The following is a 144,179-nucleotide window of genomic DNA, read 5'->3' as shown; positions in this document are numbered from 1 at the left end:
ACAACTCCGTTCTAACCTTCTTGGAAGGGTGCTTTCCAAGCTTATTTGTGGCAGAAGTTGTCATTTTCTTCTCCATTCCTTTATTCCAATGATCTAGCTTCTATTTTTTATTCCGGAGGCATGGTGATGTTGCTATCTTCACTCATCATCTCGATTTGTGAGGACCGTGTTCTTTTCGTGCTTATCCATTTCCAACCGAAGTGTCGTGCCCTCTTTTTAAGTTCTTCCCATTCTGTCAAGTTTTGCCTCCCTTCTCAACCGGAGTGCTATCTGAAATCTTTCTTACCCCTTGTGACATTCTTTCATTAGTTTCGGAGGCAATGTGTTGTTAATTTCATCGAGTATCCTCTCATCTTGTCAAGATCATGTTCAATTCTTTCCATTTTCTATCGGAGTGCTGTCCAAATTATGTCATTCTTGTTCCTTGTTTCTCTTTTCTACCGGTGTGCTTTCATATTAATTTTGATCCGTTAAGCTCTTATTTCCATGTTTTTCAACCTACAAGGTTCTTGTAATGGTCCTTGTTCCTCTTGCTGAACGGAGTGTTTTAAATTTTGTTCACCTCCGTCGTGTCATTTCTTCAAGCTTTGCGACCTCTGAAGGTTCTTTGGTTTCACTCGTTTGTCAAAGAAGCAACTTTGTTTTACCTCTTCCTCTTCCGCTTCTCTCCGGTGCCATCCTAGATCTCGGGACGAGATCCTCTCGTAGTGGTGGAGTGTTGTAACGCCCCGAGACCGATGCTCCAGAAGCCTTCAATGTTCTTCGTTGTCGTTGTGTGTATTTATTTGTTTGTTGCATTTCATCATGGCATCATCCGCATTGCATCGGCACCTCGTTGCCGTCATTGTTTTTAAAACCTGTATCCGCTCATAGTTGCCGCGTACCCCCTTGCTATCGTTGTCCGTTTCGAGACCAACCACACTTTCAACGTTGCTCCTCGTTTTCTCTCTTGTCTTCTCCGGGGCCTTTTGTCAGACACTTTGTCTTCGTCGACCCCTCTCAGACCACCCCTCGCGTGCATCCGAAAATTGTTCCGAAGCCGACCTGGGTTGTTGTTACCGATGGGTCCGGATCATCCCCAAACATCTATAAAACATCACCGTTTTCTTTGTTGGACTCTCCTAGCTTATTTTCTTGGCGTCCGATTTAAATGGAAGGGACGGGATAGCCCCTACTCTAATCCCCTACCTATATAACCAGTCTAACCCTAAAACCTAGGAGATCTGTCCCATCCATTTCGCCGCTGCCACCCCGTCTCAATCCACCTCGGGATCCCCTTCTCCTTGTTCCTCCACCCACCAACAGGACCCCGAGCACCCAATCCACCCCTCGCCGAGCCTCCGAGCAGCAGCCGCCTCCCCGTGCGCGTCTCCTGCATCTTCGTCCTCCAGCCGCGCCCGAGGCAATCGCCTGCTCTGCTCTGAGCGCCTCGGCCATCTCCTTCCTCGGGCCCCTGCACGGATCCAGCCAGCCCGCTCGATCCGGATAGGACCGAGGCAGCAGCCTCTGTCCTCGAGCGCGAGAGGAGGTCACCCGAGGCTTCCGTGACCATGGCCCCGACTCCAGCCGCCTTCCCCGCTGCTCTGCTCTCTCTACTTGCTGCCTTGCCTCTCTCTTACTTCCTCCAGCTCTCTCTCCCCCTCACTTTTCTCTCTCTTTTGTCTCTGTCCCATAGGAGTTCCCCCACCATGGCACCAGGAGAAGAGCGCCCCGACCACCTCGTAACCAGCTCGCCGGAGCAGAGCTCCTCCTCCGCCACCCTTGCCTGTTCCCAGCCGGATCCCGCCAGCAGGGCCCCGTCCCCACCTCCGGCGCCCCAAGTTCCGCCGCCGCTGCCGTTCCACTGCCATGGCGCCTCGGCCTCCTCTGCTTCCCGCGTCGCCAAAGTCCCCCTGCCTCGCCGGACCCCGCTGCTGCCTTCCTGTCCAGTGCCGCCGCGCCCTGCTTCCTCTCCATCAAGGACGAGGCCAGTGCCAAGTCGAGCTCGATCCCCTGCCTGCGTTGACTGCGCCCCGCCAGCATCTCCACCTACCGGGCAAAGGCCCACTGGGTGAGGCCACACCCTAGCGCCCTTCCTCTGTTTTTCCTCCTGTTGGGCCAACCTGCCAGATTCGGCCCGAGACACTGTTTTTTTTCATGGACGAATTTGCTAATTAACTGAGAAGTTGCTGTTTTACAGAAAAACCCATGTTCTTCATGCATTTAATAACTCAACAACTGTGCATCGGATTAAAATGTTTTAAACATGTAAAATGCTTAGAATTTTGTGTAGATTAATATTTTGCAACTTTCACCCATGTTAAAAATGTCTAACATGTTGTTTGTGTTTATTTTGCATAATGCCATACTAAAATGCTTTAATTCATAACTAAATAACCGTAGCTCGGATTTTAATAAACTTTATACGTAAATGGGGTAGAAAAATGCCTAGTTTAACATGGTGCACTTTATTTTGTTGTTTAACAACATTAAAATTGTGTTTATGGCAGAACAGTGCCAAATCTAAAATATGGACCTGAGGATTTTCCGGAATTGTTGTTTGTTGTTCCGACCTCATTTAAACTTGCCTAGATAGGTAGTTTTATTATACTTTACCTCTTGCCACGTTTAATAACATTTAATATCATGGGGTACACAATTGAGAGTTCACTAAATAATTAAATGTGGTGTTTCTTCAATATGCAACTCGTTGCATATTGAGCTCCACTTAACTTGTAGTATTGTTTGTTGCACTTTGCCATGCCATGCATATTTAAACCGGACATGCATCATACTTGTTTGTGCATCATGCCATGTGTATGTGGTGGTTGTTTACTATGTTGTTTGTTTCTTTCCGGGTTGCTTCTCTTGTTAGCTTCGGTTTCGTTCCGGAGTTGTGAGGATTCATTCGACTACGCCCGCTTGTCTTCTTCACGGACTCGTTCTTCTTCCTTGCGGGATCTCAAGCAAGATGACCATAACCTCGAAATCACTGCTATCTTTGCTTGCTAGTTGTTCGCTCTATTGCTATGCCGCGCTACCTACCACTTGCTTTTCAAGCCTCCCAAATTGCCATGAACCTCTAACCTTTGTCACCTTTCCTAGCAAACCGTTGTTTGGCTATGTTACCGCTTTTGCTCAGCCCCTCTAATAGCGTTGTTAGTTGCAGGTGAAATTCAAGATTGCTCCTTGTTGGAACATAATTATGTTGGGATATCACAATATCTCTTATTTAATTAATGCATCTATATACTTGGTAAAGGGTGGAAGGCTCGGCCTGATGCCTGGTGTTTTGTTCCACTCTTGCCGCCCTAGTTTCCGTCATACCGGTGTTATGTTCCTTGATTTTGCATTCCTTACGCAGTTGGGTGATTTATGGGACCCCCTTGACAGTTCGCTTTGAATAAAACTCCTTCAGCAAGGCCCAACCTTGGTTTTACCATTTGCCTAGCTAAGCCTTTTTCCCTTGGGTTCTGCAGACTCAATGGTCATCTTTATTTTAACCCCCGGGCCAGTTCTCCTTCGAGTGCTGGTCCAAACCGAGCGATGGCCGGCGCCCCCTGGGCAACCAGGGTCTATGCCAACCCGACGTCTGGCTCATCCGGTGTGCCCTGAGAACGAGATATGTGCAGCTCCTATCGGGATTTGTCGGCACATTCGGGCGGCTTTGCTGGTCTTGTTTTACCATTGTCGAAATGTCTTGTAAACCAGGATTCCGAGACTGATCGGGTCTTCCCGGGAGAAGGTTTATCCTTCGTTGACCGTGAGAGCTTATAATGGGCTAAGTTGGGACACCCCTGCCGGGTATAAACTTTCGAGAGCGGTGCCCGCGGTTATGTGGCAGATGGGAATTTGTTAATATCCGGTTGTAGAGAACTTGACACTTGACCGTAATTAAAATACATCAACCGCGTGTGTAGCCGTGATGGTCTCTTTTTGGCGGAGTCTGGGAAGAGAACACGGTTTTGGGTTATGTTTGACGTAAGTAGGAGTTCAGGATCACTTCTTGATCATTACTAGTTGACGACTGTTCCGTTGCTTCTCTTCTCGCTCTTATTTGCGTATGTTAGCCACCATATATGCTAGTGCTTGCTGAAGCTCCACCTCATTACCCCATCCTTTCCTATAAGCTTAAATAGTCTTGATCTCGCGGGTGTGAGATTGCTGAGTCCTCGTGACTCACAGATACTTCCGAAATAGTTGCAGGTGCCGATGATACCAGTGCAGATGACGCAACCGAGCTCAAGTGGGAGTTCGACGAGGAATTTGGTCGTTACTTTGTTTCTTTTCCTATTGATCAGTAGTGGAGCCCAGTTGGGACGATCGGGGATCTAGCATTTGGGGTTGTCTTCTTTTATTTTGGTTCCGTAGTCAGACCTATGTGTGTATCTTGAATGATGTATGAATTTATTATATATTGTGTGAAGTGGCGATTGTAAGCCAACTCTTTATGCCCTTCTTGTTCATTACATGGGATTGTGTGAAGATGACCCTTCTTGCGACAAAACCACAATGCGGTTATGCCTCTAAGTCGTGCCTCGACACGTGGGAGATATAGCCGCATCGTGGGCATTACAGGGAGGATGAACAAGCTAGCCCTCCGGAACAGGCAGCAAACGGAGAATGAGAGGATGACAATTACATACCTCTCTCTGAAGACGAAGTGAGCCTCGGCGACGAAGAATTTATCGTGCCTGAGGATCCCGTCGAGCAGGAGCGCTTGAAGCGCCGGCTTATAGCCACAACAAACAGCCTTAAGAAAAAGCAACAACAGCTTCGAGCTGATCAAGATCTGCTAGCAGATAGATGGAGTGAAGTCCTGGCGGCCGAGGAATACGAACTCGAGCGCCCTACCAAGAGTTACTCAAAGCACAGGTTGCTACCCCAACTCAAGGAGGAAGCACTGAAACCCACATCACCAGCGTATGATGCGGCTGATCGGCCACCTTGTGGCCGAGACAGAGAGGCATATTAGCCCGAAGTCCAGCCCGCACCCCGGCACCATTCAAACAAAAATACCAAGGCTCAGGGCAACACGCGGGACCTGCGAGACGTATTGGAAAACAAAGCAAAACATGCAAGATCGATCTACGGATCACGGGGGTGCGCCCAAACACGGGACGATGACCGTCCCGCCGGACACGCTAAAAGCAAATCCGGGCGGGCCGAATACAGTAGACAAGACTCGTATGAACTGTGTCGCGATATAGCCCAGCACAGAGGCGCCACACACACCCTATGCTTCACCGATGAAGTAATGGATCACAAATTCCCAGAGGGTTTTAAACCCGTAAATATTGAATCATATGATGGTACAATAGACCCTGCGGTATGGATCGAGGATTTCCTCCTCCACATCCACTTGGCTCGCGGTGATGATCTACATGCTATCAAGTACCTCCCACTAAAACTCAAAGGACCAGCTCGGCATTGGGTGAATAGCTTGCAGGCAGCCTCCATCGGCAGTTGGGAGGATTTGGAAGATGCATTCCTTGACAACTTCCAGGGCACTTATGTGCGACCACCGGATGCTGATGACTTGAGCCATATAACTCAGCAGCCAGGGGAATCGGCCAGGAAATTCTGGACCCGGTTCCTAACTAAGAAAAACCAAATTGTCGACTGTCCGGATGCAGAGGCGTTAGCGGCATTTAAGCATAACATCCATGACGAGTGGCTCGCCCGGCACCTCGGCTAGGAGAAGCCGAAGTCTATGGCAGCCCTCACGACACTTATGACCCGCTTTTGCGCGGGCGAGGACAGCTGGCTGGCTCGCAGCAACAACACATCAAGAAGTCATGGCAATTCAGATGCCAAAGATAGTAACGGCAGACCACGTCGCAACAGACACAAGCGCCGCAACAACGGTGACAACGCCGAAGACACGGCAGTTAATGCCGGATTCAGTGACTCTAAATCCGGTCAGCGGAAGAAGCCATTCAAAAGAAGCAATCCGGGCCCGTCCAGTTTGGACCGCATACTCGATAAGCGAGCCAATCACACCAACAGAGAATGCTGGGTGTTCAAGCAGGCCGGCAAGTTGAATACCGAAAACAAGGAAAAGGGGCTGCATAGCGACGATGAGGAGGAGCCCCGGCCACCGAACACAGGAGGATAGAAGAAATTTCCTCCCCAAGTGAAAACAGTGAACATGATATACGCAACCCATATTCCCAAGAGGGAACGGAAGCGTGTACTAAGGGACGTCTATGCGATGGAGCCAGTCGCCCCAAAGTTCAACCCATGGTCTTCTTGTCCGATCACTTTCGATCGTAGGGACCACCCCACTAGTATCCGTCATGGCGGTTCTGCCGCATTGGTCCTTGATCCCATCATTGACGGATTTCACCTCACCCGAGTCCTTATGGACGGCGGCAGCAGCCTGAACCTGCTTTATCAGGATACAGTGCGCAAAATGGGAATAGACCCTTCGAGGATCAAACCCACTAAAACCACCTTTAAAGGTGTCATCCCAGGTGTAGAGGCCCGTTGCACGGGCTCAATCACACTGGAAGTGGTCTTCGGATCTCCGGACAACTTCCGAAGCGAGGATTTAATCTTCGATATCGTCCCGTTCCGCAGTGGCTATCACGCACTGCTCGGACAAACCGCATTTGCCAGATTCATTGCGGTGCCGCATTATGCATACCTCAAGCTCAAAATGCCAGGACCTCGTGGGGTTATAACAGTCGATGGAAACACAGAACGCTCACTCCGCACGGAGGAGCACACTGCGGCCCTCGCAGCAGAAGCACAAAGCAGCCTTTTAAGGCAAAACGCCAATTCGCGACAAAGCCCCCAGACACCTTCAAGCGAGTACGGAGTAACCTGCAACAGGATCGCCTGGCACATTCAGAGCTCGCCTAGCAATTCGACCTCCGTCCTAGTCCCAGTCAAGCGACGAAATCCGTGCCGCGCGTACATAATTACGCACTAAAAATACCATGGGCATAGGCGGGGGCACGGCTAGGACACGCCCCACAATGCGGCTCAACTGCCCCAGGGGCTGTACACCTTTATAATTTTCTCTCTTTCAGGACCTTACTCTCTAGAAGCCCTTTTCGGCAGTCTGATTGCTGGACGCATCACGGGAAGGAAATACCAAGGAGGCAAGAAGCTAAGACGTACAAGGGAATCCCCAGGTGGTCTCTGATAATGATCGAAATACCTGTTTTAAATACCCATACGCAGCTTGCCCTTGGATAGGACATGTCAAATAGTCCTATTTTTTGCTTATTGCACTACTTGTATCCATACACTTTGACGTATTATTTAATAACAATGCATAGCGTTAGTCTATTATTGCATTACACTTTTTCCCTTGTCTGCTTATTTACGACAAATTACACCCATACATTCTGGTACGACCAGTACGCCAGGGGCCTCAGTATAACCCATAACACGGCGTGAGAAGTCCGAACACTTTCGATAGTGTGGCACCCCGAACTTATAGCATTATTGCATCAGCTCCGAATCATGTCTTGGGTCAATAGTTGGGTTTGCCCGGCTCCCATGTTTTGGTACCTTACGTTCCGCAATATCGGCTAAGGTAGCGTTGGGAGAACTACTGCGATTGTGTCCCGGTTCTTCTGCACGAGCACCTCAGTAGAGAAAGCCGAAAACCGACTGTCATGATGAGGCGAGAGTTGGTCGCTGTTCGAGAGGTCTCAAGTCCTTAAAGACTTTTTCCGCTTCCGGCGAGGAGTCGGCCTTGCCCGACTTAGGCGTATATAGCGCCCCAAATTCGGCCTTCCGAATACTAGGGGCTTCGCCAAAATTTAAAATCGTAGACTTCTATGGCTAAGTGAGAGTGATAAAGCCTTATAGTCCGATTGCCTGGTTCGCTGTGCTGAACACCTCCTTCGAAGGACCCAAAATTGGGATAAAGAGTGCTCAGGTTTATCCCGAACACCCCAATACTAGTCACATGGGGGCAGAAGCCGACAACTGGCCAACTCTCAGATTTTATAAACGGCCGCACAGAAGGTAATATTTTAAATTAACAAGCGTTGCATAGCGCAAATGAACTCGTTTCACATTACAGGATCACATGAGTACATTCATTCGACTATTACATCCTTAGCACACTCCTTCGCCACAAGGCGAGCACCCTTCAGGATACTGTTATAATACATTTCGGGGTGGCGATGCTCCATGCCTTCCGGCGGCCCCTCCTTCACCAGCTTTTCGGCGTCCAGTTTCGCCCAGTGCACCTTCGCCCGGGCAAAATCCCTGCGCGCACCCTCGATGCAGACGGACCGCTTTATGACTTCAAGCCGTGGGCAGGCATTCACAAGCCGCCTCACCAGACCGAAGTAGCTATCAGGCAGGGGCTCGCCAGGCCACATCCGGACTATAAGACCCTTCATGGCCTGTTCGGCTGCCTTGTGGAGCCTTACCAGTTGCTTCAGCTGGTCGCTCAAGGGCATTGGGTGTTCGGTCCCAGTATACTGAGACCAGAACAACTTCTCCGTCGATCTCCCCTCCTTAGCCCGGTAGAACTCCGCGGCATCCGACACACTACAGGGCAGATCTGCGAACACTCCTGGAGAGCTCCGAACTCAGGTAAGTAAAAAGAAAGTTTCCTTCACATGCTTGCTTTGCATAATGAATGCCTTACCCGCCGCTATCTTCTTAACCGCCTCAATTTCCCGGAGGGCCTTTTGGGCTCCGGCCTTGGCGTGTTGTGCGCTTTTGAGGGCCTTCGCAAGCTCGGACCCTTGCGTCTTAGAGTCACGCTCCAAGGACTCGTGTTTTTTGGCGAGAACCTGAAGCTCTTGCCGCACCTCGCCTACTCGGGCTTCTTGCTTTTCTCGCTCGATGCGCTCCTTGGCCGCTTTGTCTTCGGCCTCGGATAGCGCCTTCTGCAGGGACGCCACTTCGGTCGTGGCACCTAGCACAATTCATGGCGATCCTATTATTCCAAAACCAAAATTTTCTTTATAATATATAGACGGGGTATCACTTACCTTTGTTCTCTTCGAGCTGCCTCTTGGTAAGGCCGAGCTCTTCCTTGGACCGCTCAAGGTTCTGCTTCAGTGCGGCGACCTCCGTAGTACGTGCGGCAGCGGCCAGCAGCGAAGGCTGCATATGCACATAGACATATTCCAATTAGACTCCTGCGGTTATTATTTGATCCTCTATTCGGCCTTTCTTCGCGAACGCCAAACAGAGCATCAGGGGCTACTGTCTATGCGGTAATATTCCCTTATAATCTGGTTAGTTACCTCAAAGCCTGTTAGGAGGCTGGTACAGGCTTCAGTCAGTCCGCTCTTGGCGGACTGAACCTTCTCGATCACCGCCCTCATGATAGTGCGGTGCTCTTCATCGATGGAAGTGCCGCAAAGCACTTCCAGCAAGTTGTCCGATGCCTCTGGATGGACAGAGGCCATCGGCACAGGCGGCTTGCCCCTCTTACCGAGGGGTCGCCCGACAGAGTCCGGAACCACTGGAGATTCCGGCGCAGTATTCGGCTGGGGGCCGAATTTGCTGCCCCCGTCATCGGAGCCCATGGGAGTCTTGCCCCCCTTGCGCCCAGTGTCCGGGATATCGCCTTGAGGCACCTCCAGGACTACCTCCCCTTGGTTCGGTGCCCTTTGAGACAACACCTCGACGTTGTCCGTAGGGTGAGGGGAGGAGGCAGTCGGAAGTGAATCGCTGTTCAGGTCCGACGGGCCCAAAGAATCATCCGACGAATATACGTCGATGTGGGCTCGGGAGGGGCTGCATAATCACGCGCAGCATGATAAGAAACAGTACAATAAGACGTACCAAGAATTATTATGGTATCCGGATACTTACGACTTCGCCAGGGGCTTGTCCCTGGGCAACCACTCGTCATCGCTATAGGCGGCCGTTGTGGAGCAGTCCGGGAGGAGGGTCCTTCCCTTCTTGGACCCTTCGGCTTCCCCGGATGGGGCGGCCTTCCTTTCCTTGTCTCCCCCGGCGTGGGGGGGGGGAGAACTTTCCTCTTCCTCCTCCTCGTTCTCGTGGGAGAAGTGTGCCTCGGTGCTTTCGGACAATGAGTCCGACATAACCTTGCGCCGGAGACCCTTCCTGGTCCCCGTGGCCTTCTTCGCCGGCACCACATAAGGCCCCGGAACCAGCATCGCTGTTAGGATAGCATCTGCTGGATCTTCGGGCAGGGGGCTGGACAATCGATCTGCTCCGCTGTCTCTACCCAGTCCTGTTAAATAGCATGGAGGCTTATATCCCGTGCATGGTTAAACTGGGGAAAATGAACATCTTATGAAATATCAAAGACTTACCGGATTGGCAGGGCGCTTTGCGCTGAGTCCGCGGTCCTCGGTAAGGAGAGGAGGTACCTCGGCGCCCTTGAACGGCACCTTCCAGACGTCCTTCTGCGTCGTGTCAAAGAGCTCTCGGAGCGTCTGGTGCTCGGCCGGGTCGAACTCCCACAAATTGAATGCCCGTCTTTGACACGGGAGGATCCGGCGGAAGAGCATGACTTGGACCACGTTGACGAGCTTGATTTTCTTGCTCATCATGTTTTTGATGCATGTCTGGAGCCCGGTCAGCTCTACCGGGGAACCCCAGGACAGGCCCTTCTCTTTCCAGGAGGTGAGCCACATGGGGATTCTGGATCGAAATTTGGGGGCCGCCACCCAGTTGGTGTCGCGCGGCTCGGTGATGTAGAACCACCACAATTGCCACCCCTTTATGGTCTCCACATAGGAGCCTTCGAGCCAGGTGACGTTGGGCATTTTTCCCACCATGGCGCCTCCGCACTCCGCTTGCTGGCCGACCACCACCTTCGGTTTAACATTGAAGGTCTTCAGCCACATGCCGAAGTGGGGCTTGATGCGGAGGAAGGCCTCGCACACGACGATAAATGCTGAGATGTTGAGGATGAAATTGGGGGCCAGATCGTGAAAGTCCAACCCGTAGTAAAACATGAGCCCGCTGACAAACGGGTGGAGGGGAAATCCCAGTCCGCAGACGAAGTGGGTAAGGAAAACCACCCTCTCATGGGGTTCTGGAGTAGGGATGATCTGCCCCGCATCTGGCAGCCGGTGTGCGATATCCGCGGCCAGATATCTGGCTCCCCGCAGCTTTGTGATGTTCTCCTCCGTAACGGTGTAGACCATCCACTTGCCTCCTGCTCCGGACATGCTTGGAGTGGTTTGAGGAGAAAAACGCAAACTTGGGTGGTGGAGCTCGAGTGCGTAAGAATGGATGCGCAAGGAGGAAGAAGGCGTGGGTGAAAAGGGTGAATCCTTGTCCCTTTATAGGGTGGAAGAAGCTATGCGCCTCCCCACCTACCTGGTAAACTCCCTTATTCCCCAAGCGCCGTAATTGATGGCGCGGTTGGGTTACCCACACCCGTATTGATGAGAATCCTGTGATAAGGGGACACGATCTCTGCTTCGACAAGACGTGCCAAGAAAACCGCCTCGCGATATGTGCAGTGGCTGGTTATGAAAAACGGTTCGAATAAAGACCGGGTCGGGGTGTGATGTCACGCTGCGGAATGCGTCAGCAAATTAGATTTGTGGAAATATTATTCACTCTACGGTGGTATGTGGAATTTGTTTTGCAGAGCCAAACACTATCCTTGTGTTCAAAATCTTCTATGGAGTATTCGGAGGAGGAACCCGCCTTGCAATGTCGAAGACAATCTGCGCGGCGGACCCATCGTCATTGAAGCCTGGTTCAGGGGCTACTGAGGGAGTCCTGGATTAGGGGGTCCTCGGACGGCCGGACTGTATCCTTTGGCCGGACTGTTGGACTATGAAGATACAAGATTGAAGACTTCGACCCGTGTCCGGATGGTACTCTCCTTGGCGTGGAAGGCAAGCTTGGCAATACGGATATGTAGATCTCCTCCTTGTAACCGACTCTGTGTAACCCTAGCCCCCTCCGGTGTCTATATAAACCGGAGGGTTTAGTCCGTAGGACAACAACAATCATACCATAGGCTAGCTTCTAGGGTTTAGCCTCTACGATCTTGTGGTAGATCAACTCTTGTAATACTCATATCATCAAGATCAATCAAGCAGGAAGTAGGGTATTACCTCCATCGAGAGAGCCCGAACCTGGGTAAACATCGTGTCGCCCGCCTCCTGTTACCATCCACCTTAGACGCATAGTTCGGGACCCCCTACCCGAGATCCGCCGGTTTTGACACCGACAGTAGGCGTGCCCCCACACTCGTGGGCCCCACGGATCTCCAACGACGTACTTCTTTCGCCTATATATACTCTTATACCCTAAAAACATTAGGGGGAGCCACGAAACCACTTTTCCACCGCCACAACCTTCTATACACATGAGATCCCATCTTGGGGCCTTTTCCAGCGATCTGCCGGAGGGGGAATCGATCACGGGGGGCTTCTACATCAACACCATAGCCTGTCCGATGAAGCGTGAGTAGTTTAGCACAGACCTTCGGGTCCATAGTTATTAGCTAGATGGCTTCTTCTCTCTCTTTGGTTCTCAATACAAAGTACTCCTCGATGTTCTTGGAGATCTATTCGATGTAATACTTTTTGCGGTGTGTTTGCCGAGATCCGATGAATTGTGGATTTATGATCAAGATTATCTATGAATAATATTTGGTTCTTCTCTGAATTCTTATATGCATGATTTGATATCGTTGCAAGTCTTTTCGAATTATCGGTTTAGTTTGGCCTACTAGATTGATCTTTGTTGCAATTGGAGAAATGCTTAGCTTTGGGTTCAATCTTGTGGTGTCCTTTCCCAGTGACAGTAGGGTCAACAAGGCACGTATTGTATTGTTGCCATCGAGGATAAGAAGATGGGGTTTAAATCATATTGCTTGAATTATCCCTCAACATCATGTCATCTTGCTTAATGCGTTACTCTGTTCTTATGAATTTAATACTGTAGATGCAAGCTGGATAGCGGTCGATGTGTGGAGTAATAGTAGTAGATGCAGAATCATTTTGATCTACTTGACACGAACGTGATGCCTATATTCATGATCATTGACTAGATATTCTCATAACTATGCGCTTTTCTATCAATTGTTCGACAGTAATTTGTTCACCCACCGTAATATATACTATCTTGAGAGAAGCCACTAGTGAAACCTATGGCCCCCGGGTCTCTTTCTTATTATATTGCATCTCTTTTATTTACATCACATCTCGTTTTACTATTTTGCAATCTTTACTTTCCAATCTATACACTAAAAATACCAAAAATATTTATCTTACTATCTTTATTAGATCTCACTTTTGTGAGTGACCGTGAAGGGATTGACAACCCCTTTATCGCGTTGGTTGCAAGGTTCTTGATTGTTTGTGCAGGTACTAGGTGACTTGCGTGTAATCTACTGGATTGATACCTTGGTTCTCAAAAAACTGAGGGAAATACTTACACTACTTTGCTGCATCACCCTTTCCTCTTCAAGGGAAAACCAACACATGCTCAAGAGGTAGCAAGAAGGATTTCTGCCGCCGTTGCTGGGGAGATCTATGCTCAAGTCAAGACATACCAAGTACCCATCATAAACTCTTCTCCCTCGCATTACATTATTTGCCATTCACCTCTCGTTTTCCTCTCCCCCACTTCTAAAACGATTTTCAAAAACCTTTGCCTTTTCTTCGCCTCTTTTCCGTTCGCCTCTTTTCGCTTGCCTCTTGTGTGCTTGTGTGTTGGATTGATTGTTTGTCACGATGGCTCAAGATAATACTAAATTATGTGATTTTTCCAATACCAACAACAATGACTTTATTAGCACTCCGATTGCTCCTATTACCGATGCTGAATCTTGTGAAATTAATGCCGTGTTGTTGAATCTTGTCATGAAAGATCAATTTTCGGGCCTTCCTAGTGAAGATGCCGCTACCCATCTAAACAACTTTGTTGATTTGTGTGATATGCAAAAGAAGAAATCTGTGGATAACGATATTGTTAAATTGAAGCTATTTCCGTTTTCGCTTAGAGATCGTGCTAAAACTTGGTTCTCTTCTTTGCCTAAAATAGTACTGATTCATGGAATAAGTGCAAAGATGCTTTTATCTCTAAGTATTTTCCTCCCGCTAAGATCATCTCTCTTAGGAACGATATTATGAATTTTAAGAAACTTGATCATGAGCATGTTGCACAAGCTTGGGAGAGGATGAAATTGATGATACGTAATTGCCCTACACATGGTTTGAATTTGTGGATGATTATACAAAACTTTTATGCCGGATTGAATTTTGCTTCTAGGAATCTTTTAGATTCGGCCGCGGGAGGCACTTTTGTGGAAATCATTTTAGGAGAAGCTACTAAACTCCTAGGTAATATTATGGTTAATTATTCTCAATGGCACACCAAAAGATCCACTAGTAAAAATGTTCATGCGACTGAAGAGATTAATGTTTTGAGTGGAAAGATGGATGAACTTAATTATGAAATTGTTTGCTAATAAAAGTGTTTCTTCTGATCCTAATGATATGCCTTTGTCCACTTTGATTGAGAATAATAATGGATCTATGGATGTGAATTTTGTTGGTAGGAACAATTTTGGTAACAACGCGTATAGAGGAAACTTTAACTCTAGGCCGTTTCCTAGTAATCCCTCTAATAATTATGCTAATTCCTATAACAACTCTTATGAAAATTTTAATAATATGCCCTCTGATTTTGAGACTAGTGTTAAATAATTTATGAGTTTGCAAAAGAATTTCAATGCTTTGGTTGAAGAAAAATTGCTTAAGATTGATGAGTTGGCTAGGAACGTGGATAGAATTTCTCTTGATGTTGAATCCTTGAAACTTAGATCTATTCCACCTAAGCATGATATCAATAAGTCTCTCAAAGCCATGAGAATTTCCATTGATGAGTGCAAATAAAGAACCGCTAGGATGCGTGCTAAAAAAGATTGCTTTGTGAAAGCGTGTTCTTCTAGTTTTCATGGTAATAATGTTGAAGATCTAAAAGTAATTGATGTGACTCCTATTAAATGTTTGTTTTCCAATATGAATCTTGATAAAGAAGGGACTGGAGATGAGTCAACTTTAGTTAAAAGGTGTCCCAATGATTCAGAGTTTTTAGATCTTGATGCTAAAATTAATTAAAGTGGGATTGAAGAGGTCAAAACTTTACATAGCAATGAACCCACTATTTTGGATTTCAAGGAATTTAATTATGATAATTGCTCTTTGATAGATTGTATTTCCTTGTTGAAATCCGTGTTGAATTCTCCTCATGCTTATAATCAGAATAAAGCATTCACTAAACATATCATTGATGCTTTAATGCAATCTTATGAAGAAAAGCTTGAAGTAGAAGTTTTTATCCCTAGAAAACTTTATGATGAGTGGGAACCTACTATTATTTCTATGCTAACATTGTCTTTAAGATCACATCGACATTAACTTCTAGTGCCATTGCCTTTATTAAAATCTCCTTCGACCCCAAGGATAGCGCTTTCTCCTTTCAACCTTTGAAATGTTGACACACCCTATCAACTAGGTTGTTGAATCCAGACAACTTATGTGCAAGGGTATTTAAATCTAAGTATTACCCTAATGGAGACTTGTTGGATACTGTCTTCTCGTTGGATGCTTCTCAAGCATGGTGAGGCATTGAGTTTGGAATTGAACTCCCCAAGGAATGATTGATTAGGACACTAGGAAACAGATTAAAGATCATGAATGCTATGCTTTATGTGATTTGGGTGCTAGTGTTTACACGATCCCAAAAACTTTGTGCGGTGTGCTAGGTTTCCGTGAATTCGATGATTGTTCTTTGAATTTGCATCTCGCGGATTCCACCAATAAGAAACCCATGGGGAGGATTAATGATGTTCTTATTGTTGCAAATAGGAATTATGTGCCCATAGATTTCATTGTTCTTGATATAGATTGCAATCCTACATGTCCTATTATTCTTGGTAGACCTTTCCTTAAGACGATTGGTGCAATTATTGACATGAAAGAAGGAAATATTAGATTCCAATTTCTGTTAAGGAAAGGCATGGAACACTTTCTTAGAAATAAAATTAAATTTCCCTATGAATCAATTATGAGAGCCACTTATGGATTGCATACTGAAGATGGCTATACCTAGATCTATTCTTGCTTTATGCCTAGCTAGGGGCGTTAAACGATAGCGCTTGTTGGGAGCAACCCAATTTTATTTTTGTTCTTTGCTTTTTGTTCCTGTTTAGTAATAAATAATTGATCTAGCTTCAGTTTAGATGTGGTTTTATGTTTTAATTAGTGTTTTTGCCAAGTAGAACCTTTGGGAAGACATGGGTGACGTCTTTGCAATCTTGCTGTAAAAAACAGAAACTTTTGCGCTCACGAGATTAGATTCCATTTTTTACTGGAGAGTGATTTTAGGTTGATTCTTTTTTAAGATGATTAATAGACAAATTACTCACGTCCAAATATTTATTTCAGAATTTTTGGAGTTCCATAAGTATTTGTTTGATACAGATTGCTACAGACTGTTCTGTTTTGACAGATTCTTTTTTTCGTGTTTGTTTGCTTATTTTGATGAATCTATGAGTAGTATCGGGGGTATGAACCATAGATAAGTTGTAATACAGTAGGTTTAACACCAATATAAATAAATAATGAGTTCATTACAGTACCTTGAAGTGGTGTTTTATTTTCTTATACTAACGGAGCTCATGAGATTTTCTGTTTAAGTTTTGTGTTGTGAAGTTTTCAAGTTTTGAGTAAAGATTTGATGGATTTTGGAATAAGGAGTGGCAAGAGCCTAAGCTTGGGGATGCCCAAGGAACACCAAGGTAAAATTCAAGGACAACCAAAAGCCTAAGCTTGGGGATGCCCCGGAAGGCATCCCCTCTTTCATCTTCGTCTATCGGTAACTTTAGTTGAGGCTATATTTTTATTCACCACATGATATGTGTTTTGCCTCGAGCGTCTTGTATGATTTGAGTCTTTTCTTTTTAGTTTACCACAATCATCCTTGCTGTACACACCTTTTGGAGAGACACGCATGAACGGAATTTATTAGAATGCTCTGTGTGCTTCACTTTTATCTTTTGAGCTAGATAATTTTGCTCTAGTGCTTCACTTATATCTTTTTAGAGCACGGTGGTGGTTTTATTTTATAGAATTATTGATCTCTCATGCTTCACTTATATTATTTTGAGAGTCTTTTAGAACAGCATGGTAATTTTCTTCGGCTATAAAATTAGTCCTAATATGATGAGCATCCAAGATGGGTATAATAAAAACTATCATATAAAGTGCATTGAATACTATGAGAAGTTTGATTCCTTATGATTGTTTTGAGATATGAAGATGGTGATATTATAGTCATGCTAGTTGAGTAGTTGTGAATTTGAGAGATACTTGTGTTAAAGTTTGTGATTCCCATAGCATGCACGCATGGTGAACCGTTATGTGATGAAGTCGGAGCATGATTTATTTATTGATTGTCTTCCTTATGAGTGGCGGTCGAGGACGAGCGATGGTCTTTTCCTACCAATCTATCCCCCTAGGAGCATGCGCGTAGTACTTTGTTTTGATAACTAATAGATTTTTGCAATAAGTATGTGAGTTCTTTATGACTAATGTTGAGACCATCGATTATACGCACTCTCACCCTTCCACCATTGCTAGCCTCTCTAATACTGCACACCTTTCGCCGCTATCATACACCCACCATATACCTTCCTAAAAATAGTCACCATACCTACCTATTATAGAATTTCCATAGCCATTCCGAGATATATTGCCATGCAACTTTCCACCGTTCCGTTTATTATGACACGCTCCATCATTGTCATAATGCTTTCCATGATCATGTAGTTGACATCGTATTTGTGGCAAAGCCACCGTTCATGATTTTCATACATGTCACTCTTGATTCATTGCACATCCCGGTACACCGCCGGAGGCATTCACATAGAGTCGTATTTTGTTCTAAGTATTGAGTTGTAAGTAAATAAAAGTGTGATGATCATCATTATTAGAGCATTGTCCCAGTGAGGAAAGGATGATGGAGACTATGATTCCCCCACAAGTCGGGATGAGACTCCGGACGAAAAAAAAGAGGCCATAAAAAAGGAAAGAGAAAGGCCCAAATAAAAAAATGAGAGAAAAAGAGAGAAGGGGCAATGCTACTATCCTTTTACCATGCTTGTGCTTCAAAGTAGCACCATGATCTTCATGATAGAGAGTCTCCTATGTTGTCACTTTTATACTAGTGGGAATTTTACATTATAGAACTTGGCTTGTATATTCCAATGATGGGCTTCCTCAAATTTCCCTAGGTCTTCGTGAGCAAGCAAGTTGGATGCACACCCACTTAGTTTCTTTTGTTGAGCTTTCATACACTTATAGCTCTAGTGCATCCGTTGCATTGCAATCCCTACTCACTCACATTGATATCTATTGATGGGCATCTCCATAGCCCGTTGATACGCCTAGTTGATGTGAGACTATCTTCTTCATTTTGTCTTCTCCACAACCACCATTCTATTCCACCTATAGTGCTATGTACATGGCTCACGCTCATGTATTGCGTGAAGATTGAAAAAGTTTGAGAACATCAAAAGTATGAAACAATTGGTTGGCTTGTCATCGGGGTTGTGCATGATTAAATATTTTGTGTGATGAAGATAGAGCATAGCCAGACTATATGATTTTGTAGGGATAACTTTCTTTGGCCATGTTATTTTGAGAAGACATGATTGCTTTATTAGTATGCTTGAAGTATTATTGTTTTTATGTCAATATTAAACTTTTGTTTTGAATCTGGATCTGAACATTCATGCCACAATAAAGAGAATTCCATTGAAAATTATGTTAGGTAGCATTCCACATCAAAAATTCTGTTTTTATCATTTACCTACTCGAGGATGAGCAGGAATTAAGCTTGGGGATGCTTGATACGTCTCCAACGTATCTATAATTTTTGATTGTTCCATGCTATTATATTATCTGTTTTGGATGTTTAATGGGCTTTAATATGCTCTTTTATATTATTTTTGGGACTAACCTATTAACCAAAGGCCCAGTGCCAGTTTCTGTTTTTTTGTGTGCCTATTTTAGTGTTTTGCAGAAAAGGAATACCAAACAAAATCCAAACAGAATGAAACCTTCGCGATGATATTTCTTGGAATAAACACAATCCAGAAGACTTGGAGTTGAAGTCTGGAACTCCGCGGGGCGGCCACGAGGTAGGAGAGCGCGCCCAGGGGGTAGGCGCGCCCCCACCCTCGTGGGCCCCGCGGAGCTCCACCGACGTACTTCTTTCGCCTATATATACTCTTATACCCTAAAAACAACAAGGGGAGCCATGAAACCACTTTTCCACCGTCGCAACCTTCTATACCCGTGAGATCCCATCTTGGGGCCTTTTTCGGCGTTCTGCCGGAGGGGGAATCGATCACGGAGGGCTTCTACATCAACACCATAGCCTCTCCGATGAAGCGTGAGTAGTTTACCACAGACCTTTGGGTCCATAGTGATTAGCTAGATGGCTTCTTCTCTCTCTTTGGTTCTCAATACAAAGTCCTCCTCAATGTTCTTGGTGATCTATTCGATGTAATACTTTTTGCGGTGTGTTTGCCGAGATCTGATGAATTGTGGTTTATGATCAAGATTATCTATGAATAATATTTGGTTCTTCTCTGAATTCTTATATGCATGATTTGATATCTTTCCAAATCTCTTCGAATTATCGGTTTAGTTTGGCCTACTAGATTGATCTTTCTTGCAATGGGAGAAGTGCTTAGCTTTGGGTTCAATCTTGCAGTGTCCTTTCCGAGTGATAGTAGGGGCGGCAAGGCACGTATTGTATTGTTTCCATCGAGGATAAAAAGATGGGTTCTATATCATATTGCTTGAGTTTATCCCTCTACATCATGTCATCTTGCTTAATGCGTTACTTTGTTCTTAGGAACTTAATACTCTAGATGCACGCTGGATAGCGGTTGATGTGTGGAGTAATAGTAGTAGATGCAGAATAGTTTCGATCTACTTGACACGGACGTGATGCCTATATTCATGATCATTGCCTAGATATTCTCATAACTATGTGCTTTTTTATCAATTGCTCGGCAGTAATTTGTTCACCCACCGTAATATATACTATCATGATAGAAGCCACTAGTGAAACCTATGGCCCCCGGGTCTCTTTATTATTGTATTGCATCTCTTTTATTTACATCACATCTTGTTTTACTATTTTGCAATCTTTACTTTCCAATCTATACAACAAAAATACCAAAAATATTTATCTTACTATCTTTATTAGATCTCACTTTTGCGAGTGACCGTGAAGGGATTGACAACCCCTTTATCATGTTGGTTGCAAGGTTCTTGATTGTTTGTGCAGGTACTAGGTGACTTGCGTGTAATCTCCTACTAGATTGATACCTTGGTTCTCCAAAACTGAGAGAAATACTTACGCTACTTTGCTGCATCACCCTTTCCTCTTCAAGGGAAAACCAACGCATGCTCAAGAGGTAGCAGTGTGAAATTGAAGTGTGTCTCCCGGGAGGATGGAAAGGAACTCCTGGCTGAGATTCACAAAGGAATGTGCGGCCCACACATTGGATCGAGGGCATTAGTTGGGAAAGCATTCTGGCAAGGATTCTATTGGCCCACAACCCTCCAAGATGTGGTCAAGCTCGTCACGACATGTGAAGCCTGCCAGTTCCATTCCAAGAGAACACACCAGCCTGCCCAAGCCCTTCAGACAATCCCTTTATCATGGCCATTTTCGGTCTGGGGGCTCGATATCCTCGGCCCCTTCCCCCGAGCAATTGGGGGCTTTGAATTCTTGTTCGTTACCATCGACAAGTTTACAAAGTGGCCATAAGTGACTGCCGTGAGAAAGGTGACTGCCCAGTCAGCTATCAAGTTCTTGAAAGAGTTGGTGTGTCGTTTTGGAGTTCCGGCAAGGATCATCACCGACAACGGCACCCAATTGACGAGCCACGTCTTCATGCAATATGTTCGTACCCTCGGATGCAAGATCTCATTCACCTCTGTGGCACACCCCCAGAGCAATGCATAAGCTGAGAGGGCGAACGCTGATGTGCTATGTGGACTCAAGACAAGAACTTTCGATACGCTGCAGAGGCACGGTGGGCGGTGGATCGAGGAGCTGCATGTAGTCCTCTGGTCCCTCAGAACGACACCTAACCGAGCTACCGGGAGACTCCCTTCTCCCTGCTCTACGGGGCAGAAGCAGTTATCCCCACGGAACTCATTTACGGGTCCCCTCGAGTGCTTGCCTACGATGAAGTAGTGCAAGATCAGCACCGGCGTGACGACGCTCTGCTACTCGAGGAGAACCGTCTCCGAGCTGCTACGCGTGCTGCACGCTACCAGCAAGCCCTGCACCGCTATCACAGCCGCAGGGTTCACGCCCGGTGTTTTGAGGAAGGTGACCTTGTCCTTAGGCGCGTTCAATCCGCCAAGAGTACAAACAAGCTGTCACCGAAGTGGGAAGGCCCTTACCGGGTGCACTACAAAAAAAACACTTCTGTGATGATACATGTTTGTCACAGTAGGTCACGTTTTCTGTCATGCATGTACATCCATGACGATTTTATGACAGAATCAAGATAGTCATACATGTGCTGTCGTAGAAGTGTTCCATGACATTACCAAAATTATCATCACGGAAGTGTCCACTTCCATGACGATAAATCGCGCGTCACAGAAGTGCTTTTGTCAAGGGTGACCGACACATGGCATCCACCGTAACGGAACGCTGTTAAGCTATCGGGTCCGGTTTTGGATCCGATAACCCGTTAACAGCCCCGACCAATGGGGATTTTCCACATGTAAAATCATCATTGGCTGGAGGAAACACGTGTCGGCTCACCGTTGGGACAGATGTCATCCACTCATTCGACCCAAAGCGCCTATGATACGTCGACACGTGGCACGGCCCAACAGAGGCCCATTCCTGTGAAAAGGCCGGCCCGTTTGACTTGGTCAAAAGGCGGCGCACCAGCCCACGGCAAGCCTGTTAACGACCTGTGCGCATATAGCCCATTTATAGCCCGCTAACCCAAGATCCGTTTACGGCATATCCGAATTAGGCCCAGTAGCGTCATTTGGGCCGTCCAATATAATTACAGCCTGTTTTAACTTCCGGCCCATGTATGGCCCTTGACGACTTTCGGCCCATATGAGGCCCTTTGTAACTCTCGGCCCATTAACGGCCCATGGTAAAACTGGCCCGTAATGAACAGTGTATCACTTTATACCCATTAACGACACGTGGTGAAACTGGCCTGTAATGAACAGTGTATCACTTCATACCCATTAACGGCCCATTATTCCATTGGGCCGTTTCCAGCCCATGTTATATTTCGGCCTTCTCAGGGCCAATTTATTCTTGGGCTCATTTCCAGCATTCGGATACTTACGGCCCGTTACTGTCATTTTATGCTTGTGGGCCAAATTCAGCCCGTGGTTACAGTCGGCCCATTTGTGGCCCGTTAATACGTTGGGCCGTTTTCATGTGAAAAAAACCCGTTTGGCTGTTTTCATAGAGTTATCAAATACGGCCTATTAACGGCCCGTTATTGTCCATGAATAGTACGGCCCATGATTGGCGAAATGATGATACGCCCCGTAGAAGGCCCATGGATCCTATGGCCCGTAAAAGGCCCATGGATCATACGGCCTGTAGAAGGCCCATGGATCCTACGGCCCGTATAGAAGGTGAATGGATCCTACGGCCCGTACACTACTGGAATCAGCTAATTTGCCATCTGCCAGCTCTTTGCCGTCTGCTAGCTGACGGCAAAGAAGCTCTTTGCCATCAGCTACCCAAAAGCACACGGCAAAGAAACGGCAGACGGCAAATAAGCTCTCTGCCATCTGCGAGCTCTTTGCCGTGTTCCAGCAGACGGCAAAGAATCTTTGCCGTCCGCTGGCAGACGGCAAAGAGTGAGGTGGCCCCCACCCCCCGCCCGTTTGGGAAAAACTTAATGGCCTACCTCTTTGCCGTCTGCTAGCAGACGGCAAAGAGGCAAAAAGGCGGACGGTAAAGAGAGGCGGACGGCAAAGAGGGCACTACCTGACGGCCCGTACCCCCCGCCCGTTACTCACTTTATCCTCGCCGTTCTCTCCTCCCACCCCGCCGCTGCCGCCGCCCGCCGCGCGCCGCCGCCCCGTCGCCCCCGCCACCCCGTCGCCCCCGCCGCCCAGTCGCCCCACCGCCCCGGCTCCCCGCCGCCCCACCGCCCCGTCGCCCCCCGCCGCCCCCGCGCCCCACCGCCGCCCCGGGCCCGGCCCCCCGCCGCCCCAGGCCGCCTCCTCCACCGCCCCGCCCCGGCCCCCCTCTCGCCCCGGCCCCCCGCCGCCCCCCCCCCCCGCCGCCCCGGGCCCGGCCCCCCGCCGCCCCAGGCCGCCTCCTCCACCGCCCGGCCCTGCCCCAGGTGAGCCCCCCTTTTTCTGTTTTTTTTCTGTTTTTTTCCTTTTTAGTTTTATTTTTAGTTTGGATTTAGTTTTAGTTGTAGTTTTAGGTTTAGTTTTAGTTTAGTTGTAGTTTTAGGTTTAGTTTAGTTTGAGGAAAGAAGAAGAAGAAGAGAAAAAGAGGAGAGGAGGAGAAGAAGAAGAGGAAAAAGGAAAGGAAGAAGAAGAGGAGGAGGAGGAGGAGAAGAAAAAAGAAGAAGAGGAAGAAGAAGAAGAGAAAAAGAGGAGAGGAGGAGAAGAAGAAGAGGAAAAAGGAAAGGAAGAAGAAGAAGAGGAGGAGGAGAAGAAAAAAGAAGAAGAGGAAGAAGAAAAAAGAGGAGAGGAGGAGAAGAAGAAGAGGAAAAAGGAAAGGAAGAAGAAGAAGAGGAGGAGGAGAAGAAAAAAGAAGAAGAGGAAGAAGAAAAAAGAGGAGAGGAGGAGAAGAAGAAGAGGAAAAAGGAAAGGAAGAAGAAGAAGAGGAGGAGGAGAAGAAAAAAGAAGAAGAGGAAGAAGAAGAAGAAAAAAGAGGAGAGGAGGAGAAGAAGAAGAGGAAAATTGAAAGGAAGAAGAAGAGGAGGGGGAGGAGAAGAAAAAAGAAGAAGAGGAAGAAAAGGAAGAATAGGAAGAAGAAGAAAAGGAAAAAAGAGGAAAAAAACCCGACCCGACACGGCACCCCGACCCCGACCCGGCACCCCGACCCCGACCCGGCACCCCGACACGACACCCCGACCCCTAGACCCCGACCCCGACACCCCGACCCCAACCCCGACCCCGACCCCGAGCCTGACCCGACACCCCGACCCGACACGACACGGCACCCCGACCCGACCCGACACCCCGACCCCGACCTGACCCGACACCCCGACCCCGACACCGACACGGCACCCCGACCCCGACCCGGCACCCCGACCCGACACCCCGACCCCCGACACCGATACGACACCCCGACACCGACACCTGACACCACACCCACCCTTACCCCGACACCGACACGGCACCCCGACCCCGACCCGACACCCCGACCCCGACACCGATACGACACCCCGACACCGACACCCTGACACCACACCCACCCTTACCCCGACACCGACACGGCACCCCGACCCCGACCCGGCACCCCGACCCGACACCCCGACCCCGAGACGGCACCCCCGACCCGACACCCCGACCCGACACCCTGACCCGGCACCCCGACCCGACACCCCGACCCCGAGACCCCGACCCCGAGCCTGACCCGACACCCCGACGCCGACACGGCATCCCGACCCCGACCCGACACCCCGACCCGAGACCCCGACCCCGAGCCTGACCCGACACCCCGACCCCGACACCGACACGGCACCCCGACCCACGAGACCCCGGAGGAGCACACGTCCGGATGGGGTACCTGGCCGGATCAGCCCGAGGAGCCGAGTGGCCATGCTGATGATGGCTGGGAGCCGACTGATCTTGAGGAGGAGGGTGGCACCGTCTACCAGCGTGGTGCTACACGGCTACCGTCCGTGCCGGCGACCCGCGAGCAGAGGTGGTTGATTTTCCCTGATGGGGAGAGGTACGTAAGTGCATTTAATATTTTTGTACCTTCTGCATTCACGTTTCTTCAAATAACTAATGCGTTGCCTTGTCATGCTGCAGGGGTTGGGACCACCATCATAGTGTCCGCCAGCCCAACTCCGTCCTTGGAGTTCTTTGCCGGCAAAACTTCCCGGGGTTTGTCATGTTGCCTGGTGAGGGTAGGCTTCCAGAGCTTGGATTGAGCTGGGAGCACTACGTGGCTGCCGCGGCCCCGCCGGATGAGATTATCGACGGTGTCGTGTGCGACACGAGGGCAGACATGGTGATCAGAAAGTTCTGGGTAATTTCTCCTTTACACATTTCAAAATCTTCAACTAGCTAGTTATTAATTGTACTAATCAATATTGTCTCATTTGATTGCAGACATTCTACAGGTGTGAGGAGAGATACGAGGAGGACGCGGCACATGTTATCGAGAACGTCTGCAAGCGCCTACTCCAGAACTTACGGCACGAGGCTCGGGTGTAGGCTGTTCGAGACTACTACGCCTTGCGTGGTATCAAGAAGACCAAGCCGGCGTGCCGCGATAAGTTCCTGAGTAAGGAGCAGTACATGAAGGTAATTCTTAAGGCCTTCTACTTAAGTTCCTTCATTTAGTAATTCTTAGCCGTAGCGCTCAAGTTTCTATTTGCTAACTTAGGCGCCTCCGAGATGGTGTGCGGATCGGATGGATTGTTGGGAGGTGTTGGTCGATGAGTGGTGCTCAAAAGAATGGCTAGCCCTCCACAACCAGGCCAAGGACAAACGTGCCCAAATGGAAGGTGTGCCACACCATCAAGGCAGCTCCAACTTATATCAGTTCGGGCGCAACTGGGTATGTGGTTTGCTTCATGATTCATGCAATTCATTCATCATGCTAGCTTGAGCCCTTTAATTACTAATTTTCATTGTTTCTCTCTTTCAGGCACGCCACAATAAGGCAGATAAGGTGCCAGAGGTGTACGACCTGTATGCCATGGCCCACACTGCCTCTTTCAAGAAAGTCAAGGCTTTCTCTCAGTCTGACCTCGATGATGCAAACAACTTCACCAACATCTCCTCCCACAACAAGCTCATGAGATATAGAGATGAGGGGAAGGCGAGGAAAGGGGAGGACTTTAACCCGAGCCAGGGTCCCATTGATCCAGAGCTGGTGATGATATCTGGTGGCGGGAGGTCTCATGGCTCCATAGCCATTGGAGATGGACTTATCCGTTGTCCTAGCACTCTCCCGGAGATCAAGGCGCGCCAGTCGAGCTCCGCTCCTGAGATAAGGCCTCGTGAACGGCCAGTGCAACTCGCCATCAAGGTTAGTGATACGTACTCAGTTATCTTTCTCGATTACATTGTGTGCGCTTCCATCAATGATTACAAATGGTCATGTGAGTGGTGTTGCAGGCTGCTATACAGACTGAGAGAGATAGAACAGAGAAACTTCTGGCGGAGGCGGCGGAGAGGCAGCGGGAGATGGAGGAGAGGACGAGAAAGATGATGGAGGAGGAGAGGGCACGGAATGACATGCAGGCAAGGGCCATGTACGAGCTCCTTGTGGTAAGTTTCTTCTGCAGATTACTTGCTAGTCTTAACATTTGAGTCTCATTACTAACTAGTATGACTCTGTTGTGAAAACCAAATGTGCAGTCTGTGTGCGAGAAGTCCGGTCAGCCCGCTCCGCCGATGCCAGTGATTGCTCCTGGCAGCACGGTGAGTTTAATTTGAATGGACATTACTTGCTAGTCTTAACATTTGAGTGTCATAATGCTAACGAGACATTGGAAATGATCTTTGGTGCAGCTTAACTCCAGAAACGCATCGCACGATCCTTCTCCAGGTAGCGGCACTAGCCACCCCGCTCCTACACCTCCCTGATCACGGTAAGTTTCTCTAGTGTTTTGCTTAACAAATGCATAAAGACCTAGACTTAGCTTTATTTCCTCCAATATGCTTACCATAATGACCTAGAGTTAGCTTCTTTTCCTCCAAAATGACCCATTTTACCTAGGTTAGCTTATAAATGATGCAGTTCATCCAAGTTAGCTCAAAAATGACCCATTTTACCTAGATTAGTTCCTAAATGATCCATTTTACCTACGTTAGCTTTAAAATGGCCCATTTCACCTAGGTTAACTCCAAAATGACCCATCTTACCTAGGTTATCTCATATCCATTTCAACTAATTTAGCTCATAAATGATCCATTTGACCTAAGTGAGCTAAAAACGATCCATTTCACCTAAATTAGCTCTTAAATGATCCATTTCACCTAAGTTAGCTCAAAAAGATCCATTTCAACTAAATTAGCTCATAAATGATCCATTTCAACAAAGTTAGCTCAAAAAGATCCATTTCAACTAAATTAGCTCATAAATGATCCATTTCAACAAAGTTAGCTCAAAAACGATCCATTTCAACTAAGTTAGCTCATAAATGATCCATTTGACCTAAGTGAGCTAAAAAACGATCCATTTCACCTTAGTTACCTAAAAAACGATCCATTTGACCTTAGTTAGCTCATAAACGACCCATTTCAACTTAGTTAGCTCATATATGATCCATTTCACGTAAGTTAGCCCATAAATGACATACTCTTCTTGTTCTAGTCTTCTTCTTGTTCTAGTCACCTATTTCTAACTTTCTTATTTTTCATTTTGCAGATTTCATTCACTTGACGAAAGCTTGCATAGATGGAGTGCTCCTTATCCCTTTCTCTGTTTCTTTTGTATCGTTGAACTATGCATGTATCTTGGTAGTTGGATGAACTATGCTATGTATGATGGAACTTGGTAGTTGGATGGAACATATGTGATGGAACTATGTATGATGGAACTCTGCATGTTGGATGGATATCTTATATGTTTGCTGTGAAAATTGTTGTCATATATATCATATATGTTTGCTGTGAAATATATCTATATATGTCATATATATTTGTGATGAAAATTGTTGGATTTAATAAAAAACAGAAAAAAGAGCCAATATGCAGGCTCTTTGCCGTCTGCCACCGACGGCAACGGGCTCTTTGCCGTCTGCAGCGGACGGCAAAGAGGCCACGTGGCATCCAACTATGCTTCCTGGGAGCTGACCCATTTGGTCAATTTGCCTACAATGGCAGACGGCAAAGAGTAAAAGAGTTGCCGTCAGCAATATGACATAATTCACCTACATGTTATCTAAGTAATCAGGATCGCATCATTTAATTCACATATGTGATTTATATGCTAAACAGAGGGCATTCGATATGATGTCTGAACTAAGAACATGGTGTTGAATATTGTGTATATGATGTCTAAACTATGCAATGCAAGACACCATATGCATGATATGAGCCAAGTTAGAGCATACACCTCGGTGGGGGAATAGGACCAGTCATCTGTCTCTGAATCCATCTCTGAGGAGTTATCGGGACCCAACAAGAGATCTGCTTCGACAGGTAGCACTGTCTGCTCTGAAGGCCTTGTTTTCACTCCAAATTTTTCAATCTCCCACCCAAATGGCCGATTCACAGGAAGAGTAGTTTAATGTACAAACATTGTCGACAAATGGAAATGTAATGAAGAAAAGGATGGGCAAGATATCATTCAAATATATGATGCCTGGTTAAACAGGATGGCATTGCACATTTCACATATATTATGGCTGTCTAAAAGACATGAGACTACATAACTCCCATATATGATGTAGAAACTAAACAAGTGGCATTACAAAACATGTGTAAACTAAGCAGATGACATATATGATGTCAAAAGTAGGCACTGCAAGGCAACATATGCATGATATGAATAACATCATCATGCCAAGGTAGAGCAAACACCTTGGGGGGTAAATAGGAGTGGTCAGCGGCGTCTGAATCCGCCTCAGAACAGATATCTTCCTCTGGATTACAATCTGGAGAGGGGTGGGGAGGGTTTGCCATTGAACCCACCATGGAGCGATGTCTGCATGACATTGTATTGCCGCGCAAAACTCTTCTCTTTTTCTCTACATGTTCAGCATGACTGTGTACAATATCTGACATGCATACGAAGAAAATATGGTGAGATTATGTAAGGAGAGCATGCAGAAATTTAGAGTGCTGGTAACAACCAGTGGATGGATCCAAAAATAATGATAGCAGGCTGATGATTGCTTTAATTTAATAAAAAGATAGATGATGATTGCTTTACTATTTGTTTACCACCCAAGATGAACAACATAGGCATACCCTAGGTGAACCAGACATTAGACAGAGATACTATTCATTGCTTCCTCGATATGTGCCCCACAACTAATTTAGAACTCAAGTTTGAACATTAATTTGGACCTGACTTGGAGTCCAAGAGGTGAACAGGACGATAAAGTAGCAGGTAATTTTAAGCAATGCATGACATAAGAAGAAACAAAAGAGTGCAACCTCTCTTGTGGACCCATGTACTCCTCAGGTTTATCTGCTGAGTCGATGATGGTGATGCCGTTGTGGTGGGTGCCGGCGGCAGGGAAGGAGATCTGAGGCGGCGAAAGACGGTCAGGAGTCGTGATGTCTGGTTTGGTGGATGTTTCTGTCGATGGAGCAGCTTAGGTGAGGTGGACGACGTCGCGGCAGGAGCAGGACAAACCACACAAAGTTCCCTTCGACACCTACTTGTAACTGAAGTAATTCTGTAAGGGCTCATTTGGCTTGCATGATTCTAAAAACGCAGGGATAGAAAAAACACCGGAATAGGATAGGAATGCACATGGTAAACAGAGCATTTGTAAACACAGGGTTTCTGTCAACTTGGGTGTTTGGTTTACAGGAATTGGAAGAGCATAGGAATAAAAAGAAACATGGCCAAAATAAAGTGAAACCATATGAAAGCGTGTACATTTAGAATGTTATTCTGCCACTAATGCACTTGGTCTTGTTTTCATGCATAGGATTTTGAAAAGTAGGTCCGGGTGGATGTTTTGCTTCATTCCTTTCAACAAAATGCATGAATAATTGAATAGTAGAGTGCCATTGGAAAATTCCCTATTGCTATGTTTTTCCGTTGAACCAAAATAGCCCTAATGGATCGACATGAATGTATAGTAATAAGTGATACAACAAGTGTACAACCTCTTTGACGTAGCCGTGTCGACCTCAGCATCATTGGGTTGGTCACTGAAGCAGTTGAGGCAGAGGTGGCTGTCGGAGGTGTGGAGGAAGATCTGAGGAATTTGTAGACGGCGTACAGGGCACTGCTCTGTTGTGATGGATCATTCTGTCGTTGGAGCAGCTCCGGTGAGCCGTAAGACGTCAAGGCTGAAGCAGCACAAGGCAAACATCATCAATCTCAAGTGGGATTCTAATAGCATCTCCAATAGATGATGTAAAATAGATGTAAAATCTACATCATCAAAAACCACCTGACTACAACAGATGAGGTAAAAACTGTTGACTCTGAACTTAACTGTCGAAACTGAAATTTACTCTGGAATCTGAATGTTACTGTTGAAACTGAACGCAATGGTAGCAGAGAGGCACTCGGCATGTAGTTTAGGGAGGGCCTGCAGTTCATCTTCAACCTGCACCCCCTGAGCCGCCAGCTACCACAGGCCGAACCGCCGGCCCCAGCGCCGCCTCGCCGCCCCGAAGCAACTCCCCACCGCCGGTCCGGCGCCGCCCCGGCCAGCCCTCTAGGCCCCTCGGCCCCACCCTGAACCCTAAGATAGATAGTAGGGTACCTCTCTGGCGAGCCCCCGTCCCCGCTGTGGGTGGTTCTTCCTTAGCTCCGGCGAGCCCCCCACCCCCTGAAAATCGACTGACCCAAAAGTCGATTCAGTCGACTGAAGTGTAGCTAAATCGGAGCAGAGCAGCAGCACAAGCGAGGGGGAGAGCAGCAACAGCGCGAGCGAGAGCCGGAGTAGCAGCAGCTGGGTGAGCGAGCGATCGAGCGAGCGCCGGAGCAGCAGCAGCAGCGCGAACGAGCGAGCGAGAGCTGGAGCAGCAGCAACAGATCCGGCTGGTATGGACGCCGCCGCCAAAGGGGCCTCACACTGGGGGAGAGCCGCCGTGGAGATGTCGCCCGTGACGGCGGCTTCAAGGTAGCCGCTCCATGGGGGTGCGGGATGGAGCACCGTCGGCGCTGGGAGGTCGAGTTAAGGAGAAGGTGTGATGCGACGAGTGTATAACCTCTTTGGTGGCGCTGAGTAGGCCTCGTCTTCATCCGAGGAGTCAGTGAGGATGCTGCGGTTCCGGTGGAGCAGGTTAAGGCGGCACTGTGGGGATGGAGTAGCCGCGACAGACGAGGCGATTGTCGGAGCAGCTCCTTGGAGGTGGAGGACGGGGCGGCTGAACCGGCGGGACGATGAGATGGACGATGGATCCTCATCCGGGGAGGTGGACGAGGGACGTCGAGCTGTTGCGGTGGACGACGTCGTCGGGGAAGAGGTTCCGGCTGGGCAGTGGTGAGGTGGCGGACGAAGGAGGGTGGGGTTTCACGGTTGGAGCGGAGAGGTTATGGTGGCCTGGGATTTCGAATGGCAAAAAGCAGGCGATGGGAGGGGCAAACCATGACTTAGGGACGCGCTTGTCCAAAATGTAGGGTGTGTTACAAAAGTACCCCCCACCGATTTGAACTAGCGACCCTTTCGGCTCAGGGATAGAAGGGGGATTTCGCGTGTCGGGATTTGGCAGCTGGAGGGAGTTTTCGCGCGCGTTGTAATTTCGGGATAGCAAGGCGCGGATTGTGAAGGCGCCAGTTTTGGGAGCATGATATTTGAATTTTCGGGATATAACAAGGCGCGCGTTGAATTTTAGTGACAAGCCTAACGTGTAATAGTGTACTTGTACGTACCAAATCAATTCGCACTTCCCTCAACCAAAAAGAAAACAAAAAAAATAAAACTATTCACACCACACAAAGAGAGAGTCTTGCCCCGTTTTACTATAAAAATGCTATTCAAAGCTACTCCCTCCTTCCATCTATATAGGGCCTAATGCGTTTTTCGATGCTAACTTTGACCAAATATTAGAGCAATAATATATGACATGCAACTTACACAAAGCACACCGTTAAATTCGTCTGTGAAAGGTTCTTTCAATGATAATTTTCACATTGTGCATGTCATGACCTATTAATCTTGTCAATAGTCAAAGGCGGTCTTAAAAAATGCATTACGCCCTATATAGATGGAAGGAGGGAGTATGAATCAATGTAATGTCCAATTAAATTTTTTCGCTTGCTGTATAATGCATGTAACCTACTCATACGAACATTTTAGTGCATTCCAAATGTCTATACTACTGCTGCAATTCGAACTGAATTTGAATTCGTTTCTGTATTTCAATAAGAATCTACAATCATGAATGTTGCCAACTTCAACCAACATTCGTGTATTACCTTAATAACACACCACATGATTACTATAGAGATAGATATGAACCATGTGTACTACATGAACTCGAATTCTATTTTTTGCATACACTTGATGTTGATTCCAAATAATAGTACATTTGATGTACTAACTATATATTCATAATCTAAACCATGTTCCATACGTACACCGTGTTTATCACACATAGTATAGTGCCCCGCCCCCTACATTATGACAACTATTTAGACCTGAGCTGCAAAAGCCACACATTAGCCCAAATTATGATCAATGTTCTATATATTATACATAGTACTAGCAAGATGCCCATGCGGTCCACAGAACATCAACATGATCAAGGGGAGGCCTAATTTGCAAATATGGAGAGGGGTGTGGGTATCTTTTTTCAAAATTGCCATAGTTTCCTTCCTATCTGTCAGATATAAATCGGACGGCCTATATTGCAGGCTGGCAGGCACACCATCATCAACAACTCCATTTTTTATAAGTGTAGAGATAAAATATATTATATGTAGTATAACATGTTCATAACCACACCATGTGTATCACCATTATATATATTCACACATGTGTCGGTTTAAAACACTATGATAAATTCTTCAAATATCCGAATTCGCTTTTTATAATGAAGTATGATCTCTATTCGTCTTTTACACCCACACAATCCTCTATCTTTGTAGCTAGCGCTAACTTTCTCTCGTGCATACACACGCCCGCATACCTCTCACCCTCCCTCAGCATTCTCTAGCTCCATCGCGCAAATTCGTATTTTCACTTTAGGTCGTTCACCCACGGTGTGTGTAGGCCCCCCAACTCCTTCTTTACGGCACACATCGATCGATATGCCTCTCTAGCCAGGTGTGCCTAGCACAAACACAAGCTTCCCCTCTTCTCTTTTCACCGTCCATGCCTCATTCCCACCACTCTTTTCATCGATCTCGTACTCGCACACTCCTCCCCCCTCGATATAGTATGACTCTCGCACCACCTGCTAGATGTATCCCTCTCTCTCTATCCTTCTCCCCATGCCTCATTTGCTTCTAACAAACACATGCATGTATATCGATCAATCTCCCAACATATACCTAGGTCGACTTTAACTATCCCCCCCCATCGATCGACGTACCTCACAAGTTATGTCTCTCCTTTCTCTGACAAAGGACGATTGATCTTCCTATGTAGTTATGTCTGCTTACCACAGCCATATCGTCCCCCTCATCATTCGTGCATGCCTCCAGACCTGTCTCTCACACGCACGTGCATAGACAGGCAGCCATCCCCTCTCTTATTGATATTGCAGGCATGCCCTCCGGTTTTCTAGCAAGCCTATCCCACCATTTGTTAGAAGCAACTCCACTACCACCCCCTCCAACACTCTAGCTCAATCTCTCTCCCAACCTTATTCCTCTCCTACACATTTGCATGGATGCCGGCCGATCTCCCTTAATACATGAGCTAGATCGATCTCCCTTAATACATGAGGTAGGCCTCTCTCCTCCTCCACACATATACCCGCCATTGTACCTCTACAGTTAATTAGGCCTCCCTCCCCCCCCCCCCCGCCACACGCCGATAGTCAAGCGCTGTAGGTAGGTATCCATGCCACAGAGACAAACCGCACCTGTCCCCTCTCACGTTCTAGTAGGCCAGCCACTCTATATCTTTGACGTGGGCACACACAAATTCGATGGCACTCTTTATCGATCGCGCGCGCACACACACACACATCATCCCTCTCTTCGATTCTATGGACACCTCAAGCCGACGATACCTCCACTCTCTTCTCGTGGATCGCCCCCTCTTTATATATGATATATCCAGGACTCTATTCCACACACATTGCATATGTTACTTTTTTGATTGACCCCCCCCCCAAAACCTCTCACGAACCCACACACTATATCTCTCTACGTTTGTATCTCTCTCACACAACCCCACATAGGTGGTGTACGTATACAAGAAGAGAATAGGTGCACCATGCACGTACTCACGCTTCGTACCCAGCCACACCCGCGCGGTTACACGGTGGAGCTCACGTGCTAATTTGAACGCGTGTAGCGGTTGTTTACCTACGGAGGTCGTGTACCACGCGTGCACGAAACAAAGTTCGACTTGATGCGTTGACGCGTTATTTTTAAATAAAGTTATATCGCTCAATGGCACGTACAGAGAATATAAAACGATTTTTATGGAGAAAAAGGTAGTCCACTCCACTATATAGAATGGAGCCTGCCTGCCTTGTTTGTCTCTCTTCAGAGTATCTCACACAAGGCTGCGGTGGCCTCTCTCTCTCTCTCTCACTGTTGGTCACTGATCCAGCCGCATCCCGTCCACCGGCGGAAAGGGAGGACGTGCATCGTTTCTCCGTCCGACGGCGCCAAGGCAGCACGTCCCGATCTACGATACACGCCGTTCTCTATGACCAAGCTCCAGCGCAGTAGGGCCTACGCCACCTGCTTGCTGCCGCAGTATGGGCAGATTCCGCCCGCCACCGCTCACCTAGTTACATCCCAACGACCTCTAGGTATCCCCTCCGGCCTTGCTCCACTGCCCGTCTTCCCACGTCGCTGCATGTGGATCTTCCATAGTTCTTTGCCCAAAACCTAGCTCGTCTGGCGTACTTTCCATATTGCAATCTCATCCTCACACCGTTTTAGACAAACACAACCGTGTTGTTATCTTCCCTTAGGACAAGGAATATGCTTCTTTTTTCTCGTCGCATGTGTCATCAACTGTTATTGGCCGGTAATTGTTTCCTTTCTACCTCTTTTTTGCAAACAGGGCTATCCATTTCACCTCGTTGCTATTGCGACCTTTTGGTGAACTGCACAAATCACTTTTTTCTTAAGAGTGTTTTGTGCAGTTCTACCAAAATGTCACACGGGCAACGTCTCTACATTTCAGTGCGAATGCACAAAGGGAGATTGGTTTTTCTCTATCCTCCTCATCCAACTCCGAGCCTAATCTTCTCCAACTAGTTAGTCTTAAGAGAGACTGCAAAGGTGACCGGCTTCTATTTGTGTGTTTATTGTTTCATCAGCAGTCCTCTATTATCGTAATCACACTTAATATCTTTGGAACAGGGATGCTCAGCTCTATTTTAGTGGAACTGCACAAAATGATCGGAATGTTGCATGCTCCAGACAGCTACTTTTTTTCCCAACATGCCTTGTTGATTTAGACAGAGCTGGGGGGACGTTGCTGCCAATGAAAGCATGGATCAATTTTAATTTAACACCTTCTCACAACTTTGTCTTCAGTTGTGATGTAAATATTAGCTCTGATCTGCAAATAATTGAGATGCAGTAGCAAGGAAGTTAGTTTTTTATTGTTTCCGAAAGATCATCGATGGCAAGACACACGAAACAAAAGCTGAAAGCTCACACCATTGTACAATTTCATGTCGCTGGAAAATTATTTGTATAGTACGTCAATTATGTAAACAAATGCTGGAAGCTTGATAGCATTGCCAGAAGCCGCTTCGGCATCCGGGTCCATGTGCCATGCACAAAATTATACTCCTTCATTCCTAAATATTTGTCTTTTTACAAATTTCAAATGGGCATATTTTAGAGTGTGGATTCACTGATTTTGCTTCGTATGTGTACTCCCTCCGTTCCTAAATATTTTTCTTTCTAGAGATTTCAACAAGTGACTACATACGGAGCAAATCTAAAATATGTCTATATACATCTGTATGTAGTAGTCCATTTGAATCCCTAAAAGGACAAATATTTGAGTAGTCACTCGTTGAAATCTCTAGAAAGACAAATACACCGGAGTATATTTAAGAACCGAGGGGGTAGTGCACAACCGCATGGGAGACTCAGCCCGGTCATTGCGCCACATTAATAGTGAGTAATGAGCAGTCAAATCATAAGCCCCACGTTTCCCACTGTAAGTTGCTCGGAAGAAGCAACCATCAATACGCTCTTCTTTGAATCCGCTCATACTACTCCATCCTTCACTGTTTATAGAGCGCGCTTCAAAAAAAGAAAAAATCTCTGGGACCAAGGCGACTAGCGATCAGCCTGAAAATAGCATTGGTAGTTATAGCACGACGTCTATTACTAGAGGAAATAATGCGTACACACATGCATGCAGTGCTTCCACCCCGGGTACATACATGCATGCACTTACTCCACTCCGTAGTACATCGAGAGAAAATTATGGACTTGATTGCGGTTACCACGCCCTAATTAATTGAGCATTAAACCAAACGCGTCTAAAGTCTCTATGGTGGTAGAAATGCATTGAGAGAAATGCATCATAATGAAGCGCGCCCTGTAAACTGTGACGGAGGGAGGAGTAGTATGAAGGTGCAAAACCAAGTACACGTATGGCCAGTCAGTCAACGCACCTCCTCTTGGCATATCACTGAGATGTTGGACCGGAGTGTGAGCAAACCGATCTCAATTGACGGCAAAATGGCCAACCCGCCGTTCCTTGAGAGAGACGAGGAGCGAGAACACACAGACGGGCTCGCACGGAGGCCAAAATATATTCGAGCATGCTTGATCGATATCATCATTACATGTTGGGCTGCCGTTTCCGCCCTTCTCCGGAATAAATGTGTACTTTATCAAAGATTAAAAAAAATAAGAGTACAGAGGCTCCACCATGAGGTTCTAGTAGTAGTACTACTCGTACTACTAAACCTTGCGCTTAGCTCTTCGCCTCTTTGTGAAGTCGAACAATGATGGTACTCCGCATGTTCGGTACTACAGTGTATGCCTCTGGCAATCTGACACCGAATGAACTGATGCATGTCCACCGCCTGGGTGAGGGTACGTTGCATTAGTCAAAAGGCGTAAGCAGCTTCACCTTGTCCTGCAAGCTTCTCCTCGTTCTGCGAGTTGACGGGACACACCAAAAAGTAGTGCTAGTCCATACTCCCTCCTTTCTGGTTAATATGGCTTAATCTTTTTTGCGGGTAAATGAGAGAGCTTTATTCATATATAAGCATTCTTAGGACGATCAGCCAAGACGCTGGTCACTAGGAAGTGAGGTACCCTGCAAAAAAATAAGTAGGAAGCGAGGTGTTCACACATTCACTAGACGCTGGTCACTATCAAGCCAGCTCTCGGCCACATTCAAAGTGCAGCAAGCACGGTTCGCACAAAGATGCTCCGCAAGGTTTGCTGACCTGTTTACATGCTGAATAACAAAAAAAGAGGAAATATTACCGAGCGCTCCTATTTGTAACAGGATATGAGCCAGAATTAAGCGAGAATTGTGGCGAGTGTTCCATGCAATCAACTTCCATTATCACATGCGAGAACCCTCGAAGAGAACCAAATGTGTTGAAGATTGCTTTATCACATTTTAAAAATATAATAAGAGTGCAGACGCTCCTCCATCTGGTTCCTTGTAGTAGTATAGTACATACCTCTATAGACTATAGTAGTAGTACTAGTACTAGTAAACTTTGCGCTTGGCTGTTCGCCTCTTCGGGAAGTCAAACAATAATAGTACTAGTATAGTGTATGCTTCTGGCAATCTGACACCGAATTAACTATTGCACGTCCACCGCCTGAGCGAGGGAGAGCTTGCATTAGTCAAAAGTTTCTCCTCGTCCTGCGAGCCACCGCGCGCAAGATTCTCCCGTCCTGCAAGCTTCTCCTCGTTCGACAAGTTGACAGGACACAACAAAGTAATGCTAGTCCATACTGCCTCCTCTCCGGTTAATATGGCTTAATTTCAAACGAGATAAATACACTGTCTGTCACTGTATATTTGTAAAAATACGGTCAGTGGACTTCATAATATGCTCATTGCGCTCAATATATACATTTTCCGGTGTTTATACGGTCACTAGCTCACCCTGGCTGAGTATGTGTGTGCATGCACGTGTAGGTTGAGCACTTGAGCATGACCGTGTGTGTTCCGTCGTGTGCTCGGACATGCATGCATTAGGGCGTCGCGCGCGTTTTTGCGTCCATGTGTACGTGTGACTATTGCATACACGTAAGGGGAGTACGTGTTGGGGCCACTAAAGGAGAAGTCAAATCACACAGTAAGTTAGTCGGAAGAAGCAACCATCATTTCACTCTTCAATGACACGTACGCAATATAAAATGGTTGATATGGAGAGAAAAAGAAAACCACTATATATACACTAGCAGGAGCCTAAGCTACAAGCCTGCTTGCTTGGGTTGCTCTCTTCACAAGCATAGAACGACGGTGGCCACACCGCTGGTCACATATCCGGCCTGATCCCGCAGCTGGGGGAAGGGAACAATGTTCTGCGTAGACGCGGTCAACATTGGCGTGGGAGAAAATCCACAGTCGGTGCGTCCCAATCGGGGGTCACCGCAGTATGGGCCGATGTCGTGTCCCAACCGCCCTTCTAGCTACAGCCCGACGTCCCAGGTAGTCCATCTTCCTTTTGGAGCCGGCTTACTCCACTGCCGCAGCTCCCCACGTAGCTCCATCTCCATGTCGATCTTTCTCTACTTGTACCGGCTTCTACTTGTGATGAGTTTATGTCTCATGAACTAGTGCCAGTACTATTATTCCAATCACACTTCTTCAATATCTTTGCCATCAGGGATGCTCAGCTCGATTTTAGCGGAACTGCACAAAAGCATCGTATGATCCGAGGGTGCCAGCTGTCTTTCCTTCGACAGGTTCTACCTGGCCAGGAAATTAAATCCTGTTTAGGGTTTAGGGTTTAAGTCATAATGACCCCATCAGTAGTTTTTCTTTCGTACATGCTCTCACAACTTTTGTCTTTAGTTCTGCAGTAAATATTGGCTATGATCTGTGAATCATTGAGATGCATCAGCATGCGTGTTAGTTTTCCTTTGTATTTGATGGAATGTTGTAACGGGGCAACCTTGGAGTAGGAATGAAAATTGAGTGGAAAGTTTCCGTTTTTCCGGAGAAAAAATGGAAACGGAGAGAAACCAACGTTTCGTTTCGTTGGATCGCACCATCAAGCAAAACCACCGTTTAAATCACGTCTGTCGCGTTCACGTCTCACCCTCCTCCACGGCTCGACCCCACATGGTCGCTCGGCATGCCACTCACCGCAAACCGAGTATACGATAACTTTCCCGCCTGCTTGTCGATGGATCGCGCCATGGAGTACTAGTACTACTGGAAGAGATTGATGAGTTGAGGGAGGACAGCTAGCTGTAGCACGGACTCCCAAGAACTTTTTACATGCATGTTGTGGCCGGCTATTGCGACCTTTGAACGCGGAGCAGTCGCGTCTACCAGGAAGTGGCGCGGGCGACGCTCTCTCGGCCGGCGCGCCGCTTCAATGCCGGCGCCAGTGAGAGGTCGCGTCTGCTCTGGCTGGGCTTGAATACGGCACTGACTGTTTTTGGCGGGAAGCACGCGTTGGTGATGAAGAGGGTTCGGGTTGGTCAGGAGCGGCCGTGGCAGCGGTCTGGACGCCCGCAAATAAGAGATGATGTACGTTAATATTGCCGCGTATATACTTAACAATGTAAATAATGTGCCAGTTGGACAAATATGATGGAGATGGAGATGGAAATGGAATTTTACTTAAACACGGATATGCATGTCTATGTCTCTGTGTGTGTGCGCGACGACTCTCGCGACCTGGAAGCGGGGGCGTGTTTTTGATCGAGTTTTCTTTCTTGGTACGCTAAAAAATTGTCCGCCAGTTTTCGTTTCTTTTTTCCAGGAACACGCGTATTCTATTTAAAACCACTGCTATGGAGAGATTGTTTTACTCCATTATAGCCTCTTGTTTGATAGAGTTTCTCGCGTCTTGCTCTCTCACCCTCTCCATATCAAAACAAGATGACAGTGTCCACACTATATCTCTCCTCACCGGTGGTCACAGATCCGGCCGAATCCCGTCCGCCGCGGGAGGTGAGGAGGTGCAGCGTTGACGTTGTCGCCGTCGGCGATGGAGGAAGCCGATGCGCACCGTCCTCTCGGAGCAGGCGCTGGCGCGGACGAAGGTCCTCCGCGCCCTTGTTCTCTGCCGTCGTGTGGGCAGATACCGTCCGCCCGCCTAAGCGACATCTCGCCCACCTAAGGTGTAACTTCTTGTACTGGTCCAGCTCCCCTGGTCGCTGCATGCGGGTTTTCTTCTATGCGACTACTCCCCAGCTCCCCATGTATAGTAGCTAGGGTTTGTCGGCTGGTCCAACATCACGTACTATTATAGAGGAAATGCCACTCGAAAAGTTGTCCTAATTTATGCCTCAGTTGAGGTATACATGTTGTTTCGACAAAAAGTACATGGTGGTTGTGCGGTCATTGTCCATATGCTCCTATTGCTGGTGCTGATCTAATACTATCACTGGTTAAGTGAAGAAATGTTTTTTTCTCAGGTATCCTGGTTTAGTTCCCATCAAGATAATCATGATGCTTCTGTTTGTTGGTGTACTCTTCATAATTCTTATTGACAATTGAGATGTCGCTGTTAATCTTGTAAAACAAAGTAACAACACTATATCCCTTTTTTATATTTTTTGGAAACAGCGATTCGTATCTCCATACCCGGGCATGTCTTCCTCAATTTTAGTGGAACTGCACAAAATTGGATGGCCATTGTTGTTCCGCCTCACTGTCCTCTGCCACGTGGTTCTTCCTTCCTCGAGCTTGATTACTGAGAAGAAACAGACCACAGTGAGGATTTGTCGAACTTCATAGGTGCCTCACCCAAACTTGATGCCAAATGGATGATGCATCACCACGATGACCTATCGATGCTCATGGTTGCGCCTCATGGTTGCGTCGGCTGGTGAAGCTGATCGATTTTCAATGAAAAACAAGATGTCTTCCATCAGTGCTCTTTGCTTGTTAACCACAAAGATGATATCCTTCGTCAGCATATGCTGCTTGTATTGGTATGCTTGGCTACATACTCTGCATCACCCATTTATATGTGTGGATGCACATGGTGCTGGCATGTCCCATGTTCCATCCACATGATCGTGCAGTGTGTTTTGAGATGTTGTGCTACTTGTATTGGTACTGTTTTAAATAAATGTTGAATTGAAGCTATTGTATTGCTCTCTTTTCCCATTAAGTAGTGAACAAAAATGGGACCAACCCAGACATTATGCTTGTTGCTTTGTTACAACAAACTCTGCATCACCCCCTTTATAAGTAGATGGAAGCACATGGTGTTGTTGCGCCCACTCGCCCTGGAACTGTTTATGCTTTTTCTTAATCTAATGCTGATGGTAAAATTAAGGGATAATTAGATTTATGCCCCTAGTTGTGTCCCACTCGTCTGTTTTACCCCTAATTCCCAAAAGTGACTGGTTCTGTCCAAGTCACTTTGCTCCTATTATGCTTTTGCCCTTTGACTGTTTGACCATCAGTTTGAAAACTTCATAACTAATTCATACTAAATCAGAAAAATGCAAATAAGATACCAAAATGTTCAGAAAAACATCACCTATATGTCAGTGTTATTTGCATTCATGAAAAAAGTGTTGGAAAGTGCCCATCCGAGTTTTAGCTCTTATGCTACCACCATGAATAGTAAAATCTAAAAAAGTTCAAAAAATTGAAAAAAAATTGGTGGCAAAGAATGACAAATGTTTTAAGTGCCTGCCAAGTTTCATCAGGGAATAACATTCATGGGTGCCGTGGCAAAAAAACAATTAGCACTCCAAAATAGATTATTTTTTGCCACGACTTCCACGAATGTCGTTCCCTAATGAAACTTGGCAAGAACTTAGAACATTTGTTGTTCTTCGCCACCATATTTTTTTTGAGTTCACTATTCATGGTGGTATCAAAAGAGCTAAAACTCGGATGTGCACTTTCCAACACTTTTTTCATGAATGCAAATGACACTGACATATAGGTGATGTTTTTCTGAACATTTTGGTATCTTATTTGCATTTTTCTTATTCAGTATGAATTAGTTATGAAGTTTTCAAACTGACGGTCAAACAGTCAAAGGGCAAAAGCATAAGAGGAGCAAAGTGACTCGGACAGAACTGGTGACTTTTGGGAATTAGGGGTAAAACAGACGAGTGGGACACAACTAGGGGCATAAATCTAATTATCCCTAAAATTAAGCAATGCCACTCTCAGAATTAACTACTGAACTATTTTAAGAGAATTTCTCTGTTAATATGAATCAATGCAACCGTTTTAGAAATGCTACTGTCCTATAATTTGTTTTCCATCAAGATAAGGTAGATGCTTCTTTTTGTGGCCTCATGTTTCATCCTCCTTTGTTGGCAGTAATTGTTTCCTTTTTTGCCTCTGTTAAATCAGGGATATCTATTCAACTTGTTTCTATAGCAAACTTAAATGTCACACCGGCTACTTTACTTGATTTCAGTGCAACTGCACAAAACGAGATTGGATTTCCTATTCGTGTTGGCAGATTCGTACGTGATCTTGTGTGCGTCATGACAGGTTGGTACTTGCCTTCATCCACATGATCGTGTAGTGTGTTTTGAGATGTTGTGCTACTTGTATTGGTACTGTTTTAGATAAATGTTGAATTGAAGCTATTGTATTGTTGTCTTTTCCCATTAAGTAGTGAACAAAAATGGGACCAACCCAGACATTATGCTTGTTGCTTTGTTACAAGAAACTCTGCATCACCCCCTTTATAAGTAGGTGGAAGCACATGTTGTTGTTGCGCCCACTCTCCCCTAGAACTGTTTATGTTTTTTGTTAATCTAATGCCGCTGGTAAAATTAAGCAATAACACTCTCAGAATTAACTACTGAATCTTAATTATTTCAAAACTGCAACACTTGTTAGGGATTGGCGGGATTACCATTTTTGTGGCTGCATGTTTCATCCTCCTTTATTGGCCAGTAATTGATTCCTTTTTTGCCTTTGTTAAAACAGGGATATCTATTCAACTTGTTGCTATTGCGACACTTTGCTTCGCTTAATTTTGGTGGAACTGCACAAAATGAGACCGGATTTCCATATATGTGTTGAGATCTCTTTTAGATCTTCCTCAGGAGTTGTTTCAAATCTTGGTCTTGAAAGATCAGTACCCACTTTCCTCAGAATTAACTACTGAATCTTAGTTCAAAACTGCAACACTTGTTAGGGATCGGTGGGAGTACCATTTCTGTTAGGGATCGGTCGGAGTACATGTTTAAGAAATGTATTGTTCAGATAATGTCTCTGTTATTATATATCAGTTACAGTGTTTTACAAATGGTACTATCCTGCTTTAGAGTTCTTTCTACATGTTTAACCAAGGTATTGTTAAGATAATGTCTCTGTTAAAATGAATCAGTCGCATTGTTTTAGGAATGATACTTTTCTGCTTTGTCGTTCTTTATACATGTTGAAACAAGGCATTGTTAAGATAATGTCTTAGTTAATATGAATGAATGACACTGATTGGGAATTTCTACTCTCCTGCTTTGTTTCCCATTAAGATAAGGTAGATCAGTAGATGTTTTTCTTCTGGGAGTACAAGTCATCAACCGTTATTTCTCAGTAATTGTTTCCCTTATACCTATTGTTGCTTACAGGGATATCAAAATTAAAGCTCGGTTTTATTCCGACTTTGATTTTAGTTGAACTGCACCAAAGGAGCCAATGTGTCTAAGGCAAACTGCTGCATTAGTGGGTCCAGTTGGTCTTACCACTTTGCAGAAAGAAGCAGTCACTGTTTGCGCTACATTACACAAGGAATGATTGAGAAGCTTTACAGAGTATTAGTAGACGCTGGTACCATGACTAGTCTGCAGAGAGCATAGGAAACTCTACAACACGTTGAGTGCACTGGGCAAAAAGTGCCCAAACAAGTACAGGAAGCCAGGACAGGACTCCAAATCTGTCAATGTCATTCTAAGCAACAATGATGGGGCATCTGGGTATGGTAATCTGTTTACCGTACTTTTAGTTTGTTAGTCCACCGATTCGTGGGTTGACACTGGGGCCAATATTCATGTGTGTGCTGTTGTGTCTTTGTTTTCTTGTAGCATATAAATACGATATCCACAGGGATGCTCAGCTTGATTTTAGTGGAACTGCACAAAATGTCCAGATGGTTTGTGTCCTCCATAATACTTCGTCATGCACAATACAGCGAATGGTTCTCTAATCATTCGTCGTCACCTTGACCCACCGGACTATATGTTTGAATGGTGTTGCCAGCGTTGGCCATTAAGAAGGGTAAGAAAAAGACAAAAAGAGAGATGGCTGCTTTACTTGTGGTTCAGAGGAACACTGGACAAACAAGTGCCCAAACAAGTACCAAGAAGCCAGGACAGGACTCCAAGTCTGTCAATGTCACTCTAAGCAACAACGATGGGGCATCTGTGTATGGTAATTTGTTTACCGTCCTTTCAGTTTGTTAGTCCACCGATTGGTGGGTTGACACTGGGGCCAATATTCATGTGTGTGCTGATGTGTCTTTGTTTTCTGGCAGCATGTAAATACGAAATCCACAGGGATGCTCAGCTTGATTTTAGTGGAACTGCACAAAATTTTCAGATGGTTCGTGTCCTCCATAATACTTCATCATGCACAATACATCGAATGGTTCTCTAATCATTCGTCGTCACCTTGAGCCACCGGACTATCAGATGACAAACTGATGACAAACCCTGCCCGTTCCACAATCATAGGCATTACATATTTTGAATGGGAAAAGCTTGTCAAAGTTGACATTAGTTTAATATATTGGAATTGGAAAACCTTGTCAATTTTTGCTCATTGATGTTAGCCAGAAGACATGCATTTGATATTTTTGAGTGGAACGCCCTTTGCTGTGAGCAACGTCGATCATTTTTTCCTATTCCTGTCTTCGGTTCAGAAGTAAATATTTACTCTGCTGAGATGCATAGTCACTTGAATGTTGACTTATATAAGATATTTTAAGGGTTTGTTTTGAATATTGTCTATGTAATGCTAGGCCTTCTGTTTGATTGCAAAGTTGAGCTTGGAATGTTGTCGCATGCGGCATCACGAGCCGTTCATCGTGCCTCCTAAGAATAATGCTTCATATTGTTTTGCATGTCGATCTAATGCCAGTGATTTGCTTGTTAGGAAGATCATCCTCTTCTGTTGTTTCCCTGCTTCAGAAGTTCATCGTCTTATGCTTCATTCATAGCCTATATGACAAGTCGGGTAGGTTAGACGTGAAACCATATGATCTTCCGACCAACTCATCATCTTAGGCCTTGATTGGATCGTCGTTTTCCAACCAAAACCGCTTGTAAAACTGACGCTTGTAAATAAAAGCAGATGGTCTTGGGTGAAGCGCTTGGTTGGTCGATTTCGACTAGTAAAATATACACTGGTCTCTCAAATTACACGCGTAACCCGCTGGTTTTACTTACAGACCTCGGGCCCTCGGTTTCATTACGCCTGTATTTTACACGTTGTTTCCGATGACGAGTAAATTACACTTGTATCTTAATACAGTTGTGAAATAAACCAGAGCTCCCAAGTGCGGCCTTACCGTATCATGCCGTCTCAGTCTCTCGAAGGTGCTCATAGGTGTCAGATGATCCTGGCTTCCTGAATGAGCAGCAGGCGTTGTATCACACCATCCGTAGGGCCCGTGAGGCCCTCTCCGTCATCCTTCGAGTTGTTGCGCTCACCGTGGCACCGAGCATTGTTAACATGGTCAATGAACATGAGGATTCAAGAGATGACTTTATTTTGACTGGTTGACAGTAGGGACCCACTAGGGCCATAGCCGTACGTACGCAAGTGCCTCCTTATTATGTACAACTATATTTTTTTGCTTCCTCCTGGTTTCCTGACAACACGGTCCCACACCATTGTCAACCTATGTAGTCAATATAAACGAGAGAATTGCACAAGGTGCGGCCGACAGCTGGGACCAAGCAGCTCGAGCAGTATTTGTCTTTTTGAGGCGTGAGCACTGCAGAGTTTTTCTTGGTGATGTTTTCGTTGTTGTTCAAAGGAGAGCAGGGTATTAACTGGGCGGGCTGTGGCCCATCTAGCCCAGGACAGATATCCAGCCCGGATATTAATTTTTTTAAGATGAAAATGGCTAGCCCAGTTATACGTTGTTTTGAGGAATACCCAGGCAATGTCAACTTGTTATTCTCCGCCCCCGGGGCTGCAAATCTTTCCTAGGAGGGATGCATTATGCTTAACAAGAAAATGGGCTTTAAAACATAATAAATGGGATGTAATTATAAAAACTGGGCAGTAACTATAAAAAAAGCACCAAACACGAAATTAGTTTATAAAATATTATTTATGGATTTTGAAAATCTTAATTTTTAATTTTTGCGCGCGCAATGTTTCATTAGATTTTTACGTAATACAAATTTATATTTAATCTGAATAGAAATTTCGGGATAAAAATATTTCGGATCCCATCAAAATGTGGGAAATTTTATTGAATTATGTCTTGAACGGTTGGTTGAAATTATTAATCATTGTCCTAGCTAGAAAATGGGATGTACTTTTAACAAACTGTAAATGGGCGGTAGTAAATTCCATTAGAATTCAAAAATGGGATTTACATTCTTACCAATCGCAAATGGGCTATAAGTTCTCTGCCACACACTTGTGGGCCTACTAAGTTGACGCGTCCCCTAAAAAAAAGAAGTTGACGCGTATGCAAGGCTTTGTCAACTTATTATAGTGAACACACGGTTCTAGCAGCAGTGGCCGTTGGATGTCTATCCAACGGATGTCGTGCTTCTTCTTCAATGTCGGATATTCTAGCTTTGGTCGCCCAAAAAAGATTCCTCCCCTTGACATCTGGGGCGCACCATTTCAGAGGCTGACCTGTGGTCCTACTAAGTTGACGCGTACCAAGGGCTTTGTCAACTTAGTCAATATAAACGATTCTAGCTGCAGTGACCGTACAATGTCCATCCAACGACCATAGTGCTTCTTCAACCTCTGGTCTTCTTGCTCCAGCCGCCCAAAGCAGCGTCGGTGTGGCGTACCGCAAAACGGGACTCCGCGGGATACTGTTCATCTCCACCGTCGACCCCCTCCAGCCTCCACGGGCTACTATTCATCCACCGTCGACCTCCTCCAGCCTCCACCTGCGACTGTTCATCCACGAGCTCCTGTTCATCCAGCCTCCACCGTGCGCTACTCCACCGGCTACTATTCAACCAGCCCTCTCCACGGGCTCCTGTTCAACCACCCCTCCATGGGCTACTGTTCATCCAACCCTCCACCGTCTACTGTTCATCCAGCCCTCCACGGGGTCCTGTTCATCCAGCCCCAACCGGCTCGATCGATCGGGGTCCTGTTCATCCAGAGGCAACACCACGGGGTCCTGTTCATCCACCCCCACCGGGAACTGTTCATCCAGACCCCCCCAGCAACACTCACTGTTCATTCCAGAGGCAGCATCGATCGGCCTCAGTTAGCAGCACTAGCGAAGGAATCGCTCGATCGGGTTCAGTTAACAGCCATCACTACAAAAAAAGACACATCTGTGACATTTTGGGCCAAACGAAATTTTTTTTTCCGTCATACTTATGACACTTCTATGCCGATAATTGTGACTAAACCCGGTATCATCATAGATGTGGTGGGGTCCTACTTCTATGACAAAAAATCATGACAGAAAATGGGCTTTTCATCCTGGGCGGGCCGGAGACGCAGTTGCATGACATTCTTTGGCTCGTCCATGACGGAAAAAACCGTGGTAGAAGCGAGGGCGAGGAAAATATCGGGGTGTTCCCGGTTACGGTGGGTGGTCGGGGCCGAGCGATGCGCGTTTCTCTTGTACACGCACGCGCGTGGGTGCGAGGCGTTGGGCTCTAACTGAACCCGAGTGAGGCATTGCGCTCTAACTGAACCCGAGCGATTGCACTGCAGGCTACGCGTTACTGAACCCGAGCGATCGAGCGATTCCTTTCTACTGCTGCTAACTGAAGCCGATCGATGCTGCCTCTAGATGAACAGTGAGCATTGCTGGGGGGGTTTGGATGAATAGTTCCCGGTGCAGGTGGATGGACAGGACCCCGTGGTGTTGCCTCTGGATGAACAGGACCCCGATCGATCGAGCCGGTTGGCGCTGGATGAACAAGACCCCGTGGAGGGCAGGATGAACAGGACCACCCCGTGGAGGGCAGGATGAACAGTAGACGGTGGAGGGCTGGATGAACAGTAGCCCGTGGAGGGGTGGTTGAATAGGAGCCCGTGGAGAGGGCTGGTTGAACAGTAGCCGGTGGAGTAGCGCGCGGTGGAGGATGGATGAACAGGAGCCCATGGATGAACAGTCGCAGGTGGAGGCTGGAGGAGGTCGACGGTGTATGAACAGTAGCCCGTGGAGGCTGGAGGGGGTCGACGGTGGAGATGAACTGTATCCCGTGGAGTCCCGTTTTGCGGTACGCCACACCCCTCCCGATCAACAGGACCCCCGTATCGACCGTAGCGCTCCAACACAAGTCCGTTTCCTCAGTTTTGCGGTACGCCACACCCCTCCCGATCAACAGGACCCCCGTTTCGACCGTAGGAGGTCCGTTTCCTCCGTTTTGCGGTATGCCAGACCCCTCCCGATGAACAGGATCCCATTTCGAACGTGGCCTGTCGAACACAAGGTCGTTTCCTCCATTTTGCGGTACGCCAGGCCTCGTTTCCATCAGCTGTTCCATCCAAGCCCTCCCGATGAACACGACGACGCATTCCGTTCCGACCCAGCCGGTTGGCTCCCCATGAACACGACGACGACGTTGTTTCTCTGTTCCGACCCAGCCATGTACACGAACCCTGGCCGTACGTATGCGCGAGTAGGCATTCGAGACCCTGCCCGTATGTACGTACGTGGCCGTATTTTCTTTCTTGCACACTGGCCGCTGTACGTACGTGTACATGCTACGTGCGCGCCTCTATGATGACACGTGCGCACCTCTACATCGACCAGTATGTACGTACACGTTCGCGACCAGAATGACAACGCTACGTACGCTTCGACCAGGTGGGTCCCGACTGTCACGCACTTCCTTGCGTGCGAAGATGTAACTGGTGGGTCCCAGCAGTCAGGGGGGCGAATCGTTTTTTTGCCCGGACGCAGTTCCTTGTGTGCGAAGATGTAGCTGGCGGGTCCCAGTAGTCAGGGGGAAACGTTTTTTCACGAAATACGGTGGCCCGTCCGGTGGGTCCCCGCTGTCAGGTGGAGGAATAATTATTTTGCACGTAATAAGGAGGCACTTCCTTGCTGCGGCCGTGGACCCAGCTGTCAGCCTCTCCACGTACAGTCCACGTCCGATGGAAGCCGTTCCTTGACCACGTTGACCACGCTGCGCCGAGAGCACCAGGGCGGTGGAAGACGGCAAGGCCTAGGAAGGGGATGACGCGGAGCCGGGGAAGACGCCGCAGTGGATGCCCACGCATAGAGAAGTATGAGGGTTCACTGGTTCGCTGCGGTGTGAGGCTGCCGTCGCCGTAGAATAACAGGGGGTGTGGGTGAGTAGAGGGATGGCCTGGCCAGCAGTGGGAGTAGTAGGGGCGGTCAGGGCTCCGCCGCATCGCAGCCGGCCATGGGAGGCAGGAGCACGAGGCACGACCGGCGCTGGTTTGGGCGGCTGGAGCAAGAAGACCAGAGGTTGAAGAAGTACTACGGCCGTTGGATGGACATCGTACAGTCACTGGAGCTAGAATCATGCATATTGACTAAGTTGACAAAGCCCTCTGTCCCCGTCAACTTAGTAGGACCACAAGTTAGCCTGGCACTATACTGGGTCCCAGCTAGCAGGGGGAGTATTCATTTTTTGTGCGTAATAAGGAGGCACTTCCTTCCGTTCGAAGATATAGCTGGTGGGTCCAAGCTGTCAGCGGCGGTAACATTTTTTCGTGAAATACAGAGGCCCTTTCGGTGGGTCCCAGATGTCAGGTGGAGGAATCATTATTTTGCGCGTAATAAGGAGGCATTTCCTTGCGTGCGGCCGTGGACCTAGCTGTCAGCCTCTCCACGTACATTCCACTTCAGATGCATGTCGGTCGTTGACCACGTTGACCAGGCCGCGCCGAGAGCACCAGGGCGGTGGACGACGGCGATGCCTAGGAAGGGAACGACACGGAGGCAGGGAAGGCTCGGTAGTTGTTTCCCACGCGGAGGGGAGTACGACTGTACGAGGGTTTACTGGTTCGTCTGCCGTCGCCGGAGAATAACAGCAGGTGTGGATGAGTAGAGGGTTGCTAAGGCAGCGATGGCAGTAAGGTGGGGCGGTGAGGCTTGCGCGGCAGCACAGCCGGCCGCGGGGAGGAGAGAGCAGGCAGTCCCGCCGGCGCTTGTTTGAGCGGTTGGAGCAGGAAGAGCAGAGATTGAAGAAGCACGACGGCCGTTGGATGGACATCCAATAGTCACTGCTTGTGCGTCAACCTTTTTTTAGGAAAGCCTCAAATCTATGGAAAACATCATACAACCCATCTGCCATTATTTCTAATAATTTACAGCCCATTTGCTAATTCTTAAGGTTTTTTTGGAGCCCATATTCTTTTTGTTAACATTACAACCCATATTGTGGCCACGGTTAAAAAATTATACGAAATTTTGCATATTTCCGTGCGGTCCGAACTGTTTTTAATCCCGAAATTTGGAGTCACATTCAAACTGATTTTAAAAATAAATGTATATCAGTATAAAATCCAACAAATTGTCCATGCATAAAAATCAATGCAATTTAAAATCTCGAAATGAAAAAAAAGAAATTTGAAACTAATTGCGGGTATGATGTGTTTTAAAAATGTACAGCCCATTTCTCATTACTAATAGGCCATTTTCTCGGCCAGCCGAATGAAGCTCTCCTCGTCTTGAAAGATTTGCAGCCCAACAGGCCTGACAAAGCGACTTACTTGGCAAATCACAAAAAAACTGGGTTGTGGCCGTGGACCCAGCTGCCAGCCTCTCCACGTACAGTACTCTTCCGATGGAAGTCGGTCATTGACCACATTGACCACGCCGCGCCGAGAGCACCAAGGCGGTGGACAAAGGCGAGGCCTAGGAAGGGGACAACGCGGAGCCGGGGAAGACGCGGCAGTGGATGCCCACGTGGAGAGGAGTACGAGGGTTCACTGGTTCGGCTGCGGTGTGAGGCTGCCGTCGCCGCAGAATAACAGGGTGGTGTGGGTGAGTGGAGAGATGGCCTGGCCAGCTGTGGGAGTAGTATGGTGACGGTGAGGCCTCCGCGGCAGCACAGCCGGCCACGGGAGGAAGGAGCAGGTGGCACGACCGGCGCTGCTTTGGGCGGCTGGAGAAAGAAGACCAGAGGTTGAAGAAGCACTAAGGCCATTGGATGGACATCGTAGGGTCACTGGAGCTAGAATCGTTCATATTGACTAAGTTGACAAAGCCCTCCATCCCCGTCAACTTAGTAGGCCCACAAGTCAGCCTCCCACTGTGGTGGGTCCCAGCTGGCAGGGGGTATTCATTTTTTTGTGCGCAATAAGGAGGCACTTCCTTGCGTGCGAAGATATAGTTGGTGGGTCCAACCTGTCAGCGGAGGGAACATTTTTTTCGCGAAATACAGAGGCCCTTCCGGCGGGTCCCAGATGTTAGGTGGAGGAATCATTATTTTGCGCGTAATAAGGAGGCATTTCCTTGTGTGCGGCCGTGGACCCAGCTGTCAGCGTCTCCACGTACAGTCCACTTCCGATGGATGTCGTTCGTTGACCACGCCGCGCTGAGAGCACCAGGGTGGTGGACGACGTCGAGGCCTACGAAGGGAACAACACGGAGCCGGGGAAGACACGACAGTGGCTGCCCACGCGGTGGAGACTATGCGGGTTGACTGGTTCGGCTGCCGTTGTCGGAAAATAACAGGAGGTGTGGGTGAGTAGAGGGATAGACAGGCCAGGGATGTGAGTATATGATGGGGCCGTGAGGCCTGCTCGGCAGCACAGCCGGCCACGGGTGGCAGGAGCAGGCGGTTCCGACGGCGCTGGTTTGGGCGGCTAGGGCAGGAAGATCGGAGACTGAAGAAGCACGATTGCCGTTAGATTGACATCTAACGGTCTCACGCTGGTAGAGTCGATTGTTGACTAAGTTTCTTTTTTGATAAACCTTGTGTACACATGAAATTAGTAGGCCCACAGGTCAGCCTCCAAATCTGTGGCAGACAACATAGAGCCCATTTGCTATTTTTAATAATTTGCAGCCCATTTGCTAATTCTTAAGTAATTTATTACAGCCCATTTTCTGCCCAGGACCACGGTCAAAAAGTTCAACCTTATTTTGCATATTTCGGTGGAGTCCGAACTTTTGTAATCCCAAAATGATAAACATTTTTTTAAGAACTTATTGATATGCCAAAAAAATCGTTTTGTTTTTGTAAGCAAATAAGACTTGGGCCAATTGAGTTGGTTTAAGGGAAAACTAGTGGTAAAAAATCAGTGCTGGGAGGGAAAACAACAACAAAAATAAGGATGTAAATATGAAAAGTGAATTTTATGTATTTTCAATATGATGATACGTGTATATGAACTAGTAAAACTATAGGTAGAGATTAGAAAACGGATGTAGGACATGCATTTCAAGAGGAAAATAGAACTAGGCTGTGTGTTTGATTCAGTAAAAAAAGTGCCTGCGGATGTTGTAAGACAAAATATAACTAACGCTGGCGGCCAGAGGCCAGTAGATACCTGCTGGATCTTTGTGCCCCGTTGTCGTCATGGGCTGGGACTGTTAAAAACAAAACCAAGCCTGGACAGTCTACAACCCAGTTGAAACATGCTTGATCTGAAAAAACAATATACGTGCTCAATAAGCGAGAGATCTGCAAGTACATACTGATAACTGGGATGCAGCAGGGATATTGTTTTTTCATCGTGATAATAAGAGCATGCACTTGTTTCGAAAAATTTGGAGAACTAGGAATTCGAATGGCAGGTGCTTATGCTACCCATCAAATAAAAATCAGGTGCCTGAAAATTCGTTTCGAAACAAATGATTCAGCTTTATATCCACGTCGACCCTCGGCATGATGGTTGGAAGCAAATGCCAAGTTCATACCAAAAGATCGTTAACAACAATACCAACTTGCGGACGACAAGGTAGTACAAGTACGAATACCAAACTAACTTATAATCTTTTTACTCCTGGCCCTAGTGTTCGTCTGGTAGAAAATCTTGGAGAGGACCAGCTCCCGCTCCTTCTCTTGCTCCAGGTCCCCGAGGTGGTACTGGTGCATCACCCAGTTGGTCCTCTGTTGTTCGAAGTTCTTGTTGGTGTGCAGCACCAGAAACTTTTTGCTGCCCGGCTGCCGGCCGTTGACCATCACCGGCAAGGTATTGCCGGTGTTGTGCCACATCGCGTGCATGCCGCACTCCGACTGTATCTTGCGACGCGTCCACGTGCCCCTTTTGAACGCCCTGGAATTGCGCTGGAAGAAATGCTAGCTTAGGCCACTCAGTGTGATACCCGCAGTATAGTCGAATACAGGTTTTAGTGTACGTAGTTGGCATTTTCATAACATCTTTGGCATGTTGCAGTCACTTGTTTCACTTTTTCTTAACTGTCAAATTGTAATTGCTTCACCAGGTCTGCGTCTAAAAAGAAAAATAGAGCTATAAACAAAGGAATATGTTTGTGCAAGTAGACGGCCGATCGGTGTCTTACCTGGAAGTTTCTCAGGATGGGTGTAGCATATGACGTGCTCGCTGTCGATGGTTGGTATGAACAAATCGATGAGACAGTGAGATCTCACGCTGTCAGCACTCTCTTTTGCCTCAAGGTGCTCGATCAGCTCCTGATCCATTGGATCGAACTTGACGCCAGCCGGCAGCACCGGCTAATCCTTCTTTGACTTGCATGGATTAATTCCTGTTATATGGTACTCAATGTATGATCAATCAACTGTTTTAAGTGAATGATGAAAGATTTCGACAGATAAGTGGTACTCCAAATCTGAAGTCCAGAATACCCGAACACGCCGCCAGGATTTTTGTGTCACCTCACGCGCAGTGTGTTGTCACGTCAATTCAATGTGTGGACATGATGAATAATTTGACCGACGTATACTAGTACTGCTAATGTACTACTTACTAGTCGTATTTAGTGTCACATTTTAACCATAGGTTTAACTAACAAGTGTGTGTGTATATATATATATGGATTAACTATTCGTCACCCTGGGTGAGGAATAGTTATTCTTCACCCCCATCTATTTTACCATCAATGCACTGTAATTTTACGTTCCGTAAGTTTTGTCTTATTTGTGACGTAAAAAGAGACAGTTAGAAAATATATAATTGCCGTAAAAATAATTTATGTTATGTAAAATTACAAACGTAAAAACATAGTGTAAAATATACATAGACCTCAATTTTTCTCGTCTTATGATCTATATTTTTATTTTCTTATACCAAATTTTACGTATTGAATCAATTGGAATGTAACTATTTGAATTTCAAATGTAATTTAATTATGAAATGACCGTAAGATTACCTCGGGTGAAGAATAACTTATTCTGCACCCTGGGTGATGAATAGCAACACTATATATATATATATATATAATGCACAACATCTCCATCATCATTATTAGTACATCCTGCGCAGGTGAGTTAGGATGCACTTGATCCCAGAAAGGTATCTATCCTTCAAACCAGAGGAGTGCTTCAAATTAACAACAGTACATAATATCCAACAAAAGAGGGTCGTGCTACAGCCGCAGAATACATGGCTCAGTCTGCATATCAATACGAATCAAGTTGTGCGTATTTGTTGTTGGCATGAACCACATCGCCGCATGTCGGGTTTGCAAAAGCCATCCATCGCATGGAAGCTTGATGCCTTTCACACACTGAAGATTGTCTCGCAACAAGCTATGTCGACGAATCTCTGGATATGGTGATTCATGAAACCCATGGTATGATGTGTAAACACAGTCCCCCCTGGCGAATGGAAGTTGCATAGCACGGTAATCATCGCCGGTGATATGATCGATGATTGGTTGGATGATCGGATAATTGAGCCCGAGGAACATGGAGTGGTTGCCGAGGCTGTAACCCGCCTCCAGTTGAATACGCCTGGCCCAACGGAGCTAGGATCTTTCTCGAACACGAAGCAGCCATAGCCATCAATATCATGAACGCCCCAGGCATTGTACTGCATGTGGTTTGATGAAATGGTTTGGTCAATTTGGTACGTGCAAATGAGCATCAAATGACCACCGTCAGTTGAACGAGCGATAAACCACCACCCATCCGCTGGTATGATTCCAGGTCCTGGAATCATGAAGGCCAGCGCATTTGCGTCTGCTGCAACAATTCAAATTGGAGACCAAAATGACAAAAATAAACAATCATGTTCAGAGTATGTGTGGAATTAAGATTATTATAACAGTGACACATATCATAGATAGAGAATTGCAATGCCGTGGTCATAATCATACCCCAAGTTAAAAAAAAATAAGCCAATGGCTTTCATATTCTAGCAATATATCATGGTTCAAACATCATGTAACAATGAGAGGAAAACAGATATGACAGGGCCTACTCATATTCTACCATAGCACTTACTACAGTTATCATATCAACTCTAAGCAATAACACGCGTTGTTATAAAAATCCTGGAAATGAGAGTAACATATAGCAATCATGAGGTTACACTCATAATATCTATTCTAACAATCATTAGATACCAATTGTTCTCATATCAACTCTAACAATAACATGTGTGGTCATAGAAGTCTAGGAAATGAGAGGAACATATAGCAATGATGTGGTTATAGATATACTATATATTCTAAATTTGTAACAATGAACAGGCAGTCGTATTCTTAAGGTAAAGATGAGATGAGATAGAACAATTACACGACGATAGATTCCACCAGTATAGGCAGCCAATCTGTGCGTCGACCGCATAAATGATGCCATCGTGCACTATAGCATCAGATAGCAGTGTTGGGTGAAGAGGATCGACGATGAGCCATAACCATGTATGGCGACCGGATTCCAGATAGATTAATCCCTTGTTGAACACGGCAAGGAGCTTGTAATGCATGTAGTCTTCTGATGGTGTGGGCACTTCGCAGATTACAACCTTCAGCAAACAGAGGTCGAGCCAAAATCTCGGCGCGTCTCGTGCGTAGTAGCCAGGAGTGTCCGGCGGGCTGCGAGGCTCAATGGCGGCGGTATCCAAAGATGGAAGGGTGATCTCTCGCTGGGTGTAGATATCCACGAGACGCCGTGGACTACCGGATTGGTGGATGAGGACGATCGAGTTGGCCTTCATGCCCGCCCAGTAGTGGCTGCGCATGAAGGGCAGGTGGACGGGTAGTGGTAGCATGTCGAGGGGCACCACGGCAACCTCCGTAGGATCGTCAAGTCAGTGTCTGGGCCACCTGCGAGGATCAAGCATCAGCAAGCAGGGTGTCTTGAAAAGAGCCGGCCGGTTGCAGACGAGTAGACGGTACAAAGACACCGAGCATGCAGCCAGACGAACGGTGCTGAGTAGGTCCATACGATTACAGATCTGCTCCAAGAGAACATCAGGGAGGGAACTCCAATCGCGGCTCTGCATGTCAGTAGGTTCTGCCATTGGGGTTTTCGGTGCCTGCGAGCCAGCGGGGAAGAGGATTCAGGCGGGCGAGCGAAGAAGCTTCTCCTCGTGTGGCCGGGCAGTGAGCGGGGGGATATGGTACGCGCGAGCTACCAAGGAAGATAGCGCGGGCGGGCGAGTAGTGAGCGGGGGGAAATGGTGTGCGGCCGACGATGGGGAAGAGAGGAGGAAGAAGAGTGGAAGACGGGGAAGAAAGTGCATTAAATCTCAATTCTACTACTACCAGGATATACCGTCCTTCGGAGTGTAAATAGTTACACCGATGACATGTGGGTCTACCACAAGAGGGCCCATGTGTCAGTTAATGGAGGACAGAAGCGTGGTCTACTGGCAAACATGATGGCAGTACTGGGTAAGGCTGATTTAGTAACACCAACACGCTGGTTCAGCTTATTAATTAAGTGTCCCATCTGCTGCAGCGTGTATTGTCACTTCACTGTGAAGACTAGTTGAATAGTTCTCTGTGACCGAGATGGGGAATAATGGATCGCGAAGACTTCCTTTGTACATTATCCCTATGCCTCTACGCTCACTTCACTCATTTTGCTCCGTGCGTAGTCACTTGTTGAAATCTCTAGAAAGACAAATACTCCGTATTTGGGAACAGAGGGAGGATTTTACTTCGTATTTGGGAACATAGGGAGGATTTTACTCCGTATTTGGGAACAGAGGGAGGATTTTACTCCGTATTTGGGAACATAGGGAGGATTTTACTCCGTATTTGGGAACAGAGGGAGCATCACCATATGGAGGGAACAGAGGAAGCTTGAAATCTGAACATGTCAATGGGGGGAGTAAGCCCCATGCATGCATGCATGCATGCAACACTCACACGTACACATGGACGGACGCAACACTCACGCACCCATGCGGCATACAGCACACGACGCAACACACACGCTCACGCTCAAGTGCTCAACCTACTCCCTACGTTAGTGAAAGACTGTACATTTAGAGATTTACACATTGACCAGGGCATAATTAACGCCCAAAAGTTATGTGTGCATGCGACCATTGAGAGAAGAAGATTAAATGAAGGTCGTTGCATGCTGTAATTAAGGATAGACATGTAGCCCGTACCTAGAGCACAAGTTGGTGCATTAGTCAATCAACATCGATTTAGATTAAAGGCTAGATGCATTGGAAGTGTAGATGTACTACACTCTTTGTTTTTTAGTTGATTTCTTTGCTCTGCCAACTGACAGGTGGGACCCAGAAACCAGGTGACAATTTAACCAGTCAACAAAGTGCCATGTCAACTATGTGGCCGGTCAGTAGGGTGCAATACGGTGCTCTACGATGAGCTAGTGATCGTATAATGACCGCAAAACTATATATAGTGACCGTAAAGAGCATATTGTTGCATACGTTGACCGCCAGTGTATTTTGCTCGTTTCAAATTAAGCCATATTAACCGGAAAGGGCGCAGTATGGACTAGTACTAGTACTGCTTTGATGTGTCCCGTCAACTCACCGAACAAGGAGAAGCTTGCTTACTACGCCTCTCCCTTGCCCACGCGCGCGGTGGTTCGCAGGACGAGGAGAGGGTTTTGACTACAGCGTGCCCTCTCCCTCTCCCTCTCCCTCGCCCTCGCCCTCGCGGTGGATGTGCAGCAGTTCAATCAGTGTCAGATTGCCAGAAGCATAATGTGTACTGTAGTATCATCATTGTTGGACCTTCCGAAGAGGCGAAGAGCCAAGTGCAAGGTTCACACGAGTACGAACTGTTGAACCTCCCGAAGAGGCAAAGAGCCAAGCGCAGGGTTTTATAGGAGTTGTCGTCCTAGTAGGAGCATACTACAACTATAGCAAACGATGCTACTGTATGATGCCGCCACGTCACGTATATCCAAAGCTGTGCCACCTTTTTTTTCTCAAAGAGCGTGTTGGAGCCCGTGCAACAACCACACAAGTTGCACGTAGACATATCACATTTACTAGTAATAAATTCTAAAGGACAAATGCCAGTATGACACACAAGTTCATCTCCAATTCATGTGATAAATCTGTGCACGACTAGTCTACATATATTCACAGCGCTACCGTTCACAATTTACCGTACTCCACTTACACGTTATAGATGGGCTACATGTCCTCCTCCAGGTTCTAGTCCCAGGTGTTCTTCATGGATGGCACGATCCATAGCGGTGGGCAACGGGAATCATTGTCGCCACTTTCTAGTCCGGTTCCACACGATGGAGACTCATCCAAGCTGAAGCGGCATAAATCAGGGATAGCGTGTCCCAGCATGTCGTTCATCCGGCGGTGCGCACGAAAGACACAACCATGCTTCATGAACGGCAGGCCTTCTGTGTCATGCACGGAAGGTGGCATCCGCTTCACAATGGGGTAGCTGTCCCCAATGAAAAGCGAGTACTCTCCAAGAGTGTTCCTCGGTACCCACCTAGCATCACGGGGGTCGAACTCCGCGCCGTTCATCTGGTACACGCGGCATCTCAGATCTGGACACATGGTGACATACATAGTCAAGGTCTATGCATAATAATGTTGTGCTCAAATATGGCGGCCAGTAATACTGTGCAGCAAATAGTACTACTCCGGTATAGCGGAATTAAAATAACCGGCTTATTATATATAGCCACTCTTGGCTACATGGATGAGATAGTAAGACATGGAAAAACAAAAATGGTGGCAGCTAGTGGGTTCAAGTCTTCAAGGGCCTAGCTAGCTATACGCATCCTCCAAGGTAAAAAGTATCCTACTACTACCTCTGTCCTAGTTTATTAGTCCCCTTTGTAATTTGTGCCAAATTTTGACTAAATATTTAACTTAAAAAATGTTAGTGCATGTCAACAAAAATTATATCGCTGGATTCGTTTTTTGAACATTATTTTCATTGATATTATTTTTTATAACATGCATAAACTTTTTATTAATTAAATTTATGGTCAAAGGTTGGCACAAATTACAATGGAGACCAATAAACCAGGACGGAGGTAGTAGTACATAAGTAGAGTACTAGTACAACAATGAAAGAGAAGGCGAGAGAGTTAAAAAATGGAATACCTGGGTAGATGGTGACGGTCCGATTGTGGTAGATTGTGTGACCATGTTGCACATCAGTGGTACCATGGGTAACGACTGCTAAGATAGTTGATCCCAATATGCCAAAGTCAGGTACAAGGTTCCAGGATAGACCGAATCGCGGATGCAAATACACATCCAGGATCGACGATCTTATTTTGATCACGGGATGACTGGTCCCTGCAAAATAATGGAGTACCGTTAGGGATGCAAATGATGGTTTGTGCATTCCGTTTGTAATCTCCCATACCGTAGGATGGCAACAGATGAAACAAGTCCCCTGGCTTGTCACCGCGAAGATGCGGCCTAGATGGCGCACGACCTCTTCGAACGTGTAGGGGTACAAATCTGCCGCCGCCAACATGCGCCAGCCTCTGCCGTTACTGCCTCTTGCATTGATGGCAATCCTTTTGTCGAACACCGCGATGAGATAGTAATCGTCGTAGCTGAGGGAGTCCTCGACTAAGGAGTCCTCGGGCGTCCGGCCGGTTATCTGTTGAGCCGGACTGATGGGCTATGAAGACATGACGACCGAAGACTATACCCGTGTCCGGATTGGACTCTACTTGGCGTGGAAGGCAAGCTGGGCGAGCGATTATGAAGATTTCCTCCTATGTAACCGACTCCATGTAACCCTAGATCTCTCCGGTGTCTATATAAACCGGAGGGCAAGGTCCGGATAGGACAGATTCATTACCATATAGACTTCTAGGGTTTAGCCATTACGATATCGTGGTAGATCAACTCTTGTAAACACTCATATTCATCAAGATCAATCAAGCAGGAAGTAGGGTATTACCTCCATAGAGAGGGCCCAAACCTGGGTAAACATTGTGTCCCCCGTCTCCTGTTACCATCGATCCTAGACGCACAGTTCGGGACCCCCTACCCGAGATCCGCCGGTTTTGACACCGACATTGGTGCTTTCATTGAGAGTTCCAAGGTGCCGTCGCCGAGAGGGTCGATGGCTCGCCTTGTTGTCAAGGATAATATCATCTCCGGAGGAGCCCTGGCCCCGGGCCAGACCATCCGGCTCGGCGGCTTCGTCATGGCCGCCGGCTCGGCCCTTAAGCCGACGATTACCTCTCAAGTCATCGAAAATCGCCTCCGCATTGATCCCAAATACTCCGCTCGCATGGATCCAATGGAGTTATCATCGTTGAACAAACTCCTGGATCGCATGGCCGCCTTGGGGGTCGCTACAGACTACGATCAGGTCAGGCTTAAACCCGATGAGAGAGAAATTAAAACTCCACCGATCACCCATCAGATAGCGGTAGTCGAGGAGCGGAGCAACTCTTCTACTATATTGAGGACGGACTATGTTCGGATCGCCGATCTCGAAGAACCGGACACTCTCTGGCAGAAAAGCATGCCTCTTCCTCCGAACATAAAGTCGGACGACGAGCCTAAAAAATCAGCCGATATCCCGGAGCCCAAACTGTCCGGCCCGGTAGACCTCCAAACTCCGGATCCAAAATCGGGTCAGGGTTCGGATTCAATTCCAACCACCCACCCAGACATAGATGCTCTCAGGAGCATCAAACAATAGTCTCAGGAAACGGTGCACCACTTCTGGGCCAGATTCCTCCTTGTAAAAGACTGCCGCGACGAAGAAGCGATAGCAGCATTCTCCAACAGCTGCGCGGACGAAGGTATCCTTAACGCCATCAATCGCCATCGCATACCAAAGTTCGCTGACCTAGCAACTATCGTACAAAAGTACAACATGATGGAAAGCGCCTGGAAAACTCGCGCAGCTTGCTGGGAACCATCCCGGCTCCCCTTACAGGCAAAAAGGACGCGCCCCCGTGGCACGCCCAGCCGAACAGTCAAAAACCATAAACCTATTACGTTGCACGACACCGTTCTGGAGGGATGGCTCAATGGCCCATGCAAAATACACATGACGCCGGATACCGTGGCAACCCACAGCCTTAGAGCATGTTGGATACTTTGGCAGGTGGGCAAGAGCGGCGAGAACATCCTTATCAAGGACACCCCAGAACAAAAACCCCAAGCAAACGATGACAATAGAGTATTGGCAGTCTTCGAGACATTCGCTTCAAACAACAAGTGTAAAAGGGCCCTGCGCGATCTCGCCGAAGTTTGCCAGGTTGCTGCAATTGACCCCTGGAACGACAAGGCCATAACCTTCAATGCTAGTGACGAACCTAAATACAAAACAGTCCAAGCGCTAGCTGCCCTAGTCCTCTGTCCCATCGTGGACGGCTTTCGACTTACAAAATTCCTCATGGACGGCGGCAGTGGACTAAACCTCATTTACGAGGACACGCTCCACATGATGGAAATAGACGGGAGCCGCATCGAGAAAAGCAACACAACCTTTCGAGGTATCATTCCTAGCCGGGAAGCTCGGTGTGCAGGAAAAAACACACTCGATGTGGTGTACGTTTGGCACGCCGGAGAATTATCGGTCCGAAGAAATAACTTTCCAGGTGGCCCCTTTCAAAAGTGGGTACCACGCCCTGTTAGGGTGAGAGGCCTTCATGCGCTTTCAAGCCATACCTCATTATGGGTATATGAAGCTAAAAATGCCCTGGCCTAATGATATAATCACCCTCGTCAGCGATCCGGACATAGCCCTCCGGGCCGAGAATAAAACCGCATCCTTGGCCCTCGAGGCATTGTTTGAGGCCCTTGCGGCCGAAGAACTAACCGCACTACGCTCCACCGTGGATAAGGACGATGTGATCCTGGACAAACGACCCAAATCCACTTCCTTTGAGCCAGCAGAAGAAATAGTCAAATTTCAGGTCCATCCAACAGACCCGAAGAAGACAGCGTCTATCGGAGCGCAACTCAGCCCTGCAGTCGACACCGCACTACGAGACTTCCTGCGCGAAAACTGGGATATATTCGCCTGGCATTCTTCCGATATGCCAGGAATCCCGCGCGAGTTGGCCGAACATAGCCTCAACATACTAAAGGGATATAAGCCGGTCAAGCAAACTCTGCGGCGCTTTTCCGAACCCAAATGACAAGCTATGGGGGAGGAGCTAGCCAAACTCATCGAGGCCGGATTCATCAAAGACATCAAACATCTGGACTGGTTGGCAAACTTGGTAATGGTGCCAAAGAAGGATAAATCATGGCGCCTATGCGTCGATTTCAAGACCTTAACAAGGCTTGCCCAAAGGATCCCTTCCCTCTTCCCCGCATTGACCAAATCATTGACGCTACCGCAGGTCACGACTCGCTGCGCTTCCTTGATGCATATTCCGGATACCATCAAATCAAAATGAAGGAGTACGATCAAGCCGCAATAGCATTCATTACACCATACGGGCCGTTTTGCGTCAACACCATGCCTTTCGGGCTCAAGAACACCGGCGCCACCTACCAGCGCATGATCCAAACATGCCTCGAGAAACAGATCAGCAAAACAGTGGAGGCCTATGTGGACGACGTCGTCATCAAAACTAGACACGTCGAAACACTAATAGACGACTTGCGTCTCACATTCGACAACCTCCGCACATACGACATCAAGCTTAACCCGGAAAAGTGCGTCTTCGGCGTCCCCACCGGTAAACTATTGGGCTTCATCGTTTCCAATAGAGGGATTGAAGCAAATCCAGCCAAAATCAGAGCTTTGTCACAACTGGCTACACCAACCGAACTCAAGCAGGTCCAAAAACTCGCTGGGTGCATGGCAGCTTTAAGCCGCTTCATCTCCAGGTTGGGAGAAAAGGCGTTGCCGCTCTATCGCCTTCTACGGCGCACCGATAACTTCGAGTGGACAGACGTGATGACGGCTGGACTGGAAGAAATAAAAGCCCGTCTGGCAAGCAACCCAATCCTGGCCGCGCCAAACGCTGGCAAACAAATGCTCTTATACATATTAGCAACACACCAGGTGGTGAGCTCCGTACTCGTCGTCGAACGAGAACAGGACGGACACAAATTTCTGCTCCAGAAGCCGGTATACTACATATCCACCATACTCACACCATGCAAATCCCGGTACCCTCATTATCAAAAAATAGCATATGCAGTTTTCATGGCATCTCGAAAATTGCGACACTACTTTCAGGAGTGCTTTATCACGGTGGCCTCCGAAGTGCCCCTCAATGATATAATTAAAAACCGGGATGCAACGGGCCGGATTGCCAAATGGGCCATTGAGCTCCTGCCATTCGACATCACGTACATACCACGTCGAGCCATCAAATCCCAGGTACTGGCTGACTTCGTCGCCGAATGGAAAGAAGCCGAACTCCCTAAAGAGTACGGCGCATATTCCAACTAGGTGATGCATTTTGACGGCTCCAAGATGTTGGCAGGGCTAGGGGCGGGCGTCGTATTAACGTCCCCCATAGGAGATATGTAACGCCCACGATGCGGCTATATCTCCCACGTGTCGAGGCACGACTTAGAGGCATAACCGCATAGTGGTTTTGTCACAAGAAGGGTCATCTTCACACAATCCCATGTAATGAACAAGAATGGGATAAAGAGTTGGCTTACAATCGCCACTTCACACAATACATAAATATAATCCATACATCATCCAAAATACACACATAGACCGACTACGGTCAAGATCCAAATGAAAATAAGATAACCCCAAATGTTAGATCCCCGATCGTCCCAACTGGGCTCCACTACTAATCATCAGGAAAAGACACATAGTAACGACCACGTTCCTCATCGAACTCCCACTTGAGATCGATCCCATCATCTGCACTGGCATCGTCGGCACCTGCAACTGTTTTGGTAGAATCTGTGAGTCACGAGGACTCAGCAATCTCACACCCGTGAGATCAAGACTATTTAAGCTTAAAGGAAAGGATGGTGTAGTGAGGTGGAGCTGCAGCAGACACTAAGCATATATGGTGGCTAACATACGCAAAAGAGAGCGAGAAGAGAAGCAACGGAACGGTCGTCATCTAGAAATGACCAAGAAGTGATCCTGAACTCCTACTTACTTCATTCATAACTCAAACCGTGTTCACTTCCCGGACTCCGCCGAGAAGAGACCATCACGGCTACACACGCAGTTGATGTATTTTAATTGGGTCAAGTGACAAGTTCTCTAAAACCGGACATTAACAAATTCCCATCTGCCTCATAACCGCGGGCACGGCTTTCGAAAGATAATACCCTGCAGGGGTGTCCCAACTTAGCCCATCATAAGCTCTCACGGTCAACGAAGGATAAACCTTCTCCCGGAAAGACCCGATCAGTCTCGGAATCCCGGTTTACAAGACATTTCGACAATGGTAAAACAGACCAGCAAATCCCCCGATGTGCCGACAAATCCCGATAGGAGCTGCACATATCTCGTTCTCAGGGCACAACGGATGAGCCAGACGTCGGGTTGGCATAGACCCTGGTTGCCAAGGGGGCGCCGGACATCGCTCGGTTTGGGCCAGCACTCGAAGGAGCACTGGTCCGGGGGTTTAAAATAAAGATGACCCTCGGGCTCGCGAAAACCCGGGGGAAAAAGGCTTAGGTGGCAAATGGTAAAACCAAAGTTGGGCCTTGCTGGAGGAGTTTTATTCAAGGCGAACTGTCAAGGGGGTCCCATAAATCACCCGACCGCGTAAGGAACGCAAACTCAAGGAACATAATCCCGGTATGACAGAAACTAGGGCGGCAAGAGTGGAACAAAACACCAGGCATAAGGCCGAGCCTTCCACCCTTTACCAAATATATATAGATGCATTAATTAAATAAGAGATATTGTGATATCCCAACATATCCATGTTCCAACATGGAACAAACTTCAACTTCGCCTGCAACTAGCAACGCTATAAGAAGGGTTGAGCAAAAGCGGTAACATAGCCAAACAACGGTTTGCTACGAAAGGATGGTTAGAGGCTGACATGGAAATATGGGAGGCATGATATAGTAAGTGATGGGTAGCGCAGCATGGCACTAGAGCGAACAACTAGCAAAGCAAAGATAGAAGTGATTTCAAGGGGTGGTCATCTTGCCTGCAAGGTTCTCAGAGTTATCGAAAGCTTGATCCTCGTAAGCGTACTCAACAGGTTCCTCGTTCAAAAACTCGTCTCCCGGCTCTACCCAAGGGAAGAACACAAGCAACGGAACGACAATCAATCACGAGAAATGCACAAGCAACATGATGCAAAACATGTATGATATGCAAGATATGATATGCGATGCATATGCGTGCTCCGGAAGGGAAGTGATGAACAAGGCAGTAACTTGGCAAACCAAGCATGCCACTGGAAAGATGAGATGATTTCGGTCGAAATCGATATAAAGATCACCGGAAACGGATGCACGTTTTGCAAATGGCAAGCAAAATAAGAATGACACGTATCTGCGATTAACAGCACGATAGCACTTAGAATGCAACAAGTAACAATGCTACATCACTCCAACATAGCAGCAAAGCATATGACAGTAATCTAAAGGAGATGCTTGACAAAAGATGAACACTGAGCTACGGCGAGATCACAACATAACAAGCTCAAACAAGCATGGAAAAAGTGCAAAAGATAACAGGTTCACAGACTTGGTGAAATTACTGGACATGGCAGAAAACAGCATCAGGTAGCAATGTTCAGAGCATGAAATCGACATGCTACAAGAACTTAACATGGCAAAACAAGGCATGGCAGTATTCTACTAAATGCATATGACAAAAGTCCCTTACTGACCATAAGCCAAAAAGGATCATAAGATATGATGGCAAGCATGTGAACATAGCAAGTTCCGTTATCAGGTTTCAGACTTGGCAGAAAACAGAGCATGGCAGAAATAATGATATGAAGGCATCTTGGTGACCTTGGTGCACTCACCAAAAAGCAATGTATGACCAAACAAGCATACCTATAGCAAGATGACATATTTATTACGCTACCCATGGCAAGAGAAAATAAATAGCATGTATGGATCAACTACAATAAGCTTGGCAAAATTGAATAACATGTAAATAATCTGCCAGAAATATTTTATAGCAAACGTAGAGCAAGATTGAGTCATGCTATGGCACTCCATAATTGCAAACAAGGGCAGGAATGGATCAACTACAACAATATCTACAAAACATCCTTACTGAACATCTCCAAAATATGCATGGATCTCTCTGTAGCTTCAAGTTTACATGGCAACAAAATAACAGCAGACAAGGACTTGTGCATGCTTGTGCTAGTCACTACAGAGATCACCAAAATACATGGCCTACTCCACTGTAACGATGGCATGGCATACAACAGAACACAAGTAGAGCTAATGCCCATAAGATGCACAGATTAAATGATACAAAAATGACAAATCTCCAAGTTCTGATAAGAACCAGCAGATAACAGCAACTAGCACTCTTGCACCAGAGATTTGGGCATCAAGATGGCCTCTAATGAACATGGTGCAATTTAACAAAATGAAGAGCATCACGAGACGAACAATTCGATATATTATACGCGTGAAACGGAGCTACATGCAGAGAGTTATGCCAAGATGAACAGGTGCACATAATGTCAAACGGCAAGAAAACTTGGGAAAATTCGGCGTTCGGGAAAGTCAACGCACGTAGCGATCTACTGGATCCAGATCGGGGCTCGGCCTCGATGGAGCTCGCCGGCGACGGGAGAGGAAGAAGGAGGCCGGCGACGGGGCACGGGGCGGAGGAGGCGACGGCGGCGGCGGAGGAGGGCGGCGCCGGCCGGGGCAGCGCGCGGAGGCGGGCCGGCGCTGGCGGTGGTGGCGGCCGGTGGCGACGGCGGCGGCGGCCGGGTTCGGCGGACGGCGGCGAGGTACGGCGCGGTGGACGGCGGGGCAGGCGCGGAGGGAGGCGCGGGGCGCTCGGGCTCGGGAGGGCCTCCCGCGGGCTCGGGCGGGGCCGGCGGCGACGGCGAAGTTGGCGCGGCGGCGGCGAATCCGGAGGCGACACGTGGCGGTGGCGGTGAAAACGGACATGTCCGTCGGTGGAAGAAATGTCCGGCGGCACCGGAGGGCGAGGTTAGGGTTTCGTCTGCGATTGTTTTCGGGAGGGGATGCACTTATATAGCTAGAGGGAGCTAGGAGAGTCCAAATGAGGTGCGGTTTTCGCCCACACGATCGTGATCGAACGTCCTAGAGCATGGAAAAGAGTTTGGTGGGTTTTGGGCTGGTTTTTAGGGGGGGTTTTGCTGGAACACAGAAATGGGCTTTGTAGTTGCCCGGTTAACCGTTGGAGTACCAAACGACCTCCAAATGGAACGAAACTTGACCGGTGGTCTCCCGGTGGTATACCAGGGCCACTTAACAAGCCTCGGTCCATTCCAAGAATGTTTGACACCCGCTCACGAAAGAAAACAAGAGGGGTGCACCGGAGGAGATGGGAGCGCCGGATTGCAAAACGGACAACGGGGAAAATGCTCGGATGCATGAGACGAACACGTATGCAAATGCAATGCACATGATGACATGATATGAAATGCATGACATGAACAAAATGCAAAACGAGAGACAAAACCCGACCACGGAGGGAATATCATAACACGTAGCCAAAAATGGCAAGAGTTGGAGTTACAAATATGGAAAGTTACATCCGGGGTGTTACAAGATATCGTCCAGTATGTACTCCAAATATTATACACAGACTCCAACAACGCAGCCGAATACGAGGCCTTGCTACATGGCCTCCGGATGGCCGTATCAATGGTCATACAACGCCTCGAGGTGCGCGGGGACTCAAACCTCGCAATATCCCAAATTAATGGAGACTTTGATGCCAAAGATCCAAAGATGGCAGCTTGTCGCAATGCCGTTTTGAAGATGTCGGCTCGGTTCGAGGGACTCGAATTTCATCACATCACCCGCGAAAGTAACCAGGTGGCAGACGTCCTTGTTCGCATCGGCGCTAAGCGCGACCCCGTCCCACCTAACATCTTCCTCGAAAGGCTCTTTAAGCCATCCGTGGTACGGCAAGGGGGAGATAGTAACGACAGTCCCATTCCGAACACAAACACAGATAACGAACACGCCGATATCATCGGAGGATCAACCACCGAAGTAACGCCATCGGCCCACCTCATAATGCCAGTAATCGCCCCATGGACCAAACCATTCTTGGCCTACTTTAATAGGAAGAAGCTCCCAGAAGATCAGAATGAGGCTCGCCGTATCGTCCAGCGTTCGAAGGCCTATAAAGTTCACGAAGGAGAGCTCTACAAGAAAAGCACTACCGGAGTCCATCAAAGGTGTATCTCCGAGGAGGAGGCGCGGCAACTCTTGGCAGAAATTCACGCCGGTCTTGGTGGCACCACGCCGCAGCTCGGGTACTTGTCAGCAAGGCCTTCCGTACAGGATTTTACTGGCCTACGGCCCGGGCAGACACACAGGACCTCGTCCAGCGCTGTGTCGGATGCCAACTTTTCGCCAACCAAAGCCATATGCCCCCAACCGCTCTACAAACAATCCCCATTACATGGCCCTTTGCGGTCTGGGGCTTGGACATGGTCGGACCCCTTAAAGGGGGAAGCCATAAGAAAAAATATCTGCTGGTCATGGTGGACAAATTCACCAAGTGGATAGAGGCTCGACCAGTTAAAACGGCCGAGTCCGGACCGGTGATTGCATTTATATCCGATGTGGTACACCGTTACGGTGTACCGCACAGCATCATCACCGATAACGGTTCGAAATTCACAGCTGACGAGGTGAAAACCTGGTGTGCTAATCTGGGCATTAAGCTCGATTACGCCTCTGTCTACCACCTGCAAACAAACGGTCAAGTCGAGCGAGCTAATGGTCTTATTATGAGCGGCATCAAACCCAAACTAGTGCGGTCTCTGAAAGAATCAGACAAACACTGGGTCGAGGAGCTCAACTCTGTACTCTGGGGGCTGCGGACCACGCCCAACCGTACTACCGGATACACACCTTTCTTCATGGTGTACGGCGCAGAGGCTGTATTGCCCTGCGATATTATACATGACTCACCTCGAGTGCGTATGTACGAAGAGAAAGAGGCTGAGTTGGATCGGCGGGACAGCCTAGACACCCTGGAGGAAGAGCGCGATGTTGCCAAAGCCCGTTCAGCATTTTATCAATAGCAGGCTCGAAGATATCAAAGCAGAGAAGTACGGGCCAAGACTTACAATGTTGGCGAACTCGTTCTACGCTTGCCGGAGAAGAAAAAGGACAAACTCAAGCCCAAATGGGAGGGTCCCTTCATAATTGACGAAGTTCTTACCGGAGGAGCGTACCGTCTTCGTGACGCATCAGACAATCGCCTAGAGCCAAACCCCTGGAATGCGGCCAGACTCCGAAGGTTCTATGCCTAGCGCCGAACACTTTGTTAGTCTCCTTCTCCCTTACAATTTCCATAACTCTTTCCCCCTTTTACACAATTTTTTCGCTTTAAAGCTCTCATTCGGCTTAACCGAATACTGCTGACGTACACATTTTTACAAACGTACGCTCATTATACCTGGGGGCTTCTTTTAACAGAAGCTTGTTAATATTACTTGCCGAGCATTAAGCTCATCACACATACGCATTTTTTCGTATGTCTTTTTTCCACCATTATATGCATCGATATGACTTAAGTTTTGGCCAAGCTGGGTTGCCTGGCTCCTGTGCTTACCCCTACGTTCCCGATTGTTCGGCTAGGTGGTAAAGGGAGCACCTCTGCGATTGTTACTACCGGGTCATCCGGATGTGTACCTCAGACTGGGTGAAGCCGAAAGCTAGCGTTCTTAAGGGAATATTCGGTCGGTGGATGAAAAATACTTTTTTGCACTCACTCTATTGTGAACCCCCAGAAGCTATACACACTGTGATTTTCACATCACAATTCTGACATGTCTACTAATGCATGCATACCCAGCGAAAGGAACCCTTAACGGAACTATTCTCCCTGGAAGATGTTTCTTACAATCTCACTTTAATATAACATAACTTGTCAGATACAACTTGTCTGTTCAAGCAACTATGACCCCTACGCTTAGTTTTCCACGCATACCCCAGCCTATTCGGCCGCGACGGTATTCGGAAACACTCCGCACCTTTGGGTCCGGAGGTTGAAGCGAAAAGGTCTGCCATGATAAATGATATACAATTCAGATAGAATTCCATACAGTGAGGCAAGTACATAGTCACTTGGACTCAAACACTTCCTCCTCTATACCGTCCAATAGGCGATCTAACTTACAATCCTGTTGGGAATATTTGGCGGCCACCCCTACTTGGTCATATACCAAACTAACGGGAATTTCTTCCCCATTCGGCCCTACCGGACTGACCCGTGCCATGTGATTAGGATCAAGCTTGGTATACCGAGTCTTCACCATGGCCCAAGCCTCTCGCGCACCCTCTCGATAGGCCGATATCTTCCATAGCCGGATACGCCACACGCTCTACAAGCTCCTCCATACTTCCTGGAGGGGAGGCGGATGGCCATAGAGCCTTGGCAACACTCCGCATCACCAGCCGCGCTTGTTCGTGCACTTGCGACAGCTTTTGCAACAGAGCACTCGATGATCCGGACACCTCCTCTTCAGGATGGCCTGTTAATATACCTGCAATCATAGCTATATCAGTTTCTCCTATCGCTGAACTACTTTCAAAATAGTTCAGATACATACTGAATATGCCGCCCCGCAGCTGCTTGTTCTCCTTCACGGAATCGGCTAGCTGGGCCCGCACATCTTTCAGCTCTTCGCCTAGCTGGGTCTTGGAGCTGGTTTTTCTCAATAATGGCCTGCTTCAGTACACGATCGCATGTAGCTTGTAGCCTTTTGGCTTCTTGCTCATTCGCTTGCATGGCTTCCAACGCCTTTTTGAGTCCCCCTGACCATTATGTCACAGTATAGGCAAGACTGTTAGTATTGAGGGCATATAAGTATATTTTCTCATTGGAAGGGAATATTACCAGGTGACGCCTTCTTGGACTTTTCCAGTTCGGCGGTAGCAGCATCTAGCTGCGTCCGACATTGTTCTAGCTCTTGGGATAGCAGGTTGTTCTTCTCTATAAGAACCTAGTCATACAACGGTACTTAAGTCAGTTGTACCAACTGCTTTCAGTCCCGGGGGCTACTGGCATATGGTTATCCTATTCGGACAAAGAAAACTTACCCGCACATCTGTTAAATACTGCTTCGTGGCTCTACTAAGCCCGTTTCGAGCAGTCCGGATGTACGCATCAGCCGAGCTGAAGGCATTAAATGCCTCTTCCGAGAACTCAGGGTCTCGTAAAACAACCCTGCAGCATCGATGATTCATGGCGCTCTCCACTTCCGAGTTGGTAACAGACATATTCTCCGAACCCTCGGCCGAAGGACAGTCCGGCACTGTTCCTATGTCGGCTCCCGCCATTCCAACTGGGTCTAAATCCCGGGCGCTGGGGTACGACTGGCCGGACCCTCGTATTTAGTACGGTGAAGCTTTTTCCTGGTGTCAAACAAGCGTACAAGTTATAGTTGGATGTGACTGCTAAAGTATACCTTTGTATCCCTACCTCTTTGACGAGGGACCAGTCGTGACTTCACCGACCTTCCTTTTAGAAGCCTTGCTCGGCGCCGGAGCCACTCTCTTTGGAGCTGCCCCTGGAGTAGCGTGACGCGCCGAACGCCTCCCATGTGGAGCACGAGACAGTGCGATGGGTGAGGCAGTGCAAAGAAGCTCTTTCCAGAGAGATTTTTTCTCGACGACTTACGTGGGAAGCAGGAAGAAAACCAGGATAATCGGCGATAATGGCCACTTCCGTGCCATCGTAGCTCGCCTGGTAAAGCACCCCTTCCGCGAGTACCACGAATATGTCCGGATCTTCTTCGGACCCGGGATCCATCTCCCGGTTGTGGTCCTCAGGCTGTGGGGCGGGGCTGTAAAACCCCTCGGTGATTCTTCGCCAATGCTGTTATAAGCTGATTAGAAATTTATCAAAGGTAATCCGGGACGCGGAATGAGTAAAGAAGAAGGATGGGGACTTACCAAACTGGGAGGATTATACATAGAATATCCATCTTTGCGATTGATGCAAGGAAATTCCTCTTCCTCCCCTTTGAACAGCTCGGCCAGTATTTTGGCCAGAGCGGCGGGGGTACCCGGACCTTTTCGGCCACAGCGGGAGGCGTCATCCTCCCTGTTGTAGTGCCACATTGGGAGCCCTCTGTATTGAAGCGGCTGAACCCCTCGCGTTACGGAGGTCGCCATTACCTCGACCATTGTTAATCCGGACTGGGCGAGCGTCTTTATCTCGCCTAAGAGTTGACGAACCTCCGCACTGTCGTCCTCCTCACGGCTCCGGGGGCGCCAACTGTGGTGTTTCTTTAGTGGAACGCTTGCAAACTCAGGGAGACCCTTTCGAACTAGGTCGGGAAGCGCAACGTCCTCGATGTAGAACCATTCGGAAGGCCATTCTTCAGATGCCTTCCTTGGTGTGCCGGACAGGTATCCGGTATCGGCGATGCGCCACACTTCGGCTCTGCCCACTTCAAATATTGACCCCTCATGGTTATGCGGGACAAGCCAGAACAATTTTCTCCATTGTTCAAAATGGGCTTCAACACCCAGAAATAGCTCGCATAAAGCAACATAGCCTGCGATGTGCAGGATAGAGGCGGGGGTGAAGTTTGTAGCTGAAGGCCATAATATTCTAGAAGCCCTCGGAAGAATGGATGGACTGGAAATCCGACGCCTCTTATCAGATAGGGGACGAAGCACACTCGCTCCCCCCGGATGGATTAGGGAAGTCCTCCGCCTGAGTCACACCACTGAAGGAAGCCAGCCCTGCTCGAACAGGGACCAGATCCGCGGGAGGAAGAAATCCCTGCGTTTGCAAATTTGCTAACTGACTATGAGAAAAAGAGCACTTCTCCCACTCGCTTTTCTTTGAGCTGGAGCGGGAGGAGGAGCCGGGGATGCTAGCCATGCTGGAACGGTTTTCTCCTAGCAGTCTCCAGGGATCTTCTTGGTGTGGTGTCGCATGGATCTGAGATCCAATACCTTTAATAGGCGCGCTCCCTTGCGTCGACACGTGGAAGGTGAAGTTATTAGCACGCAGAAGCCAAGGGGAACAATATTGAGTCAACAGCCGAATACATTACTTGGAGAAGGGAACCCGCCTTGCAATGCTGAAGACAATCCGAAACGCCAAACACCTCGTCATTGAAGCCTGGTTCGGAGGCTACTGAGGGAATCCTGGACTAAGGGGTCCTCGGGCGTCCGGCCAGTTATCTGTTGGGCCGGACTGATGGGCTATGAAGACATGAAGACCGAAGACTATACCCGTGTCCGAATTGGACTCTACTTGGCGTGGAAGGCAAGCTGGGCGACCGATTATGAAGATTTCCTCCTATGTAACCGACTCCATGTAACCCTAGATCTCTCCGGTGTCTATATAAACCGGAGGGCATGGTCCGGATAGGACAGATTCATTACAATATACTCATAGGCTAGACTTCTAGGGTTTATCCATTACGATCTCGTGGTAGATCAACTCTTGTAAACACTCATATTCATCAAGATCAATCAAGCAGGAAGTAGGGTATTGCCTCCATAGAGAGGGCCCGAACCTGGGTAAACATTGTGCCCCCGTCTCCTGTTACCATCGATCCTAGACGCACAGTTCGGGACCCCCTACCCGAGATCCGCCGGTTTTGACACCGACAGTAGCCGCGTCGCTTTGTCGGCGGGTCCGCAATTGCTATCTTCTTCAATCTCATGTAGGCATCATCATACGTATTCAAGCCCAGCCAGTCCGGAAGGCCGATCCCAATGGTGGAGAAGGGGTCTACCGGAACGGCCGCACTGCTGTGGATGTTGTGCAAAATGATGGTGGTATCCGGCCGGAGGTATGCAAGCCAATCTTTGTTAGCACCGACCCAGACCTATATATAAGACGGTGGGCAGTGGAGAAATTACGGGATGGAAATGGAATAACTAAGTACTACATGATCAAACTCCATTACTGACCTGCTCATCGGATAAAATCCGACTACCTCTCAACGTCGGCAACTCTAGCAGAGTCAACGTGCAACCATGGCCAGGGAGTGGTGGACTGTTCGAAGGATTGTCCCATAGAAGAACCTTCTCCTCGAGGACGCATGGAAGACCAACAAGCATGGCCTTTTCCCAAAGCCATTTTAAGCACCGTCTTGAAATAGTTGGTGCAGGAAGCACCGAGTCTTGCGGCGGTGAGGACGTCGGAGCGGCATGCGATTTCTCCCAGAGGATCATCGTCCAAGGTCTCCCAGCCCCGACGAGGAGGAGAACCGCCTGGCGAATCCATGGGAGCAGCGACGAACTGCCTTCTCTTCGGGGGGAGGGGAACTGGCGAGGAGGAGATAAGAGCGTAGTAACCACAGGGCCTCGTCCCTTCCAACCGTAGATCGTTCCTTCCAACTGTAGAGAAGGGGTGAGGCTATTATTTACTACTAGTACTAGCATTATGAGATGTTATGGGATTGCATTATACTGTAAATAATAGCACTAGTAAGAAATTTTTGGCACTAGCTAGTAGTTTTTGGCGTCGATTAAGAAATTTTGGGTATGTTTTTGCTATTTTTTGTACACGCCAACTAGTGTCAAAAAACTTCTTACATTATGTGACGGAGGAGTACGTACTCGTACTGTAGCAGTACTAGTACTACTTTCTCAACTAGTAGTGCGAGGGTACTACTAGTGCTATGTACTGTACTTCTACTATAGTGCACCAGTTTTTAACTATTGAATCTCATGGCCAAGGAGCTACAGTTGGAAGTGGAGGGTACTACTATTCTCTAGAACCATCGCTGTACTATCAATGCAGGGAAAGTACACCTGCGTAGTGGCCTAGTGGGTACTCTCGGTGCTCTATTCAGCCGCTCCCCTCACGTAGCTGGCCTACTCAGCCGCTCCTCTAACGCACACACTAGCAGCCTGTTTATCAGCGACGGTTACTGCGGGGGCAGAACATTTGAGTTATTTGATACAGCGAGACTAGGCTTTTCTCTTCCATTTGTGGAGGTGTAATGGATCTCGTCAAACTTTGTTAGTAGTTCCTTCTTTATGAATGACATGAAGCAAAGCTTTTGCCTCCGTGTAAAAAAACACGTCAAGAGGAATTTCTTTTATAGTAGAGCCGATAATGGAGTGAAGTCCATGCGTGCAACACCACAAGCTACAGAGTAGTAGTAGAGCACTTTACGTACAGAGCCATATTGCACAGTTCCCAATGCCCCGCCAGGCTTCTCTGGCTCCTCGGGCTTAATTGGGAGGCGCTAGTTTAAATATGCTACTAGCTGATGAGGAAGCTGCAAGCGAGGTGCGGCTAGGGCGAGCACGCGAGCCATGAGATGCTGGGAAGGAAAACCTGTTCACGTGGCTAGGCTGTCCAATGCACCTAGATTGTGGTGCCGCGCGCCCGTTTGACTTCAAAACTCAAACTACCTGTGTAAAATATTGGCTCGCAGCGCAGTTACTATTTAAAAAAAAGGCCGCCGTGCGTTCGGCCGGGATCGAACCCACAAAACGAGGTATACACTCCCGCGACCACTAGTAGTACTCGTTGGAGTACAACGCAACCTAGAATCGCCTTTTGTCGCTAGTAGTACATTGTTCCTTACAAGAAACCCCTAATAATGCAAGAAACCACTAATAATGTCAAGAAACTACTACCACTTGCATACGTGGCAGACTTAAGATAAGACTACCTTATCAACCATTGTACATGCTCTTACCATCTAGCCCTACCAAGAAACGACTACTCTACAAAGTGTCGTTATAGGCACGTTTCAACCCATGGCCCTGTTTGGATACATTTGTTGTCAATCTAACCCTTCCATCCAAACACCACTTTGGTTAGAGTTAGTTCAGGGTTAGAATCTAACCTCTGACTTAGAGTATCCAAACAGGGCCCGTGTCGCCCATTAAGTCAACGCCTTCTATTCGACCGGGCGTTATGACTTGTGGGACCTACATGTCAGTATGCACAAAAATCCCCAAGTGACCTCCTACCTCCGGCCCGTCCACCTAGTCATCCTTGGCCATGGGATGCAACTACCGCCGCTGGTAGAAGGCGAGGTCAAAACCGCCGGCGGTGTGGAGCCCATCTTGCAACAGCCCGGATGCCAGCTCCGTCTCGCGCTCGCGGCCGCTAGCTAGCCAAGATAGCTCCGTCCAGCTGCTTGTCTGCAAGGTTTGCTAGCTAGATTGGCACGGCGGTGCGGCGGTTTGCTCGCGCGCACCGCGCTAAGGCCATCCATCTGGCTCGAGCGAAGGCCAGCGCGGCGGCTTGCTCGCTCGTGAGTCACGCTTGGGCCAGCATGCCAACCCGTGCGGAGGCCAACGCGGCGTCCGGCCCGTTCGGCGGAGCGGCGGCCAACTCGCTCATCACCGGCGCCACCGACGAACACGCATCAACACTGTTTGAAGTAATGTTCAGGAAAAATAATGATTTGAGGGGGAATAACAGGATAGAAGGTCAGATCTGGGTACCTCGTGTCAATGGTCAAACAAAATGTGTTGGTTTAAGCTGCCTCATCAGCACGGACGTGTGGGCCAACCCTATCATAAATGGGTTTAAACTAACCTAATCGGTAGTTAGTTGTTTTTGGCGTGGATTAAGAAATTTTGGGTATGTTTTTTGCTATTTTTTGTACAATAGATTCTTCCTAGGGCTGGTTGAAAGTGGTAGTTTTTTGTTAAATACTCTACATATTGTAAGTAGGAGTGAAAGTTAAGCTTTGGAACCCAATAAGCAAGGCTAGTTACATAGTGCATATGTGTACATGATTGAAAGTAAATATCAACCATGAGTGACTAATATCTTGATGGAAAACTCGAAACTATGGAATACTAGGGGAAAAATTTGCATGGTTGGAAATACTAGCAATGTTCATGTGCGTTGCAACGAATCATAATTAGAATAATACTTATTCACAAACTTGATACAAAACACTCTAATTTTGATATACATATATCACTTGAGATATATTATGTTTCAATTAGAATATATTCCTTGGGCTGTTTTGGTGAGGTCAGGGAGGGATGTTTGTTGGTTTTAAGATACTAATTATGGGTTTTTCTGCAAATTGGTAGACAAGTGAGATGTTTGTGAGAAAAGGTAACAACTTACCTCATAGTCGTTAGATGTAGATCTAATGGTCACAAACAATGGATGTCAGACACACCATCATCACCAACTTAGTCTTCTGTAGGAGTACTAGCAAGATCCGTGCATTGCACGGAACATCAAGATGCATTTTTTTATAAAAACACTCGTTGTGATTGACCCATGCGGGAGTAATCCCATGTGTAAAAACTAATGATATCTCGAGAAATAGGAGATAAGGTGAAGAGTAGTGGGGCGTGGTGGTGATTGGTGGTCGGACTGAGCGGAGGCATGGGGATTGACGACGCCGGCAGCGGCCACCAGGCCAGTTTGTTCTAGAGGATTCCTTTCTTAATTTCTCAACAATGAGGTTGTTGGAGATAAGGATGAACGAGGGAAGGCCTTGTCTGCAAATGTGGAGAGGGGTGCGGGTATCTTTTAGTTTAATTTCCATCAGTCAGATATAGATCGGACGGTCTATATTGCAAGATGGCACGCGTACCATCATCACCAACTCAGTTTTTTATAAGAGAAGAAATATAAGTATGGAGATACAAATGTATTATCGATACTTGTTTCTGTAAACTAGCATCTACATTCTATTCAACGCCTCAACATATGAGGCCTTAGCACAATGACTTCTCGACTGTGTAAGACAAAGGTTTTCCCGTCGCCGATAAGGAGGGGGTGACGGCGGCGCGCTTTTTGGCTTGCTCTAGTCCTAGTAGTCATACTAGGTGGTCTAAGCACGTGTAGATTTATTCTTTTTCACGTCTCGTGTTCGCCGTACTGCCACGACTGTTGATGAATAGACGGTAAGTTATTCACAAGGAAACCCTTGTTGAGCGTGTTTGTGTGTGAGAGAGAGAGAGACAGTGTGCGTGTGTGATATGTCTAGAGACTGAGGCAATGATAACAGATTCTTTGTGTCTATGTGTGTGGAGGTGTTGGAAATATGCTCTAGAGGCAATAATAAATTGGTTATTATTATATTTCCTTGTTCATGATAATCGTTTATTGTCCATGCTAGAATTGTATTGATAGGAAACTCAGATACATGTGTGGATACATAGACAACACCATGTCCCTAGTAAGCCTCTAGTTGACTAGCTCGTTGATCAATAGATGGTTACGGTTTCCTGACCATGGACATTGGATGTCGTTGATAACAGGATCACATCATTAGGAGAATGATGTGATGGACAAGACCCAATCCTAAGCATAGCATAAAAGATCGTGTAGTTCGTTTGCTAGAGCTTTTCCAATGTCAAGTATCATTTCCTTAGACCATGAGATCGTGCAACTCCCGGATACCGTAGGAGTGCTTTGGGTGTACCAAACGTCACAACGTAACTGGGTGACTATAAAGGTGCATTACGGGTATCTCCGAAAGTGTCTGTTGGGTTGGCACGGATCGAGACTGGGATTTGTCACTCCGTATGACGGAGAGGTATCTCTGGGCCCACTCAGTAATGCATCATCATAATGAGCTCAATGTGACTAAGGAGTTAGCCACGGGATCATGCATTATGGTACGAGTAAAGTGACTTGCCAGTAACGAGATTGAACAAGGTATTGGGATACCGACGATCGAATCTCGGGCAAGTAACGTACCGATTGACAAAGGGAATTGTATACGGGATTGATTGAATCCTCGACATCGTGGTTCATCCGATGAGATCATCGTGGAACATGTGGGAGCCAACATGGGTATCCAGATCCCGCTGTTGGTTATTGACCGGAGAGGCGTCTCGGTCATGTCTGCATGTCTCCCGAACCCGTAGGGTCTACACACTTAAGGTTCGGTGACGCTAGGGTCGTAGAGATATTAGTATGCGGAAACCCGATAGTTGTTCGGAGTCCCGGATGAGATCCCGGACGTCACGAGGAGTTCCGGAATGGTCCGGAGGTGAAGAATTATATATAGGAAGTCAAGTTTCGGCCACCGGGAAAGTTTCGGGGGTCACCGGTAGTGTACCGGGACCACCGAAAGGGTCCCGGGGGTCCACCGGGTGGGGCCACCTATCCCGGAGGGCCCCATGGGCTGAAGTGGGAAGGGAACCAGCCCCTATTGGGCTGGGGCGCCCCCCATGGGCCTCCCCATGCGCCTAGGGTTGGAAACCCTAGGGGTGGGGGGCGCCCCACCTGACTTGGGGGGCAAGTTTCCCCCTGGCCGCCGCCCCCCCTTGTAGATGGGATCGAGGGCCGGCGCCCCCCTCCCAGGGGGCCTACTTATAGTGGGGGGAGGGAGGGCAGCAGCAGGACAGCCCCTGGCGCCTCCCTCTCCCCCTGCAACACCTCTCCCTCTCGCAGAAGCTTGGCGAAGCCCTGCCCAGACCCCGCTACTTCCACCACCACGCCGTCGTGCTGCTGGATCTCCATCAACCTCTCCTTCCCCCTTGCTGGATCAAGAAGGAGGAGACGTCGCTGCTCCGTACGTGTGTTGAACGCGAAGGTGCCGTCCGTTCGGCACTCGGTCATCGGTGATTTGGATCACGGCGAGTACGACTCCATCAACCCCGTTCATTGGAACGCTTCCGCTCGCGATCTACAAGGGTATGTAAAAGCACTCCTTTCCCCTCATTGCTAGTATACTCCATAGATGGATCTTGGTGATGCGTAGAAAAATTTTAAATTCTGCTACGATTCCCAACAGGAGGATAGAGAGAGACATGTACATGGGGCTTTGTGTTGTGTAACGTGGAGACACATATACATAATTAGAGAGTGAGTGTGCGAGATACACATGCGGACATGGGGAGAGATGAGGATCTAGATTAATGGGTGTTTGTGTGTGTCTGTGTGTGTTTGTGCGCGCGTTTGTGTGTGAGAGGGAGTGTGTGTATGTGGAGTAGAGAGACCACTAATGATGTAAACCTAGTATAAGGGAAGGGGGAATGGTGTGACATGTGTAGTAGCGGGATAGCATGGGTGCGGGCGGGGGGAGCAGACTATTTGGAAGAGACGTCGATTCTGTGTGGGAGAGGGGTGTGAGAGCGAGAGAGAGAGCTAGCGACGGAGAGAGATAGAGAGGAAGAGAGGGGGCGAGAGAGGGGGCGTTTGTGTCCATAAATGGCGTATAGATAGGGAGACAATGTTGATGTTGTTTGAAATTGGCCTATGTACGGAGACGCAAGGGAATTAGCGAGTCATCGTGTGTGTGATAGGGACTTCATGAGAGATCTAGAATATATGGTGTAGAGAAAAATGTGCGAGATCAAGAACGATGATACATTAGGGAGCTATGGAAAGAGTCACGACATATATGTATACAGGGAGGAGCTGGGGCGGGTCTGCATGTGGGAGAGATAGAAAGAGGAGAGTGGTGCACAAGTAAACAAAGTGTGCTTGTTTTGCAGTGGGGGTGGTGTGTGAGGTGAGTGTGCGAGAACCACATAACTAGGGAGATAGACGTTTGGGGGGACGTTTTCTGTGTATGGGAAAGATACACTCTACATAGTGCGTGTGCTTGTGAAAGAGAGATGCCGGGAGACCTAGCTAGAGAGTGGGGGAAGAGATGTGTGCATGCCCAAGAGATGTTGGTGTTTGGGGGAGAGAATGACTTCTGTGTGTGGTGGGTGACGAGGGGGGGGTTGGCTTCAGATAAAGAGTGAGATGTCTATATTTGAGGGACTTTAGCGCAATTAAGATATACATGGTCAATAGTGTGTGCACTCAAGGTTGATCAATTTGTTTCACAGTTTGGACTATGAGATAACGATACTTTTGAACATGCGTGATATACTTTGATGTACCAGAATTACAAACCTAAGATTGGAATTTTGGAATTCGACTCCATCATTACCTTTTGTAATTCATTTAAACGGAGGTACATTTTTAAGCCGGGATTTCGTGATTTCAAATTCATATATCAAACCTAGAGATATACACATACTGGCATGTTCAAACTTTATAGTCATCCATTTTATTCATACACATACACATTTTTGCTTTTGTCATCATATTTAGGATAAACACATTTGGAATTTCATTTGAATTGGACCATATGATGGTATTTGCTTGTAGTAGCTCAATGATCCATATTTGAATTGAATGGACAATCTAAGTTTTGAGTTGGAGACATTGATTTTCAAAAACTTGCACTTTTTTTGCGTTCAAAACAAACAAATTCTCGGCCATGATATCATAGTCGGTCGTACAAGAGCAGAATATAATTTCACGCGCCAAAAGCTTTCAAACTTCCAGCTCACATTGAAATATCTCGCGCCCGAAAGTTTAGCCCTGCGATATTCCTGTTTTACCCCTGCCACATGAACGGAAAAGGGCTGCTCTGGTAACTCCATTATTTTCCCCTCTTTGCCCCCAACATTCTTCCCCAGAGCCCCTCCCCTTCCCCTCCCCGACCCCCCCAACCACGGCAAGCCGCCGAATCTAGTCCTCCACCGCAGTGGTGGACCTCACACGCGACGGATCTACCTTCCGCACCTTGGAACCCCCAACTGCCAACTCACCACTTCACCGGAGCCGCTTCAACGACTGGCTTGTACACCGCACCAGATCTCCTTGACCGCCATCATGGTCCACCGCACCGGATCTGCTTAACCAGCGCCCTCGTCCACCACAGTGTAGGCCCTTCACTAATCCCTCGTCCGTCCCTTCGCTGGCCCTTCATACAAGCCCTCGTCCGCCGCAACAGATCCGCCTCACCGAAAGCACTATACAACGTGCCTGCTGAAGCCTTCGTCCACTCCACCGGACCCGCTCCACGGACGCCATATTCAACTCCACCGGCCCTGCTTTACCGACGCCGCAGCCTCATCAGGTTATTTCGATCTGTACTCCTTCGGTTTTTCTCTTTATCGTGCAACTGTTCACTTACCACAGATGAGCTTTCTTGTATGTCGACAGGCGCCGCAACCGTAGCACCGGAGCCGCTTCAGCGATGGCGACAGCCGGCCCAAACTCAACCGCAACATGAGCACCATCGACGATGCTTAGTCATCAAGTATGCCAACGATACCCATACGCCGCCGAGAACATGTAGGGCCATACTTCTGGCAGTGAACATGTTACATGTGCTAAATTACATACCAGTGCACATATAGTTAATATGCTTTAGTTTTGTCCTAAGTATTACTGTACTTCCTAGATATCACTGCCTACTATTTTACTTCTTGCATGCTATATTTATGATAATGGTGTTGTTCTGATGCCACCTGTTGGTTCCATCAGACTGCTTCATGTTCTCTATGCTTAATTACACATCAGCAAACTAGCATGTGGTTCCGCTGGTTTTTGTTCGTTTTACCCTACATTTTCTAATGCTAGCTATTACATCACTGCTATGAGCCTCTGTTCATTACTTTTTTGTGTGTTCTTGATCTTCCCAAGTTGCATGATTAATTTGATGCTTCTATCAATTATGGAGCTGCCAAGCCCATCAAGCAAAACATTTGTTCTTTTGGGGCTGGCACCTCGAACAAGCATAAAAATAGATGGAAGCAGATATATTGTCGTGTATGCACACACCCTTCTTTCATTAGTTTAGATGAACCATTGATGATCAATTCGAACCAGCGCATGCGATTAAAATTAATTTTACCTAAATAGAGGGTGCAAAATAAACTACAACAAGTAGATTTGCAACCACGAGATGCTGACGATATCTTCAAAGACCATTGCAACAGCAGCGAGGCTTCACAGCAACATATAGTAAGCCAGTGTGTTTTAGCACATGTGAAATGTAATGCGTGTTGGCTGCTTTCTTGGCTTGTGCCCTCAACCTGTAATCCTACAGAATAACAAATAGTTCCGTTGTCTGCTTTGCTGTATTGCTTGATTCGAATGCTTGTTTGTTATTTGTTACGCTATACCTGAGTTGGCCAATATGTCAGCAGTGCCTGCTGTACTACCATAAAGAAATGCATGCCAAGTTTATTTGAGTCCTTAACTTTTCCTCTGAACTTCATCACAAGATTGTCTTCGTAGTTTATATGAGGCCACACTGTTAAGTGCTTTCTCAGATTATTTCAACTGCTTAGATGCCTTGGCAACTTAAATATAGCGGTGGTACACTCCCTTTCAACTAGGGATGTCAACTGGGTCCCGGTTAATCTCGATTAAAGTCCACTAGTGGTATGATAGTTCAAAAGAGTTTTCGTTTTTTTAGGAAAATGAACCAGGGAGCTAGCAAAAACTAACTAGATGGGACTGGCGGATGTCGTTTATTTGCCACTTACATCCCTAGTTTCATCATACCGTTTTAATTTCGTTTCGGCTGATGCTGCTTCGAACCATTTAAATATAGCTTGCCATGCTCGACAATAATTCGTATGTCGTTTACCATGTAAGCTTACTGCCTGGATCATGCGATAACTATCTCTTACTTATGTCCAGCGGAAACCTTTCAGGATGCCGTTCACACTAGGACACAATGTACAACCCCAGAATCTATTTGTGGAAGCAGTGCGCCATCCATGTTACCAGATGGTAGTAGTTCAGAGGCAACACCGCCGGAGAGCAGTCTGAGCACACATATTATAGTTCTTGAGGCTCTACTAGAGGCAGAAAGAGATGGTGTGGCTGCCATGAATGAGGTAATCTCGATCTTGAAGCTGGAAATTATGCAATTAGCTGCACGCATTATGCAAGCAACCCAAGAATTGGAGGAAGAATGTTGCATTTGAAGACGGAGGAGGTCCTGCTGCTTCTGCTATCTGAAGCCCAGGGTAATCCCAGTTCTTCTTTAGATAGCAGTTGAAATTGTCATTAGATTATTGTACTTGCATGTTGTGTCATGTCTCTGAATGGATTATGTTGTAAGACCCCCTATGTTGTCCATGTGTTGTAATGATCCGAATTTTTTAGGCGAGGTAATCCTCAGTACTTGTATGATTGACATAAGGTGAACTGTTTTTCGTGTGAGCATATTGTATTGGATGAAATAACTGTTTGACTCAAAGTGTATCCAACCTATTGAATTCGAAGATCACGGCATTTCTAAATCATAATCATATATAAAGGTGGAATAAATCTTTGTTGTGGTTTTGAAGAAATAAATAACAAAACGTAGAATTATCTGTGGATATTCGTAATCGAATAAAAATTGGATTTGGATTTAGTTGCCAGGGCCCAGGGAAAACGTGAATGGTAATTCTCCCAAGTTTTGAACCAAGCGGCTAAACACCCACTATCATTTGTGGGCTGCCCGAAGCAAGTGTTTGCGAGATGGAAATTACTGTCTACCCCTGACACTTGACATCCTTATCGACCGGATTTACACTGCTTTCGATAGGGGTAGACTAGTAACTTCAATCAGACGTGACACGACGGCCTCTGAGCCCATTCAAACACGGTGGGCGCCAAACGTGGGCGGCAAAACACATTTGATTCAAGCTCGTCCGAAAGACATGTGTCTCTCCCTCCATTTCCCCATTCATCCACGGTGGGCGGCAAAACAAACTCTCCTCGTCCGAAATCGATCTAGGCTAATATTTTAAATAGGGGCAAATGTGTAACTTCCCTCAGACGTGACACAACCGCCCTACCTGTCAGCCCCGTTCATACACCGTGGGTGCCAACCGTGAGCAGCAAAACACCCTCTCTTCGCCCGAAATTGTTACCGGCAAATATTTGGGAGATGCGAGATTACCGTCCTATCCCCAACCGACGTGATGTCCGAAATTTTAAACGGGGGATAAGTTTGTAACTTTCCAACATTTCAGACAAGCGCGTCCCAAAGTTTGAGATCCCCCCTCCCCCTCCCTTTCCCCATTCATAAACCGTCGGCGCCACGACAACCTCCCCACTGCGGCCAGCCTCCTCCGTCCGCCACCCCATCCTCCACCTTGCCGGAGCCGCTACCCCTACCCCGTCGTCCACTGCAAGAGATGGACGTCTCTCATCCATGGCGCCGGACCAGGATCCTTTCATCATGTCGGCTCACTTCATCGGCGCCGTCGTCCACTTTGTCATTGCCGCTCCTACGACCGCCTCGTCCACGGCAACAGGATTTATCCCCCAACCCAGCCATCTACCATCTAAAGTCTTCTTCCCCGCCGCCGACAGCCATCGCACCCGCAGCACCCTCAACGTATCAGCAGGGGCCTACATGGCGTCGCAAGAGAGGTGGTACTCTTCCATATGTGCTTAAGTTATTGATCTCACCTGGAAAATAGATCTTAAATTGTTTACTGTACTTTTCTTGTCTGTACCAAATCGTAGTGTCTAGTTGAATGCAAACAGTGGTTGCGAAGTAGCTTTGTCCGGTTTGCACCTTCAGATCCGCCATGTCACGGTCACTATACTCGTAAAGCTTATGGTTTCCCCTCTTTATATTCACTACCATCATCGTAGGTGCTTCACTGCTTCGTGTCGTGCTAGCACTGCTCCTCAAGACCTCAACCCATCAAGCGAAACAACATGCCACTCATAATTCCAAAGCTTACATGTTGAAATACGAATCTGATATGATGATCATATTACTAAAACAGAGAACGTTTAATTGGTCAGCTAATGTTCCTATATTCGTTTCGAAAAGCATGTGCGCCACCCACTGGTCCAGCTAGTTCCACTTTCCTGATTTTACTCTTGATGCTTAGGGTTTTCCCCTTTTATCTACTCTACTATGATCTGCATAGGTGCTTTCTGTCATACTAGCATTACTCCACCCTTCAAGCTAAACAACACAACACTCAAAATTCCAAAGCTTAGTTGATCAAATATGATTGTGATATGATACTAATATTAGTTAACAGACACATTTAATTGGTTAGCTAAAGGTCCCACTTGAGTTTCCAAATGCATGTCGCGACATATAGAGAGACAGCAGAATTGCATTTCTTCGTCACTTGTTGACTGTACTTTCATGTCCATACCAAATCTTAGTTTTTATTTCAAAGAAAATATCGGTTGCTAACTACACTTTGCGTGGTTTGCAGCTTCAGATCTGCCATCCCACTGCCACGGTCAACACTATACTCATCATGCTTATGGTTTCCCCATTTTATGATGACCACGATCAGCCTACGTGGTTCGTATCATAATAGCACTGCTCCACCCATCGAGCTAAACAAGCTTAGTTGTACAAATTCAAATCTGATATTATGCTGATATTAGTAAAACTGAGAGATGTTTAATTGGTCAGCTAAATGTTCCTACTTTAGTTTCGAAATGCATGTGAGCCACATATGGAGAGACTGGAAGGAATAGTATTTCTCTGTGCGCTCTGGTTCATCATGGGTGGCCAACTGACATTGTAGAGAAAGACTTGTAATATCTTCAATCTGCTTGCTCTTCTGCTCTTCTTTAAGATGATCCTCTTCTCTTGCGGTTGACTGGTCAGGTCGAGTTATTCTCCCTTAGTATATTTTGAATCTGTCAGGTCAGGTCGACTTGTTCTTATTTACTATATGTTGAAGCTGTCATCTGCAAAGTATCATCACTTCTGGAGCTCTCATATTTTGAGTAGTAAGCCACATTATATTAATGCACACACCAAATTACAGCATGCATGGCACCTCTTAGAAGAATTGCAGAGATAGCACAAAGGGGTTTACACGGAGGAAGTATTGGATTAGAATCTCTTCTGCATTACAAAGATAATCTCACTTGTTTTTATGTTTTCATGCATGTCAGGTATTGAACATTATCAAAATGAATATGAGAATGGGCGCACGAGACGAATATTGCAGAACAATCCACTGGCTAACAAACTTGGCATGGTGGAGGATGGTCTATCTTATTCACCCATCAAGGTGCATGCTCTAACTTGGCAAGGTTGTATTGGTCGCACATATTTTGCATCTGACCTCTTGCATTACTTCTACTTTGTTACACCATCTGCTTAGTTTAAGCATCATATATGAGTATATGCCATACCTATCCATTTTCTGTAGCTATTCCATGTGTCGTCATACTATGTTTTTCCAGTCAAATGTTGTTCTTTCGTAATAGATGTCCAAAAGGAAGAGGGTGATTGCAGATCCTCAAGGAGTACAAACTAGGTATATGGAGAAGGTAGTGATGCCTGTTAAATCAGATAGATCAGCAGCCACAGAAAACACAGGCCCAACTGTAACAGACTTTACCCCTACTCTAGTGGCCAAACCCCTATTAGAACTGCTGACAGCCCAGCGTCAGGTACTGTCTATGATATCAATTCAAAATTTGAACTCCTAAATTTCTGCATGTGCCTTACCTTCTCTCTTGTATGAAAACTAATTTCAGATGAATCTCCTTGCTCAAAGGATCATAGGATATCACGACAATACTGGGCTCTGCATTGCTCTTGTCAGTACCTCTTGCCCTTCGTCAGCATACTTACACTCATTGCTGTTTGATTATGTAGCATCACTATAAATGTTCGCTTCTTTATCCTCCCTTTGCTTGAAATTATAAGATCTATATTTACTCTTAGATAAATGTAGAATTAACACAATGGTTATGAAGTTTTGGATTGCTCATGTAAGTACCTGTTGTCATGTACTCCCTCTGTATCGAATTAATTGTTGATCAATTGGATGTATTTAGAACTTAATAGTGCTAGATACATCCATTTGAGTGACAACTAATAATGGACGGTGGTGGTATTACTGTACATGCATCGCGAGATAGTTGATTGTCTAGCATTACTCCGCATCTTATCTGCCCTGCCCTCCACTTTCTCCAAATTATCATATCTACATTTACTCTTACCAAAATGTTGAATAAAGCCAATGCCACTACACACGTTGATGTTTGCATTCCTCTTGTCAGTACCTTTTGCCTTGTAACATTGTACTTAGTTAATTGCCATTTGATTATGTATCATCAGTCTGCACCTGAGCTTCATTATCCTCTGTTTCTTCCAATATTATTTGATCTATATTTACTCTTTGCAAAATGTAGAATAATGGCAATGCTTATAAAGAATTTTCTTTGGAGAATTTATTGAATTATCTTTCCATCAGCATGGAGAAGGGCTTTTTCCAGCCCGTGTTAACATGTAATGTAAGTTCATCCTTATCAAGCCTTCAAACTTGTTTCTAGTATAGATGTGGATAGGCATCATTTCCTCCACTGCTGTTTACATCTGATTGGATGTTTGCAACAACTACCAGTTTTAAATTGTAGTTGTAAAAACATGTTCCTTATGCAGAACAGATCCATTTATTTGCTTATATAATTGTGAAACCTGTTACGTGTCTCCTTATTTCTCTTTCAGAGTCGTATCTCTTATGCCAGGCAGAACTTTAGGAAAGATAGTCAGCTAAACCATCTTGAGGACAGCGAGATGACCCCAAGGTCCTGTCTTGATGAAGACAGTGAGTTGAAGCTAGTCACCAGCAGGTGTGAGACAACCTCTATGCAGTCGCTGCCTCAATCAGTTCGACTTCTTCAGTCTCAACTTAAAGCGGAAAGGCTTGCTACAGCTCAGCTCCGACTTGAAGTCAAAGATGTAATGAAGATGTCAGGGGACTGCCTTGCGCACTATGGTGCAATACAGCTAGGGATGAAGCATCTATCGTTGACACAACTGAGGTCTCATCAGCTTGTTCGGCTGCTTGCGGGGCCCGAGCTTGCCAGGTCTAGTGCCTTCTGAAGTGCTCTCAGTTTTGTATATTCTTTTGTTGGCGCGTTTATATGCACTGGTGGCGACCTTTGATGCCCAGTGTATGTAATCCGCGGTCATGTTGCGCTTTATTATCACCGGTAGCGAACTTTGATTCCCCTTGGATGTAATATGCCGTAATTTCTTTGTTGTATAGTCTAGGTTTATTCTTTGGTCGGTATGCTGTAATTTAGGCCGGAAGGTTCAGTGGATCTCAGTGTTGTCGGTCTTCAGGCCAGCCTGTTACTCATATGTGCCAAAATGTGGGCCTATAATCATCTTGGGCCATTAGCAGGTCTAAACCTATAGTAGTTTCCCGCCTTTAACAGGCCATGGGCTACATATTTACGGTAGTGACACTGGGCTTCTGTCAGGACCCCGATTCCAAGTCACGTCGATCTAGCCGGTAACACCTCATATCACTTTGCGACCTCACGCACGGTATTCCCACGGGTGTCGCCTTACCATGGCCCGGGACCGTTTGCGCCTATTAGCTCACGTATATGATAGTGTCGCTAGCATCCATATGACAGAGAACCCGGGCCGACATGACTAGTCGTGAACCCAAAGTGGCACTAACTTACGGGGACAGGCATACATGAATCAACATCGAGCATGTCGGTCAGCAGCGTGCGAATCCGGGCTGTAGCACTGGGCTAACAGGACTCCGGTGAACCAGGCTGTAGCAGGCTAGGCAGGACTCCGGATGTCACCGCGTGACATTTGCCCGAAGGGACAGACACAGGAATGAAGTGAATCACATGCCGGCCAGTCAAGTGTTCCGGAGCAGTAGTGCTGGGCTAGCAGGACTCCGGTGAACCGGGCTGTAGCGGACTACTATGGCTCATGGAAGCACAAGACTACATTTCCCCATAAGATAGGCTACCAAGGATAAACAACTAGGTTGTCGGATCCCACACATACCAAGCATTTCAATCATAACACACAATATGCTCGATATGTGCAAACACAACATGGCATCACAACAAGACTCTACGACTCAGAGTATTTATTCATTAGGCTCCGAGGAGCGAGATATTACAAACATGGGTCTCATGACCCAACATTCAGAGCATACAAGTCAAACCACATGCGGAAGCTTAACATGTCTGAGTACAGACATCTACAAATGAAAAAGGCTGAGAAGCCTGACTATCTACCAGATCCTGCCGAGGGCACAAGATCGTAGCTAAGGTATCAAGCTAAACGTCGAAGTCCACACGGAACTACTAGCGAGACTGACGTCTCTCTGCAAAAACATAAAATAAGCAAACGTGAGTACAAATGTACCCAGCAAGACTTACATCAGAACTAGCTACATATGCATCGGTATCAACAAAGGGGTGGTGGAGTTTGACTACAGCAAGCCAGCTTTGACTCGGTAGCTATCCTGAACTACGGCTGCAAGTAACTCTTTTGAGGTGGCGCGCACGAGTCCACATATTCACCATACCAATACACCATTATGAATCCGCTCCCGTCTCCCTACGAGAACGCCATCCATAGGACTCACGCTTATCTTGCGCATTTTAGAGTATCCACTTTCACTTGTCTATGAACTGTACAGGAAACCCAGAAGTCCTTTTCCGCGGACACGGCTATTCGAATAGATGATGTTAACTCTGCAGGGGTGTACTTCTTCACACACGCTCTCGCCACTTACACCATGTACACATCGTGTATCTCGGCAACCTTCAAGCGGAAGCCTGGCGAGGGAGTCGGCCACGACCTGACTAACCACACAAGTCTTTAGTCCAGGTTTATCGCCTATTCGGGTTCCATCCGCAAGGAGATCCGGCCGGGGTGTCGCGCACAGCCCCAAACGATGTGAGCAGGGTTCCCAAGCCCACCATCCGGGTGCCACTTGGTACACCGTGCCACTGTGCCTAGTCTGTCCCAAGCCCACCTGTACCGGGTGCCACTTGGTAGACTACTAACACTACCTACAAACACCAGAAACTAGTTGCAACTCCTGGACAGAGATCAAGTTGATTAATAAGTCGAGAGGGGTCGAGTTACCGGAACCCAATGTGTGGTAGTAACTGTTCATGGATCACAAACACAGAACTCAGTTCCTAAGGACAGTTTCAATGAGACAACCCACCATGTACTCCTACATGGCCTCTCACCGCTACCTTTACCAAATCGTGTTCACACACTTAGCTCTCAACAGTAGGACATGTTCACAACTTCCCAATTCATCCCCGATGAATCAGACCTGACTCAACCCTAAGCAATAGTAGGCATGAGAAACAAGCATGAATGAGTAGGCACATCAGGGCTCAAACAACTCCTACTCATGCTAGTGGGTTTCATCTATTTACTGTGGCAATGACAGGTCATGCGGAGGATAAGGGGTTCAACTACCGCAGCAAGTAACAGATGAATCACTGTTTTCCTAATGCAGTAAAAGAGAGCAGGAGCGAGAGAGTGGGATTGTATCAGAATGAACAAGGGGGTTTTGCTTGCCTGGCACTTCTGAAGATAGCATTGAGTCTTCATCAGTGTCAACGATCACAACGTCGGAACAACGTCTACCGAGGGGGAACAACACCGGCAACAGAGAGGAAACACCATCAATGCAATGCACAATATGATGCATGATCATGACAGGGTAAAATGAGTGTGTTGGGCTAATGCCACTACAACCAGATGGGTTTGAGCTATTTTGAACCAAAGATTCAAAGTTCAAACTCATTTGTGATCTTAAATAGTGCCTTATCATGTTTTTCACTAAGCAGCAAGTTAACTTGTTTAAACATGCATGAAACTAGTACAGATGGATAGATTGGATTTTTCTGATCATTTTTCATATATAACTTATTTCATTCTGAGTTACAGATTAATTTCTATGAATTTTAGAAGTTTTAGCTATTTTCTGGAATTTCCTGAATAAGAATAAATCCAAAAAATAATTAAGTGCCTCAGCATGACGTTGGGGTGACGTCAGCAGGTCAAAGGCGCCAGCCCAGGTCAAACCTGACGGCTGGGACCCACATGTCGGTGTAACAACTAACTAACAGAGTTAGTTGGTGTTAGGTTAGCACTAACCTACGTTAATTAGGGCCTGGGCCCACATGTTAGTGGCTCATCTAATTAACTAAGTTAATTTAACACTAATTAAACCTAACACTAATTAAGCAGGGGCCTGGGCCCACACGTGAGGGACCCTGGGGAGGTCAAACCCCTGGTCAACGGGGTCAACCCCACCGGCGACTTGACGCCGGCGAGGCCAGCCGCGGCGGCGAGCCTCGGGTTTGCGTCTCCGGCGACCAAACGGCCGGCGGAGGGCATCTACGTGATGCGAACGCACATCCGCATCGAGTAGTGGTGGCGGCTGGGCCTGGGGTGGCCGGAGTTGACGGCGGCGAGCTCCTTTGAGGCCGCCGGAGTTCGGGCATCGGTGGGTTAGGCGCTACAGTGCGTTTCGAGACGAACCGGTGGGTTCTGCGGCTTCCCGAGGAAGAGCTGAGCACGCCTACATGCTCTGGTGCGACGTGCGGGTGTTGTAACCGCGGCAGCTACATGGCCGGCGGCGGGGATCATTCGGCTCCGGTGGCGGATGCGGTTAGAGAGCGAAATAGGCGACGGGTCATGGGGAGAACGGTACAGCGGCTCACCGCGGTTCTTCTGGTGCTTCTGGCAAGGCAGGGGAGGCACGGGGTCCGGCGAAACGACGACGGGGATCTCCGGCAACCAAGGTTGGAAACGGCGGCGTTGGCGAGGCTTCAAGGCGTCAGGCATTGCGTAGCTCAGCGAGGAGGTCAAGGACGACGCGGCGGAGCTTCTGGACTCATCGGCAGGGGGAGGGGTGGTCGGTGGCCGTGCTGGCAGCGAACGGCGCTGACGGGCGCGCTCGGGTGTGGCGCGGGAGAGAGCAGAGGAGGGGGAGAAGCATGGGAGGGAGTGAGAGAAGTCCAGGGCGGTGAGGTGGGGTGTTCGCGGCGTCGCGCTGGCCTCGGCGGAGGCAGGCAGGCAGGTGGCGTGGCGGCACAGCCGTGCACGCGCATCGGCCACACGCCCGCGTCCTCCTGGCGCGGTGGAGAAGATGACTAGCACTGTGGCCAGTGGGCTGCACAGTGCTGGGCCGGCTGGGCGCCAGGTAAGCCTAGGTGAGGTTTCTCTCCTCTCTGCCTTTCTGTTTTTGTTTTCTATTTTCTTTGTATGTTTTGATTTAGTAAAAATACTAAACCATTGATAAAATGCTGAAAATAATTGTGGGCACTTGTTAAAATATTTCCAACAGCCCTCAACTACTTTCAGAAATAATTGGACATGTAAAAATATTTATAGTATCTTAATGTCCAAATGCAAATATTTAGGGATTAATTCAATAATCAAGAAATGACCTAGAAATATGTTCATCATTTTTGCCAAAGGTTCTAGACCAATTCAAAAATGATGAACTTTTCCAAAGGCATTTTGGGTTCATTGAAAATGATTTTTATTTGAACCTAGTTGGATTCATTTGTGCTAGGGTTTGGATCAATCCCCATTTCAAGTTCAAATGCAATTTAAACATGATGCAACACATGACTAGCTAGCCTAGAGCATACCAGAACTAGGGATGTGACAGCTTCCTACGGGCCGTAGAAACAATGGGCCTTCTACGGGCCGTATCATCAATGGGCCTTAGACGGGCCGTATGATCGATTGGCCAAACATGGGCAAAAAACAGACTGCATTATGGCCGTAAACGGGCTAGAGTTGGAGTACCGTTCATGGGCCGACCATAACGGGTTGTCGTTAATAGGCCGTATTTGATGACGCTATGAAAACGACCCAACATATTAACGGGCCACAAACGGGCCGACTGTTACCACGGGCTGAATTTGGCCCACAAGTAGAAAATGGCAGTAACGGGCCGTAAGTAACCGAATGCTGGAAATGAGCCCAAGAATAAATGGGCCCTGAGAAGGCCGAAAGATAACATGGGCTGGAAACGGCCCAACGGAATAATGGGCCATTAATGGGTATAAAGTGATACACTATTCATTACGGGCCAGTTTCACCACGGGCCGATAATGGGCCAAGAGTTACAAAGGGCCTCATATGGGTCGAAAGACGTCATGGGCCATACATGGGCTGGAACTTTAAACGGGCTGGAATTATATTGGACAGCCCAGATGACGCTACTGGGCCTAATTCGGATAGGCCGTAAACGGGCCCTGGGTTAGCGGGCTTTAAATGGGCTATATGCGAAGAGGCCGTTGATAGGCTTTCCGTGGGCCGGCCCGCCACGTTTTGACCAAGTCAAACGGGCGGGCCTTTTCACAGGAATGGGCCTCTGTTGGGCCGTGCCACGTGTCGACGTATCATAGGCGCTTTTGGTCCAATGAGTGGATGACATCTGTCCCAACGGTGAGCCAACACGTGTTTCCTCCAGCCAATGATGATTTTACACGTGGAAAATCCCCATTGGTTGGGGCTGTTAACGGGTTATCGGATCCAAAACCGGACCCGATAGCTTAACGGCATTCCGTTATGGTGGATGCCACGTGTCGGTCACCCTTGACGAAAGCACTTCTGTGACGCGCGATTTATCGTCATGGAGGTGGACACTTCCGTGATGATAATTTTGGTAATGTCATGGAACACTTCTACGACAGCAGAGGTATGACTATCTTGATTCAGTCATAAAATTGTCATGGATGTACATGCATGACAGAAAACGTGACCTACTATGACAAACACTTATCATCACGGAAGTGTATTTTCTTTTGTAGTGCATCGATCGATCGCTCGGGTTCAGTAACGTGTAGCCTGCAGTGCAATCGCTCGGGATCAGTTAGAGCCCAACGCCTCGCACCCACGCGCATGCGTGTATGAGAGAAACACGCATCGCTTGGCCCCGACCACCCACCGTAACCGGGAACACCCCGATATTTTCCTCGCCCTCGCTTCTACCACGGTTTTTTCCGTCATGGATGGCCCAAAGAATATCATGCAGCTGCGTGTCCGGCCCGCCCAGGACGAAAAGCCCATTTCTGTCATGATTTTTTGTCATAGAATTAGGAGCTCACCACATCTATGATGATACCGGGTTTTGTCACAATTATCGTCATAGAAGTGTCATAAGTATGACAAATTTTTTTTTCATTCGGCCCAAAATGTGATGGATGTGTCTTTTTTTTGTAGTGGTGGTACGAGTCACCAGACCCGGCGCAGTCCGTCTAGAGACCAGAGATGGCACTCAGTTGCAAAACTCATGGAATATTGAGCATCTCCGCAAGTACTACCCGTAAGGTGCGAGGCTGTCAGGCACTGCCCGGCAGCCATCCTTCTATACAGGCCCTGCCTCAGCTGCATGTAACGCCTTGTACAAATCTGGGGCAATGACCCCATGCAAGAGAAAATAAAGAAGTGCTGTAGGGGGGCCCAACTAAGATTGCATGCATGCATGAGCACACCAAGATCACTTCATAAGCATTTCATGAGCATCTGCATATGAATATAGATAGGATTGCATCCTGCATTTATTCTCATCCTCATGGAGTTGCAGGTTCCTGCCGTGAACTTGGCTTCGACAAGGGATGAGAAGATTGGACGGCACAACAATCCCCGGCAAATCCAAACAGATAAGTTCTACCTATTGTCCATTAGTGTTCTGTAAAGCTATAACTTTGCATGAGAAAACCTCGCCTCTCTATTGAAACTTAGGTGCTCCCATCCATGACTCGAACATTGCTTCAGTCAGGACGGTCGCGGTAGCCTTTAGTAAAAAGGAGCTGGCGGGGGGCTGGCCCCTCTGTCTGTCCCCCGGCAGACGCGGCTCTCCGGCAGACAAAGAGGGTGCCGGCAGGATATCCTGCCGGGGAAAACTCGTTTATTTTCATTAAAGAGGCATTCCACCTCTGCATGGACATACAAATGCTCAGGTTCCCGGCAAGGTTCATCTTTTTCATTCATATGCTGATACAAGTACAAGCATTACAGAACACAAAGATGGACTCGAGAGATTACATTATTTGAATTAAAATTTGGCGATTGCCTACAAGTTTGAGATTGAAAAAAGATAAGTACCCTATAACCCTTCTTTTACTTTCTCTGCTCCTCCTCCCTAGGATACTGAGGCAAGAGGGAAAGGAGAATAAAAGGAGCACTTAGGAGAGAGCGGCGACGAAGGGACCGGCGGAGTGGTCATCCGCCGCGGTCCACAGGTGGCGTGCACTCAGGAGCTGCGCAAGGTGATGAGCAAGGCCCGTCGCCCCTCCCAAACAAAAAAAAGAGGGGGAGAAAAGAGGGAAGGGGCAGAAACGGTAGCGACATCGCCCACAACGGGCATGCAACGCTACCATCGCTTCGACGGACAGGAAGGTGCGCCTCTCGTCGACAACAGCCCCAAGACCTCCGGGAGGGGCAATGCTGGGATTACCAATGATCTCCAGCCCCGCCTCCCGGCCGAGCCTTGAAGAGACCAAGAGATTCACCAGGCCAGGGACCAGGCTCACTCCCTGAGCGTCAGCACCAGCATGGGGCAACAATTGCCCCAAGCAGGAGCCCGGGGGCTGGCCCCAGGCTCTTATCTTCAGCACCAGCGGCGGAAGCAAAGAACAAGGGAAGAAGAAGAAGAATGCACAGATGGATGACTTCACCCTCCTTCGCGCCCCCTTTATAGGATAGGCGGGGAAGGGCAGCTACTCCATCAATGGGTGACCACCGCCCTCCTCCGCCAATTCAAGGTGGTCGGACCCTCTCCAAGATGTTGTCCCGCACCACGTGCCTCTGTTACCTACCCCGCGCGATGCATGCAGCATACGTGGCTAAGGATAAGGGTGCGTTGTGGGAAGAGTAAATTGGTAGTTTCTACCCCATGCGTCAAAGTCATTCACGGGCCATCACTGGAGCGGCCCCACCACTATTGGCTTTACACCGCGCGTGGGGAAACCGAAAACTGACCCAAAATCAAGGCTAATGAAGAAGCAATGGAAACCTCAAGGGGCCAACCCCTTCAGCAATCCTGCCTGTGCACTTATTAGGCCCTACCCCAATGACGCTCAGCAGCGCATTCAGGGCAGGCCCGGGGGCTTCTGTCGGTGCAACAAACCCTGGGTCCGTTGCCCAGACTATGCAGATGCACAAGAACAAGATTGAAACACCAGCTTAAGTCAACGATTGAAGGACCAAGAGATTTGAAGAATGAACATGCAGCCCATAGGGACCAAGATCAAGCCGGAGAAGCAATTTATCGGCAAGAGAAGGGCCTCCCTTGCCGGGCAGGCGAGCCCGGCAAGGGGCGAGGTCACCACCTGAAGCAGACAACCAAGGCAGCCCGGCAAGGTCTGCCAGGGTTCGCGAGGGCAGAACCTCCCCACCAACCACTCAAGCACGACCCACGTCGTCGATCGGTGCGGTGTCAAGCCGCAAGGTGATTAAGTGGCAGTTGTTCGCCACATGGCAGCCATTTCCTATAGAAGAAACCGACAGATGACACCCGTCCTGCGACGTGTCAAGGGAACAGGCGTGGAGCTGGCGAGATAGCCCGGCAAGCCTTGCCGGGCAACCAGTGATGTGGCACAAAGTGGTGCATTTAATGCACCCTGTCAGCCCGCAGAATTAGGTATGATAGCACTGTTTGCTATCATATCAGTGGATAATGACCACTTTGCCATTGTGGTGACCCCTTAATCTATAAAAGGAGTGTTGGGGAACGTAGTAATTTCAAAAAAAATCCTATGCACACGCAAGATCTTGGTGATGCATAGCAACGAGAGGGGAGAGTATTGTCCACGTACCCTCGTAGACCAAAAGCGGAACCGTTATGACAATGCGGTTGATGTAGCCATATGTCTTCACGATCGACCGATCCTAGTACCGAACGTACGGAACCTCCGCGATCTGCACACGTTCAGCTCGGTGATGTCCCACGAACTCACGATCCAGTAGAGCTTCGAGGGAGAGCTTCGTCAGCACGACGGCGTGATGACGGTGATGATGAAGCTACCGGCGCAGGGCTTCGCCTAAGCACTACGACTATATGACCGAGGTGGATTATGGTGGAGGGGGGCACCGCACACGGCTAAGAGATCAATGATCAACTTGTGTGTCTATGGGGTTCCCCCTCCCCCGTATATAAAGGAGTGGAGGAGGGGGGCCGGCCCTCTACTATGGCACGCCCTGGGGAGTCCTACTCCCACCGGGAGTAGGATTCCCCCTTTTCCAAGTAGTAGGAGTAGGAGAGAAGGAAGGGGAAGAGAGAAGAGAAGGAAGGAGGGGGCGCCGCCCCTCCCCCTAGTCCAATTCAGACTAGGCCTTGGGGGGGCGCGGCCTGCCCTAGGCAGCCCCTCTCTCTCCCCTAAAGCCCAATAAGGCCCATATACTCCCCGGCGAATTCTCGTAACTCTCCGGTACTCCGATAAATACCTGAACCACTCAGAACCTTTCCGATGTCCGAATATAGCCTTCCAATATATCGATCTTTACGTCTTGAACATTTCGAGACTCCTCATCGTGTCCCTGATATCATCCGGGACTCCGAACAACCATCGTTCCATCAAAACACATAAACTCATAATACCGATAGTCACCGAACGTTAAGCGTGCGGACCCTACGGGTTCGAGAACTATGTAGACATGACCGAGACTCATCTCCGGTTAATAACCAACAGCGGAACCTGGATGCTCATATTGTCTCATACATATTCTATGAAGATCTTTATCGGTCAAACCACATAACAACATACGTTGTTCCCTTTGTCACCGGTATGTTACTTGCCCGAGATTCGATCATCGGTATCTCAATACCTAGTTCAATCTCGTTACCGGCAAGTCTCTTTACTCGTTCCGTAATGCATCATCCCGCAACTAACTCATTAGTTACATTGCTTGCAAGGCTTATAGTGATGTGCATTACCGAGAGGCCCAGAGATACCTCTCCGACAATCGGAGTGACAAATCCTAATCTTGATCTATGCCAACTCAACAAGTACCATCAGAGACACCTGTAGAACACCTTTATAATCACCTAGTTACATTGTGATGTTTGGTAGCACACAAAGTGTTCCTCCGGTATTCGGGAGTTGCATAATCTCATAGTCATAGGACCATGTATAAGTCATGAAGAAAGCAATAGCAATATACTAAATGATCAAATGCTAAGCTAACGGAATGGGTCAAGTCAATCACATCATTCTCTAATGATGTGATCCCGTTAATCAAATGACAACTCATGTCTATGGCTAGGAAACTTAACCATCTTTGATTCAACGAGCTAGTCAAGTAGAGGCATACTAGTGACACTCTGTTTGTCTATGCATCCACACATGTACTAAGTTTCCGGTTAATAAAATTCTAGCATCAATAATAAACATTTATCATTATATAAGGAAATATAAATAACAACTTTATTATTGCCTGTAGGGCATATTTCCTTCAGTCTCCCACTTGCACTAGAGTCAATAATCTAGTTCACATCGCCATGTGATTTAACACGAATAGTTCACATCACCATGTGATTAACACTGATAGTTCACATCGCCATGTGAGCAACACTCAAAGGGTTTACTAGAGTCAATAATCTAGTTCACATCGCCATGTGATTAACACTCAAAGAGTACTAAGGTGTGATCATGTTTTGCTTGTGAGAGAAGTTTAGTCAACGGGTATGTCAAATTCAGATCCGTATGTATTTTGCAAATTTCTATGTCTACAATGCTCTGTACGGAGCTACTTTAGTTAATTGCTCCCACTTTCAATATGTATCTGGATGGTGACTTAGAGTCATCCAGATCGGTGTCAAAGCTTTCATCGACGTAACTCTTTACGACGAACTCCTGATCACCTCCATAACCGAGAAATATTTCCTTAGTCCTCTAAGGATCATTTTTGACCACTGTCCAGTGATCTACTCCTAGATCAAAATTGTACTTCCTTGCCAAACTCAGGGCAGGGTATACAATAGGTCTGGTACGCACCATGGCATACTTTATAGAACCTATGGCTGAGGCATAGGGAATGACTTTCATTCTCTTTCCATTTTCTGCCGTGGTCGGGCTTTGAGTCTTACTCAACTTCACACCTTGCAACACAGGCAAGAACTCTTTCTTTGACTATTCCATTTTGAACTTCTTCAAAAACTTGTCAAGGTATGTACTCATTGAAAAAACTTATCAAGCGTCTTGATCTATCTCTATAGATCTTGATGCTCAATATGTAAGCAGTTTCACCGAGGTCTTTCTTTGAAAAACTCCTTTCAAACACTCCTTTTTGCTTTCCAGAAAATTCTACATCATTTCCGATTGAAAATAGGTCATTTACATATACTTATCAGAAAGGCTGTAGTGCTCCCACTCACTTTCATGTAAATACAGACTTCTCTAAAAGTCTATATAAAACCATATGCATTGATCACACTAACAAAGCGTATATTCCAACTCCGAGAGGCTTGCACCAGTCCATAAATGGATTGCTGGAGCTTGCACACTTTGTTAGCACCTTTTGGATCGACAAAACCTTCTTGTTGTATCATATACAATTCTTCTTTAATATATCCGTTAAGGAATGTAGTTTTGACATCCATTTGCCAGATTTCATAAAATGTGGCAATTGCTAACATGATTCACAGACTTAAGCATCGCTACAAGTGAGAAAATCTTATCGTAGTCAACACCTTGAACTTGTCAAAGACCTTTTTCAACAATTTGAGCTTTGTAGATAGTAACACTACTATCAGCGTCTGTCTTCCTTTTGAAGATCCATTTATTCTCAATGGCTTGCCTATCATCGGGCAAGTCAATCAAAGTCCATACTTTGTTCTCATACATGGACCCCATCTCAGATTTCATGGCCTTAAGCCATTTCATGGAATCTAGGCTCATCATCGCTTCCTCATAGTTCGTAGGTTCGTCATGGTCAAGTAACATGACCTCCATAATAGGATTACCGTACTACTCTGGTGTGGATCTTACTCTGTTTGACCTACGAGGTTCGGTAGTAACTTGATCAGAAGTTTCATGATCATCATCATTAGCTTCCTCACTAATTGGTGTAGGAATCACTGGAACTGATTTCTGTGATTAACTACTTTCCAATTCGGGAGAAGGTACAATTACCTCATCAAGTTCTACTTTCCTCCCACTCACTTCTTTCGAGATAAACTCCTTCTCTAGAAAGGATCCATTCTTAGCAACGGATATCTTGCCTTTGGATCCACTACAAAAAAAGACACTTCCGTGATGATACGTGTTTGTCACAGTAGGTCGCATTTTTTGTCATGAATGTACGTCCATGACAAATTTATGACAGAATCAAGATAGTCATACCTGTGCTGTCGTAGAAGTGTTCCATGACATTACCACAATTATCATCACGGGAGTGTCCACTTCCATGACGATAAATCGCGCGTCACATAAGTGCTTTCGTCAAGGGTGACCGACACGTGGCATCCACTGTAACGGAACGTCGTTAAGCTATCGGGTCCGGTTTTGGATCCGATAACCCGTTAACAGCCCCGACCAATGGGGATTTTCCACGTGTAAAATCATCATTGGCTGGAGGAAACACGTGTCGGCTCACCGTTGGGACAGATGTCATCCACTCATTGGACCCAAAGCGCCTATGATACATCGACACGTGGCATGGCCCAACAGAGGCCCATATAGGTTAAAAAGGTCGGCCCAGTCAAAGGCCCGTAGTACTTACTCAGGTACTAGTGGGCCAGCCCAATAATGGTCTGGTTAATAAAGGCCCATTTACGGCCCGAAGCCAGATCTGGCCCGTTAATTGTTCGCCGAATATTTGGGCCCATTTACGGCCCGAAGCTAGATATGGCCCGTTAATTATTCGCCGAATATTTGGGCCCAATTACTGCCTAGTGACTTTCGGCCTGTTAGAGGCCCGATGTAGACATGGGCCCATTTCAGCCCGGTGTGACTTTCGGCATGGGAATGGCCCGTGCTGCCCATGGGCCATATATGGTCCAACGGGACATCGAGCCCACTAACGGCCCGTGATAAAGGTGGCAACAATTAAGCCCAACGTGACTTTGGGCCTGTTAAAGGCATGTCGCATAATTCGGCCCGTTGATGTCTGTACTAAGCTTTCGGCCTCTTAAAGGCCCATGATATCAGTGGGCCAACTAAGGCCTGAGATATGTTTCGGCCTGGTAACTGCCCGTGATATAACTGGGCCCAAAAAGGCCCGGTTTACATTTCAGCCTGCTGAAGGCCCGTCGACGACTAGTGAAAATTGAGGCCCAATATGCATTTCGGCCTGCTAAAGGCCCATGGTTTCATCTGGGCCGTAACAGGCCAGTATAATATTCAGCATGTTAATGGCCCCACGCTACCTGGGCCAAACTAAGCGCTGGTTCCACAAAAGGCCCAACTAAAATATAGGCTAGTGTAAGTTGTGGGCCTCGCGCAAAGTGTGAAGGCCCCAATCATTCGGGCCCAAGAATGATGCAGGCCGGCCCAATTGTGGCCCGCTAAACACCAGGCCCGTTAGAGGCGAATGTTTCGGCCCGGTTGACTACATCTGATTTTTTTCTGATAGCGAATGATGGCAGTAACTAGTAGGAATTAAGAACAAACCGACTCTATACAATAAAGAAATTACGGCATAGTAACTAAGAATAAACCTACACTATACAATAAAGGATTTATGGTATATTACATCCACTGGGCATCGAAGTTCGCCACCAGTGATCATAAAGCGCAACGAAGAAGCAGATTACAAAAACTGGGCACCATTGCAGCGTAACAAAATAATACTGAACCGAGACCACTTCCAAGACAGTTCAAGAAAGGTTAGCCTTGCGCGGGAACTGCTGCGCAAGCTGCTGAGCAAGGCTGTGAGACCGGCCTAGCATGTCGGTCATAGCTTCCAGGTGTAGCTGTTTAGCGATGAGGTTCTCATTGGTGTTCTCCGCAATCTTTCTTAGAGATAGGACTTCAAGTCGAAGTTGAGTTGCAGAATGCCTTTCTGCTAGAACTTGGGACTGAAGAAGTCGAACTGATTCAGACAACGAATTCTGTGAGCTTGTCTGACTGCTAGTCTCAAGTAACTTGAACACGGCATCAAGACAAGACTTTGGGGTTGTCTCGCTATCTTCAAGATGTTTTGCCTTCTTTGCTGCAATATATGTTGGGTTTGTCGCACATCCTTCAGCAGACTTGTGCATGCCAACACGCATATCACCCTGAAACAAAGCAGAGAGATGACAGGTTTTGCACGTGTATAAACAAAGATGATAACTGTGCTGTCAATTCCATCCAATTTCAAATTAGAAAATAAAGAGTAAGTTCAAAATATCAATAGCATAATTTGGCATTGTTCATAATGCGGGGAGCTTCACCACACTACTGGATTACCATGTCAACATAACAAGCATAGATGAAGGGCAAAGAAAATCATTGTATCTATTTTGGTTAATGTGCATGGCATGTTGTTCATATCATCAGCCACATCAGTAAGATAAAACAGGAGATGACAAGGTGCAAACGTGGGCTGCTTCACCACACACTGGATTATAGATCCACAAAAGCAAGCATACATATAGGGAGTATTGAGTAATGTGCAAGATATGAATAAGGAATTTGGTTTTACAAGTAAAACTTAGAACTTATGGTTGTTGCGAACATGCATTTTGGTAGAAACAGCAAACTAAACAGTAGTAAACGATAGGGAGTATGAGAAAATTAAACAGCAGTTGAGGATAAAGGCTTTAGAAGGACTGACTTTCATTAACAGTTAACACCGGCTTTATAATGCCCTTCTCCATGTCAAGGGAGGATAACTCAAGAATTTCAGCACAGAATCTTCTTCATAAGCATTGCCTGTACTCTACATTTTGTAGAGAGTAATTATAGATATGATAATACTGGAAGGGATAGAGGATAATGAAGATAAGATGCAGATTGATGCTACATAATCAACTACCAATCCCTGGAAGTACAAGCATTACAGGACAAAATGTACTGACAAGAGCAATGGGCTACACTTCTGCACTGGCATTGTCTGTGTATTCTGCTTTTTGGTAAGATTAAATAGAGATCTGATCTTTTTTAGTAAATGGTGGGCGAGGGAGATAAGATGCAGAATGCTACACAATGAACCAATCCCTCTTCCCATAATACAAGAGTGTTTTGAACACTGGTGTACTGTACAAAACGTTCTTATATTATGGGACGGAGGGAGTAGATGTTAATGTAAGTACAGTCATAGACGACGTCCAGTCCTTACAAGAGGACTGCAGAGCTAAACCTCTTCAAAAGCATTGGGTTGATTATAAATTTATGTAAGAGTCCATATGGATCTTATAATGCCCACCAAATGGACGATAACGAGGCTAACATGTGCAGTGATGCTACATAATCAAACATCTATGAAAGTAAGTATGGTCATACAGGGCAAGAGGTACTCACAAGAGCAATGCAGTGTGAAGTATAGTTGCGAGATTCTGTGGTCCCTTGAGAATGAATGTTCTCCTGCTAACAGTTTTCGTACAAGTGAGACATTAAGGCAAATGCAGAAATATAGTTCAAATTGTGATGCGATATCATAGATAGTACCTTACGCTGCAGCCGAGAGCAATGTGTAACAAGATTATTCCAGTCACCGTCGGATAAATGTAGCACCGGAGACTTTACAGAAATTTCGTTTAGAGGCTTGCCATCAAAGTGCGCTTGCCTCAGGTAGAAACGATACTTCATCAACGAGTGCTTGAAAAGAGCAACCAACCCTTGCTCGTCTTCACAATCCAGTTTGGTCCTCGCCTATTTAAAAGAATGAAATCTTGTGTCTTCTGTCAGCAGAAACATATGCAGTAATGACCATGAATAACATTAGTACATTACTTATGTGTAAGTTGCGGAGGAAGACTGGAAATTGTTCTGTGTCTGCAGTATAATCTTTCCATGAAGGAAAGATGCGCACAAAGTTCCTGACAACAATATAAGCTTTGTCTTCTAAACTAGGAAGAAATGGAACAGGGGTCCTATTTGCTGCAAACAACTGGATTTGGTGTACTCTTTGCTGGAATGGGGGTTTTGCATCGTAGAGCTGGTGCTATGTCAACTGGCATAATAATAATGTTTGCTGCAGTTGGGGTCTGCTGAGTTGGGGCATCAGAAATGACCAGTGTAGTAGGGCTAGAGTCTGCTAGAGTTGGGGTGTTTTGTGGGTCAGGTGATATTGCAACTACACCTAATGGGCTATTTGATTTATCAGGTGCCACTACCTTTTCCAAATACTTTGCTTGCGCTCCTCCACGATCAGCAATCGCCCTCTTCCTTTTGAACATCTGATACACAAGAACAGCATTTGAATGGATAAATATGGTATGATGACAGATGGAGTATGTACTGAAAATGGATAGGCAGTCCGTATTCACATACACGATGTGTAAACTAAGCTAATGGCAGTTCAACAAAGTAGAAGCAATGCAAAGCATCAGTTGCAAGATATGTGCGACAAATATAACCTTGGAAAGTTAGAGCAAGCACCTTGATGGGTGAATAAGATAGGGCATCTTCCTCTGACTCCTCCACTAGGGAGCTACATTGACTTAGGTCTCCCTCTAGCTCAGAATCACTATTAGGATCATATTCTGAGCATGAATCTGTAGGTGGAGAGCGTTTGCATTGCATTGCATCCAGACTTGATTTCAGTCCCTTAATGCCAAGTTTGACAGCCATGGCATTGTTCTGCTTTATTCTTTTCATGCGCGCAAGCTCATAATCATTATGATGTTGTTCAGAATCTGAGATTCATGAAAACATAAAAAGTAGTCAGATTATCTATGGAATGCATTGCCAATTCAACTCGAAAAGTGTCGGTGTGGAACGACACCTATGGGATCACAAGAATCCCTACTACGGTTGCCGGGGCGCAGGGTTGCGAGGAGAGCAGGGCTAGTAGCTAGCACAGGGATCGTTTACCCAGGTTTGGGCTGCGAGGATGCGTAAAACCCTAGTCTTGCTTTGGTGGGTGTATTTCTGAGAGTTCTTGAGCTCTCGAACTAGCTGTGGTCAGTGCGTGGTTCGAAAGAGCCGAATCCTCCTCCAGTATGCCATGGGCCTCCTTTTATAGTTGAAAGGGGCAGCCACAGTGACACACAGGAGGTGGAAAGGCGTACAGTGCCCTGAGCTTATCGCTCGTATTACAGGACAAGACGCATTTAATGCATAGCTTAGGTGTCCCCTTGCTTTATTGTGGACGGGGGCGAGGCCCGTCCCGTCCGTCGCCGCTCCTCCTCGCCTTGACACGCGCCCTGGTCAGTGAGGTGCGTGGTGCCATGTAGGCAGCCAGGCAGCTAAGGTGGAGCGGTGGCGGAACCTTCACAAAGATCTGCATGCCGCCACGCAGGCGCTCGATGAGTTGGCCTGGGAGCTGCATGTTGCCACGCAGGTGCCCGCCCAGCAGGTTGGGCTGGCAGTTGCATCTGAACGGTGGTGGAAGCTTGTCCGGCGCGGGTTTGGCAGTGGCCCCGCTGGCGTCCTTGGCGAGGGTCTTGCCGGGTGGCCCGGCAAGGGTCTTTCCGTGGCGTGCTATCGACCCCCGGCAAGGACCTTGCCGGGGGTCTGGTGGCCTTCCTCGGCAGGGATCTTGCCGAGAATCATCGTGTTCTGATCCTCATCTGATCTCGAATATGTCTTCACAAAGATCTGCATGCCACCACAGAGGTGCCTTCCCGAGCCCTGGCCCCACGTTGATGATGGCACTAGGGGCCGTGGGCTCAAGGGTGGCTCGCTCTGTTGGTGTGGGGCGAGCTGTCCCGGCAAGGGTCTTGCCGGGGCCGCTGAGGCCGCCCAGCAAGGGTCTTGCCGGGGGAACCTGCTTCGCCCCTCTGCTCTTTGTGGTCTTGGCCTTGGCGTTGCTTTGATTGTCTTGGGCTTCGGTCTTACCTTGGCTCACCTCCCCTGTTCTGCTTGGTGTGGTCGTGGGCGCGGCTCCGACTGCCCGTGCACAGGTAAAGGGGTACAAAAGCGTGCCCCTATTTTTGTACACCGACAGGAGCCCCCGGGCCTGGGCCACACATAAGAGCGACACGTTGTTGGGCCAGGCCCAAAACGGTGCGCGGGCAGGTGGGGCGGTTTTTACCGTGGTAAGACTCTTCGCGCGCTCCGCATCCCACGACCCGCGCGCACGGCGTGGCATGGAGGGGCGTGCGTGATGTGGGCGGCATGCGTGGGGCGGTTTCCACACGCATGCGTCATATCGCCGTAAAGAGGCGGCTCGCACCCTCCCCATAAAAAGAGGGAGGCGTGGAAGCGCGGCTCATTTACTGAGCGGGGCCGGGGTGCGGTCTTCAAGGCGTCCACTCCCCACGATCACGGGGTGGGGAGAGGTCGCCTCACCCGTCCCCTCAGTTCTGCACGTCTGCCACGGGTCTTTCATGCGCTCGGGGTGGCAAACGGTGGAGGCGGGAAACCGGGCCGTCGCTGGTTGGGGCAGCGGGTCGGTCCTGATTCCCTGCGCCTCCGGTGTCTGGATTGGCCGAGCAGGGCGGCCGAGCCTCAACCCTGTTCCTTTATAAAGAGGGGGAAGGGGGGATGGCATCCCGCATTCTTCCATCTTGTATCTCCTCCTGCTTCTGCTTCTTCCTCTCACTCGCCATGGAGAAGGGGAATCATGGTCCCTCTACGGTGGCGGCGAGGGTCGCCGCTCGACAGCGCGTCCCTCCTCCTCCTGAGCCAGCGGTGGTGGAACCGGCCACGGGGGGAAGGGGGAGGGGCGAGGCCGTGGGTGAGGCCGGGGCAGAGGCCGTAGCGCTCGGGGAAGAGGAGGACGGGGCGGCATGCCGGCCTTGCCCCTACCAATGATGCCCTTCCCAATGGAGGGCCACGTTGAAGACCAGCCTTGCGAGTTCCTCATCAGGCTGCGCCGGCCTCCGTGTCGTCGTCTTCGTCTCCCCGCCCCGTTTGCTCGGGTGATGGAGCGTGACCCGCCCCAGACCCTCAGGTTGCACATGAGGGGCTGTGGGAACGGGGGCACGCGGGTTGACGTCGACTTCCTGGCTCCTCGGGTTATGTACCTCCGCCGTGGATGGAGGATGTTCGCCCGCATCCACAGCCTGACGGCGGGGCTCGTCCTCTATTTCAAATTAATGGAGGATGGCCTGCTCTCCGCCAGGGTCTTCGGAGAGTTTGGAACTCGCCTGAAATGCTGCGTGGAGAGCTCCTCGGACGGAGATTCCGATGATGGAAGCTCTTCCTCGAGCGAAAGTGACGAGGAGGACAGCGGGTACGAGTCCGACTAGGTGTGAGACACCCCGTGCTTGGGCGGGTGCGGCAGCAGCAGCATCTGCACCTGCAGGGTTTTGCCGGGGGCGAGGCCAGCTCCTTGAACTTCTCGGGGCCATCTCCTTGGGCGCCTGGCGTCGGGAGGTTGCGGAAGAGGAAGAGGACAGGCGGCAAGGCTGTCAACTCGGAGTACGCGGGCACCAACGCCTTCATCGCGTACTGCCGGTCCTGCCGCCTCGTCTTCCAGCTCCTTTCCGGCACCGTCATCACCAGCCCGCCCGTGGGCGGCCACCGAGGTGTTCTCTTGGTGCTTTCTGCTGCTCGTAGCTCGCCTAGGCGCCCCTTTTTCCCTCTCGCCTCCTTGACCTGCCTCCTGAGAAGAGGGACAAGAAAGGGATCACGGGCACCTTATCTCTTTTTTAATCTGTAAGCCTGCGGGCCTTGTTAAATTTAAAGCTTGTAATCCCCTTTGTTCATGTTTTTCATTTCGTACGAACTGTACCTGTATGGGATGTTTTTAATGAAAAAGGGATGCTTGCCGGGTTTTCGTTCGTGGGTAAATCCCGCGACAAGGAGCGAATCCTTGTTATTGTTTAAGATAAACGTTTTTCGCCCGGCAACAGTCCTTGCCGTCCCCCCACTCCACTCGACCGTTCTCGCGCTCTTGGCGGAGGCAGGGATGAAGTGGGCTTTAGGCTCCTCGTTCTACCTCCTTGCCGCCGCGGCTACAACCAAATCCGGACCCAGGAAATAATCCTTAGGTATAGGAAAAAGGGAGCACGGCAGCCTAGAGATAAAACGAGGTTTCACATGCCCCAGTCCTGTTCGAAATGCATGACAGAGGATAAAAGACTTATCTGGATCTGCAGCCCCCGGCAACCTTGTCTTGCCGCGGTTGGATCCTCGTGTTTGTAGCCCCCGGCAACTCTGGTTTGCCGGGGTCGGGACGCCGGTCCGTTTCCTTTCTTCCAAGTAGCTCAGGAGAAGTGCTCATGTGCCCTGCGAACCAAAAAAGGACAGAAGAGGAACAGATAGACGCGCACTCGACCTCTAAGCTAGGGGTTAGTCGCTGCTGAGCACTATCAACCCTAACCGAGGAAGAGACTCGACCTAGCATGCATGCTATGACTTAGGGCGCCAGCGCTTCATTTATTTATGCTCAGGGTCTGCGCCTGGCTTTGTACAAAGGGTCACATGCCTTGCCGGCAAAGCTGGTACAAAAGGTGGCTTGCCGGGAGGCCCGCCAAGCCGCGCCTTACGGGTAAAATTGCGAAGATGCTCGATGTTCCAGGAGTTGCTCACTAGGATGGCATCCTCGATCTCCAGGCGGACTGCGCCAGGCCTGGTGACTCTCATTACCCGATAAGGGCCTTCCCACTTCGGCATCAACTTGTTGGAATTCTTGGCCGACTGAACGGGCCGAAGAACAAGGTCGCCTTCCTCAAAGCTTCGGGCATGAACCTTGCGGCTATGGTAGCGGCGCAAATGGTAGCGTGCCGCTCTCACAGCCGCCCGAAGACGATCTTCCTCAAGGAGCGTCGCGTCATCTTGGCGCAACGGCTCTTGCTCAAGCTCATCATAAGCGAGCACTCGAGGTGACCCATATATGAGTTCCATGGGGAGAACTGCTTCTGCCCCGTATACCAGGGCAAAAGGTGTCTGGCCGGTGGCCCGATTTGGCGTCGTCCTGATCGCCCAAAGAACCACTGGCAACTCATCAATCCAGAGCCTTCCACTCTTGTGCAGCTTGTCAAAGGTCTTCGTTCTCAGGCCTCGCAACACTTCAGCATTTGCCCTCTCCGCTTGGCCGTTGCTCCGTGGGTGTGCCACGGAAGCAAAACAGACCTTGCTGCCGAGGTCTTGAATGTACTGCATGAAGGTGTGGCTTGTGAACTGCGTGCCGTTGTCGGTGATGACTCTGTTTGGCACACCAAAACGGCAGACCAGTCCCTTGAAGAACTTGACGGCTGACTGAGCAGTCACCTTCCTCACTGCTTCCACCTCCGGCCACTTTGTGAACTTGTCGATTGCAACGTACAAGTACTCAAAGCCCCCGACAGCGCGGGGGAAAGGGCCCAGTATATCGAGCCCCCAGACCGAGAATGGCCAGGAGAGAGGGATTGTTTGAAGGGCTTGGGCTGGTTGATGAAGCTTCTTTGAATGGAACTGGCACGCTTCACACTTGGTTACTAGTGCTGTCGCATCCTGAAGGGCGGTGGGCCAGAAGAAACCTTGCCGGAACGCCTTCCCGGCAAGGGCCCTCGACCCTATGTGGGAGCCACATATGCCTCCATGTATCTCCGCCAACAGCTCCAGTCCTTCCTCCCGGGGGATGCACTTGAGTTTCACACCATTCGGCCTTCTCCGGTATAGGATGTCATCGACGAACTGGTACAGGGCGGACCAACGGGCTATTTTCTCCGCTTCTTCCTGCTCCTTAGGTAGCTCCCCTGTTTGGAGGAATTGGACGATATGCTGCGCCCATGCCGGAGCCTGGGGCTCGACGGCAGGGACCAAAGGCATCTCTTTCGCCATGGGAGCGGCTGTCTCTACGGCCAGGGCTTGACGCCCTGCCGGAGCCAGTTGCTCTTGGGCAGGCTCAGCGTCCGCGGCAGCACCCTTGCCGGCAGCCCCAGGGGGCTTGGTAGGAAAGTACTTGCCGGGACCTGATTTCCTCCACTTCTTCTGCCCCACTGGTGGTTCGACGGATGGTTGAGTTAACCGGAGCAAAAAGGTACTGGTTCCACAGGCAGCTTGAATGCGGCACGCTTTGACAGCTAATTGGCGATGTCGTTCTCCGCTCGGGGGACGTGCTCCGCCTGGATACCGTCAAAGCGTTCCTCCAGCTTCCTCACCTCATCTACGTAAGCTTCCATCAATGGGATCTGATAATCCTTGTTGACCTGCCTGACAATGAGCTGCGAGTCACCCCTGACGATGAGCTTCTTAACCCCGAGGTCTGCCGCGATCCTGAGACCGGCAAGCAATCCCTCGTACTCAGCAGTGTTGTTGGTGGACATCTCCCTGGGGAAGTGCATCTGGATCACATACTTGAGGTGTTCTCCGGTGGGTGCGACGAGCAGCACACTGGCACCGGCGCCTTGCATCGAGAAAGCCCCATCAAAGTACATGATCCAGTCGCGGTCTGCTTCCTTGCCGGGGAGAGTGGTCTGCTGGATTTCTTCATCAGGCGTCGAGGTCCATTCTGCGATGAACTCCGCCAAGACTCTGCTCTGAATTGTCGAGGTACTTCCAAACTTTAAACCGAAGCTTGACAGCTCTAGGGCCCATTCCAGAATCCTTCCGGTTGCGTCTGGGTTGTGCAGTATCCATTGCAACGGGAGGCGGGTGACGGCAGTGATCTCGTGGGCTTGGAAGTAGTGACGCAGCTTCCTCGAGGCCATAAGGAGGCTGAAGAGCAATTTTTGCACGCCGGAATACCTCGACCTAGCCCCCTGCAAGAGGGGGCTGACAAAGTAAACCGGGTGCTGCATCATCTTCTTCTTCGGCACCACCTCACTCGACTGCGCGGACACTGCCTTGGTGGCACCAGACTCTGCCGGGGGCCGCGCCTTGTCGGCACCAGGCCCTGCCGGGGGAATCTTTGGCTTGCCATCCGCTGGTTCTGCCGCCATTGCTGCCTCCTCGTCGACCTCCCTCTGTGCCACCAGTGCGGCCCTGACCACTTGATTCGTCGCCGCCAGATACAGCAGCAACGACGCTTGTGGTTTAGGCGCAACCAGTATTGGCGTCGAGGAAAGGTATTTCTTCAGATCCTGCAGTGCTGCCTCGGCTTCTGGGGTCCACTCTATTGGGCCTGCCTTCTTCAAGATTTTGAAGAAGGGAAGGGCGCGCTCGGCGGACTTGGATATCAATCGGCTCATGGCGGCAACTCAGCCGGTGAGCCGACGCACATCCTTGATCTGCTTGGGCGCCTCGATCTGCTCAATAGCCTTGATCTTGTCTGGGTTTGCCTCGATCCCGCGCTGTGACACAAAGAACCCGAGAAGCTTGCCGGACGGAACGCCGAAGACACACTTCTCAGGGTTCAGCTTGAGGTTGATCTTGCGCAGGTTAGCAAATGTCTCTTCCAGATCTTGCACAAGAGTTGGCCCGTCCTTGGTTTTGACCACTATGTCATCCATGTATGCCTCCATATTTCTATGGAGCTGAGGTTCAAAACCAATTTGGACTGCTCTTGCGAACGTTGAGCCAGCACTCTTCAACCCGAAAGGCATCCGTAAAAAGCAATACGTACCACATGGGGTGATGAATGCTGTCTTCTCTTCATCCTCTCTTGTCATGAAGATCTGGTGGTAGCCCGAGTAGGCGTCGAGGAATGATAGCAGATCACACCCGGCTGTGGAGTCAACAATCTGGTCGATGCGTGGCAACGGGAAGGGGTCCTTAGGACAAGCCTTATTGATATCTGTGTAATCAATACACAGTCTCCACTTCCCATTCACCTTGCGCACCACTACCGGATTGGCCAACCACGTCGGGTGGAGCACTCCTCTCACCAAACCTGCCGCTTCCAACTTCCTGATCTCCTCTGTGATGAACTCCTGCCTCTCCAGAGCCTGCTTTCTGACCTTCTGCTTGACGGGCCGCGCGTGGGGGCAGACAGCTAGGTGGTGCTCAATCACCTCCCTGGGAACACCGGGGATGTCGGATGCTTGCCATGCAAACACGTCGACATTCGCCCGCAGGAAGGTGACGAGCGCGCCTTCCTATTTGCTGTCGAGGGTGGAGCCTATGGTGAAGGCCCCTCCCGTGCCATCCTCCTGACGGGCACCTTCTTGGTCTGCGGCGGCTCGGCCCTGGGTCTCTTGCTCTTGTCGGTAGAGCTCTCTGGCACGTCCTCGACGGTAGCACAACACTCCGAGGAGGTGCGCTTGCCGGAGTGGGTGCGAGAGGTCTTGCCGGGCTTCTTCTTCCCTCCCGGGCTTCAGCGGCAGGAGCAGGTGCCTTGGCGGCAGCTGCTGCAACTGCTTCCCGGTAGAGCTGGTCGGCGCAGATCAGCGCGTCCTTCTTGTCGGAGGGGACGGAGATGATGGTCAACGGCCCGGGCATCTTTAGCATGTTGTAGGCGTAGTGTGACGCCGCCATGAACTTGGCTAGTGCCGGGCGGCCGAGGATCCCGTTGTAGGGCAAGGGATCTCGGCCACGTCGAAGACGATCCTCTCCGTCCTGTAGTTCAACTCTCCTCCAAATGTCACGGGCAGTGTGACCTTTCCCTTCGGCTGGCTCCTCCCCGGATTGACCCCTTGAAACGTGCCCGTTTCCTTGAGGTCTCCATCAGGGATTTGCAACTTTTTGATCACGACAGGCGAGATCAGGTTCAGGCCGGCCCCGCCGTCAACCAACATCTTGTTCACCCTGAGGTTGCGTATCGTTGGTGAGACCAACAATGGCAAACACCCGACCGCGGTAGTGCGGTCAGGGTGGTCCTCGCGTCAAAGATGAGGGGCGTGCTGGACCACTTCAGCGGCTTCTGAGCGTCGAACGACGGCTCTGCTGCTGTAATCTCACGCGCCCACTGCTTGAGCTGGCGGTGAGAGGTATGCAGCGAGGCGCCGCCATCGACACACATGGCCTCCATAGCCTTCTGGAACCCTTGCTCACTAGACTCGTCGTCCTCGTCGTGATCATCGTCTTCTTGTTTCTTGTCGCGGCCCCGGGCGGGCCTCTCTTGCTGGTTGTCCTTGCCGGGGCGGCCTCCTTGGCCGCCACGCTTCTTGCCGGACCCCTCCGTACCGTCTTGGTCCTTCTCCTTGTCCCGTCTCTCGTACTCAGCCTTTTGCTTCTGAGCAAGCAGCTCGACTTGCCGGCAGTTCTGGAGGTCGTGGCCCTTGGTGCGGTGGATCTTACAGTATTGCTTGCCGGAGCTTCCTGGCTTGTCGGTAGCCGCCAAGGCTCGGCAGGCGGCGCACCCGGCAATCTCCTTGTCGGGGGCGTCTGCTTTGACCTTCTTGCCGGCACCGGTGTCGTCAGATCCCTCAACGGCAAGCATGATCTTGCCTTTGCGTTTCCTGTTGCGACGCCGGCCCTTCCTTGTCGGGGTAGCAGCGTCTTCATCGGTAGAGTCGGTTTCCGCGCCGGCGTCTTCACCGGGGTGCTTCCTTCCCTCTTCAGCCTGGGCGCACCTATCAGCCAGGACGTAGAGCTCGGCCACGTCCTTAACTTTGGTCATCGCCAGCTCTTCGCGCATCTTGCGATTGCGCACGTTCTGGTGGAACGCGCTAATCACAGCGGCAGGATGAACGTCGGGGATGTTGTACTTCACCCGGCTGAATCTCTGGATGTACTTGCGCAGGATCTCCCCTTCCTTCTGGGGAATGATGTGCAGATCACTGGCCTGGCCATGAGCTTGGTGGCCTCCTGTGAAGGCGCCAACGAACTCATGGCACAGATCCGACCAAGAAGAAATGGAATCCACCGGCAAGTGCATCAACCAAGACATCACATTGGGCTTGAGCGCTAGTGGGAAATAGTTGGCAAGCACCTTGTCGTCGCGAGCCCCAGCAGCCTGCATCGCGATGGTGTAGATGCTAAGGAACTCAGACGGATGGGTTTTGCCAGTGTACTTCTCGCCGACGTCGGGCTTGAACGTGTGGTGTGACGGCCACTGGAACTGCCGCAGCTCACGGGTAAAGGCCGGGCAGCCCACCTCGTAAGGTAAGCCACCGGAGCCTCCCGGTGTCGGGTGGTCCATAGCGGGTCCTGCCCGCTTGTCCGATTGGCGGCGCGTTTCGCGCCACGCTCGATGGTGCTTCGAGCGTCTTCGTGAGCTCGTTCCCGAAGGACCTGGCGCTGGTCGCGGAGGGTCCGTGGGTCGGACGACGCTATGGAGATGTTATCACAAGCGTCGTCACGACGGGCCGGCGCCCGCGGCGGCTGGCGAGGACGAGGAGAGTGCACCATGGCCGCAGTTTCCTCGGTCCTCCCAGCGCCAGCATGTGGTGGCTCGGTGGGGCGCCGACCCGAGGGCCCCGCTGGTCGTGGATCGTCTTTGTTGGCGACGGCGACGAGGCTCCGGATGGTAGCCCTCCACTCGACGAGCTTCTCAGCAGCAGGAGGGAAATCGAGGAGCAGCTGCGCGCGCACCAAAGCTTCCGCTGGTGTGGGCGGCGGCGACAGCTATGTGGATCGCGGCGCGCTTCGACTTCTAACTATGTTACAAGGAGCTCCGTCATGACCCAGCGGCTGCGTGCCATTTTCACTAGCGCTTCGGCGAGCGTGTTGAACCCCTTCATCTTGCCGATGACGCACAGGGCTCTTCCCACGGTGGTGCCCAGGGTCACCAACGTGGTGACGCTGCTCGGCGCACACACCATGGGAAGAACGCGCGGTGGTCGACGGCGTAGGCGTCCTGGAGGTCGCCGCGCCGCCCGGAGTCGGCACAACGACGCCCCTGGAGGGCCCCACGCCGCCTGCAGGGGGCCCAGCTCCATCTTTGGATCCGGCGACGTGTAGCCGGTCGTCTGGCGCGCGAACGACGCCGCTCGCCAGGCTCCGACTGCCTGGGCGATGCTGGTGCTCGCAGGCCGCGGCCCGGGTCCTGTCTGCGACCGGTCCGCTGCTCGTCCGCACCGGCACGGGCCGTTCGGCTCCCAACGAGCCGACCGCCGTGGCCGTCTTCTTCTTAGGGGCCATGGCGACGAAGAACTGCTAGGCTAACTACCAGACCAGATTCTCACAATTGCGCCCCCTGCCTGGCGCGCCAAAGATGTCGGTGTGGAACGACACCTATGGGATCACAAGAATCCCTACTATGGTTGTCGGGGCGCAGGGTCGTGAGGAGAGCAGGGCTAGTAGACAGCACAGGGATCGTTTACCCAGGTTCGGGCCGCGAGGATGCGCAAAACCCTAGTCCTGCTTTGGTGGGTGTATTTCTGAGAGTTCTTGAGCTCTCGAACTAGTTGTGGTCAGTGCGTGGTTCGAAAGAGCCGAATCCTCCTCCAGTATGCCATGGGCCTCCTTTTATAGTTGAAAGGGGCAGCCACAGTGACACACAGGAGGTGGAAAGGCATACCGTGCCCTAAGCTTATCGCTCGTATTACAGGACAAGACGCATTTAATGCATAGCTTAGGTGTCCCCTTGCTTTATTGGGGACGGGGGCGAGGCCCGTCCCGTCCGTCGCCGCTCCTCCTCGCCTTGACACGCGCCCTGGCTAGTGAGGTGCGTGGTGCTATGTAGGCAGCCAGGCAGCTGAGGTGGAGCGGTGGCGGAACCTTCACGAAGATCTGCATGCCGCCACGCAGGCGCTCGATGAGTTGGCCTGGGAGCTGCATGTTGCCATGCAGGTGCCCGCCCAGCTGGTTGGGCTGGCAGTTGCATGCGAACGGTGGTGGAAGCTTGTCTGGCGCGGGTTTGGCAGTGGCCCCGCTGGCGTCCTTGGCGAGGGTCTTGCCAGGTAGCCCGGCAAGGGTCTTGCCATGGCGTGCTGTCGACCCTCGGCAAGGACCTTGCCGGGGGTCTGGTGGCCTTCCTCGGCGGGGATCTTGCCGAGAATCGTCGTCTTCTGATCCTCATCTGATCTCGAATATGTCTTCACAAAGATCTGCATGCCACCACAGAGGTGCCTTCCCGAGCCCTAGCCCCACATTGATGATGGTGCTGGGGGTCGTGGGCTCAAGGGTGGCTTGCTCTGTTGGTGTGGGGCAAGCTGTCCCGGCAAGGGTCTTGCCGGGGGAACCTGCTTCGCCCCTCTGCTCTTTGTGGTCTTGGCCTTGGCGTTGCTTTGATTGTCTTGGGCTTCGGTCTTACCTTGGCTCACCTCCCCTATTTTGCTTGGTGTGGTCGTGGGCGCGGCTCCGACTGCCCGTGCACAGTTAAAGGGGTACAAAAGCGTGCCCCTATTTTTGTACACCGACAAAGAGTGTCTCCCTATAAACCCCTGCATATGCAAAGTTTGCCCCCCAACCGTGCTGACCATACCACACACAGAAGTACAAACCCCTTATGTCTCTATAACAGGCAGACACATTTCAAAACTGAAGTAGGAACATTAGAATTATATGAAATTCGTATTTGAACAAATAAACTAAGGAATTATGAGTGGCATAATGTTTAGCTTCAAGGGTGGTGTGTTGGTAGTGCGACACAAAGCAAGTAGGCAGATTGTATTCCCTGTAAAAGATCGAAGCCTATGTAAAAGTTGGAAATGACACTTTCTTTCTATACAATGCAGTGTTCGTTGCCCACACATGATGGAAGAGATCACATAGAGAAATACTATTCACTCATGTCTACGGTTGCAGTATTTAGAAACAGGGTGGTCCACCCTAAAAGAATATTGACAACAAATATGACAAGGCAAGCATAGATGTAGTGAATCAATCATTTACTTGTGATCTCACTAGGACAACTATGCAGTATTGTAACTGCAGTAAGAGACCGTCCAAAATCTGAATCAAGAAGTTTGTCTAGCACTTATTGTTTGCAACTAATCGACATGAATAATTGGATATTATATCGAATGAGTAAGAAAGACAAGTAAAATTTTCAACAAATCTGGCTTGCAGTAGTAATCTGGGTCAATGTCACTATGACCAACAATCCGAAATGACTAGTGTCTGTTCCTAGGGCCGGAATTTTGAAAACCCTGTGAACTTTTCAGGTACTAAGGATTACCGAAATACATCTGAACCATTAAGTGTAGGTAGCACTGAGCACACAACAAACCCTAATGATAGTCCTGCCTAATGAGTAATGAATCAATTAGAAAATGGGTGATGAGGAGTGTCTGCTGAGTGTTGAGGACTTATCTCAGGATAAATCGGGTTGGCTTAGTGGGTGATGCACGCCTGAGCCCTGAACGGACTGGGAAGGTAGGCATGGCGGCGCGCCCGGGCAGCGGTGACGCTGTTGGGCGAGCGGCTCCTGACCTCCTGTTAGTCCGGCGTCTCCTCCTAGAGTCATGCCGTCCGGGGACGGCAAGTCGCCGGCGAGGCAGGCGGCTGGGGGCAAGTAGAGATCGGAAGCGCGCAGCAGAACAGAGGGGAATCGGGGCCTGGGACGACCCAAAATCCCAGGGTGGGCCGACCCACCGTGCGCACCCTGTAGAGATACACACCCGAGCGGCGAACATGCATTTTCGAAACTAATTTAGGAACATTTAGCTGACCAATTAAACGAATCTGTTTTAATAATATCAGATTCGTATTTGAACAACTAAGCTTGTTTAGCTTGATGGATCGAGCAGTGCTATTATGACACGAAGCACGTATTCTGATCGTATAGTGATCATAAAAGGGGGGAAACCAGAGAAATGATATTTAGCAGCCATTGTTTGCTTCGAACTAAGAACTAAATTCTAAGAGCTGAAAAGAAAGTAGAGTAACCAAGTTAAGATCTATTTTCTGGTTGAGATCAAAAAGTTGAGGAGATATGAAGTACCACCTCTCTTGCGGCGCCGTGTAGGCATCGGGGGTGCGATGGCTGTCGGTGGCGTTGAAGCAGATCTGCGACGGTAGACGGGTGCATCGGGGGATAAGTCCCGTTGCGGTGGAAGAGAAGGTCGTGTGAGCGGCCCCGGCAAAGAGGACGACGGCGCCGATGAAGCGAGAGGACGTGATGCAAGGCTCTTGGTCCGTCGTCATGGATGAGAAACGTCCATCTCTAGCAGTGGACGACGCGGTCTTGGTAGGCGCTCCGGCATGGTGGAGGACGGTGGCGATGGATGTGGTGGAGGACGACGGCGATGCATGTGGTGGAGGACGGCGGCGATGTATGGGGTGGCGGACGGAGGCTGGTGTGGGGATGGTGTTCTAGCGCGGACGGTGTATGAATGGAAAAATGGAGGGAGAGGTACGAGGAACCATGTTTTTGGGACACGCCTGTCTGAAATATGGGAAAGTTACGAACTTAGCCCCCGTTTAAAATTTGGACGTCTCGTCGGTTGGGGATACAACGGTAATCTCGCATCTCGCCAATATTTGCCCAGAGCGATTTCGGGCGAGGAGAGGGTGGTTGGCGCCCACGCTGTATGAACGGGGCTGACAGGTAGGGCGGTTGTGTCACGTCTGAGTGAAGTTACAAACCTGCCCCTATTGAAAATATTTGCCTACATCAATTTCGGCCGAGTCAAGTTTGTTTTCCGCCCACCGTGTATGAATGGGGAAATGGAGGGAGAAATAGAGGTCTTTCGGACGGGCTTGAATCAAATGTGTTTTGCCGCCCATGTTTGGCGCCCACCGTGTCGGAATGGGCTCAGAGGCGGTCGTGTCACGTCTTATTGAAGTTACTATCCTACCCCTATTTAGAGCAGTGGAAATCGGGCCGATGGATTGTCCGTGTAATGGGTAGACAGTAATTTCCATCTCCAAAACACTTGGCTTCGGGCAGCCGACGTGGGAGTGGACATTTTGCCGCTTCTTTCAAATTTTCGGACAATAAGCATCCACGTTTACCCTGGCAACTAAATTCGAATCCATTTTGTATTCCTATAGGAATCTTTATAAATCATTCTATGTGTTTTTATATATCTTCAAAAGGACGACAAAGATGTATTCCACTGTCATATACGAATATGGTTTACAAATGCCGATACTCAAATTCAGAAGCTAAAATCCAGTTTAAGGTGAATTCGAATATTTGGAACACTTCATGTCCAACTCAAATGTCACACGCAACATAATGTGTACTCTCATTTAGATATGTACACAAGCGATGCATCAAGATTCAAATACCGAGTGAATCAACCAAGAATGTACAGAACTAACAGACATATAAACACTTATAGAGTATATGGATCAATAATATCAAATAACATACATAATCCAGGCTGTTGTACTTTTCTTTGCTACAACAACATCCTTTTTTAGCCAAGCTACTACAGCATCTTGGCCCTTTCCTATGCGTGCCACTTATGGTCCATCTATACTACTATTATTGCTGAATGCACATTCAGCCCGATTGGCATATTTGTAGGTCTGGCACAACAACCAAAATGAAATGTCTTCGAGTCTTATCAATTAATAAAGACTTGTGCTCAAATAAAATTACAAACCAAAAAACAAAAAACAATTATTACATGATCTCTAAAACAAATGGTTTGATTGATTACATGAACAGACAACACAAAGGTTATTCAACGATGGAAAGAACATTTCACCTATGATTTACCATGTGGGAATTTAATTTCCTTTTTTCCTTCAGGACCTTAACAATGTGGTCAGTCTCAGCTTGCTTCGTTTCGAAATCCACCAAATATTTAATGGTTGTCTTGAGTACTGCTACTGATTGTGATGTTTGCTTCCTCAACATGTCAACTTCATCTCTAAGTGCAGAAGCAGAATCTCTTTCAACCACTAGTTTAGCCTCTAGAGCATCAGCAGTTGGCAATTCATAATGCACGATTGGGCCGGTGCCACTGCTGTGGGATGATACAACGTCCATGGGGACCTCGCTCTTTGATCTTGGGCTAACCTGTTTTGCCATTAATGTTCCGATTGGATTCAGAAAAGTTGAAGTTAGCAAAACATCTCAACTGGGAGTTATAACAGCAAACCAGTTAAACAAACAAGGAATTAAAGAGTTTCAATTGGATGCTGAAAAGTAGTTATTAACATCATTGTAACCCGTTGTTGCAGCAGCAAAGTAGTTAAACAAACAAGTAGCTATTTAAGTTCAGACAAACATGTAATTCTTAACAGTAAGTATCAAACACATAGATAGGTGCAGTCTATAATAGGATTAATAGGCTGTGGCATTATGTAATCAGTAGCAAACTAAATTAAGCCAAGCAACGTAATTGAACAATTTTGCAATAAGTGGCTAACTAAAATTCCGAGAAGCAGGTAACTGAACTTACACTAGTTCTTTGTACAGGCACACTGCAACTTCTTTTTTGCTTACAAGGTTGTACGAAGGAGTCCATGGCATCAATTGCTTGGATACGCGGTCCCAATACTTCTTTCTTCCCACACTGCATTGGTAAGTCGAATGGTTAATCTGGTAAGATGGTGCGTCCTTGATATGTTATATGAGGACGTGTAGTCAGACTAGTTGTAGCCACACACATCACACTGGCTTTTACTGTATATTTCATGCGATTACTTTTGGCATATCGAGATCTAAGCAATCTACAATAGGATGAAAAGACTGGCATCCTTCACATTATTGGCGAACTCAGTTCATAGAAACAAGCAATTCAACCATTCTGTGGGTAAATCAAAAGCGCCACTGGAATATTTTTCACTACCCCAATCATACACGCAAAAAGGGGCGACGCCACCATAGGGGCTGGTATGGGCGGCCGCCTCGGGTGGCTCGAAAGTGTGCACCTAGCTTGAGTCGACCAGGTTGGCCCAGGCTAGTTTTGTTCGTCCCAACGCACGAGCAGGCAATGTAAAAAATGAAGAAAATGTTTCAATATGGATAGGCCAATAACATAAGTGCAAGGCATGCCCTATAGCAGGCTCGCGGCCCAAACGAGCGCCTCCCATATCGATCGACAGCAGGAAAAATCCCAATTCATCCGCTCCAGCCTCCAGTCTGGTTCGCTCCTAACCTAGCCACCGCTGGACAGACCGACACAACACTTCCTCCTGCCCTCGCTGGAGGGCGGTCGCTGGGCTTCAAGCGAACGGAAGGACAAGAAGATGAAGATCCAACCCTGGGTGTAGCCTGCGTGGGAGGCAGCGGTGGCAGCACGGGCATGGTATCGAGCTTGTGCAAACGGACAGTCACAGCTTGCAAGAGTAGCATGCGTAACGAGCAGGTACATCACAGCCCTGATTATATCTAATTCAATTCTTCAATTTCTGGCCAATAGTTAAACCTGACGGTGTTGTAAAACTGCTTGTATGTAGGGAATCTATGAGAAAATGAAACCAATTTCTACTTATTTTATAACTCCCCCAATCAATACTGAACTGACTGAATCTGATGTATCTAATCAAGTTTCCGGTGCAAACATCCAAGCTCATGTTGTTCTTGAGCTTGAAGTGTCTAATGAACAGACTGCTAATGAAGGATTTGATGCAAACATTTTACATGCTCCTGGTGATGAACATATAGTGTCTAATGAGGCATCTAATGCAAGCATTTTGCAAGCTCCCATTGAAGGATTTAGTGTCTAATGATGATCTGCTATGTTGAGAGAGACATAGAGATTTGCAGGCATTGATGACAAGCAAATTATAGTGCATTTTCACGGCTTGAGGAAACGTCGAGGCCATCTACAAGAAAGTCCCCGTATCATGACAACATAGCATAAATACTTTTCTAATCTGTTGTTTGAAACTATTGGCATACTTGTGCAGGATAGATATATTGATATGCAGTTTGTGCACTGGTTATAGGTGCAATTACACTTCGATATTTTCAGCCAGAGAACGAATAATTCAAGCAGGTACATACCATGTTTGTAGTCCTTCTACACCATGTTGCATTTTGTGTTTTTTGGTGCTTGCATCATTTAGTGTTTATAATCTAAACTACTTTGGATCATTAGCTGGTTTTCAAAGTGCATGTAGCTTCACATTTCTCAAGTTATGTTGATTTCTGGAGTGCAAGTGCCTTCATATTTTTTAAGTTAAATGTTCGCCCCTGGTAACTTGAATTCGTGGATCCGCCACTGCACACAAATCATACACGAATGCCAGTACAAATTAAATGAAATGCAGGGACTTACGCTAGCTCGTTGTACAGGCTCACTGCAGCTTTGCTTGCGCTTGGGATGTTCCATGTACTTCCATGTTAGCACGTGCTTGGATGTGCAGGCCTTGTGCTCCTTGCATCCCCCTCTGCATTTTTGACACGGTGAATGGCTGATCAAATAAGAGGAATCGACCTTGCTGTTGTACCGGAGGACAGATACTTACAAGGTTATACGGGTGTGCAGGATGTGTACCACATCCCGTAGCGCCGTCATGCTTCGCTAAAAAATGGATTTGCTTGTTTCAGATGATATCTCCAAAAGAAATAAGAGTTAAAGTCAGAGTTGGATAGGCGTGTAAGCTAAGAGAGTAGTGAAAGGATATCCAAACATCGTCAGAACAGTGAAGGGAGTGATGTGTGGATTCCTAGTTCGGGCCGGCGTTTGGGCATGCTCGCCTAGCTAGAGTGCGGGTCACTTCAGAGCCGTTGAGGGTGATGCACTGGCCTTGGCTGGCCGCGCACGGATGCAGATCTTGAGTGGCAGCGGAGCGCTACGATGCGGTGGATGAGACCGTTGGTGAAGCCCCAGCGGCCTCGGGGGGGCGGAGGCGCGATGATGTGCTCGGTGAAGTAGCCCCGGTGAGCTTGGAGACGGCGTCGGTGAAGCGCACCTGATGGTGTCTGTGAGGCACGTCGGTTGCGGCGGCCGACGTTGTCGGGGGACCACCCGGTGCGGTGGACAAGGGCGTAGATGAGGTAGCTCCGGTGCGGTGGTGAAGCGGACCGTCGTCGTCGTCCGGCACAGAGGTGGGGAAAGAGACGAGACGAGGGGTGATTCGAACTTTGCTTGGGTTGGCGTCGAATTAGGGATTTGAGCAATCTAGGTGTAGAAGGGGACGGTGGAGAAGGGAGATTTTGCAGGGCTAGAATTGCGGCCGCCAGATATTTCAATCTGAAACGTGGAAGCGCGAACTTATTTTGTCGTCGTCCTTTTTTTGGGTGGGTGGCTGGGTGCTACGTGTCCGTCCGACACATGCGACCACCATGACACGACCCTGCTGCGCCTACATTTGAGAATGCAAACGAATCTTCTTTCATTTGCAAACGAACCTTTATGTATTACCATGCCCGTGTTTTCCTTGCAATAATTAGTCGTTCGAAACGAGATACTATAAATTAATTAATGAGGAGTTATTTGAAAAAAATTGAAACGGTATCCACGCTAACGTGGATTAGAGTGCGTGTCACATAATTAGTTATTTGAATTAGAGTGTGTGTCACATAGCGATCTCCAATTCTAACGTGGATTTCGCATTTCACTGTATTCACGCTACTTTTTTAATACAAATTCATATGTATATGATGAACACCATGGTAGTGAGAAAACTTTTGGATGGATTCAAACATATGACCTACAAAATAGCACAACAAATCGAGTCAATGTCAACTTTTCGAAACCTAGTATGGCACGAATTCGAAATAATTACCCATATGCATGGTCCTCAGTTAAAATCTTCATAGAATACCCAAAACAGTTGGGTATACCTCCTATTTCAGATCTGGAAGCAAAAGTGATTGTTTCTAGAAACGGGTCCTTTCTCGAAGAAAAGTTTCTCTCGAAAGAATTGAGTGGGAGGATGGTGGAGACTTGATGAGGTCATTGAACCGTCACTTCAACTAATGTGTAGCAGGGCACAGGAAGTTGTTCATGTGGCACCTACACCAATTGAAGTGGAAGCTTATGATAGTGATCATGAAACTTCAGATCAAGTCACTACCAAACCTCATAGGACGACAAGGATGCGTACTACTTCAGAGTGGTACGTAATCCTATCTTGGAAGTCATGTTGCTAGACAACAATGAACCTACGAGCTAGGGAGAAGCGATGGTGGGCCCGGATTCCGACGAATGGCTTGAGGCCATCAAATCCGAGAGGATCCATGTATGAAAACAAAGTATAGACTTTGAAAGAACTACTTGATGGTCATAAGGCTGTTGGGTACAAATGGATTTTAAAGGGAAGACAGACAATGATGGTAAGTGTCACCATTAAGAAAGCTCGACTTGTCGTTAAGATGTTTTCCGGCAAGTTCAAGGAGTTGACTGCGATGAGACTTTCTCACTCGTAGCGATGCTAAGAGTCTGTTAGAATTATATTAGCAGTTACTGCATTATTTATGAAATCTTGCAGATAGGATGTCAAAACATTGTTTCCTCGACGATTTTCTTGAGGAAAGGTTGTATGTGATACAACCAGAAGGTTTTGTCAATCCTGAAAGATGCTAACAAGTATGCAAAGCTCCAGCAATCCTTCTAAGGATTGGAGTAAGCATCTCGGAGTTGGAATGAACGCTTTGATGAGATGATCAAAGATTTTGGGTTTATACAAAGTTCATGAGAAACTTGTATTTCCAAAGAAGTGAGTGGGAGCACTATAGAATTTTTGATGAGTATATGTTGTTAACATATTGTTGATCAGAAATGTTGTAGAATTTCTGGAAAGCATCCAGGGTTATTTGAAAAGTGTTTTTAATGGAAAACCTGGATTAAGCTACTTGAACATTGAGCATCAAGATCTATAAGGATAGATAAAAAACGCTTAATAGTACTTTCAAATGAATACATACCGTGACAAGATTTTGAAGGAGTTCAAAATAGATCAGAAGAAGGAGTTCTTGGCTGTGTTACAAGGTGAGAGTATTGAGTAAGACTCAAGAACTGACCACGGCAGAACAAAGAGAAAGGACGAAGGTCGTCCCCTATGCTTTAGACGTAGGCTCTACAATATGCTATGCTGTGTACCGCACCTGAAGTGTGCCTTGCCATGAGTTAGTCAAGGGATACAATAGTGATCCAGGAAGGGATCACATGACAGCGGTCGAACTTATCCTTAGTATTTAGTGGACTAAGGAATTTTCTCGATTATGGAGGTGGAAAGGGGGTTCGTCGTAAAGGGTTACGTCGATGCAAACTTTGACACTAAGCCGGATGACTCTGAGTAGTGAACCGGATTCGTATAGTAGAGCAGTTATTTGGAATAGCTCCAAGTAGCGCGTGGTAGCTGCATCTACAAGATGACATAGAGATTTGTAAAGCACACACGGATCTGAATGTTGCAGACCCGTTGACTAAAACCTCTCTCGTAAGCATAACATGATCAAACCCTAGAACTCATTGAGTGTTAATCACATGGTGATGTGAACTAGATTATTGACTCTAGTAAACTCTTGGGTATTAGTCACATGGCGATGTGAACTTTGAGTGTTAATCACATGGTGATGTGAACTAGATTATTGACTCTAGTGCAAGTGGGAGGCTGTTGGAAATATGCCCTAGAGGCAATAATAAAATGGTTATTATTGTATTTCCTTGTTCATGATAATTGTCTGTTGTTCATGCTATAATTTTATTAACTGGAAACCGTAATACATGTGTGAATACATAGACCACAACATGTTCCTAGTAAGCCTCTAGTTGACTAGCTCGTTGATCAATAGATGGTTATGGTTTCCTGACCATGGACATTGGATGTCATTGATAACGGGATCACATCATTAGGAGAATGATGTGATGGACAAGACCCAATCCTAAGCACAGCACAAGATCGTGTAGTTCCTTTGCTAGAGCTTTTCTAATGTCAAGTATCATTTACTTAGACCATGAGATTGTGCAACTCCCGGATACCGTAGGAATGCTTTGGGTGTACCAAACGTCACAACGTAGCTGGGTGGCTATAAAGGTGCACTACAGGTATCTCCGAAAGTGTCTGTTGGGTTGGCACGAATCGAGACTGGGATTTGTCACTCTGTATGACGGAGAGGTATCTCTGGGCCCACTCGGTAATGCATCATCATAATGAGCTCAATGTGACCAAGTGTTTGGTCACGGTATCATGCATTACGGTACGAGTAAAGTGACTTGCCGGTAACGAGATTGAACAAGGTATTGGGATACCGACGATCGAATCTCGGGCAAGTAACGTACCGATTGACAAAGGGAATTGTATACGGGATTGATTGAATCCTCGACATCGTGGTTCATCCGATGAGATCATCGTGGAACATGTGGGAGCCAACATGGGTATCCAGATCCCGCTGTTGGTTATTGACCGGAGAAATGTCTCGGTCATGTCTACATGTCTCCCGAACCCGTAGGGTCTACACACTTAAGGTTCGGTGACGCTAGAGTTGTAGAGATATTAGTATGCGGTTAACCGAAAGTTGTTCGGAGTCCCGGATGAGATCCCGGACGTCACGAGGAGTTCCGGAATGGTCCGGAGGTAAAGATTTATATATGGGAAGTCCTATTTTGGCCACCGGAAAATGTTCGGGATTTTTCGGTATTGTACCGGGAAGGTTCTAGAAGGTTCCGAAGTGGGGCCCACCTGCATGGGGGACCCACATGAACGTGGGTAGTGGGGGCAAGGCCCCACACCCCTGGTCAACGCGCACCAAGATCCCACCTTAGAAGGAATAAGATCATATCCCGAAGGGATAAGATCAAGATCCCTAAAAAAGGGGGATAACAATCGGTGCGGAAGGGAAATGATGGGATTTCTTTCCCCCACCTTTGCCAACGCCCCAATGGACTTGGAGGGAGAAACCAGCCCCCTCCACCCCTATATATAGCGGGGAGGCACATGGGAGCAGCACCCCAAGCCCTGGCGCCTCCCTCCCTCCCGTGGCACCTCTTCCTCCCCGCTTGCGCTTGGCGAAGCCCTGCCGGGATCCCGCTACTTCCACCACCATGCCGTCGTGTTGCTGGATCTCCATCAACTTCTCCTCCCCCTTGCTGGATCAAGAAGGAGGAGACGTCCACGCTCCGTACGTGTGTTGAACGCGGAGGTGCCGTCCGTTCGGCGCTAGGATCATTGGTGATTTGGATCACGACGAGTACGACTCCATCAACCCCGTTCTCTTGAACGCTTCCGCTCGTGATCTACAAGGGTATGTAGATGCACTCCTCCCCTCTCGTTGCTAGCATCTCCTAGATTGATCTTGGTGACACGTAGGAAAATTTTGAATTTCTGCTACGTTCCCCCACAGTTTGGTCGCCAGCGCGCCGGGAAGGCGACTTCGGCGCCGGGCCCGCAGAAGGCCGCGAGCTCTGGCTCGTCGGCCCAGGATCTGGAGGCGGCCAGCGCCAGCTCGTCGGGATGGACGCCGGGTGGCGGGACGGCCGTGTTGAACGTGGCGGCGCAAGAAGTCCGGAACCGGCTTCAATCCCAAGCCACCGTGCTGAAACAGTATAAGCAAGAGTTCCTCGCGACGCGGACGGCCATTCAGGTGAGTCTTCCCGCTTTTTTGTTTCTTGTTCTTGATTTCTTTCGTGGGGGCGCGTCAGCGCACCCACTGGGTGTAGTCCCCGAGTTCCGAGTCGGCTGCTGAGCAGGCGTCTTGGAACTTCTTGGTAGACTTTGATTGCTATCTTGCTCTTATTTGCTTCTCTGTCCTATTTGCAGGACTATCACAACCTCCGCGCGGCTACCTTCAACTCCCAGGTCCGGGAGCTGAACCGGAAGACCATTGATCTGACCGAGAGCCGGAGTAAGTGCTTCGTCTTTTATCTCACGTGGGGGCGCGTCAGCGCACCCACTGGGTGTAGTCCCCGAGATTCGGGCCGACAGCTGAGCAGTCGGGCTAGATCTTCCCTGGCAACTTCTTTCTTATTGCCCTTTTTTTTCTTTACCATATCTGCAGAGGCCAATGCTGACCTGAGGGAGCAATTGGTTGGGGCCCAGACCGCCCTTCGCGCCAAGGAAGCTAAGTGCAACGCCTTGGCTCAGGAGCGTGACCGCTTGGTCAAGAAGCTGGCCGACCAGGAGGAGAGCCAGAAGGCGGCCCTGAAGGCGACACAGGACAGCGAGTCCGCCCTTCAAGCCGAATACGAGACCGAGGTGGCGAGCTGGGCTGAGGCAAGGCAAGCGCTGAGCGACGGCTACGGCCGGATCGAAGATTTGGTTGACGGTAGGCCGCCTTCTTCTTCGTCCCTTTGCTTGTCGCCTGCCATTTGGTCCATTTTCTGACCTTGTGTTTTCTTCCTTTCTTCTCTTGCGTAGAGTATTTCCCTGGTTACTCCATTGCCACCAACCAATTCGTCGAGGCCCGCCGCGACGCGCAAAGGCAGGCTGGGGCTGACATTGCGCCGGCTGCTCGCCGGTCGCTTGAGGAGCAGCTTCTAGCGATCCAAGCCCGCCTCCAGCTGGCTCACCGCATGCTCCGCCGTCTTCAGCATGTTGGGGTGCAAATATTGGTCGCCCTCTGGCCCGGCGAGGTGATTCCCCGTACCCCCAGTCGGACTGCCGACTGGCTGGAGGTAGCGGTTGGCCGCTTCGAGGTTTGGAAGGCTTCTGCAGCTCGGTCAGGCGCCAGGCGGGCGCTGGAGTTTGTCCGAGCTTGGTATCCTGGGATGGATTTGGCCCAGCTGACCACCTGGCGGCAGGAGGCCAACGAAGAGCCGGAGGCGGTGCGGCCGGCTATCATCCAGCGTGCTTCGGCGATCACCGACTACACCGACACCAGTGCCTTTGCCCCTGAGGTGAATGATGACGGCGTTGCTCAGCCGGAGGAGTGGTTTGGGCTGAACCCAGCGGATGGTGAACACTCGGCGGAGGAGATCGACTCCAGTGACGAGGGCGGAGAAGAGGAGGGAGAGGATGGTGAAGACGCCGTGCCAGACGATGGAGCGACCGGCCAGCCTCAGCTTGATCGTGCCTCTAGCAACGAGGCGCGTGCGAGCATGCCGCCTACAGCCGGTGATGATCAAGCCGAGACTCGCCAGTCGGCCACTCCTCCAGCCAGCACTGCCGTCTCCACTGACCTGCCCAGCTCGCCTGTTGCACCTTTGGCCTTGTCCGTCGTCTTTGCTTTCCTGTTTATTGCTCTTTGAACAATATTTGTTAAATTTGCGCAGTTCCACCCACTGGGGGTGTATTCAAACTATGTTGAACGCCGGCCTTTCGAAGGCCTTTTGTGTAAATATAATCATGCATGTGCTTGGCTTCCGATTGTATTTGCTTTTCATCCTTTGGCCGTTTAATTTGCCGCCCCCTTGGTCGCCGCCTTCCCAGCCGGACAGCTACTCTGCAGTCTGTGGCTGGGGAAGGGCTTGGCCGTTTGGGAGGGCAAGTACTCTAGCTTTTTTAGATTGTAGCAAGGTGAATCGAAAGCCGGCCAGCCGGCTGTTCCTACAGCCGGTTGGCGGGGTGGGAGGTCGGCTTGTGTTATATAAGTTCGTTAGTCCTTAGCCGTTTTTCGTGTGGGCATCCTTTCCTGCCTTTGGCACTTGCCAGTCGGAAAGTCGATTCTTCGAGCTGCGACTTTCAACAAGAGAGGGCTTGGGTGCCGGCACACTACTTGGCTGACTGCAGGTAGAACTTTAATATAACTCAAGGCAGCAAGTCCCCGAGCCGACTGATCGAACCCGGTGCCGGACAGGATAACAAATGTAGTAATACATTCATAGGTATGACACTCATCATACATAGATAAAAGAGGGTAGTCCCCGAGTGCTCCTCGGGGGGCCCGTTGTCTTGTACTTAATACAAAAGGTAGCGTGGTACATACTGCATTTAGCTGTAAAATCTTCGGAGGAGATTGGCGTTCCATGGTTGTTCCGACTCCTTGCCGGAATCATCTCTCTTGCGTGCCTTCGGCTTCTGTGCGTCGATCAGGTAGTAGGAATCGTTGCCTAGGGCCTTGCTGATGACGAAGGGGCCTTCCCAAGGGGCCGAGAGCTTGTGCTGGCCGGCTGTTCGCTGGATCAGCCGGAGCACATGATCGCCTTCTTGGAAGGATCTTGGCTTGACCTTCCGGTTGTGGTAACGGCGCAAACCCTGCTGGTAGATGGCGGACCGGCTGAGTGCTAACAGCCGACCCTCTTCCAGCAGGTCAACACCGTCTTCTCACGCTTCCTTGGCCTCTGCCTCCGTGTACATGGTGACCCGAGGTGAGTAGAAATCAATGTCAGTTGGGATGACGGCCTCGGCACCATATACAAGGAAGAAAGGGGTGAAGCCGGTTGACTTGTTCGGGGTATGTAGCAACCCGACCTCAGACGGTCAAGTCTCTGTGCTTAAGTGTCATCCCTGGATCGGTATGCTGACACACACAGTGCTCGAGGATTTATAACAGAGGTAAATCACATGGATAAAGTAACGTAAATACTATTACCTCAATCCAAATAGCGGAAGTAACAAGGTTGTGGGGTCCCATCAACACCAACGGCAAAGTTGAGTGTAGAAATCGTAACCCTAACGTATCACTTACTCGTCGTAAGATCCTGCAACATGAGACGTTGCAGCCACAAAGGGTCAGTACATTGAATGTACTGGCAAATTCACACCATAGAGAAATGATGAACAAAGGCTATCACTGCATGCATATATGGCTGGTGGAAAAGCTCTATGGTTACAGTTTTGCGAAAAGCCAATTTTTCCCTACTGCAAAGGAATAAATTTTATTTAACTATCATGGTGGTTGTTAAACATTGAGAATGGTTGACAGCATTCTCAATCCCAATTAAGTATCATCATCAAAACCCAACAAAATTAATTAAAGTAACATGATGAGATTCACATGAAAATCCAGATACTAGATACTCAAGTTGTCCATAACCGGGGACACGGCTAACCATGATTAGTTTATACACTCTGCAGAGGTTTGTGCACTTTTCCCCACAAGACTCGATCTCCTCCGTTAGATTTCTCGCACTTCATGGTGTTTGAGAAACGGATGACCGAGACACAGTCTTTCAGAAGCATTAGCACCTTACGATGGGTAGACAGTACCACCTACATCCCCTACATCTGCTAGTCTACCACTGTAAGAGTTCACACGACCTACTCAACTATGCTAGAGCCCATAATAGCTTGTGGCTGCACACGGAAGTTTCTAGCATGAATAATCTCATGATCCCTTTGAGCCTGGGTGGCGGTCCAAAGAAAAACAGGCAATCCTGGAATACCCAGGTACCTCAATCCACCCAGATGTGTGTTTTAGTTGCCACCTTAAGTTTAACCATTAATTAAAAATCTCACATCTGTCATGGATACTCTCAAACCCAATCCACGTCTACGAGCATAGCATAGCAGTATAAGCATAACGTAATAGTAACTCCCAAGGTTTGAATGCAGGGCAATAGGTTCCTACCTCATCAACTACTTCCCAATACCCACATGTTATCAATCCTACTCATGCAATGTTTGAGGGTGAAACTAATGCATAAAAACTGGGTATGGAAGGGATATGATCAAAGTGTGAACTTGCCTGCAATGTTGATGAAGATGATTCGCACTCATAACTCTTGATAGTTCTACTCGTCACACTCCGTTCAATCTATCGTGAGCAAGCAATAGTAACCACACATAAGCAATCAAGCAAAAGAATCGAAGAAAAGATCACGGAAAACTTCAAAAACAAGCAAATAACTCTTGCAACATAAAACAGTTTCTAACAGTACCAAAATTAGGTGGATTTGGCCTTATCAGAAAGTTTAGGTCAAGAGTTTCGCTTTTGCAAAAAGAATCGCCTCAAACGGAGTTAGGGAACTTAAGTTATGAACAAAAGAAGTTTGTATATGAATTTGAACTAATTTCGAAATTTGAAAATTTCAAAAAGTTGACGTGACAGGTTAACTAGATAGGTGATAACAGGACGAAACTATAGGCGTTGGTTTCATCTAATTTGGATGAACGAGTAAAAAGTTATGGCTATTTGAAAAATCAGGGCCAAGCTGTTTTGCAGAAGAAAAATAGCTACGGCTAAAAAAATTAGGTCTAACGTATAAATACAGAGAACGAATAAATATACCTAAAAGACGACTTCGGAGTGAGGAGACAACTTCCAAAAGTCCCGCCGGAGAGGAGAAATATATTTTTCTTTAAGGAATCTAGTCAAACCAAAATATTGATTTAACCCGAATCGGATGATTTTTGGAGGCTCTATGGGTCTATATTTATAGGTGGAAAAAAGGTTTAGGGGTCAAAGTCTAGGTAATGTGGGACTAAACATATACGTACGTAGATGAAAAGAAAACGAAACAGAGCAGGCGCGTCGCATGGGCCTAAACGCGTAAGGTGGTTCGGCCGGCCGCGCAGCTGCAGTTTTTTGTAAAACAAAATTCGGCCTAAGAAAAAGAAAAAAAATGAAAACGCTGGCTGGGCCTGGCCCATATAGGAAAAGAAAAAAAAGATGGGGCGCCCGCTGGTACTATGATGTGCACCTGGGCGGCAGTTAGTGATGGGCCACATGTACAGTTTTATTTTTAAATAGAAACAGAAAGGAAAACTGAATAAATAAAAATAAAATAAATTTTTACATAGGCATATAATATATCACAATTTTCAGAAAAAGATTTTCTACAACATGAACATTTTTCTAGCGTCAAATAAAATATACAAAAATTCAGATAAAGCAAAGAGTGCTACTGCTGCAATAAAACCTCATAAAAATCATTTTAAAATACCAAAATGATTTCAAATTAATTTTTCTCCAATTTTCTATTGTAGGGAATCATGTTACTCTATTTTCCATATATTTTTATTTTGGAGAAAAATAATTTGAATAAAACCCAAATACTCCAAATTGAAAATAATTTCCAAAAGGACTTTAAATTAGATACTTTTAAACTTCGAACTCATATTTCATATGTTTTGAAGAAGTCATTTTATCTTCTCTCATGAAAATCATTGAGTTGCTTGAAGTTTCTGAATTGGAAATATTTTCAAATGATATTCAAAAAATTTCAACACCCCTTTTCATTTAAATAAATGGAAGAAGTCATGTCATCTTCTCTCCACGGTTTTGTGATGAAAAGAATTTGAATTCATGGAGATCATAAAAGCAAAATGAAAGTTTTGGGAAAATCCTTTTATTCCCTCTCATTTAACTTTCAAAAGATTTCGAATTCACTCACTTTCAGTGAATCAATCAAACAATCAATCCAATCTATCTGTTTATTATAACATTCCAAAATTTTGAATTTTGGGATGTTACAAACCTACCACCCTTAAAATGAATCTCGTCCTCGAGATTCGGAGAGGCTAGAAAGAAATAGGTTAGGTTTGGGGTCTTCTCAAAATCCATCGATCATCACAGGGGGTCTGGGGTGCTACCACCCTTAGAAACATTGTCATGGTCCCATCAGTACTCATATACTCCATCCTTATTCTTGACGGGGCCGGTCTTCTCAAATTTTCAGGAAAATTCCTTCTCTGGCTCTTTGGGTAGCGGCATAACCTTTTCCTCAATTCTTCTGTCTTTTCATCTTGGTAAGGTTATTCCGAGACTGTGTCTTCATAGCTGACGGGTCTGGCGCCAATACTAAACAACTATCGATATCTCATGGTGGTCAACGATTTATGGTTTCTCCTGCAGGAAATGGGTCTGGCTTGAACCTCACCGTATATCCTACGATTGGCAGCACCTGCCTTGTACAGGGGAAAAATTGCTATACCATTCTAAGATTCAAACAAGGTTTTGATCGTCGTCCCTCTACTATGGGTAAGTCACTCAGATTTACCATCCCGTATAGCAAGGCGAATAATAAGAGTAAGTCGGTATGGTGATCAATCCATCCCGCACCCAAATCATTACCTTGTATATGGTTTAGCGAATCTCGCATTCTAACACTCGGTCATCCTCACAAGCATTGCAGAATTTCTCTTGTCAACGAACCAAGTTCGGATAATCCGTGGATTCTGCAAGCCAAACAACATCTATCGTTCCTTCACAACTCTCAGGTTTTCCATTACTCCTATGAAATCGTCTGCTGATAAAGTCGTATCTTCTTCCAGGGTTTCTCCTTCAGCAAGAGGGTGCTTGCTTCCTGGCAGGTCCTGGGGCCTGTGGGTTATGGCCCATCTCATCACTTGTAAACCTTGAACTCATCATTGGGCAACTGATCATTATCCCAACATCCAACTTCCTGGCATACTTAAAATCCATCCAATTGTATCGTTTTTTCTTCTATTTGCACCAAACTAAGACATGATTACTCAGACTCATCATAGAGTCACAATTGCTCCATATTACTAACATCATACCTCCTTTATATCCAATAGTACTTCATCCCTTCATACTCTTGGGATACCCCTCATACCGAGATAAAAACTTATACTTATGAAGTCCATACTCCACTTCGTGGAACATCATTATCCTTTCCAGGGTCAAGCATCCTTACAGGGAAATATTGGCCATCTCTGCATGGCACTTCTTCAACTGGGAAACGTGAAACACATCATGAACTCCTAACAGTCCTTCGGGTGACTCCAACTTGTTGGCCACTTCTCCCATACGCTCCAAAACTCGGTATGGTCCTACAAATCTCGGGGCTAACTTTCCCTTAACTCCAAATAGTTTAACTCCTCGCAGAGGGGACACACGAAGACATGCTCTGTCTCCAATTTCATAGACTACCTCCTTGTGTTTTTAAGTCTGCATAACTCTTCTGCCAGGACTGAGCTACCTTCAGTCTATCTCGAATCAACTTAACATTCTCTTCTGACTCCTTGATCACATTTGGTCCAAACAACTGACGGACTCCAACTTCATCCCACATCAATGGTGTCTGGCTCCTTCTCCCATACAAAGCTTCAAAAGAGGTCATCTTCAAACTGGCTTGGTAACTATTGTTGTATGAGAACTCCGCGTAAGGTAGATTATCATCCCTACTAGATCCATAAACTAGCGCACATGCTCTCAATATGTCCTCCAGAATCTGATTGACTCTCTCGGTCTATCCATCTGTCTGCGGATGAAAGGCTGTACTGAACTCTAGCCTAATACCCAAAGTGTGGTGCATCTGATTCCAAAACTTTGAGGTAACCTGTGTTCCTCTATCTGATACGATGGTCCTCGGAACTCCATGCAGACATACGATCCTGGTCAAATATGTCTTGGCCAACTTCGCACTTGTATAGGTGGTTTTTACTGGGATAAAGTGAGCCACTTTGGTCAAGCGAATCAATTACTATCCAGATAGAATCATATCCCGTTCGGGTTCTAGGAAATCTGATAATGAAATCCATGCCAAGCTTATCCTACTTCCATTCGGGTATCGGCATAGGCTGTAGTAACCCTGCTGGCTTCTGATGCTCTGCTTTTACTCTCTCTGGCATACATCACCTACGACTACATACTCCGCAATATCCTTCTTCATACCAGTCCACCAGAAACGCTCCTTCAAATCCAAATACATCCTGGTGTTTCCAGGGTGAATCGAGTATGGTGAGTCATGAGCCTCCTGAAGTATTTACTTCCTGATCTTTGCATTATTGGGAACATATACACGGTCCTCGAACCATAAGGTGTCATGCTCATCCTTACGAAAACCCTTGGCCTTTCCTTTGCTCATCCTCTCTTTTACCTCAGCAATCTCTTTGTCATCCTTCTGAGCTTCACGGATCTTTCCCAACAATGTAGACTGAACTTCCATTGCTGCAACAATACCTTTGGGAACAATCTCTAACCGAAGTTCCCTGAGATCCTCGGCTCACTCCTTTGGAAATCCTCCTCTTATGAGGGTATTTGTCCTTGTTTTCTTTATGGTTGTGTCCTATTTCTCCACAAAGCTTGTATGCACAAGGTTTCTTCATATCCTTTCCATAAGGCCTCAATTTCTGGGACACAAGCCAAGACTTTGGCAAAGTCAACTTAAATTCTTTCCAAGTGGTTACTCCTTGCCATCCGTTGATGGTTTGGTACATCCTCCACCAAGTAGTAGCACCTCTTTTAGAACACTGAAGAGCATGCTGGGCCATATCTTTTCCAGCTATAGGGTTATTCTTCATGTGATCCTCCATGTTCTGAGTCCATTGGTCCGTCTCCAATTGACTCATCGGTCCACAAAATATAAGCTCATCTTCATTCATCCTCTATTGGGTCCATGGGTTTGCGGTGGGATAAGAGAGATCGAGAGGGCACTAGTAGAAAAAGGGCCTATTGTCCCGGTTCGTGAGGGCCTTCTGTCCCGATTTGTGAACCGGGACTAAAAGGTCGTTACTAATGCCCTTGGCCTTTAGTTCCGGTTCTTACACGAACCGGGACAGAAGGTCCTCCACGTGGCCGCTGCGGCCAGCCCAGGACGGAGGGCCTTTGGTCCCGGTTGGTGACACCAACCGGGACCAATAGGCATCCACGCGTCAGCATTTCAGGGGCTGGGGTTTTTGTTTTTTTGAAATGGGGGGGGGGTTTGGGGGTTTTGGGGGGTTAATTTAGGTTGTTATTAGGTAGCTATTAGAGAGAAGTGTCCTCTCTTATATCTCCGTGCTTGGTTTACCAACGCTACGTACTGCTATGCCTAAACATGGCTTAGATTGAAGTGAAGGCAACATGTGGTGCATGTCGAAAGTAATACTAATCCTAACTTGATCAAGTTTGGATTGTACTACTTTCGACACGCACCACATGCATGTTGCCTTCACTTCAATCCAATCCATGTTCATTTCACCCGCTGATATATAATAACTCTTCATGCGCGCATCATGCATCATCATATATAATAACAAGTCCTACTAATCATCATCATACAACTTCTACTCGTTATTAATAACAAGTCATACGATCATCATCCTCACAGTCATCGAACCAACCCTACTTAATTGTTCTTAGCACATGATCATCAGTATTAGGTAGGACCGAAATACCCTCTTTAAGGTAAAATAGCATAAAACAATATAGACCCTGACTCTCCATTATGGAGAATGGAGATCATCCTGTCTCCAATTCTTGCGCTTCGCTTCCTTTTGCTTCCAAGAACCTCCTTGCGACTGTCCATACATTTTTTCCATTCTTTGATTTGCATGTCTCCACTTCTTTTAGAAATCCGGTATGGACAGTTGAGATTCGTAGGATGACCTGGTTGTATATTCAAAACATCAAGCCTACCATTCTGATACATCAAATGAGGCACACAATCCTCTGGGATTATCTGTTGAAAAACATAGTAATAACTTCATAGTTAGCAATGATGTACTAGTTTTAGAACTATGCAAAATATGCACGGATGTCGTAATAGTAAGAAATCTTACCAGGGTATCTCCATAGTAGTTACCGTAGTTCAACACGTGCACTAGTGGCACGTATTGACCATAATGTTGAGGAGTTTGATTGTAGATATTGTAATTCTCAAGATCAGTACAAAATCTGACCAGATGAGTTTTCTCCTTATAAGTTAACTCAGAGCCATCGGTGTAGCATGTTCCGCACATTGTTTGAACAATCAAAATAAGCTGTCAATGAAAATAAGCTGTCAACTATTTTGAAATGAACAATATAAATTAGCTAATAACTATGTTTGAGAAACTCACATAGCGGTAGAATTGGAGGCGTATCAACAAGGACCCAAATGTCCATATTGTCTTGCTCGATGTCAGGATCACCAAGATCCATGGTGACAAGCATACCCTCATCAAAACCATACATCTTGCAAAATGTTTCCCAATTTTTGCAACCAAAATGGGTTACGCTCTCAGAATTATACAGCTTTACTTCAAAATCTATATCATGATGGGTCCTTAGGTGAATTTTCTTTGTTTCCATACTTTCATGGTCTTCAAAACCCATCCTCTCCAAGACGTAGCGTCTTGCATGGCATGGGATAAGCTAGCCGAATTGTAAAAGATGAAAAGTACACGTTGAAATAGTTGAAGTCGTGCTTAATTACGAAAAAATAACACTTGTCGTCGTTGCGTACCGTTTCAACATCGAAGGTCTCCTCCAGCTTAATACTGAAGCGCCGATCTTCGTCCAGGTGAGGCCTGTCGCACTGACCTCGGTCGTCGTGGCACCAGTCGCACTCCCCCGGGAGACTTTCGTCGTCCGAGTACGACATTTCCTATGTTCATAATTCAAATATTAAACATCTACAATTAAATATATGTACTAAAAAACCTAAGTTAGATCATTATTATTCATCACGGGTTGACTATCGGTTTGTCGAGTCTTTTCTTGAAAACTCTCAGCTCACGTGGTGTATACATTCGACCGTTGGTGATGGTCGCTCCTCCATTTGTCCCCGTGTGCATTACACCAAAATGTCTAGCACACGGGAACAAAGGAAGAAGCGACCCCCACGACAACAGTCGGGATTCTTCGTCCTCTCATATATATATGGTGGAACTCTCCCTCACTGATTCCTCTCTGACATTTGCGACCGTCGGTGATGGTAGCTCCTCCTTTCGTTCTCGAGTGCATTACACCAAATTGTCTAGCACACGGGAACGAAGGAGAAGCTACCCCCACGACAACAGTCGGGATTCTTCGTCCTCTCATATATGGTGGAGACTCGACAGACTTACAGTCAACCCGAAATATCGTTTAATTATCTTTCTAAAAGAGGATTTGGCTGGTCTCACCTCGATGTCGGAGGGGGCGGTGACGGGGACGACGGCGGGGATGATGGAGGGGCCGGGGGCTCCTAGATTTCTGCGAAAACAAAAACCCTGTAAGCTATCAACTAATCATAGTGCTCTCCAATTTTAGCATTCAAAGTAGGATCGGAGTAGTTTTCCACTTTGAGCATTCAATAAGCAAAATCAAATCACAAAATAAAGTAGTATTCAAATTAGGATGCATTCAATTATAAGCAAAACTACATCATCTCCATGCGTCCGTACATCGTCGAATATTATCACTAATACACCTCGAATACTATCATACATATAGCATCGCTAGTACAGCTAGAACAGTAGCGCCCGACGGGTATCGGCGCGGGCGGTGGACACCCAAAGGGACGGAACCATCACAGGATCATAGCTCCAGTGAGATCCCTGAAGAACCTGCCAGGTATTGTCGAACCTGCCCTCCAACGCAACCATGTAGCGACGGACGTGCTGGTCCTCCTCGCTGACACGGTGACGTACCACCTCCGCGGTGTCCGGAAGCCTCGGCACCGTCACTGGCCCACGCGAGCGCCACCAAACAAGGATCGGGTCAACGACGGGCTCGTTCCTCACAAACCTACGCCCACCGGAAGGTAGCACCTCCCAAAACCAGCCCGGCAGAGCCCAGTCCCGGACATGGCCCCTCTGATCAAGCCGGCCTCCTCCGCCGAGTCAACGACGGGGATGCGGGATAGGCATCGTCGACGTCGATGCGGGAATAATTGCTTTAACTAAAAAAACAAACTAGTTCTATTAATTTCCTTGCTAAAAATAAACTACTTCTATAGTAAAATAAACTAGTTTTGTTAAATCAACTAGTTCAACTACTAATTAAGCACTTACTATAAATAAAATAAAGTAGTTTTATTAATTAATCAACTAGTTCAACTACTAAGCACTTACTATAAATAAATAAAATAAAGTAGTTCTTACTAAAAATAAACTACTTCTATATATAGTAAAATTTAATAAAATAGTTCTATTAATTAATCAACTAGTTCAACTACTAAGTACTAACCTAAAATCGATATGTACTAATAATTAACCTCAATAAAAAATTGTATGAACATTATATTCATACATACATAGCCACATCCATTCATCATATAGCTACCACATACATATATATATATACATTATATATATGAAAAATGCAATGAACAAAAAAATAATACAAATTATATGAAAAAAATAAACAGAGCCGTGGCGTGGCGGCGGCTCACATCGGGCGACGGAGGGCGACGGCGTGGGCGGCGGAGGGCGACGGCGTGGGTGGCGGAGGGCGACGGCAACCGCGACGGGCCGGGGGCGGAGGGCGACGGTGACGTACGGGCAACGGCTCAGGGGCGCGCGGCGGAGGCCGACGGCGACGGCGGCGGGGGGCGGAGGACGACGGCGACGGGCGATGGCGTGGGCTCGGGGGCACGGGCGACGGCGACGGCGGCGGGGCAGCCTGGCGGCGTAGATCGAGCTCGCGGCGTCGTCGGGCGGGGGGAAACTGGCGATGGAAATCTGAAAATTTCCTAAGTGCTGGCTTATATAGCAAAGGCTTTGGTCCCGGTTCAACGCACAAACCGGAACCAATACCCACCCTTTAGTCCCGGTTGGTGGCACCAACCGGGACCAAAGGCCTCTTTTCACCAGCCCAAAGGGCGGGAAGCAGAGGGCTTTGGTCCCGGTTGGTGGCACCAACCGGGACCAAAGGGGAGCATTGGTTCCGGTTGGAGCCACCAACCGGGACTAATGTGCTGGCGCGGTGCGGTGGGAAGTTTAGTCCCACCTCGCTAGCTGAGAGAGCTCAGCACCTGTTTATAAGCTGCGTTGCAGCTCAGGTGCTGAGCTCCTCTCTAATATGCAGGCATTACATGCCTACCCTTGTCACTGCCATGTTGGGCCTATTGGGCCTGCGGGCCTGCATCCTGGCCCATGTGCAGATGGGTTTCTAGTCGTATGCAGGCCGTGTGGCCCATTAGGCGGCATTTTTTTATTTTTTCCAGTATTTTTTTGTTTTTTGAATTATTTATTTTCTTTTGATTTTTGCTTTATTTTTTATTCTTTTTGCTTTTAACTCAGAATAATTATAAACTTTCTGTTACTCCATTAGTTTCCAAATTTGAATAGTTTAAATTTTAATTCTTTACGAAAATACTAGAGGTTTATAAAAGCTTTTTAGTTGATTCCTTTTGCTATTAGAGTTTATAAAAGCATATCAAATGAACTCTGAAAAGGTTAAAAGTTTGCATGGTATCATCATTTCATCCACATAGCATGTTCAAGAAAGTTGAGAGGGTTACGGCAAAAACTGGATGCACTTCGTGTACAAAACGGACAATCTCTTTCAAAGTATCAGGATTTCATACGGAAACTCGTCTGTTATAAAGGGATTTCATTTTTTAAAACTTATTTGAACTCCTGACTTTTTGTGTGTTTAAAATGCACCAATCAAAGCCACATCATCATTTTTCAATCCTTTCTGACTTCATTTGTTATTTTTCATGCATTTACTAATTATTTTGAGCTACAAGACGCTAAAATTGAAAAGCATTTCAAATGAACTCTGAAAAGGTTGAAAGTTGGCATGGTATCATCATTTCATCCACATAGCATGTGGAAGAAAGTTGAGAGGGTTACGGCAAATATTGGATGCACTTTGTGTAGAAAACAGACAATCTCTTTCAAAGTATCAGGATTTCATCCGGAAACTCGTCTGTTACAAAGGGATTTCATTTTTTAATACTTATTTGAACTCCTGACTTTTTGTGTGTTCAAAATGCACCATTCAAAGCCACATCTTCATTTTTCAATCCTTTCTGACTTCATTTGTTATTTTTCATGCATTTACTAATTATTTTGAGCTATAAGACCCTAAAATTGAAAAGCATTTCAAATGAACTCTGAAAAGGTTGAAAGTTGGCATGATATCATCATTTCATCCACATAGCATGTGCAAGAAAGTTGAGAGGGTTACGGCAAATACTGGATGCACTTCGTGTACAAAACGGACAATCTCTTTCAAAGTATTAGGATTTCATCCGGAAACTCGTCTGTTACAAAGGGATTTCATTTTTTAATACTTATTTGAACTCCTGACTTTTTGTGTGTTCAAAATGCACCATTCAAAGCCACATCATCATTTTTCAATCCTTTCTGACTTCATTTGTTATTTTTCATGCATTTACTAATTATTTTGAGCTATAAGACCCTAAAATTGAAAAGCATTTCAAATGAACTCTGAAAAGGTTGAAAGTTGGCATGATATCATCATTTCATCCACATAGCATGTGCAAGAAAGTTGAGAGGGTTACGGCAAAAACTGGATGCACTTCGTGTACAAAACGGACAATCTCTTTCAAAGTATCAGGATTTCATCCGGAAACTCGTCTGTTACAAAGGGATTTCATTTTTTAATACTTATTTGAACTCCTGACTTTTTGTGTGTTCAAAATGCACCATTCAAAGCCACATCATCATTTTTCAATCCTTTCTGACTTCATTTGTTATTTTTCATGCATGTACTAATTATTTTGAGCTATAAGACCCTAAAATTGAAAAGCATTTCAAATGAACTCTGAAAAGGTTGAAAGTTGGCATGGTATCATCATTTCATCCACATACTGGATGCACTTCGTGTACAAAACGGACAATCTCTTTCAAAGTATCAGGATTTCATCCGGAAACTCGTCTGTTACAAAGGGATTTCATTTTTTAAAACTTATTTGAACTCCTGACTTTTTGTGTGTTCAAAATGCACCATTCAAAGCCACATCATCATTTTTCAATCCTTTCTGACTTCATTTGTTATTTTTCATGCATGTACTAATTATTTTGAGCTATAAGACCCTAAAATTGAAAAGCATTTCAAATGAACTCTGAAAAGGTTGAAAGTTGGCATGATAGCATCATTTCATCCACATAGCATGTGCAAGAAAGTTGAGAGGGTTACGGCAAAAACTGGATGCACTTCGTGTACAAAACGGACAATCTCTTTCAAAGTATCAGGATTTCATACGGAAACTCGTCTGTTACAAAGGGATTTCATTTTTTAAAACTTATTTGAACTCCTGACTTTTTGTGTGTTCAAAATGCACCATTCAAAGCCACATCATCATTTTTCAATCCTTTCTGACTTCATTTGTTATTTTTCATGCATTTACTAATTATTTTGAGCTATAAGACCCTAAAATTGAAAAGCATTTCAAATGAACTCTGAAAAGGTTGAAAGTTGGCATGATATCATCATTTCATCCACATAGCATGTGCAAGAAAGTTGAGAGGGTTACGGCAAATACTGGATGCACTTCGTGTACAAAACGGACAATCTCTTTCAAAGTATCAGGATTTCATCCGGAAACTCGTCTGTTACAAAGGGATTTCATTTTTTAAACTTATTTGAACTCCTGACTTTTTGTGTGTTCAAAATGCACCATTCAAAGCCACATCATCATTTTTCAATCCTTTCTGACTTCATTCGTTATTTTTCATGCATGTACTAATTATTTTGAGCTATAAGACCCTAAAATTGAAAAGCATTTCAAATGAACTCTGAAAAGGTTGAAAGTTGGCATGATATCATCATTTCATCCACATAGCATGTGCAAGAAAGTTGAGAGGGTTACGGCAAAAGCTGGATGCACTTCGTGTACAAAACGGACAATCTCTTTCAAAGTATCAGGATTTCATACGGAAACTCGTCTGTTACAAAGGGATTTCATTTTTTAA

This window comes from Triticum aestivum, chromosome 6D (genome assembly GCF_018294505.1).
Source record: "Triticum aestivum cultivar Chinese Spring chromosome 6D, IWGSC CS RefSeq v2.1, whole genome shotgun sequence".
Taxonomy (NCBI): Eukaryota; Viridiplantae; Streptophyta; class Magnoliopsida; order Poales; family Poaceae; genus Triticum; species Triticum aestivum.
Note: the sequence above shows the minus strand (reverse complement) of the source record.